At 44.1% G+C, this 142,969-nt stretch overlaps 3 protein-coding genes across 11 annotated transcripts; 2 read left to right on the forward strand and 1 right to left on the reverse strand.

The window, feature by feature from the left end:
• Positions 1-2,782: 2,782 nt before the first annotated feature.
• Positions 2,783-40,727, forward strand: Znf143 (zinc finger protein 143). Of its 7 annotated transcripts, none has more exons than XM_076563456.1 (16): positions 2,783-2,928; positions 9,283-9,401; positions 9,721-9,813; positions 10,618-10,701; positions 11,526-11,606; positions 15,873-16,069; positions 18,107-18,181; positions 19,785-19,904; positions 24,107-24,182; positions 25,618-25,743; positions 27,330-27,509; positions 31,075-31,302; positions 33,065-33,213; positions 36,486-36,647; positions 38,831-38,977; positions 40,197-40,727. In XM_076563456.1, the coding sequence occupies exons 2-16, from the start codon at positions 9,290-9,292 to the stop codon at positions 40,278-40,280; spliced, it is 1,914 nt and encodes a 637-aa protein (XP_076419571.1). In that variant the 5' UTR covers positions 2,783-2,928; positions 9,283-9,289; the 3' UTR covers positions 40,281-40,727. The 7 variants fall into 7 exon arrangements, with proteins under 7 accessions (XP_076419571.1, XP_076419569.1, XP_076419565.1 ...); XM_076563454.1 differs by having other exon boundaries at positions 2,785-2,928; positions 11,523-11,606; XM_076563450.1 differs by having other exon boundaries at positions 2,791-2,928; positions 9,287-9,401.
• Positions 40,728-66,390: 25,663 nt separating this feature from the next.
• Wee1 (WEE1 G2 checkpoint kinase) lies at positions 66,391-91,884 on the forward strand. 3 transcript variants are annotated; one of them, XM_042281854.2, is made up of 12 exons: positions 66,391-67,145; positions 68,446-68,651; positions 70,190-70,250; positions 70,377-70,549; positions 70,911-71,032; positions 74,043-74,189; positions 78,207-78,302; positions 79,176-79,261; positions 79,960-80,130; positions 80,386-80,531; positions 84,220-84,311; positions 91,661-91,884. In XM_042281854.2, the coding sequence occupies exons 1-12, from the start codon at positions 66,567-66,569 to the stop codon at positions 91,777-91,779; spliced, it is 1,998 nt and encodes a 665-aa protein (XP_042137788.1). In that variant the 5' UTR covers positions 66,391-66,566; the 3' UTR covers positions 91,780-91,884. The 3 variants fall into 3 exon arrangements, with proteins under 3 accessions (XP_042137788.1, XP_006978645.1, XP_076406178.1); XM_006978583.4 differs by lacking the exon at positions 91,661-91,884 and having other exon boundaries at positions 66,435-67,145; positions 84,220-85,494; XM_076550063.1 differs by lacking the exons at positions 66,391-67,145; positions 91,661-91,884 and adding an exon at positions 67,275-67,682 and having other exon boundaries at positions 84,220-85,494.
• A 13,747-nt stretch (positions 91,885-105,631) lies between these two features.
• Positions 105,632-106,195, reverse strand: LOC143272348 (ATP synthase F(0) complex subunit f, mitochondrial-like). The gene is made up of 2 exons (XM_076566809.1): positions 105,990-106,195; positions 105,632-105,689 (listed from the first exon to the last, which is right to left on the reverse strand). The coding sequence occupies exons 1-2, from the start codon at positions 106,193-106,195 to the stop codon at positions 105,632-105,634; spliced, it is 264 nt and encodes an 87-aa protein (XP_076422924.1).
• Between the last annotated feature and the right edge of the window lie 36,774 nt (positions 106,196-142,969).

Raw genomic sequence — 142,969 nt, forward strand, 5'->3', positions numbered from 1 at the left:
CCAAAGAATAAAGAGCTGAGGAAGAAACCTTATGTGATCAATTAATAGGGTGGGAATTAATAATCTTGATGCAAGTACCTACATGCAAGGGCATAACATGGGTCTCTCAGCTCATATCATATCCCTAAATTACTTAAATGGATTGAAGGTCATAATTTTAGATTAGACAAAGCCAGAACACAAAAAGTAGACTACTAAAAATTTATGGATTTGCCAGACATGTTTTATATGCACAGGATATAAGTCTGGTACAACCTCAGGAGCTTAGCAAAATGTCTTTTTTTTTTTTTTTTTTTTTAATTCCTCAGAGAATAAGTCTTTAAGATTATACCTTCAGTGGCAACAATGCTTGCCTAGCATGCATAAGGCTGAGTCCCAACATTAGCCTGAAAAGTGAACCAAGAATATACTGGTACATCATAAATCTGATTGGTTGGTATCCAGACACAGGAGAAACTAATGGAAGGCTCTAAATTTAATCTAGCAGCACCCAGACTTTACCAATACAAGACAACTTACAAACCTGGCAAGGAGACACAGCTCAATAGCAGGGCATTTGCCTAGCATATCTGAGTACCCAGGATTGATCTCTAGCAATACACACACACACATACTGATGCACAAAGAATCAGTAAACGTTCCTGTTGATATTAAAATGGCCACTATAGAATCACCATACCTAGCAATTTCTTTAGTGAGTAGCCTGAGGTATGGAATTTACTGAACTTAATGGGATCAAAAGTCCTCATCTAGCCTCCTGTACCCATACTACACAGATATACATGCAGACAAAGCACTTTTATACATAAAATCATACCATCTATGGGTACAGACAGTATATTTTTATTTTCAGTCCTGTATTGCAAATCTCATAGATTTAAATAAGCAAAGCCAACCAGTGGCAAGTAACCTAATCCAATGTCATCCCATTTTTCCCAAGGGCTAAAGAGCAATCACAGCTTCATTTTGCATTCCTGGGAATTAAACCAAGGTATTTCCAACACTCAAGTACTTCTAAAGCAATTCTCAACCTGTAGACCTATACTCCTCAGGAGGGTCAGACACCCTTTCACAGGGGTCTTGTATCAGATATCCACATTACAATTCATAACTAGAATTACAGTTATAAAGTATAGCAACGAAATGATTTTATGACTGGAAGTCACCACAACATGAGAAACTATTAAAGGGTTGCAGCGTTACTAAGGTTGAGAACCACTATTCTAAAGACATGCCTATAATCCCATTATTGGCCGGGTGGAGGTAGAAAGACCCCGTCTCTAAGAGGATAAGAAAAGGTGACATACACCTGTCATGTTAGGGTTTGGGAGTTGGCGCCTGGTGGATCATTCATTCGTTCAAGATCATGTTATCGCCCTCTACATAGCAAGTGTGAGGCCAGATGAGCCACAGAAGACCTCTCAAGTCAAAAATGAATATTATGTTTAAACGTTTCAAGTCCTGTTCCCTATTAAATGAATAGGTATACCAATTACATAATTATGCCTTGGTTAGAATAAACATAACTAAAAACCTGGAATGATGTTGGATCTGGTGGCATAGACTTGTACTCCTAGCACTCCGGAGGCTGAAGCAAGATGATTCCCTACCAAGTTCATAGCCTCCTGGACTACACTGCAAAGCTCAGTCTCAAAATAAACGGGGTGAGGGTGAAAGTATATAAAACTTTGAAGTTCTGACTATATTCAGTTACAAATTCAAATATTTTCTACTTGTTATCTTTAACATTCTTACTTTATCATCTATTCCATCATTACCTGAAATGCAACAAACTGAATAAAACTGCTGCTTGTTAGTCTCCCTATTCTATTGAAATATAAACCTGGCAACTAACTATTTACGCACACTGCAGCTCATCTCATCTTTACCGAGTACCACCTGAAATGCCTCATATTTGAAATGGTTTACAAAAGGGTTGGGCCGAGGGCACCAATAAATATCATACCACACACGCCACAACTAATGTCTCAATAGGTTTAAACAACACGACAGATGCTTTCTCCATCCTTCATTTCGGACAAAACACGGAAAGCACATACAGAGGAACGCAGCAACGCCAAATAGGTCGACTACTAACTTCAGAGCCACAAGTTCACGGTCACACAAGACCATTTGCACTGTGTCCCAGCAGAAGCTGGGATCCGCCGGAACTGCAAAAGGTAGCAGAAAGCTTAACTTTCCACCGCACAGCGGTGCCCGGAGACCGGGAAAGGGCAGGCAGTTTCGGAACACGGTCCCGGCCATCAGGGACAGAGACAAAGAGCCCCCGAGTGAAGGCCTCGGCCGGCTCAGAGAGCCCCAAGGGAGCGCGTGGACCCCCCCGTGCTGCCCCAGCACCCCCTGAATCCTCCCTCCTAATGGAATAACATTCGTCAATAGCAAGGCCAGGCCCATTCGGCCTCCGGCAAGCCCACCGGGAGCTCCAAAGCCTCCAGCTCGGTCCTGTAGGGAAAATGGCGCCCATCACCCCATTTCCCTCCCGGGCAATCAAAAGGACCAACCTCCCTCCCTCGCTACAAAATGGCGCCTCCCGCTGGCGCCCCAGAATCGGCATAATTCCCTGGTCGGTAGGGTGGAGTGGTCCGGGATGAGCGGTTCTTCCAACCAGTCAGACACAGCAGCTTTCATTCTGACCTTGGCGCTAACCACTCAGGCGCGGGCAGGAAGGCCAAGCTACGATGACGCACCCAAAGTGGGTGTGGACACTGACGTTTTCCTGCCCGTCACTCAATTTGGACCAATAGAGAACACGAGTCTTCCGGTGAGTGACGTAATGACATCCCAATGGAGGCTAGGGGCGGGCTTCAGAATTGCTATGCGGGTTACGGGGCCTGGGGGCCGGGCGGCTGTTTCCTGTCCTGGTGCATGGTGGTCGGACGAAGGAATTGTTGGAAAATTTTCTCGGAGGTTCGTATATAAATGTGTTTTTACCCAGTGTGCATTATTCTCCGCCCGGCCGCCGCCCTCAGCGCGACGGCGCGGGCCCACTCGGGTCCCGGCTCTACCTCCGGCTCTGCCTCATGCCGGGCCTTAGGCCTGGCCGATCCCACGGCCGCCTTCGTAGCGGAGCCCGGGCAAAAGCGGAGTTTATTAATAACCCAAGGCCGCCACTCCGGGGCGGCTGAGCTTTTCCTGCTGAGGACGCCACCCTCCCCCCATCACGCCGCGCCCCGCCTGTTCCCCTTAGGGGCCCACTGAGGGGAGGGAGAGCAAGAGGGGAGGGTGGAGCTCTCGGGAGCCGGGCGGCTTGCTTCGGCTTGACCTTCCGCGCGGAGTCCCCAGGCGCTCCGTGGCGAAGCTCGTCGGGCTGGGCCTCCGGGCCTCAGCTCGCCGCAAGCCCCGGCAGGGACGCGGGCCCTGCGGCTGGGGACACCGCCTGCGCATCGTATCCGGGTTTCTTTTCTGTTCTGATCGTGGGCATATGTGTTCTTTTTCACAATTTTTCTTTAAAGGCCTCTGAGCCCTTAACATCGAATATTCAAAAGTAGCCATTTGTCATTTCCCTGTTTGCTTTCCTTTTGGCCAAAGAACAAATGTTTCATAGTGGGACTTTTGTTCACTCTTTTAACTTTTCCCCTTCCATTACATCTAATAAGTAGAGAAGAATATCACTGCCCATCTATTATTTTAGAATCAAGCTTTGCCTTCACTTTAGACATATCCAAACTGGCATAGTCTGTTGAAAATATTAGAAATTGCAAGTTTCAGATTGTGTTCAGTTTGGTCCTTAATTTTTCCAGGAATGACGAGTTCTGCTGTAGTTGGCAAAAACCTGTATAAGGACACTCTTCATTCTAAGTCTATGTTAAATTCATTGTGAAGTGTTGGGATTACAAAACAAGCATAAATTTAATCCTGACATTTTGACTATTTGGAGATTTAATCAGTTCTACAAATTTTCTCTTCCCTTTTATTTTGAATAGTTTTATCTCGGCTTGGTGGCTCTGTCTATAATCCCAACATTCAAAAAGCCTGAGATTGGAGGAGTACCTCATCAAGTTCAAGGCTACCCTTTATTGCATAGTTACAGCTAGGTACACAATGTAAGGTACTATCTCAGAATAAGTAAATAACAAAGTTTTGACAGAATTCACAAACCTTCACATCACCTTCTAAAACTATCAAAACTGGGCCTAGTAGTTAAACTTTGTAATCTTCGCTCCCAAGGCTGAGATAGGAGAAATTACAAATTCAAAGCCTGCCTTGATTATAGGTTGGGTTTAAGGCCAACCTGAGCAACTTAGTAGTGAGGCCCTATCTCAAAAAAGTGAGAATCAGGTTGGGGATGTAGTGCAGTGGTAGAGTGCATGCCCTTGCCAGAGACAAGACCTTCAGTTCACCCTGTAAGACTGCAAATGAACTCACCATGCTCATGCATACCTGTAATCCTAATAGTTTCGAGTAGAGACAGGCGGGTCAGGAGTTGAGTTCATTCTTGGCTACATATTGTTTTCAAGTCCAGCCAGTCATGGCTATACAAGAGCTTGTACCAGGAAAGAAAAGGAAAAAAAAAAAAAATAGCCTGGGAGGGTGGTTCTTGCCTTTAATCCCAGCAAGACTCAGAAAGAAGATGGATCTCTGAGTTCAAAGTCAGGGCTACTCAGAGAAACACTGTCTCAAAAAGAAAAAAAAAAAAAAACTATAAATATTTGGCTGGCCTTGTGTCCAAGGAGGCCAGAATAAGCTGTCAGGTCCCCTGGAACTGGAGTTATAGTGATTGTGAGCCTTCATGTGGGTGCTGGGAACCAAACCTAGGTCCTCTGGAATAACAGCCAGTGATCTTAACCACAGCGCCATCTCTACAGCTCACTTTTCTTTCTTTTTTTCTCCCCCCCCCCCCAGACAGGGTTTCTCTGGGTAGCTTTGCACCTTTCCTGGATCTCGCTCTGTAGACCAGGCTAGCCTCGAACTCACAAAGATCCACCTGCCTCTGCCTCCCAAGTGCTGGGATTAAAGGCGTGCGCCACCACCGCCCGGCTCTTTGCCAATTCTTATTACTACCAGTCTTTTGTTTTGTTCTGTTTGAGACAGGTCATGCTATGGAGTATAGACTGCACATAAACTTAGCATCATGCCTGACCGTCTGTGTGCCACCACACACAGTGACATTCTATTACAGCCATCCTATGGAGCATGAAGTCATGGCATCTCTTGTCGGTTTGGTTTGCATTTGTGTGATTTCTAGTGAAGTTGAACACTTGTTATTCGTTTGTTTCTTGACCAATTATCTTTGGAGAAATGTCTTTTTGTATCCTTTCCCTATTTAAAAGTTGGATTAAGACCGGAGAGAGGGCTCAGCAGTTAAAGGCTAAGGCTCACAACCAAAAAGTTAGATTATATGGGAAGTTATAAAGCTTGATTATGTACTCTTTTTTTTTAAGTTTATTATACTTATCTCTGTGTGTGTGTAAGTGTGTAAGAGGGAGAGGGAGAGATAGAGAGTGTATATATGAGTTTGGGTGCTCGTATATGTCAAAGGACAAGTTGTGAAAGTCAGTTTTCTCCTTCCTCCATGTGAGACCCAGGAAATGAACTCAAGTTATTAGATTTGGCTGTATAGGAGAGCACTTATCCTGGATTGGATCCTCTGCAGTGGGGTAGGGGGTAGGGTGATGGGATGGAATATTGGAAGTCTCTTATCTCTACATTTAATTCCTGGGAGTAAATCATTTGAATTTGTCCAGCGGTGGTGGCGCACGCCTTTAATCCCAGCACTCAGGAGGGAGAGGCAGGCGGATCTTTGTGAGTTCGAGGCCAGCCTGGTCTACAGAGAGAGATCCAGGAAAGGTGCAAAGCTACACAGAGAAACCCTGTCTCGAAAAACCAAACAAACAAAAAAATCATTTGAATTTATATACATGCTTGCTTGCTTTGTTATTATATATACAGTGTTTAAAAACGGAGTGTAATCATACCAGGCATACTCTTCGGCCACTTGTTTTTTCTTCACTATGTATCTTGGACACATTTTTCACCGTTTCCTGTAGATCTCTCTTTTTACTGCTGGCTAGAGATCAAACCCACAGTCTTGCAGATGGCAGCCAGGAGCTCTAGAGCAGAGCTGTGTCTTGAGAGGTGCTTTTTTTTTTCTGTCTCCCACTTCATTTAATGGTAGCATATTTAAATACATCTTTTTGGTGAACTTCTAGATTGTTGATGGCTTTTTGCTGTTGCAAATAACGTTCCAGTGAACTGTGCACACTTATACAAGTGTTTTTAAATTTTTCATGATAATTTATTTATTTGAGGGAGGGCATACACTTGCTGCAGTGCTTGTGTGGAGGTCAGAGGACAACTTGAAGGAGTCTGACTCCTTCCCCTCTGTGTGTCCCAGGGATCAGATTCAGGTCATCAGTGGCATCTGCTGAGCCACCTCACAGACACTCAGGAGTGTTTAATAAATACTGAGAATCATATGTTTGGACATCTTTGTGTTTGTTTATTTTATGGATGGACATGATAGCGCATGCCTTTAATTCCAGCACTTGAGAGACAGAGGGAGGCAGATGTCTGAGTTCAGGCCAGCCAGGATTGCATAGTGAGACTATCTCAAAAAACCAACCAAACAAAAAGATTAATGACTGAGCTTCTTTTAAAATTGGTACCAAGTTGTCCAATTATAGTGTAAATTTTGTTTAACCTCTACACAGTACTTTAATGTCCAGTTTTTGTCCTGTGTAGCCCTCCAATGAGGTTTTTGGTTGTTTTGTTTTGTTTTTGAGGCAGAGTATCCTGGTGTAGCCTTGGCTGTCCTGGAACTAGCTCTGTAGAATAGGCTGACTCACAGGGATCCTCCTGCCTCTGCCTCCCTCTCGAGTACTGGGATTAAAGGCATATGCTACCACACCCGGCTCTGGAATGAGTTTCTTAAAGATGAAGGTTGCTGGGCATGCTGGTGTTAAAGCGCTCAGGTAGCATGTATGAGGCCTTGAGTTCTGTTGCACCTCCAAAAGGGGGGCAAAATAATAATAGCAACATATACAACAAGGAAGACTTTTTGCTTTTGTTTTTTGAGACAGGGTTTCTCTGTGTAGCTCTGGCTGTCCTGGAACTCACTCTGTAGACCAGGCTGGCCCCGAACTCAAGGAGATCTGCCTGCCTCTGCCTACCAAGCTTTGCAGATACTACCAGGCAAGAAGACTTCTTTCTTATTTCTCTATATCTCTTATAGCATACACTAGGTAGTGAAGTGTGTATTCACATATGTCAACATTGTATACACACACTTTTGAGGAGCTTGCTGATGGTAAGGATGGTAGGGATGTTTTTGTTTTTGTTTTTTTGAGACAGGGTTTCTCTGTGTAGCTTTGCGCCTTTCCTGGAACTCACTCTGTAGCCCAGGCTGGATTCAAACTCACAGAGATCTTCCTGGCTCTGCCTTCCAAGTGCTGGGATTAAAGGTGTGGCCACCACCACCCGGCTGATGGTAAGGATCTTAAGGAGAATGTAAGGATGGAATTACAAAGGTAGGTGGGAAACTGAGCTTCTGCTCAATTGGGGTTAATTCTGCAAACAATGTGATGGGGGGGGGGGTGTTCAATTCTGAAAGGGTTCTATCCTAAGATTTCTTTGCAAGGGTCCGAAGTTCTTGCTCTTCTTTAGAGGAACCTAAGCTAAAATGTTTTTGGTTGTTGTTTTGTTTTGTTTTTCAGAGCTGAGGACCAGGGCCTTGACTTTGCTAGGCAAGCATTTTACCACTGAGCTAAATCCCCAAACTCTAGAATATTTCTATTTTAGAGATTTATTTTTATGTGTGTTGGTATTTTACCTGCATGTATATGACTGTGTAAGTGTGCCAGGTCCCCTTGAACTGGAGTTACAGACAGTTGTAAGCTGCCATGTGGGTGCTGGGAATTGAACCTGGGTCCTTTGGAAGAACAGCCAGGGTTCTTAAACCACTGAGCTGTCTCTCCAGCCCTGTCCATAAATAAGTAAATAAGATGAAGGCTGGAACGATGGCTCAGCAGTTAAGAGCCCTGGCTGTTCTTCCAGAGGACCCAGGTTCAATTCCCAGCAACCACATGACAGCTCACAACTGTCTGCAACTCCAATTCCAGGGGATCCAACACCCTCACATTGACATACATGCAGACAAAACACATTAAATTTTTTAAGTCTTTTGGTAGATAGTTTTTTATTTCTTTTGGGTAGATTCTAGGAATAACTGGAGTTTCAGTGTATCTACAGAGGATTTACAAAAAAATTAAAGGACACACTAACAGATAGTGAGAAATCATTAAGTGTCTGTGTATGTCTTGAACAGTGAATCACACCCTCAATCCTCGGGAAGTATTATTAGCAACAGCTTGAAAATTGAGTTGTGACAGGAGAGAGTAATAGCTGGGATAGATGTGCTATTTTGCTTGCTTTATTTATACTTTTTCATGGATAGATGCTGATGCTAAGAAACTGGGGTAATTGAGTCATTCATATGAGGCCCCAGAGCTACCTAAGGAGAAGAGACTGATAAATGTAGAGAACGGGAGGGATGAAGTGCAATCTGATACTATAATTTTGAGGTGGTGTGGTTTATATTATTGTTTTGAGATAGGGTTTCACTGTGTAGCCCTGGGTGGCCTAGAACTATATAGATCAGACTAGCCTCAGATTCACAAAGATTCTGCCTCTGGAGTGCTGGGATTAAAAGCGTGCAGCTAGACACCCTACCAGTAAGTTTCTCAGTATTACAGAAAGCAGACCTGGGCCTATTTGCCAAACTGCTATGTGTAGATGTGTCCTTCAGCTGTGTCATTAGTGTGTCTGTCTTGCTGGAGTTTGAAGAGATGTTTGTTAGTTTTAATAACCCTACCCTACATATTAAGTGAAATTTCATCTTCCATTAAGCACCATTCACATCTTTAACACATTTTTTTTTTTGTGATTCACAAATGTTATTTGCAGCTTTTTTAAAAATAAAATGATTTTTTGCTTGTTTTGTTTTTTTGAGATAGGGTTTGGCTGTGTAGCTCTGACTGTTCTAGAATTCATTATGTAGACCAGGATGCCTCTGTCTCCTGAGTGCTGGGATTAAAGATATGTGTCACCATGCCCAACCAAGATTTTACATTTGTGTATTTAGTGTGCTCACTGGTGTGCATGTGTGGATGACTTGTAGAAGCTGGTTCTTTCTTTCCTCTTACGGGATTCTGGGGATGAAACTCACGTTACCAAACTTGAAAGTAAGTGCTTTCCCTGAAAGCTGTCTCAGCTTCTATTTCATGTGCGTCTCCTTGTTCTCAAGTGCTCATGGTTTTCTTCAAGGTAGAAAATGCTGTTGGCCCAAATAAATCGGGATTCTCAGGGAATGACAGAGTTTCCTGGAGGAGGCATGGAGGCTCAGCACGTCACCCTGTGCCTGACAGAGGCAGTGACCGTGGCAGGTAAGCGATCGCGCTGGAAAGATCATGGGAGCATTGAAACTGCAATTAAAGAACTTTTTTTTTTAACTTTTTAAAAGAATGCCATACATGTATCCAGTGTATCTTGATGATCCAGACCCCCTCTCACTCTCTGACATTTTCAATTTGGCTACGTAATTTCGTAAATTAAAAAAAAAAAAAAAAAAAAAAGATTCTATTTGAGTCTCCTTAAGAGTTAAACAACTTGTTTTATGCCTAGTTTTCATTTTATAGAAAAGAATTTAATATCATTAGCATGCAAATATGTAGCTATCTGAAAAATAATTTTGTTTTATCATAGATGGTGACAATTTAGAAAATATGGAAGGTGTAAGTTTACAAGCTGTAACACTTGCAGATGGCTCCACTGCTTACATACAGCATAATTCTAAAGGTATGTGCATCACATGTGGCCAGTTGGTTAGCATCAATGACTCAGAACCCTGACCAACTAGACCTCCATTCTAATCTCCTAAAGGTGCTGTGTGGCATACGATACTTAAAGTGGTTGCAATTTAACTTAAGTTTTGCTTTCATAATTTTGGGCTACTCTGAGATAGCTGAAAGATATTCTGGGGTACTAAAAGGGAAGGAGAAGAGAAGTAAGACATTTGTTACTTTTTTATTCTAGGTTGTGAGTCATTGTGTTTAGAAAACATGTACAGAATATATTTGGTTTTCTTAAAATGACATTGTCTAAAAAAAAAAAATGACATTATCTCTGAATTGAGGTTTAGTTTGCTTCAGGAAATAGCCCAGTTTTAAAAACTCCTTTTTTGTATGGAAAACTGTCATGTGTATGTGGACAAAGGTATACACAGCTCCCAGGGATGAGAATGTCAACTGAATTCACAAACACTGACATGTCTGTTCAGCTTCCCCGTGCTCAGGGCCATTGGTACCAAGTGGTTCTGAGAGATACAGAGGTTCAATGCATGCAGCTTACTGTGACAAGCCACTCTTCCTCTTGAATTTGTCTGATTGGAAATTGGAGGGAGGAAGGATGGCTGAGGGAGGATTTTCTGCTTTCTGTAGGGTCACTGGATGTGATATTGAATTGCCTCAGAACATTGAGGGAAGAACCAAGATGAACATGAGCTTACGTAGTGTATGTTTTTATAGTTGATATCATTTTGAAATTGTATAAAGTTTTAGATTTTTTTGCTGCTAATTTATTGGCTTGAATATTTTGTTCCAGATGGGAGACTCATTGATGGCCAGGTCATTCAATTGGAAGATGGTTCTGCTGCCTATGTTCAACATGTCCCCATACCTAAAAGTAGTAAGTATTTAAGACACAACAGCCAGGCATGGTAGCTCATGCTTTTAATCCCAGCACTCAGAGCAGGAATGTCTCTGAATTGGAGGCCATCTTGGTCTATATAGTACAGGGTAGCCAGGGTTGTACAATGAGATCATTTCTTTTAAAAAAAAACAGAACAGTACACAAGAAGCTCCTCTGATTCTCAGACCTCGTAATTTGCTGCCTCCAGCTTGTTCTTACTACCTAAATTTGGTCTGATTTCTAGTCTTTCTCTGAAGATGGGTCAGTAGATACCAGGCAGAGGATCAAACTTAACCAAGACTCCTTGGAAAAGACATTGCTGGCCTGAGCGCAGAGATGAGTAGACAGAAATCCTAAGGAAATGTGGCTATGTTGGAGCTCATTTTCTTCTTTTCTCCTTTCAGTTCTCCTCATCCCTGGAATATATTCTTAAAACAAGTCTCGAAATTCCCTTTTCTTTGTAATAGTTTCTCAGAGCAACTTCACTGAGATGATTTAAATGTCCAGTGACGGGGCTGGAGAGATGGCTCAGCAGTTAAGAGCACTGACTGCTCTTCCAGAGGCCCTGGTTCAGTTCCCAGCACCCACATGGCAGCTCACAACTGTCTGTAACTCCAGTGCCAGGGGATCTGACATCTTCACACCAATGTACATAAACTAAATTTAAATAAGTTATTTTTTAAAATAATGTCCAGTCCAGTGTCCTGTCCAGTGACTCCTGAAGCAGGTATATGTGTTAATCTGACTCTGTTGCTGCTGCGTGAGTTAGCTGGAACATGCTGAAAGTGGGGGATCTAAATGTAAGCATTGCTCTTGAGCAGGGGACAGTTTGCGGCTGGAGGATGGGCAAGCGGTGCAGCTAGAAGATGGAACCACTGCATTTATTCACCATACTTCAAAAGGTACAATAGTTCTGTGACTATGAATAATATAGGGAGAAGTGGGAGCATGAGGAAAAGAAGTGCCTTTGGCTGTTGGAGTGCTGTTGGGGAAACAGCTGTTGAGTCCTTGAAGCACACAGCAGCAGGTTGGGACGCTATTTAAGGAAAAACTTAGTGCAGTTCAGGGTCAGTTTATCACAATAAACAGCACAGACACGGAGCCAGGTGTTTGAATACCAAGAGCTGACATATGTCCAAATTATGGTTTCTCCATTTGTACTCAAAATGAATGTGTTATTCTTTTAGGTTAAATGTTACATTAAGTATTGAGGATCTGTTTGCTTATTTGTTTGTTTATTTGTTTTTGTTTTTTCAAGACAGGGTTTCTCTGTGTAGTTTTGGTGCCTGTCCAGGATCTCACTTTGGTTTTTTTGTTTGTTTGTTTGTTTGTTTGTTTGTTTGTTTGTTTTTTTCAAGACAGGGTTTCTCTGTGTAGCTTTGCGCCTTTCCTGGATCTCATTTTATAGACCAGGCTGGCCTTGAACTCACAGAGATCCGCCTGGCTCTGGATTAAAGGCGTGCACCATCACCGCCCAGCTGTTTGTTTGTTTTTTAATGTTCCTAAGGCAAGTAACTTTAATGTCCTAGACCTCAGGTTCCTATCTATACAGTAGAGGTGGTAAATTCTGCATCACAGTATTTGTGTACAGTTTAAATATAAGACATGTAGGCAATACTAGATATGGGGGCCTATGTCTGTAATCCTAGCATTTGGAAAGCAGCAACAGGAAGATCACTGCAACTTTAAAGATAGCCTTTCTACCATAGTGGGTACCAGGACAGTCTAGGCTACAGGCAAAACAAAAAGTAAATAAATTGTGTAGTACAATGCTCATAGTAACTACTCAAAACACACACACACACACACACACACACAAATATCCATTTCTCTTTTCCTTTTTTTGAGTCTGCTGGACCTGGTGAATGATTCTGAAGTGGGGAGTGTGGAATTGGGAGATGATAGCTATGAAATATAGACGTAGATGAAGAAAAAGAGACACAGGATAGCTTTGGGAGGGTTCTGGGTCAATACCACAGACACTGAGTTCATTACTTACAGCCTTTATATACCCAAAGCACGAGGGGCAGAAAGACCTTCCCCTTTCAAGGACATCACGGTTCAAGGAACAAAGTATAATCAAGTGTAAACACCTCCTTAGTATGAAGATATCTGGTGCCCAGCCTTATGGCAAATCATCCTGTAATTAGGCCAAAACATACTACTATGCAGCTTTTTTTGGGGGCGGGCATGGACAGACGGATGGACAAGCTCAGACTCTCTGACCTTGAGTCAAGAGGAAAAGAAGCCAGGAGCTGGGATCTGTGTGGGTTCCCACACCTTTAAATATAAAAGAATGATTTTGTGTCTGTGTGTGTCACAAACTAGTCCCTTGATTTTAAGAATCTTTCACTTCAGCTTTGCTCCATTGACCCTTTGTAAACCATATTTCTTTCTGATGGAGAAAAATATGAGAGCAGTCGAGTTTTTTTATGTAGGCACTTAGTGCTGTGAACTTGCTTCTTAGACCCACCTTCATTGTGTCCCATAAGTTTGGATATGTTAGATTTTCTCATTTAATTCTAAAAAGTTTTCATTTTCTTCTTGATTTGACCCATTTTTCATTCAATAGTGAGTTGTTCAGCTTCCGTGAATCTGTATACTTTCTCCTGTTTCTGTCGTTGATACTCAGCTTTAATCATGATTGTCAGATAGGATGCAGGATGTTGTTGCAATTTTCTTATGTTTTCTGTCCAAGTATGTGGTCAGTTTTGGAGAAAGTTCCATGCCTGCTGAGAAGAAAGTATACTCTTAAGTGATCTGTTAGGTCCATTTGACTTAGGACATTGACACCAGCATTTCCCTGTGTGAGGGTTAATGTGGCTTTAGCTGTAGTAGTGTTTCTTTTATGAACTTGGGTACCTTTGTGTTTGGTGTATAAATGTTTAGAACTGCAATATCCTCTTCTTGATTTTTCCTTTAATGAGTATGTATTATCCTCACCTATCTTTCCTGGTTAGTTTTTGTTTGGAGTCTATTTTGTTATTATAATGGTGGCTATGCCTGCTTACTTCTTGGTCTATTTGCTTGCAATGTCCATCCTTTGACCCTGAGGCAATGTCTCTCTTTGGTGAAGTGCATTTCCTGGATGTAGCAGAAAGACAGATCCTGGTTTGTTTGTTTGTTTGTTTGTTTTGGTTTTTTGACCTGGTGTTTCTCTGTGTAGCTCTGGATGTCCAGGAAAACTTGCTCTATTGACCAACCAGGCTGGCCTCAATACAGATCTGCCTGCTTCTGCCTTCTATGCCACTAAGCCCAGCTTGTTTTGTTTTGTTTTCCCCTTCTTCTTGATCTTTTTTTTTTTTTTGGTTTCTCAAGACAGGGTTTCTCTGTGTAGTTTTGGTGCCTGTCCTGGATCTTGCTCTGTAGACCAGGCTGGCCTCCAACTCACAGAGATCCGCCTGGCTCTGCCTCTTTTTTAGTGCTGGGATTAAAGGTGTGCTGCACCACCACCACCACCACCCGGCTTGATCCTGTTTTCTAATTTAGTCTGTTAATTGTGCCTTTTTATTGAGGAACTTAAGAGACTATAAATACTAAAAATGAGCAATGGGCAGTGTTTATTGATTCCTGTTGTTTTGTTATGGTGTGGGCTTCCCTCACCCTTTCTTTTCATTTGCTGGTGTGGGGTTATTTATTCCTGTGGTTTCTTTGGTGTGGTTAACTTTTTCAAGCTGACCTTTCTAGTGCCTTCTGTAAAGCTGGGTTGGTAGATGGATATTGCTTAGTTTTGATTTTATTGTAGGTTTTTTTCCCCCAATTGTGATTAATAGTGTTGCTGGGTATAGTAGTCTGGGTACCTGTGGTTTCACAGAGTTTATAGAACATCTGCCCAGGCCCTTTGACTTCCAGAGTCTCCATAAAGTGTTATTCTAATGGGCCTGCCTTTATATTTGACTTGGTCTGCTTCCCCTTGCAGCTTTTAATATCCTTTCTTCTGTATGTTTAGTGTTTTATTATGTGTCATAGGGAATCTTTTTCCTAGTCTTATTTGGTGTTCAGTATGCTTCTTATACCTTTATAGGTGCCTCCTTCTTTAGATTGGGGAAATTTTTTCTATGATTTTTTTTTCCTCTTGAGACAGGGTTTCTCTGTGTATCCCTGGCTGTCCTAGAACTCACTCTGTAGATCAGGCTGGCCTCTAACTCAGAGATCCACCTGCCTCTGCCTCCCAAGTGCTGGGATTAAAGGCTTGTGCCATCACTGACCAGCACTATGATTTTATTAAAAATAAATTCTTTTTGGCTGGGTGGTGGTGGCACATGCCTTTAATCCCAGCACTCGGGGAGGCAAAGGCAGGTGGATCTCCATGAGTTCAAGGCAACCTGGGCTACAGAGTGAGTTCCAGGACAGGCACCAAAACTACACAGAGAAACCCTCTCTTGAAAAAACAACAACAACAAAAATACAATCCCCTGTGTCCATTGCTCTTTTCTGTGCTGTGAAAAAAAAATTCTGTTTGTATTTTCAGGTCTTGAACTAATTTTCATTATTTCAATCAACTGTGTTTTCACAGTCTCCATTAAGGCATTTATTCATATCCTCTTTAAGGTCCTTGAACATATACATAATTGTTATCTTAAAGTCTTTGTTTTGTGCTTCAGCTAAATTGCATTTCTCAGGGTCTGTTGCCACAGGTATTGGTGGCTTCTGGAGGAGGTATATTGTCTTGGCTGTTCATGTTTGTATTTTTGTGCTGGATCTAGGCATCCAGAGTTACGATATTTGAGGTGTTTTTGGTGTAGATATGTGGTCTTGTCTTTGTTGGGTGGGTGTTCTGTTCTTTGGTAGCTATTGCCCTCTCTGGGTCCTAGGCCACTGTGGTAGCTATGGGGTCCCTGGTAGAGAGTGCTTTCTGAGGGTGGACCAGTGCCACAAAGGAATGAAACAGGCTGGGGGAAAGGCTGATGTAGGCCATGGGAAAGAGCGAGGGGGACTAGGGCCTGCACCAAGAGGTGGAGTCGGAGTCCCTGGGGAGTAAAGTAGGTACAGTAAAGTCACCTGCCCGAATCTCAGCCCAGTGTTGGCCACTGGGGGTCCCTGGTAGAAAGCATCTCTGTGGATTAGTGACCGACACAGGAGTGGAGATGAGCCGTAAGGGAAAGCTGAGGAGCTTGGTGGCCTAGTGTTGGCCTTCAGTGTAATGCCTTTCGTTTCCATTTTCCCAGATAGTTATGACCAGAGCTCACTTCAGGCAGTTCAGTTGGAAGATGGCACAACAGCGTACATCCACCATGCAGTGCAAGTCCCACAGTCTGACACCATCTTGGCAATTCAGGCTGATGGGACAGTGGCAGGGCTGCACACTGGGGATGCTACAATTGATCCAGATACCATTAGTGCGTTGGAGCAGTATGCGGCAAAGGTATGGTACTTTGCAACTTCAATACCATCTCTGGACCAGGGGTGTAGTTGAGTCGTTACGGTGTTTGTGACATGACGAAACCCTAGAGTCAGCACTAGCACTGATAAACCAAATGTGGTGGCACACACCCGCAGTTCAGGAGTTCATTGTCATCCTTAACTACCTAAAAGTTGAAGACCAGCCTGGGATACATGAGACTCTGTCTCAAAGACAAAGCAAACAAAAAAACACCACCAAAAAGAAGCAGGGCTAGGGAGAAGGCTCAGCGGTTAAGGGCCCTAACGGCTCTTCCAGAGGACCTGGGTTCAATTCCCAGCACCCACATGGCAGTTCACAACTGTCTGTAATTCCCAAGATCTGACACCCTCACACAGACATAACAGTAGGCAAGACACCAATGCACATAAAATAAAAATAAATAAATTATAAAAGAAAGATGAAGTAAAAGTAGCAGCTAGCAATTTAAAATAAAAAATATGAGTCGGTACTAAAGAATTCAGCATTTCTTTTCAAATACGTGAATGCCAGGAGTGTAGTGCATGCTTATAGATGATCACAGGTTTAAAGACACACTTGGGCTGCATAATAAGATCTTGTCTCAACAACAATTAAAGAAATGCATAAAGAGGGCCAGAGATAGAGAGATGGCTCAGTTAAGAACATTTGTGCTGGGTGATGGTTGTGCACAGCTTTAATCCCAGCATTTGGGAGGTAGAGACAGGTGAGTTCGAGGCCAGCCTGGTCTACAGAGTGGGTTCCAGGACAGCTAGGGCTACACAGAGAAACTTTTGTCTCAAAAACCAACAACAACAAAACAAAAAAAAGAAAGAACACTTGTTGTTCTTGCATGGGACTCACATTTGACTCCTAGAACCCAATCCAAAACTCCAGTTCCAGGGGATACAAAACTTCTCTTCTGACCTCCACAGGCACCAGGCACTGCAGTTGGGTTGGTATACTGACATACATGAAGGCAATTTATACCCATAAAATAAAATTTAAAACTTAAAAAAAGAAATAATTGGGAAAGAATAACTGATTGGAGTAAACTTTAAAAAAATAAATAAATAGTCGATAATTTACAGTAGGAAGTCAAGGATGAGTTCCATAAAGGATATAATAGAGTAGAAATCAGAAGTAAAATTAGAGATTAGGGCTGCAGAGATGGCTCAGTGGTTAAGAGTACTGGCTGCTCTTCCAAAGGTCCTGAGTTCAATTCCCAGCAACCACATGGTGGTTAACAACCATCTACAATGAGATCTGATGCCCTCTTCTGGCGTACGGGCAGACATGCAAACAGGACACTGTATACATAATAAATAAATCTTCAGAAAAAATAAAATAAATTAAAAAAAAAAGAAATTAGAGAGAGAGAGAAGTGGGGAGGATTCTTGAAGTTTTTGCCTGTACTAAAAGTGTATATTTCATGTAATTTAAAAGTTTGGGCGTAGGGAGAGAGGGTATGGAGATATGGCTATAATCCCAGCATCAGGGATGTAGAGGCAGAAAGATCAGGAATTCAGGTTCATCCTTAACTATATAATGAGTTCAAGATCAGACTGGACCACATGAGGCTCTGTCTCACCTCCATACCCCAGTAGCTTAGGGGCACTAATGGTATGGTTCAGTGGTAGAGTGCAAGGTACATGGAGCCTTGGGTTCAGTCCCTAGCACCATGATAACAGGTAAAAAATAGTTGGTTACTTTTTAATTTGGGAGGAGTTTTTTGTTGTTTGTTTTTTGGTTTTTTGAGACAGGGTTTCTCTGTGGTCCTGATTTTCCTAGAACTCTCTCTTTAGAGCAGGCTGGCCTCGAACTCAGAGATTCACCTACTTCTGCCTCCTGAGTGATGGAATTAAAGATGTGTGCCACCACTGCCTGGCTGGGAGACTTTTAAGAATGTACAATGATAGCTGATAATAAATCTGCATGTTACCCAGCCTAAACCATTATCAAAATATAAAACCTGGGGCTAGAGCTCCTTTGTACAATACTTTTCTAAATGAAACCTTTTAAAGCTTTCTTTTATTCTTTGAGGTTTCCATTGATGGGAGTGAAAGCGTAACAAGTACAGGATTGATTGGAGAGAATGACCAAGAGAAAAAAATGCAGGTATGTAAAGCTGAGTCGTGTTAGTTGAAAAAAAAATTTATTATTATTTTAAATTGTGTGTGTGTGCACTCACACACCAGGATGTCTGTATGTGCAGGTACCTATGAATACTGGTGCCCCTATAGGTCAAAGGCATGTGATTTCCTTGAAGTTGGAGTTAAGGTGATTATGAATTGCCTGATGTGTTAGGAACTTGGGTCCTTTGGTAGCCATTTGCAATTTTTATGGTTTTAGACTTTTGGGGGTTTGTTTTGCTTTGTTAGCAATACTAGGGAAAAAATGACCCGCTACTGAATCTAAGTGTAGACTAGGATCCCATGGATTTTATCTCTTATGGGAGATTGAAGTGACCTGACAGCCTCTTTATCACTGCTTTTGAATTCGAAAGAAATACATTTGACATTGCCTTGAGGTTCCATTTCCTTTAGACAAAAGGAAAAGTGTAGCTGCTGAGATGGATTCCTTGAGTATGTCAGGAAATAACTAGGTGCAATGGGAATTTTGTTTACTTTGGATATTTTTAGGTAGATTCTCACTATAGCTAAGCCTTAATCTCATGATCCTCCACCCTCAGTGTCCCTAACCCTGGGATTTCAGGCATGTGCCACAACACTGACATGCATCCTGGTTTTCTAGGTGGAGATGGATCTGTGAGCTCAAAATGTGCACTCTTTTAGTGTCCCTTTTGACTATTCCAGAGCACTGACTTCATTCAGCCTTAGAACAGAAAGAACCTTCATAATTTGAAGTGCTGGACTCTTAGCAAAATGATGTTCTGAGTTGTAGCTCCATAATATAGTTTCATCTTTTTGTAGTTAGATTTTTCTTTGGGCTGCCATCTCACAAATAATGACATGGAGACTTACTATTAATTATGAAAGCTTGTCCTTAGCTTAGGCTTATTCTCAACTAGCTCTTGTAACTTAAATGAACCTATTTTTATTTATTTAATTTATTTTATTTATTATGTATACAGTGTTGTGTCTCCATGTTTGCCTGCAGGCCAGAAGAGGGCACCAGATCTCATTATAGAAGGTTGTGAGCCAGGCGGTGGTGACGCACGCCTTTAATCCCAGCACTCGGGAGGCAGAGGCAGGCGGATGTCTGTGAGTTCGAGGCCAGCCTGGGCTACCAAGTGAGTCCCAGGAAAGGCTCAAAGCTACACAGAGAAACCCTGTCTCGAAAAATTAAAAAAAAAAGAAGGTTGTGAGCCACCACATAGTTGCTGGGAATTGAACTCAGGACCTCTGGAAGAGCAGCCATTGCTCTTAACCTCTGATCCATCTCTCCAGCCCATGAACCCATTTATATTCATCTACATTCTTCCACGTGGCGTTACCTCTTTTCCATCTCACACCTCCTATTTCCTTGTCTCGCTGGTGAATTTCATCTCTTGTATCCCTCCCCCCTCCCCCCAGACACGGTTTCTCTGTGTAGCTTTGCGCCTTTCTTAGATCTCGCTCTGTAGACCAGGCTGACCTCGAACTCAAAGAGATCCACCTGCCTCTGCCCCCCGAGCACTGGGATTAAAGGCGTGTGCCACCACCGCTGGGCTTGTATTTCTCTATAAGCACCTTAAGTCATATTTTTTTTTTTTTTATAGATTGTCTTACAAGGACATGCTACAAGAGTAACTCCTAAATCTCAGCAGAGTGGAGAGAAGGCATTTCGGTGTAAATACGATGGATGTGGCAAACTCTATACAACAGCTCATCATCTTAAGGTATGTCTGTAAGAGAGAAGTAGCCAGTCACAAACATACTACGGCAGGCACTGACTGCCAGCATGGTCAGACTCAGACATTCCTGTTCACTCCCATTCAGAAGATACTGACACACACTCACACGCAGAAACACAGGAGTCCGGACAGGCTCAGTAACTATCTGTTCTCTAAGAGCTTGGATGATTTATCTCTGTATCCCTAATTCCAGCATATTCACTGGCAGATATCTATATTAAATTCAATACAATTAGTACATTTCAGTTATGGAACTTGCGTAGTTTTCTTTCTTTCTTTTTCCTTTTTCTTTTTTGAGATAGGGTTTTCTCTGTGTAGCCCTGGCTATCCTGGAACTCACTCTGTAGATCAGGCTAGCTTGAAACTCACAGAGATCCACCTGCCTCTGCCTCCAGAGTCCTGGAATTAAAGCAAACTTACATAATTTTATGAGAGTTGTGTTTCATCACTAGAGTAGAAGTGAGTCACTACAATCTAGCAGAAGTTCGTGTTTAACCTGTGATTAGTGACGTGGCTCAGTGATAGAGCAGTTGTCTGTTACGTACAGGCCATGGGTTCAATCCTCAGCATTGTAGAAGGAAAAGACTATCTTGTTTTTTCAAATATTTGAGCCAAGCATTCTCTTACAGATGCAGGGTCTTAGCTAGGTCATGGGGGCACACACTTTTAATCCTAGCACTCAAGAAGCAGAGTTGGACGGATCTCTGTGAGTTCAAGGCCAGCCAGGTGTACAAAGTGAGTTCCAGGACAGCTAGGGCTGTTACACAGAGAAACCTTGCCTCCAAAACAAAACAAAAAAGTATCAATCAAGGGTCTTAAATTTGCTGGGCCAGTGTTCTACCATTGTCCTATGTCTCCAGCCCTTGGTTTTTTTGAGACAGCATCTCACTGTGTAGCTTAAGTTGACTTCTAATTTCTATCCTTCCTTCTCTACCCTCTAATTTCTGGGGTTGTAGGAATATGCCACCACACCCAGCAATATTAATTTGGTGGAGGGCTATTTTTAAGGTGTATACTACTATACCTAGCCTCAACATTTTTATTTTAATTACAACAAAACACAATAGAATATGCCATGACTTTTAACAAATAGCTCAGATTTAATGAGTAATTTACCTTCTGTAAGGAAATATATTTGGGACAGTGGTTTTAGAGCATATCTCTCATACTTATCAATGTATGACTTTGGCATGTTAGGTGACCTCTTGGTACCTCATTTTCCCTTATCTATAAAACTGTTTGCCAGGCAGTGGTAACACACACCTTTAATCCCAGCACTCAGATTTTAATTCCAGGCAGATTTCTCTGAATTCAAGGCCAGCCTGGTCTACAAATTGAGTTTGAGAACAGCCAAAACCCTGTCTGGAAAAAAAAAAAAAAACTGGTTATCTCGGGCTGGGAATGTCACTCACTCAGTAGAGTACTTGCCCCGTCCTGGATTCATTCTCCAGCCCCACATAAACTGGTCATGGTGACACATTCCCTTAATCAATGCTCAAGGGGTAAAGGCAGAAGCCTCAGAAGATTAAAGTCACCCTTACTGCAAAGCCAGGCTGGGATAGATGAGACTGTTTATAACATAACACTTTCTTACAGAGAGGTTGTGAAAATTAGTTAATATTGTCCATATAAATTACTAAAAAGAATGAACCCATTAAAGGTTCAGTGAATGTTGGGCATTGGCATAAGTACTCATACCTCGTAGCAGCCTTCAACAGTGGCTGCTATTTTACCTCACTTTACAGAGAGGGCATTGAGGCTTAGAAAGGCAGGTGCAGAGTTGGAGATGTAGCTCAGTTAGTAGAGTGTAGCTGGAATTTTCTTTGGGCCTCCAACCAGATCCCAAATTAAGACACAGAGACTCATTAATTATGAATGCTTGACCTTAGCTTAGGCTTGTCCCACTAGCTCTTTTAGCTTAATTTAGCCTGCATCTATTCATCTATGTTTTGCCTTGGGACTGTTTACCTTTCTTTTACTCTATATGTCCTACTTTCCTGCTTCCTCTGTATCTGGCTGGATGGCACCTGGCATCCCCCTGTGGTCCCCTTTTCTTTCTTCCTCGAGCCTCAATTCCTCCTCCTATTCTCTCCCTATCTGGAAGTTCCACCTACACCTCTTCCCTCGCTATTGGTCATTTAGCTTTTAATTAGACCAATCAGATGCCTTAGGCAGACAAGGTAAAATAGCAATACATCTTTACATAATTAAACAGTTCCACCTATACCACCTCCCTCACTATTGGCCATTTAACTTTTTATTAGACCAATCAGATGCCTTAGGCAGGGAAGGTAATACAGCAACACATCTTTACATAATTAAACAAATGTAACACAACTTTACATAGTTAAACAAATATTCTGCAACATAACTTTACATAGTTAAACAAATACTCTGAAACATAAACAAATGCAGTGCTCTTTGCATAGTTAAACAAATATTCCAAAACAGAACAGTGCTTGACTAACATGAATAAGATCTATCTCTAGCACCCCATAATCTGGGTGTGGTGGTACATACCTGTCCCAGTACTCAGGAGGATCAAGAGCACAAGGTCATCCTTGCCTACAGAGAGAGTTTGAGGCCATCGTGGAATACATGAGACTGCAGCTCAGATAGATAGGTAAGTAGGTAGGGAGAGAGACAGAGAGAAAAACAGGTACCCAAGGCCATTCCTCTAGTAGTGTAGCCTTGCTTCAGATTTGAGATACATGGCTTTCTAGCACAGGTTGCATGCCACAGTCCACTTTGAGAAACCTGTTGCTCTCTTCCTCATTCTCATCATGCACATGTGTCATAGTAGTTCCTGTGACAACTCTAAAAGCACTCAAATGATCCTGTTTTTTAGTTTAAATGAGTCCTTGTTGCTATGTAACATTTGGGTCTACATTGAGAATTACTGGGCTATAGTTTTTGTGGAAAAGCTTTTTTTTTTTTTAAAGTATACAATAGTATTGTTGTTTGTTTTTGCTCTTTTAGGGGGCCCACCACCCACCTCCCAGATAAATCACACACAGAGACTTATTCTTAATTATAAATGCTCGGTCTTAGCTTGGCTTGTTTCTAGCCAGCTTTTCTTAACTTTAAATTAACCTGACTGTCTTTTGCCTCTGGTCTTTTACCTTTCTCAGTTTCTTTCTTTCTTTCTTTCTTTTTTTTTTTAAATAATTTATTTAATTTTATTTTATAAATAAATAAAATAAATTGGTGTGTGGGTATCAGATCTCCTGGAACTGGAGTCACAGACAGTTGTGAGCTGCCATGGGGGCACTGGGAATTGAACCTTGGTCCTCTGGAATAGCAACCAGTGCTCTTAACCACTGAGCCATCTCTCCAGCCCCTCTATTTCTTGTTTTGTTGGTTTTTCGAGACAGAGTTTCTCTGTGTAACAGTCCTGGATGTCGTGGAACTCAATATGTAGACCAGGCAGGCCTCAAATTGATGCCCCTCCCTCTGCCTCCCAAGTACTGGGATTAAAGGAGTGCACCACCACTGCCTGGCTCTTTTCTCTATTTCTTTTGTTTTTGTTTTTCAAGACAGGGTTTCTCTGTGTAGTTTTGGTGTCTGTCTTGGATCTCGCTCTGTAGACTAGGCTGGCCTCGAACTCACAGAGATCCACCTGGCTCTGCCTCCCGAGTGCTGGGATCAAAGGCATGTGCCAACACCGCCCAGCTCCTTTCTCTATTTCTTATACCTTCCTTTCTTACTCCGTTGCTGGTTATATAACTGGGTGGCTGGCCCCCTTGCATCTTCCTCTCCTCTCTTGCTCCTTCTCTGGCTACTTCCTCTTTCCTCTCAGATTTCTCCTATATATTCTCTATGCCCCGCCTATTCTTTCTCTTGCCTTACTATTGGCCATTCAGTTCTTTATTAAACCATCAGGTGTTTTAGACAGGCACAGTAACACAGCTTCACAGAGTTAAACAAATATAATATAAACATAAGTAACACATCTTAAAATAATATTCTACAACACAATAGGACTAGTGATATAGCTCAGTAATAGCTATGGCATCTCATATCTGAGGCCCTGGGTTCAATCCCTAGTACTGTAAAAAGAAAAAGAAGGCGGGGGAAGCATAAAACAAAGTCATTTACTAGTAGAGGAAAAAATAGATTTAACTTGAAAATATCTTTGTCACAGAACATGGAAAGGAAACATAATCATGCTTGTGTTTTAATAACAGGTCCATGAACGTTCACACACAGGAGACCGGCCTTATCAGTGTGAGCATTCAGGCTGTGGGAAAGCATTTGCGACAGGTAAAAACATAAATTTTCTTTGCTTCTTAGTTCAGTAGGGGATTGCCCAGGGCAAACCAGAGGCAGGACCCCTTTCTGTTTTCTGAGACCACAGTAGCACATGATCAACTTTTTAGTCGTACTATTTTTATATTTGTATATACATGTGCCTGCAAGAATTTATGTGCACCATGTATGTACAGGTTCCCCTATAAGCCAAAAGAGGTGATTGGATCCCCTGGAATTGTAGTTGTGAGCCACGTGATGTGGGTGCTGGGAACCCAAACCTATGTCCTCTGCTATAGCAGTATGCACTTTGAACTGCTAAGCCATCTATCAGTCCTTTCAGTCTTTTTCCTAATTGCCTCTTGTCCCGCTTGCTCTGGACCTCCCTCTGTGTTATCATTTTTCTCAAAGATCTAGCTCTGCCTACATATTTGCTGCTCCTCATTCCATCCTCTGCTTTCTTCTACCAAGAAAAATAAAAGCTGTGCTTTAAAAGCCAGGTATGGCAGTGCACAATTTTAATCCCAGCACTGGGGAGGCAGAGGCAGACAGTTTTCTATTAGTTTGAAGCCAGACTGATGTGTGCAATGTGTCCCAGGCCAGCCAAGGTTACAAGCCAAGGCTGCCCCCAACCCCAAATGCTGACTTAAAATATAACTAATACAGCCCTAGAGAGCCATAGAGAATTGAGCCATGTGTCATGGGGGTGCTGGGAATCCAACCCAGATCCTCATTACATGAGTAACAAGTGCCCTGAATCACTGAGCCAGCTCTCAAGCCCCACCTTTTTTTTTTTTTTTTTAAAGATTTATTTATTTATTATGTATACAACATATGACTGCAGGCCAGAAGAGGGCACCAGATCTCATTACAGATGGCTGTGAGCCACCATGTGGTTGCTGGGAATTGAACTCAGGACCTCTGGAAGAGCAGTCAGTGCTCTTAACCTCTGAGCCATCTCTCTAGCCCCTAGCCCCACCCTTTTTAACATTTGGTTTTTCTGTTTAGTTGGTTTGTTTTTGAGGCATTGTCTCACACTGTTTCCCAGGCTGCCCTCAAATTGATGACGGTCCTCCTATTTCAGCTTCCCATGTATTGGACAGGCATGAGCCACCATACCTAACTTGCCTCATATATTTTTAATAATCATGCTATTAAAATTTTTATTTTTATTTTATTTTATCCTGGTTATTTGCTGTATATTTCCATAAGTTACTTTCCAAATACTTGTTTAGAGGTGTACTGTGTTGCTAAATTTTTCTTTTCTTTTCTTTTTTGTTTTTCAAGACAGGGTCTCTTTGTGTAACCCTGGCTGTTCTGGAACTCAATCTGTAGACCAGCCTGGCCTCAAACTCACAAAGATCTGCCTGCCTTTCCCTTTCGAGTGCTGGAATTAAGGGTGTGTGCCACCACCACCTGGCACTAAATTTCTTTAAAATATTTCTTAAAGGTTATGGATTAAAAAGTCATTTCAGAACTCATACTGGAGAAAAGCCATATCGATGTTCAGAAGATAATTGTACAAAATCTTTCAAAACTTCAGGAGATCTACAAAAGCACATCAGAACCCATACAGGTACCAATACAATCAATTTCAAATCTAGGCCAGGAATTATGTTTTTGGTGGTAGCACAGGCTTGTGTTGGAGTTGATGCCTCGAATCAGCTTCTCCGGTTCTGGAGTTACAAACTGGTACTATCAGGCTAAACCAGAAATTCTTAATCTGCGGGGTGGGGATGGAGTCTCTGAAAAAAAAAGTAAAGAATCATTGTCAGGCCTTATCTTAAACCCCTAAAATTAGTCAGTTTGCTGTTTGTGCCTGCGTACTGCTTTCCGAGGTGAAACCCCAGCAATACAACAGTAGCCCTCGATCACTAACCCTCTGGCTTTGCAGAAACTGCCTGAGCAACAGTGTATTTTCCTAGGATTACTCATTTGATAGATAGCCAAATGGAGAACAGACCCTAAGGTACAGGATTCCTCTCTTGCTGCTAAAGGAAATACATAGTAGTCTCAGCACTTGGAGGCAGAGGCAGGCACATCTTGTGAGTTCCGGAGCAGTCTGGTCTACAGAGCTAGTTCCAGGACAGCCAGGGCTACACAGAGAAACCTTATCTAGAAAAACCAAAAAAGAAAAAAAAAATGTCTCCAATAAATGATATACGTACACATATAGGTACATATATGTGTATGTTCAGCAGATATTTTTATGTGTTCTATGGGTGGTACTAGATTAAAGAAATAGTAGATTGTTTTCTTTTTATTGCATTTATTAATTATCATGGGTGCATACACTACGCTGTGTGCATGGAGGTTAGAAGACAGCTTGCAGAAGTTGGTTCTCACCTTCTATCATGTAGTTCCCAGGGACAGAAGCACTCAAGCTGTTAGTAGAGTTGGTGACAAGTGCTTTTTGTCTTTTCTTTTCGTTTTTTTCAGAGCTGAGGACAGAACCCAGGGCCTTGCACTTGCTAGGCAAACGCTCTACCACTGAGCTAAATCCTTAATCCTGGGTGACAAGTGCTTTAACCTCCCACCTACTGAGCCATCTCACTGACCCCAGAAATTATTTTTCTTTGTGGTATTATAGAATAAATAAAATAAGAAATAAGCCTTAGGGAATCCTATAGTTCAAACTTAATCCTTTTTATAAAATAAAATTATATTACACTTACTTTGTATGTTTATGCACATGTGTGCACCATGGCCCACGATGGCGGCTGAGAACAGTTTTCAGGAGTTGATTTTTCCTCTATCCTTTAGGTTCCAGGGATGCAACTCAGGCAGTTTGTTTCGGCAGCAGGCATTTATACCCATGGAGCCATCTTGCTAAACCTTAATTCTTATTCCTGAGCCTATTTTTCTTTTATCTTTTCTCTGACGTTTTAGTCTATGCTTTTCTCAGCTCAGTTTTTAGTAGGATTCTATCTTGGAAAGTCACAGTCATTGATGAGTGTTGAATGCCATTCAGTTTTCTTATGTCAACCCAAGTTTGGAGTGGAAGATGCCTTCTCTAGAACACCAGTGCTTAGAAGGGAAGTTCAGGGCAAGCAGGCTGCAGACTGGGGTGAGACCCTAGACGGAGCCAAGTGATGAGACATTTCCATTCTCTGTGTATTTTATGTTTTGCGCCGTTTAACTTACTCCCTTTTGTATCTTCAGGAGAAAGGCCCTTTAAGTGTCCTATTGAAGGCTGTGGTCGGTCCTTTACAACATCAAATATCAGAAAAGTGCACATTAGAACACACACAGGAGAAAGACCTTACTACTGCACAGAACCAGGATGTGGGAGGGCATTTGCCAGCGCAACCAATTATAAAAACCATGTGAGGATACACACAGGTAATGATTGCTGATGTCTTGGCCCTGCCTTTCAAGGTTTCCAACTAGTCTCTTCCTCCCAGTTCACATGACGAGAAGAGGTTAAGCAGCTTCAAGATTTCTTTAAAGAAACAACACATGTGGGGTGCACACCTTTTATCCCAGCACTGGGCAGGCAGAGCCAGAGGCAGGCGTGGTTTTGATCTGGCACTCCACAAAAAAAGGAAGAAAGCAGCAGACAGGGAGGGAAAGATTCAGAATGTAAACGGCAGTGCGTTTATGTACGACTGACTGATCAGGTGAATCAGTGCAGCCAACAGTAGGAGCTCCAAAGCTGTGAAGGCGGATGCTGGTGCACACCTGTAATCCCAGCCCTTGACACATGGAGAGAGCAGGATCAGAAGTTCAATGTCATCTTCCGGCTATATAGTAAGTGTAAGGCCAGCCTAAGTACATGGACACTTAAAAACAAAGACACAGGCTGGGCACGCCTTTAATCTCAGCACTCTGGAGGCAAAGCCAGGTGAATCTCTGTGAGTTCAAGGCCCGCCTGGTCTACAGAGCGAGATCCAGGACAGGCACCAAAACTACATAGAGAAAAACCCTGTCTCAAAAAACAAACAAACAACAACAAAGATACCCCTATCTCCCCACCTCCAAAAAGCTTACAGTCAAGTCTGTTCCCTTTTTGACCGTTTGGTGCCACCTAGTGTTGGTTTCTGCTTCAGCCTAGGCAGCTACACTGCTGTTCCAAGTGGTAATGGGCAGCCATTTTCCTGTTTAGGAATCATCTGCCAAATCTTTCCCTTCACCGAGTCTGAGACTCTTCATTGAAATAAGAGCATTTATTTACTTACTTACTTATTGGCAAGATCTCTCTTCATAGCCCTGGCTGTCCTGGAACTCACTCTGTAGACCAGGCTGGCCTGGAACTCGTAGAGATCCACCTGCCTCTGCCTCCTGAGTACTGAGACTAAAAGCATGAGCCACCATGACCAGCCAAAATAAGAACTTTAAAAAAAAAAAAACAAAAGAACTTTTTCTTGCCTACTTTGAGAATAGCATCTAGAGAGTAAACAAGAATCCATTTTCAATTACTGTATGTCTGATGATATGTAATGTTATAATTTGTGAATCTTTTTACTGTATAGAACTGTAAGAAAAGGTAGTTACACAAGAAAATGGAAATAAAAATGACTCAGGACATGAATGAGTATACAAGTATACATGCTTTATCATCCAGACTGACCCCAACACTGAACTGGGGTTCTAATTCCAGGTCTTCCACAGGGCTCTTTGTATTCTCCCTCCATTCTGTATGTATTCTCTCCTTCCACAGGGGAGACTTGGCTTCTGACATCCAAACATTTACATAGTCACTCAGTCTTGTCTCTCATCCTACTCCACCCTCTCCACACACCTCTCCCCACACCCCCCTTTCTCTCTTGTTCTAGTCTTGCTGTATAGCCCAGGCAAACCTCAAAGTTTCTGTACATCTCACTACCCTGGAACCATTGTTCCTTTTTCCTTAGCCTCCATAGTGCTAGAATTACAGCCTATGGCAAGACACCTAGCTCACGTGTTCAGTCTTTAATTACATCTAAAATAGTCTCAGAATTGCTTCACCCATACTACTACAGTGAACAAACCTACAAAGGCTGGGGAGATGGCACTGTGGATAAGGTCGCTTGCTGCCAACCCTGCCAACCTGAGTTCAGTTCCCAGGACCCACAAGATAGAAGAGAACAGACTCCTACAGTTTGTCTTTAAACCTCCACATGCTCTACACACATGCATTGCCCACACACACACACATACACACACACACACACACACAGACACACACACACACTCTAAATGAATGTAATTTTTAAAAGCTTACAAAAACAGGCTGGAGAGATAGATGACTTAGTGGTTAAAAGCACTGCTGCTCTTTCAGAGGACCCAGACTTGGTTCACTTTCAGAGAAAATTATGCCCTTTTGTCTCCTTGGGCACTGTACATAGTTGGTGCACAGAAATAAATATATATCACGATATATATAAAATATATATCAAAAACACATAAAATTACATAAACATAAAATTAAATAAATACACATAAAATTAAATAAATAGCTGGGCATGGTGATACATGCCTTTACTAGCACTCAGGAGGCAGAGGCAGGTGACTCTCTGAACTAGAGGCCAGCCTGGTGTATATACTGAGTTCTCGGACAGCCAAGGAAGAACCCTGCTTACACAAACAAACAAAGCCTTTGTTTTTGTTTGTTTTTAATTTATAAAGGGCTGAAGAGATGGCTCAGCAGTTAAGAACAAGTACTGTTCCTGCAGAGGAGCTGAGTTTGGTTCCCAACACACATCATGTCAGGTGCCTTACAACTGCCTGTAACTCTTATGTTTTTGGTTGAGCCATCTCTCCAGCTAGACAGCTAGACAGCCTGTAACTCTAGCACCAGGGGATCTGATGCCTCTTTTGACACACACACAGAGACACACAGGTACACAAAATGTTTTCTTTCTTTTTAAAGATTTATTTATTTATTTACTATGTATACAGTGTTCTACTTGCATGTATGCCTACCCGCCAGAAGAGGGCATCAGATCTTGTTACAGGTGGTTGCTGAGAATTGAACTCAGAACCTCTGGAAGAGCAGCCAGTGCTCTTAACCTTTGAGCCATCTCTCCAGCCCATGTTTTTCTTAATGTATAAGAAGAGTTAAGGATTAATTTGTAATCCTTCCTGACAGCCCAAAACTGAAAGCATCAGTCAAATACTACAGAGGCAGATACTGTAACAGGCTGCAGAAATGCCTCACTTTTAAACACTTGCAATACAAGCATGAGGATCTGAGTTCAAATCTCCTGCATTCACAGAAAATTTTGCTGAGTATGGCAAAATGCCCCTGTTATTTTATCTCTGGGAAGGTCAGGAGGTCAGCCAATCTTGTCAAATCAGTGAGTTCCAGGTTCAATAAGAGATGGAGTCGGGCCTGGTGTACATGTATTTAATCACACTGTAACCCACACTGGCTTGGAACTTGTAGACCAGGCTGGCCTTGAACTCACAGAAATCCACCTGCCTCTGCCTCAACAGGGATTATGATTATGTGCCACATACCCCACAAAGATTTTATGTTTTAATTATGTGTATGGGAGAGGGGGTATGCATAGGAATACAGTGCCCATGTAGACCAGAAGGTGGTATTGGGTGCCCTGGAGGTGGAATTATGTTGGTTATAAGCCACCTGATGTGGGTGCTGAGAACTGAACTCTGGTCCTCTGCAAGAGAAGCAAGCACTCTTAACCACTGAACCATCTCTCCAGCCACTCAGGCTCTTTTTGAGCCAAGTCAGAACCATAGCAAATTTTCTCTTGTGTGCTGTTTCATTTCAAGATGAAAAGGGACACCCACACACACACACACCTCCCGATGTGAGGAATTGAACTCTGCATCGTGCATGCTAAACAAGCATTATAGTGATGGATGCTTTGGCTGTTTATTTTTAGAAGTCCCACTCTCCACTTGTGGAGTAATGACTTGTACCTATGTAAAAATGACCTCTGTGTGTGTGTTCTTTACTTAGGAGAAAAGCCATATGTCTGTACGGTTCCTGGTTGTGACAAAAGGTTTACAGAATATTCCAGTTTGTATAAACACCATGTCGTTCATACTCACTCTAAACCATACAACTGTAACCACTGTGGGAAGACATACAAACAGATCTCCACACTAGCCATGCACAAACGGACAGCTCACAATGACACAGAGCCCATTGAGGAGGAGCAGGAAGCCTTCTTCGAGCCTCCCCCAGGTGAGAGCTTTGACAGTTACGTCTGTTTTGAGTTTGAGAATCAGCTACGAGCATATGGCCCATGCCATTTTCTCAGATCCTTTTGTTTCATTTGTGGAATCACACATACGTGATTTACAACTGTGGTAAGTGTTGCAGAAGGACACAGATGCCCCCAGTTGTGGAAGAGGAAGAACTTAGTACCTTCTGTGAGAGCAGAGGAAGCTTCCTGAAGACATGTTCTTGGAAAGATTAAGGAGGCAAAGAAGCAAGGCCTGGGGGAAGGGAAGGGAACAGATCTAAGGCAAGGGGACTTGCAGATGGGTGGAGGGTTTGGCAAGTGAGAAAGACAAAGTGCTTGGTGAGAAGAGGGCAAGGTGGAGACTTTGGAGGAAGCCTCCATGGCAGTTCTGCCTGGGAAGAGCAAAGACTTCTTTTCTCATTTTCAACACCTGAGTGAAATGTTCAGACACATTTAAGTTAAAAAAGTTGTTGATGGGGTCGGGCAGTGGTGGTGTATACCTTCAATCCCAGCACTCGGGAGACAGAGGCAGACAGATCTCTGAGTTGAAGGCCAGCCTGTTCTACAGAGTGAGTTCCAGGGCAGTCAGGGTGACACAGAGAAACCCTGTCTCAAAACAAACAAAAAAAACCCAACTATGATTGCTTTTCTAAAATACAGATTTGTGTTCCTTTTTCTCACATGATCCCCTGGGTTTGTAAAACTGGAATAATGGTATATAAACAACTGAAAAGAAAAGGCGCAAAGTGATATATGTAAGAACATTACATACACTTCAGTGACTGTCACCATCTGAACACACACTAGGTAAATTTGCACACTAAAATCCTTCATATACCAGTATTTTTAAGATTAGTACTTAGAGTATTAAGTTTCTCTTTGAAGAGGGACTTTCTTGCTTGTTCCATGGGAGCTGGCAAGTTTTGAGAGAAGAGAGAGGTCGGTAATCTTCCTGGTTGCCCAGTCTAGCAGTTTTAGATGTTGAAATTGTCATTCACTTTCTAATCCCTTTTTTTTTTGGGGGGGGGTTGTTGACACAGGGTTTCTGCCTGGCTCCCTTGCTAATTCTTTGTGAAAAAAGAACTGGACTGGAGTTCCTGTTCTGTTACTTATTAAATGATTAACCTCAGCTCAGATAACACGCACAGTGATGTCATTGTGTACCAATAGCTTGCTGTCAATCACGTGTGTAAAAGACGAGTAGATTGTGTGTACAAGCCATTCTGGTTTTGTGGTTAATGTTTATAGAGACTCTTTTATTACCTTCATGAATCTTAAGTGACTTAAGGAACTTGGTATAGACTTACTCTCTTGGAGGGGCAAGTCTGTCTTTGTGTGTAATTCCTCCCTTCGTGTCCCCAGGATGGATGTGCACAGTGGCACAAATCACTCCATCTAAGTGTAAAGGCGAGACCTTCCCAAATCAGAACACTTAAAGTTGATGGATAGGGTTTGATTTAGCTTGGCTTGGCAGAAGTGAAGATAGAAGAATTAAGGCGAGGTCCTGAAAACTGTTTTCATGGTTTAGAATATAAAAATCCTTTTGTTTGTTTTTTGAGACAAAGGTTTGTACAACCCAGATTGGCCTTGAACTCCCTGCATAGCCATGGCTGCCCAACCACCTTCTGAGTGCTAGAGTGACAGGCATGCATGACCGTACCCGGCTCTCAATTCAATTTTCTGTTTCATATTTAAAATCTCGAATGTTGTCTAAATAGATTGGTTAGTTGGTCAAATAAATTATTCATTTATTTTAAACAGGTCAAGGTGATGATGTTCTTAAAGGGTCCCAGATCACATATGTTACAGGTGTAGAAGGAGAGGACATTGTATCTACACAGGTAGCCACAGTAACCCAGTCTGGGTTGAGTCAACAAGTTACACTTATATCCCAGGATGGCACTCAACATGTAAGTATCTACTAAAAGTCAAGAAAGTTAAATATTTCTCTGCACCTTGGATTGAAAGACAGGCTGAGTCCCCATGGAGGAAACCCTTGAGTAGCAAAGCATGAAGTTTGGACTTCGGCCAGTAGGCCAGTGGTTCTCAAACTTCTTAATGCTGCGTGCGACCCTTTAATACAGCTCCTCAGTTGTGGTGACCCCCAACCACAACAGCTGTTTTCATTGCTACTTCATAGCTGTAATTTTGCTACTGTTTGGGATCATAATGTAAATACCTGTGTTTTCTGGTGGTCTTAGGCGACCCCTGTGAAAGGGTTATTTGACTGCCCCAGGAGTCACTACCCACAGGTTGAGAACCACTGCTCTAGGCAGTGGTCGATCACCCAAAGGTTTTCCATAGTCTGCTGAAAAAGATAGTATGAAGTAGTAATAGTAGAGGGTGTTTATGTCTGTAGAAAACAAATGGTATTGACTGGTGTGACTCAAAGGTGAAATGACAGAGGTCAGAACCACAAGGAGATTGGGACCTTCAAACGTACCGGGTCTGATCTGGAGAATGGCTCAGCATTTAAGAGCACTGGCTTCTCTTCCAGGGGTCCTAAATTCAGTTCCCAGAACTCACATGGTGGCTCATAACTGCCTGTAATGGAATCTGATGCCATCTCCTGGTGTGCAGACATATATGTAGACAGAATACTCAAATATATAAAATACATAAATAAGTCTTTTTTAAAAAAAGAAAAAAGTTCTGGGTGGTTGTGGTGCTCGCCTTTAATCCCAGCACCCAGGAGGCAGAGGCAGGTGGATCTCTGTGAGTTTGAGGCCAGCCTGGTGTACAAAACTAGTTCCAAGACAGCCAAGGCTACACAGAGAAACCCTGCCTAGGGAAAAAAAAAGAGAGTAGTGTAATGGGTTGTTGTAGTTTTGGTAAAACAAAACAAAACACAAGCACATGGACTATCAGGATGTTCTGTCTTCCATGGAGAGCTCTCTTCCTGCCCATCTGTATTAGAACTTGCCTCCTGCAGTCAGGATGCCCTTTGTTTTTTGTTTTATTTGGCTTGTTTGGTTGGTTTGGTTTGGTGGCTTTTGACACAGGGTTTCACTATGCAGCCCTGAATGGCTTAGAACTCTATGTAGACCAGGACTTGAATTTACAGAAATCCTCCTGCCTCACCCACCAAGGTCTGAGGTTACAGCTGTGTGTCACCATACCCCACCTTTCTTTGTTTTGATAACTTTTTTGGTTTTTCAAGACAGGGTTTCTCTGTGTCGCTTTGTGCCTTTCCTGGAACTCTGTAGCCTAGGCTGGCCTCGAACTCACAGAGATCCACCAGTCTCTGCCTCCCGAGTGCTTTCATCTTCCAAGTGCTGAGATTATAGTTGTGCCACCACTCCTGTCCTGGTTTTGTAACTTGTTGTTGTTGTTGTTGTTCGTTTATTTGTTTGTTTGTTTGTTTTTGGAGCTGAGGACCAAACCCAGGGCCTTGTGCTTGCTAGGCAAGCGCTCCACCACTGAGCTAAATCCCAAACCCCGGTTTTGTAGCTGTTAACATGCTGATATTAGCTAGGAGGCAGACTATTCAGGATTGAGAAATACCAGTGCATTCATACCGTCACATGCACCCATATCCCTACCTTTGTCTTGTGCGTCCACACAGTGCTTTGTGTCCACTGATTGACAAGCAAGATAAACGCATTTGCCTAACCCCTAACAGATGTTTGTTCACCATCTGTCCTGACACTTTCTAAATCAGATAATTGATTACATACAGAATCTGTATGATGTTGTCTGACCTAGTTTTCCTCCCTGCAATTTCTTCTGTAGCAACTCCAAACAGCCTCTAATGAGATGTGATGATCTGACAGTTTCTCTTCTGTGCAGCCAGTAGCAGTGTTGAGTAGCTCTGGTGTTTATAGGGAACCCATCTCTGTACCATTCATCCATGGCTCTCTCAAACGCTGCAGAGTGAGGCTAAATCTATCCCAAAACTGTCTTTTCAATGTTGTGTTCTTTCTAAACTTACTCCTCCATTTCTTTCAGGAATTTTATTTCATTCTCTGAGTCATTCAGATATTTTTGGCCTTCTATTCTATGAAGACTTTTTGTTTGTTTATTTGTTTGTTTGAGATAGAATTTCTTCTGTGTGTAGCCCTGGCTGTCCTAGAACTCACTTTGTAGAGCAGGCTGGCCTCCAAACCACTGAGATCCACCTGCCTCTGCCTCCCAAGTGCTGGGACTATAGGCGTGCACCACCACCACCCAGCCCATGAAGACATTTTTTTAGATAGTTTGACTTCTACAAAAGAGTGATGTTAAAGTCTAGAAAGAGACACTTCTAACATAATCAAGTGATAATTTCTCATGATCAGGGGTAAATATTTGAAAGGTATATAAACTACTCTGGCAGCCTGAGAGAGAAAATAAATAACCCGTCCTCAAGAAATCTTAGAATGATCTTCTCATCGAAGGTACTTCAGTGGGCACTGAAGGATCTTCATGAGCTTGCCAGACAAAGCCATGACAATGTGACAGAATGTGATCCCTCCTGGGGGCTGCAGGTGGTTAGTAGTGGCTGGGACATCAGATGCAGATTTGAGGCGATAGAAAATGGGGTTAAGAACGTTTGTAAAGAAGTTGAGAGCTGGGGCTGGAGAGATGGCTCAGTGGTTGAGAGCAGTGACTGCTCTTCCAAAGAACCCAGGCCCAGTTCCCAGCACCCACATGGCAGCTCACACCTGTCTGTAATTCCAGTTCCAGGGGATCCGACACCCTTATACAGACATACATGCAGGCAGAACACTAATGCAAATGAAATAATAATAAGAAGAAGCTGACAGGTGAAAAGCACACACAGGATGGCTAGACCATAGGGAACAGAGGTTTGTGCTGGATGCAAGGTGTCAAGGTAGAGATGGTTAGAGTGGGAAGAGTTAGGCCCAGTACCTGTAAAGATATTAGATTATGGCAGAAGTAAGGGTCTAAGCTGGGCATAGTGGCTCACAACTGTAACCTCAGTAAGCAGAAAGCTGAGGCAGGAGGATTACTGCAGTGTTCCAGGCCATTGTGGGAACAAGACCCTGTCTAAAAAAACAAAAAACAAAAACAAACTAACAAAACAGACATTGACTTGTCTGATGAGTTAAAGAGTTTATTCCACTGTAAAATGTTTATTTGCTCTCACACAGTAAACTTATACGAGGATTATGATCTTAGTTAAGATTGCCAAATGTAACAAGAAACATTATCTGATTTGTAAAATGCACTGTGTTTGCAGGTCAACATATCTCAAGCTGACATGCAGGCCATTGGCAACACCATCACCATGGTAACGCAGGACGGCACACCTATCACGGTTCCCACTCACGATGCAGTCATCTCCTCAGCAGGAACACATTCTGTGGCTATGGTCACCGCCGAGGGCACAGAAGGACAGCAGGTAACTACTCTTGTTCACTGTTAGTACATACATCACTGTCAAAACTTGCGCAGAAGCTGTGCTCTACATTCCTATTTAGGCGTCTAAACTTCAGGCCGCCGACTATAACTTCTTTAGCCAATTAGTCCTCGAAGTTATTTTTTTCTCTACCTGTAAAATAGGAATGATAGTTACATCAGCACCATAAAGTTCACAGCAGGATGGAAGCAATGAGGGACTGGAGAGACAGCTCAGTGGTTACAAGAGTGCTTGCTGCTCTTCAGAGGACCCAAATTCAGTTCCCAGCACCCACATTAGGCTGTTTTTTGTTTTGTAATTTTTTTTTAAGGTTTTTCAAGACAGGGTTTCTCTGTGTAGCCCTGGCTGTCCTGGAACTAGTTCTGTAAACCAGGTTGGCCTTGAATTCATAGAGATCTGCCTGCCTCTGCCACCCCAGTACTAGTATTAAAGGAATGTGCCACCATGCCCGGCCACATTAAGTATCTTACAACTGCCTATAACTCCAGCTGGCCTCCAAGGGTACCCACACACACACAGCATATACTTCCATAGATATAAACACATTAAAATTAAATTTTATCTAAAAACACATATACAGTGCCGGGCAGTGGTGGTGCATGTCTTTAATCCCAGCACTTAGGAGGCAGAAGTAGGCAGATCTCTGTGAGTTTGAGGCCAGCCTGGTCTACAGAGCAAGTTCTAGGACAGGCTCTATCTAAAGCTACACAGAGAAATTGTATCTCAAAAAACCAACAAACAATCAAAAAACAACAAAAAACACCTACAGCTAGTCGTACAGGTGCAAGCCTTTAGTCCAAGCACTTGGAAGGAAGAAGCAAGCAGATCTTTGAGTCTAGCCTGGTGTACAGAGCAATTTCCAAGGGCTACATAGTGAGGCCTTTGTCTCAAAAACACCACCAGAACAAAGCTAGAGAGATGACTCAGTGGTTAAGAACGCTGGCTATTCTTCCAGAGGACCTGGTTCAAGTCCCACCACACACATGGCAGCTAATAAGCATTTGTAACCCCAGTCCCAAGGGATCTGATGCCCTCTTGTGGCCACCTCTGGCACCTGGCACACATACATGGCAGACATACATGCAGGCAAAACAGCCATATACATAAAATAAAAATAAATAACTTAAGCTGTCATTGTGGCAAGAGGCTTCAGGAGACACTGCAAAAGATCCATGAGTCTAGGTGGGGAGTGTCTCTAGGAGATGTTGCTGTTGGTCAGTCATATCACCAGTCCTTCCAGGTTCACCAGTTAAATGGAAAGCTAATTGTAAATACAAAAGGATAAAATAGTCCTGTCCACACTCGGGAATAAATAGGCATCTGTGGTATGTGTTAGTTGACTTTTATAATGTCCTCAGCATCCACTTAGGATAGCAGAACCTGGGAACAGCCTCATCTTCCTAACCAGTGAAGTTAGGCATGGCAGATCCATTTCTGTAGTACTCTGTGAGAGGCCAGCTCCCACTTTTACCCAGAGTACTCTTGAGGAGAGAGGGATGAGAAACTTGTAGATAGAGTGATAGGCCTAGCCAACGAAAGGAAAGACAGAAACACAGGAGAGTTTCGGGAGGACTTGGGTCAATACCCAACGGCCCAGAGCTTTTTGTTTGTTTGTTTTTGTTTCATTTTGTTTTTCGAGACAGGGTTTCTCTGTGTAGCTTTGCGCCTTTCCTGGAACTCACTCTGTAGCCCAGGCTGGCCTCGAACTCATAGAGATTCTCCTACCTCTGTCTCCCAAGTGCTGGGATTAAAGGTGTGCGCCACCATCGCATGGCCCCAGAACTTTATTCAAAAGGGCTTTTTATAACAATGCCATAGGGTGAGGAAAAAGACCTCCCCCTTGCTAGATATAGCCAAGTGTAGACCCTTCCAAATACCAGGTACCCAGGTCCATGATCCAATCATCCTCCTATGCAGTCCTGATGGTAAAGCAAGCTCAGATCTCACTAGGACAGCTCTGTGGGCTCCCACAGTACTCTCTACCTGTTTTGCCATCGACTTACTTCATGATTGTAGGTAAATCCTTTCTGAGGGAGCCTTAACTTCCTCAAATGAAAGGAAGTGCCTATGCATCTCTGGCCCCTCACAAAAAAAAATAGACTTCAATCTGTTTGAGTCATAGGTAATTTTTTCATGTGTGTTTTGTTCATTTTGCTTCACTTAAGGTTGCAATTGTGGCTCAAGACCTGGCAGCATTCCATACAGCCTCTTCAGAAATGGGACACCAACAACATAGCCATCATTTAGTAACTACAGAAACCAGACCTCTGACCTTAGTGGCAACGTCCAATGGCACTCAGATTGCAGTTCAGGTGAGTACAGGTTAGGTGGACAGCAGCAGCAGTACAGAGTTCTCACCCTGGCACTCTGGGTCTTAAGTGTGACTTTTCAGTGTTTACGCCATGCACAAAATCATCTGGGTGCCTGCCTTGTTTTAAGACAATTGCTATAATGGATGTGATCTCAAAATGACCAGAAACCAGGCAATAGAGGCATATGCCTTTAATCCCAGGAGGCAGAGGCAAGGTGAGCTGTCTGAGTTCAAGGCCAGCCTGCTTTACATTGTGGTGGTATTGTGTTCCCCAAAATATTGTGCACCCTAAAAAACTTATCTGGGGTCAGATAGTTCCACGACAGCCAGGGCTATGTAGAGAGACCCTTTCTCAGAACACCTTCCCCCACCCTACCCCCCAGAAAAAAAAAAGACCCAACCTGGGCTGGAAGTATGCAGTTGGAGTGCTTGTTTGGAATGCATGGAACCCTGTACCACAAACCAGGCCTGGTAGCTCAGTCCTATAATCTGAACACGCAAGTGGAAGCAGAAAGATCAAAAGTTGAATGAAGGTCATTGGCCTAAGCTATATGAAGCCTTAATCAACACAAACTAACAGTGTTCTTTACGACTTTGCTTTGCATATTCTTGGGGAATTAATAGCAAGAGAAAATTGTCAGGCATGTGTCCTTGTGTGTACTCAGACAGCCATCTTCACAGTCAAGATGGAGTCTAACGAGGCAGGGTTTTTATGAGGCACATGAGAGCTACTCCTTGGAAGTGAACCTGCTGTGAACAGACCCTCAGTGATTCCCCCAAGAGTGCCCACACAGCCCCAAAGTGAGGTGTGTCAGAAGACATGGAGCATTCTCTGGGGAAGAGTCCCTGTTCCCAGCAGAAAAAATTAAACCCTGCACGCCAGGTGCACAGACCTTCTGTATAAGGAGTGGTTTCTCCTTATGTTTACTTGACAAACAGGGAAATGCCAGCCATTAGTTTTCTTTAGTGCATGGATGCAGAAGCAGGCTGCTGAGCAAGTGCTCCATTGGCTGTGCTGACGTGGCATTTGAAGAACGTAAAGTAAGTAAGTAATTAGAAGTTTTGATTTTATCTATTAGTAATCAAGTTAGCTAATATTTTAGCATTCCCAAGCATCAGAATTACAGAGAGAAATGACACTTCTACCATTAACAATTCTCTGGATTCATCACCTAGACCAGGACTCTGGATTATTGATGTTCTGTGTGATCTGCTTTCAGCTTGGAGAACAGCCATCTCTGGAAGAAGCCATCAGGATAGCATCTAGGATCCAACAAGGAGAAACGCCAGGGTTGGATGATTAATACTCAACCACAGAGCAATAAAGTAGGAGGAAGGAGCCTCCCATCTTCTGGCTGCAGAGATCCCTGAGGCCCGGCCCAGCAGAGCAGAAGATCCATTCCTGAAGCACTGTACACGTTTTTTATGCAAGAGTGGAGAACATTTTCTTCTTGACACTTTTGTGTACATAGCCCCTGGAATAAATTCCCAAAGTGATTCATTGTGTACAAGGAAGTATGAAATTAGGGCACTACAGCAATCCTTCATGTTACTCTTTATCACACAGCAGACTTCTGGAATCCACCCACAAGACCGTCCAGGTCTATACAGAGTCAAGATGAGATTTTAACTTACTGTGAAAAAAAAAAAAAAGGCTATATCTAATGTGCCGAAGGCTCTACATGTCAAACAATCATAACTTCAAAGCCATCACAGAAAATAAAGGATGCAAGCCTTCAGATGTCCCTCCAGTTAGTGTCTGGATTTTTTTCCCACCATACACCCCTTTTTATTTGTATTTCAAGAATTGAAGACCTCATTTATAGTGTCCCATCCCTGTTTATATAATGCTTCTTCAAACTAAAATGCTAATTATTTTAGCATTACATTGGATTGTGTACAAAATGTAAAAGTTTGGTTATTTTAAAGTAAACATTAAATCCTGTGTTGGAAGGCAGGCACGGTGGCTTGTGCCTGGAATCCCAGTATTGAGGAAGCTGAGGCAGGAGGAGTGCCATGAGTTTGAGACTGGCCCGGGCTAGGTAGTGAATTCCAGGCCAGTCTAGACTACAGAGTAAATACTTCCTCAAAAGACAAAGAAGGAATATCCAGTGTTTGGGTTGTTAAAGAGTCTACTACTCAGCCTTCTGATTTTTTGCTACTGTTTTTTATGATAATCAACTATGAGGGTTTCCCATGGGTCCAGCCCAGGCTTATAGTCCTATGGCTGGAAACTGATTTACTGAAAAAACTGGGTTAGTGAGTTATGTAAACTATTTATTTTTGTTCTTAAGCTTTTGTTTTAAAGCTTATTTACCCTAAAGTTTATTATTGATTTTGAATACAGCAGTTTTTAAAACAATACTTTCTGTTTGTTTCATTAAATTGATCTGGTGTTGGAGAAGTTGTACAAGGACCTACAATATAACAGTGTAATCCTATATACAAAGGCCAAGAGTATATCCTGGATAGGCAAAGAACGAATGCTTCTCTGTATAGTACTGTGTACTCAACAGACTTGGGAAAATTTAAGATTTATTGTCTCCAACTTAGCCAGGCCTGGAAGTTCTAAAAGCCAGAACAGGCCAAGGCCGGACAGCCCTGGCTTCCTGCCTCCATGTCCAGTATGGGTTTTCTACTATACCTCAGGAGCCTGGAATGTAAGGTGCTGTAATGGGGGGTATCAAGATGACTTTTGTTTGATAGCTTCTGCTTGCTTAATAACAAGAGATGAAAGCCTTTTTTAAAAAGGTTTATTTTGGGCCGGGCGGTGGTGGCACACACCTTTAATCCCAGCAATCGGGAGGCAGAGCCAGGCGGATCTCTGTGAGTTCGAGGCCAGCCTGGGCTACAGAGTTAGTTCCAGGAAAGGCATAAAACTACACAGAGAAACCCTGTCTTGAAAAACCAAAAAAAAAGAAAGAAAGGTTTATTTTGAGGGGCTGGAGAGATGGCTCAGCGGTTAAGAGCACTGGCTGCTCTTCCAGAGGACCCAGGTTCAATTCCCAGCACCCACATGGCAGCTCACAGCTATCTGTAAAGTTCCAGGACTTCTAACACCCTCACACAGACATACATGCAGGCAAAACACCGATGAACAAAAAAGAAAAATAAATTTTAAAAAGTGTTTATTTTATGTGTATGGGTATTTTGTTTACATGTGTATCTGTGTACTATATTTGTGCGGAACCCATGAAGATCTGAAGAGAGCATCAGGTCCCTTGGAATTGGAATTGCAGACAGTTGTGAACTAACATGTGGGTGTTGGTAGCTGAGCCCAGATCCTCTGCAAGAGTAGCTAGTGCTCTTAAAGCAAAGCCATTTCTTCAGCCCCTTGGTTTTTGTTCTGTTCTGTTCTGTTTTGTTTTGTTTTTGAGACAAGGTCTCACTGTATAGCTCTACTTGACCTGGAGTTTGAAGCCATCTTCCATCTGTGCTGGGATTGCGGGCAAAATTCCCCATACCATTGACTAACGTCGAGAGTTCAGCAAGGGACCCTTCAGGGCTTTCAAAAGGGAAGGCCAAAGGTGTCGCAGCCACCACTCCTTCCTTCACCCAGCTTGGGGTGTCAGAGCCTAACACGGCCGCTTTTCATGTCAAGCTGGATGATACAAAGGCGAAAATGTGCTGTTTCGTTTAATGTGAGTGTTTCCTTTGATGAGTTCTCTGATCTCCTGAAGCCAGGGTCATGACTAGTCATTTAGAGAAGCCCTTCAGGGCTGATTACGTTTCACGCAAGGCCCTTCGTAGGTACATGCCAGTGTGCTAGTCATCTCTAGGTCCAGCCTTCATTCGTGATGGTGGTGTGTACACATCCATAGAGTACCCGTCTGAGGTATGGTGGGCAGACTGGAGAATATGTGAGGTCTCAGGGTGGCCTAGATGGGCTTACTCTTTTCAACATGAAAACCTAAACTGTGGGCCTCTCTGAGCCTTTGTCCACCTATACTCAGACTCTAGCGAGCTTCACTCCATCCTAGGCCCCATGCCAGCCAGATTGAGCAGCACTTAGCTGGACAGTTCTGATAAGCCCTATTATTCAGAGCTAAAAGAAGAAGAAGGGAAAAAAAGCCTTCCTACTGGCATCCAGAGAAAACGGGACATAGGGTGCTCTTCGTCCCCAACCCATCTAGTGTCTAGCAAGGTAGCATGCTCCCTCAAAGTATACAACTGCTGTGGGTCTCAACAGAAGCACTGGAAAGTTCTCCCGAAAATAAACCCTCCAAAGGCACTTAAAACAAGTCCACGTCAGCAAACAGCATGTTGAGTATCGGCCTGTGTGATAAGATCCAGGAGGAACTGAGCAAAATACTTCGTTCCAGGAAAAACAGCCAGCTCTACCTTAAAGTGGCTTGAGGCCCCAGCAAAACCTGTTGCAAGCCCAGGAAGACAGCAGCCCAGAGGGCGAAATTGCTTACTGTGAACCCTGTCCTCAATCGCCAAACCCTGGAAGCTGGGAGGAGAGAACTGACTGCAAAGTTGTACACGTACACACACACACACACACACACACACACACACACACACACACACACACTTGTGATTCTTTGTTTTGTTGTGCATGGGTGTTTTCCCTGCAGGTATGTCTGTACTGCATGTGTGCCAGAAGAGGGCATTAAATCCCCTGTAACTGGAGTTACAAACAGACCATTGTGAGCTGCCATGTGAGTGCTGGGAACTGAACCCAAGTTCTCTCAAAGAGCAGGCAGTGCTGTTAATTACTAAGCCATCCCTCTAGCCCTTAATTAGTTAATTTTTAAAAAGAGAGAGAGACAAAACACATTGCCTACAGTGTGCACTCCAGATGACTTCCACTGGCCTCCACAAGCCACAAGGCTCAGAGGGCCAGGTCTTTTTCTTCCATGTCTTTCAACCCTTGGGACCAAACTAATGGAGCTCATAAGCAACTTGGAAAACTGTACTTGGTGCTTAAATTGGATTGCATTTTTTCAACCTGAGGAACTTGCCATCCAGTATTTCCTGGCTTCAGTTAAGACTGCAGGCCAGAGGCTGAATAGATGGTTCAGTGGTTAAGGGCACTTGCTGCTCTTGCAGAGTACCCAAGTTCAGTTCCCAGTACCAATGTCAGGTGACCCACAATGGCCTGTAACTCCAGCTTCAGGGTATCTTGTGCCACTTCTGTACTTCAAGGGCACTGCATGCATGTGGTGCACAGACATACAGTCAGGAACACACATACACACACATATCAAATAATAAATATTTTTAGGAAGATTGCAGGCCAGTTGCCTGTCAGCAACAGAAGTGGGCACAGTGGAAAGCTGTTGCCAAGGACAGAAACCTACACTTAGGGGAGGTGGCGCACACCTTTAATCCTAGCACTTGGGAGGCAAAGGCAGGCGGGTCTCTGAGGCCAGCCTGGTCTACAGAGTGAGTTTCAGGTCAGCCAGGGACACACAGAGAAATGCTGCCTCAAAAGCAAAGAACAAAAACCAAAGACCATAAATAAATAAATAATAAAAATAAACCTACATTTCTGTTTTTAGGCACTGTGGCTACTTGCCCACTTACAGTGTTTTTTTGTTTTTTGTTTTTAATTTTATGTACATTGGTGTTTTGTCAGAATGTACATCTGTGTGAAGGTGTTAGATCCGCTAGAACTAAAGTTACAGACAGTTGTAAGCTGTCATGTGGGTGCTGGGAATTGAACCCAGGTCCTCTGGAAGATCAGCCACTGTTCTTAACCACTGAGCCATCTCTCCAGCCCCTGTAGTGTTTTTGTTTGTTTTGTTTGTTTGTTTGTTTGTTTGTTTTTGTTTTCCAAGACAGGGTTTCTCTGTGTAACCCTGACTGTCCTAGAACTCGCTCTGTAGACCAGGCTGGCCTCCAACTCAGAGATCCACTTGCCCCTTCCTCCCGAGTGCTAGGATTAAAGGCATGTGCCACTACTGCCTGGCAAACTCTGTATTGTTTTAAATTATGTGTATGTGTGAGTTTGTGCACATGAGTGTAGCACTTGCCCTAGGAGAGAAGAAGACATTGGATCCCCTGGAGCTGGAATTACAGGCTTTTGTGAGTCACCTGGTATGGGTGTTGGGAACTGAACTTGGGGCCCCTAGAACATACTCTTAATCATTGAGCTATCTCTCCAGCCCACCTTAGAAGTTCTTACAAACTTACTATGAAGTTCCATGCGACATACACTTGGTACCATGCCAGGGAACACAGTGACAGGCTGGTGAAGTGTAGGCAGGGAAAGAATTCAGCAAGACGAGAACACACAGTACTGAGTTTATTAGATGGGCTGCACCACAGCCCCAGCAGTCAAGAGAAATTGCACAAAAGTATTCTTTTTTTTTTTGGCTGGGAGCGGGTGGTATCTGTGTGGCCAGTCAGGCATGTGTCCATGTCTTTGAGGCCATGTGTCCATGTCTTTGAGGCGCCTGTGTAGTGCTCCTATCTGGATGACTAGGCAGTGTCTCATTATTTTGCTGCTGAATGGGTTTTACAATATGAATTGTTTCTCTTTGGGATGGGTTTATTGCGCATAGCAGTAAAGGTCATGAGGGGTCAAACTCCTGATGGTCTGAGTCTGCTCATTAAAGACTAGCATCTTCTACAGTAGTGTCAGGGTGCCCTATGACAGACTGCAGCCAGGCCTTGTTAAAGAGTAACTCCTTTAATCCTTCTTGGAGGCAGCAGGGGCCGTATTCTTGAGCCCAGCCCGATCTGAGACCAAAGCAGTTGTAATGATATATTGAGTACCCTAATAAAATTTGCCTGAAGATCAGAGAACAGAACAAGCCACTAGATTAAACTTAGATGCCAGGCAGTGGTGACACACACCTTTAATCCTAGCCCTCGGGAGGCAGAGATCCATTTGGATCTCTGAGTTCAAAGCCACCCTGGACTACATGAGATTGATTCAGTCTAGGAGAGAAACAGAGCCAGGCAGTGGTGGCACACACCTTTAATCCCAGTACTTGGGAATCACATGCCTTTAATCCCAGCACTAGGAAGGAAGCAATATGGCTGGGTGGAGAAAGGTGTATAAGGTATGAGAAGACAGGAACTAAAAGCTTTTCAGCTGAAGCCTTTTCAGCAGAAGCCCTTTTTTGGCTGAAGCTATTCGGCTGGAGAGCGTTTGGCTGAGCACTCCGAGACATTCAGAGGATTTGTGGAGTTGGTGAGGTGAGATGTGGCAGTGGCTTGTTCCTTTGTCTCTGATCTTTCAACATTTACCCCGATATCTGGCTCCGGGTTTTTTATTATAAGACCACTTAAAAATTGTGCAACAAGCAGTCTTATCCAAATTAGTTTAGCGCTTAGATTAGTTGCATCACCACAGAGTGGCATCCACACTCCCCACACAGATTAGCAGGGTCAGATCACTCCAGAGGGCAAAGCTTATTTTCTAGAGCTATTTCGGACCTGAGTAAGAATACTGGAGGAAAAGGAGTCTAGCTTGGTGGTGGTGTTCTGTCATGTGATAGAGCATAGTGCTGGAGCGGCACGTGGGAGAAGAGGGGGAGTGTCACTTGTAGAGGTCATTAGAAGGCCCTCAGTGGTGGGAGGCAGGCTAAGATGCCAATGGTAATGTAGATAAACTGAGACAATACCATCTGGAGTTTGAGAGCCTCCAGTCCTGAGGACCAGGTTCAATTCGCAGCACCACATGGCAACTCACAATCGTCTACAACAGCTCCACAGTATCAGACACCCTGAATACAGACAGAACACCAGTGCACATAAAACAAATAATAAATAAATAAATAAATAAATAAATAAATAATAAATAAATAAATAAATAAAATATAATAAATCAGCCTCTCTGGAGGGTCAGGTGTAGAATAAATATCTCAAAATGGATTGGGTCCTTTTCAGCCAGAAGAGCGCTCTCTTAATTAATGAGCCATCCAGCCCCACCCTGGCTGTCCTGGAACTCAATCTGTAGCCCAGGCTGGCCTCAAACTCAGAGATCCATGAGTGCTGTCTCTGCCTCCCGAGTGCTGGGATTAAAAGCGTGCCACCACCGCCCAGCTCTTTCTCTTCTTTGTCTTTTTTTCTTTCTCTCTCTTCTTTTTTTTTTTTTTTTTAAGATGATTCTCATTACTGGCTGGCTTGCAAGCTGGCCTCAGACTCAGGGACATCTGTCTACCTCTGTCTCCTTAAGTCCTAACATAGAGCAACATAACAAATAAATCTACCAATTTCCTAAAAGAGAGGTAAATCTAAATTACAATCACGCCAGAATGTAACAAACTCAAACTGCCTGTTAACATTAGTAAGCTATGAAGTGCGGTCTGTGATAGGTCCCAGGCATACTTGACTGTGCTTGGGTCAGTTCAAGGGCTCTTTTAGACATCTTGTTAGTCTCCTAAGAGTCTAAGAGTTACATAGTGTTACAGTCCTACCAGGTCTGGGGAAGATACCAAATGACCCTGGATAATGAGTTGTGTATTCTGAACAAAGGCAGAGGAAACAGTCAAGAGTCTTTCTATATTAACCTTGTCATTTCAGTTTGGGATACAAAAAGCATGTGTTTTCCTGAAGAACTAGGAGAGATATTAAAAGGCTGTTTTTTTCTGGAGGACCAAGGGGAATAGAATTTGATGTGTTCAGTGGCTTAGGCTGGACAAGAGACCTGTTGTAGGGTCCAGAAAAGGCACACTTTTGTATTTGGGACAGGTTAGACAGGGGGAAGGAGACATGTACCTGGATGGTGCCCAAGTCCCCATTAGTCACCTTAAGAAGATGAAGGACATCCTCTGAGGGAGAGAGAAGCCACTTTCAGTTGTTCCCTGAGTGCCAGATATGAAGTTCCTAAGCAAATGTATGAGAGGGTGTGTATCTGGGTTTAGAGGGGAAAAGCCCCATAGGCAGAAAGGAAGGAGAGGAAGAAGAGGGAGTAGGAACGGGAGGTAGCAGCAGAGGGGTGGCTAGTAACAGAAAAGCCAGAGATTGAACAGGGCCTTGAGTGTGACAGGGGAAGGGTCATCAAGGATGCTCTCCAGGGCTGAGTTTAAGGAAGACTAGTGTTAGAGGGTCTAGTAAGAAAGACGTAGATGATGCCGGGCAGCGGTGGTGCACACCTTTAATCCCAGCACTCGGGAGGCAGAGGCAGGTGGATCTCTGTGAGTTCGAGGCCAGCCTGGACTACAGAGTGAGTTCCAGGAAAGGCGCAAAGCTACACAGAGAAACCCTCTCTCAAAAAACAAAAAAAAAACAAAAAACAACAACAAAAAAAAAAAAGAAAGAAAGAAAGATGTAGATGGCATCCTGCTCACAGTTGAAGTCCTTATGATAAGGCTATGGAAAACTAGCTATAAGGAATTTTGGGTGCTGGAGTGGTTAAGAGCACTGACTGTTCTTTCAGAGGACCTAGGTTCAATTCCCAGCACCCACATGGTGGCTCCTAACCATCTGTAATTCCTGTTCCACTGGATCTGATGCCCTCTTCTGGGCTCCTCTGGTACTAGAGACACATAAGGTACACATGGAAATGCATACACATAAAAATTTTAAAAAAATTTTTAGCTTTTATTTTGAGACAGGGTTTCTGCTGTGAAATATTCCTTTACACTGTGTGAATATATGTCATTGTAATTGGTTTAATAAAGAAGCTGACTGGCCAACAGCTGAACATAAGGTTAGGCAGCAGAGCCAGACTAGGAGAATGCTGGGATGAAGAAGAGAGGAGTCAGAGGAGTCGGCAGCAGACACAAGGAGAATCGAGATAAGCATGCCATACTGAGAAAAGATACCAAGACACGTGGCAGAGCATAGATAAGAAATATGGGTTAATGTAAATGTAAGAGCTAGTAATAAGCCTGAGCTGTTGGCCAAGCATTTATAATTAATAATAATACTTTCTTGTGGCTATTTGGGAAGCAGCTGCCAGGATAGAAACTTCTGCCTACAAATTTAAAACCTCCTTTTTTAATTAGACAAAAAGGGGGAAATGCTGTGGAATAATCCTTTTATACACTATAACCATTTGTCACTCAAATTGGTTTAATAAAAAGATGACTGGCTAGTAGTCAGGCAGGAATTATAAGTGGGACAACCAAACTAAGGATGCTGGGATGAAGAAGAAGGGAGTCGTCTGAGGACACAGAGGGAACAAAACATGCTGGATGGAGGACAGTAAAGCCATGAGCCATGTGGAAATACATAGATTAATAGAAATGTGTTCATTTCAGTTGTAAGAGCTAGTTAGTAATAACCCTGAGCCATTGGCCGAGCATTTGTAATTAATATAAGCCTCTGTGTAGTTACTTGGTATTGGTGGCTGGGAAAGAAGACTCCACCTACAGGTTTCTTTGTGTAGAGTTGGCTGTCCTGGAACTATGTCCATAGACCAGGCTGGCCTCAAACTCCCAGAGATCTGCCTGCCTCTGCCTCCCAAGTGCTGGGATTAAAGGCGTGCGCCACCTCCAGCAATATTTTTTTTTTTAAAGAAAGAACTCTTGGCACTCCTCCCTGGATTACAAGAACAGAAATCTGTGTTGTGGGATAATCTTTTATTTTTTTTGTACACTGTGATGATGTGTCACTCTGATTGGTTTAATAAAAAGCTGAACAGCCTGAGCCAGACGGTGGTTGTGCACGCCTTTTAATCCTAGCACTCGGGAGGCAGAGGCAGGTGGATCTCTGTGAGTTTAAGGCCAGCCTGGTCTACAAAGCGAGTTCCAGGAAAGGTGCAAAGCTACACAGAGAAACTCTGTCTTGGGGGGAAAAAAAAGCTGAACAGCCAATAGCTAGGCAGGATTTTTGGCAGAGAGGATGCTGGGAAGAAGAACCTTCCTACAAACCTATTCTCAACCTACAAACCTACATTCAAGAACAATTTCTTAATAGAACTGTACAAAACATAACAATAATTCACTCAAGTAACATGAAAATATTTTTTAAATTAAATATACTGAAGAATATTAACTCTCCCTTTTCTTTTTTTTTCCCTTTTTTTTTTTTTTTTTTTGTTGTTGTTGTTGTTTTTTGTTTTTTCGAGACAGGGTTTCTCTGTGTAGCTTTGCACCTTTCCTGGAACTCATTATGTAGCCCAGGCTGGCCTGAAACTCACAGAGATCCACCTGTCTCTGCCTCCCAAGTGCTGGGATTAAAGGCATGCGCCAATCACCACCCGGCAACTCTCCCTTTTCTTTATATTTTAAATTAAATCTCAAGCCCAGTTAGAAAACCTGAATTTCTCTATAAGCAGTTCCATTTTTACATAAACAGTTCCATCATCACCGTTGATAGAGTCTATATGCATAAGTAAATTCAAACTGTCCCATTGTAATGAAATCATTACTGTCCATTTCATTTCTTAACTCCGAAAGTTCAAAAAGAGTTCTGGTACCATTCCTAAAAGTTCCTCTGAGCGTTCGTCGTCAGGGCCTGGCTTGTCAGCTGCCCTTAAGTCTGTGTGTAGCTGTCAGAATCGTAATGACTCTGAAGCAAACAGTTCCAAACAGAGAAGTCCCACAACCACAACTTTTCAGTTCAGGCAAGTCTCCCTGAAACTTTCGCTTTCAGCCAGCGCTGTGCTTTGCAGTCTGCAGCCTTCCGTACCCCGGTAGCTGCGGGACTAGGCTAGAGAGCTTCCCCTCTCACCTCTCTGGGAAAGAAGACTCCACCTACAGGTTTCTCTGTGTAGAGTTGGCTGTCCTGGAACTATGTCCATAGACCAAGCTGGCCTCAAACTCCCAGAGATCTGCCTGCCATGCAGGCTCAAGGCTCCTTCAGCTGCCATGAGCTGAAACTGTGGCCTTTCCATAGCAACCCCGGCTTTGGGAGGAAAACCCAATTACCTGCATCACTGACAGTCCAAGTGCTTAGCAAACCAGGTCCCGGAATCCTCGTATCCACGAATGTAGCCGCAGGGCAATTCCATGATTTCAGTCACATCCTGCTGCTGGGAGCTTGGGTTGCAGTCAGTCTCAGAAGATCCCTTAGAGCCTCAAGCTGGCTGTTCAGCCCGGAGTACAGTTCTCACCTCCACAGCTTCCTGCTTTCCAGCGTCTCAGCTGCTTGCCGGGCACTGACACCATTCTGCTCTCGGCCTCCAGAAGCAGGCTGAGCTTTTTAGTTTGAAAGAGAAAGATTAAATTTTTCCTATAACTTCTGTTCTCTACACTCTTCTGGCTTCATGGCCCAGAGGGAACTAATTCTGAGGGTACGATGTTGCACTGCCGACGAGCAGAGGATTTTTGTTTCCCTTCACACCCGCTACAGGAAAAATCTCTTTCTTCTGCTGCTTTTTTAGCATTTTAACTGTCCCCAGGCCAAATGCTTCCATAGGAATCTTCTTTTTAACCCAAAGGCTCAAAGAAGATAGATTTTTCCCCCTGCCCTTTAAGTTCAAAGAAGATAGATTTTCCCCCCAGTTTGTGTTCATAACCCCATAGTTAGGTTTATCTTAATCCTATTTTACCCTAAGCTTTTTCTTTCTATATTCCTAACCCAATATTTCTATTTTCTATCTCCCTTAATTTTTATAGATGAGAGAGAGAGAGAGAGAAAGAGAGAGAGAGAGAGAGATATTATATTATAGAGAAATCTAATACTGCAGCCCCCACCATTATTTACCCCAAGGACTCTTGAGGAATGAGGGATAAGAGACTTAGAAATAGAGGGGAGACCTGGGCAGTGGTGGCATACACCTTTAATCCCAGCACTCAGGAGGCAAAGGCAGGCGGATCTCTGTGAGTTCGAGACCAACCTGGTCTACAGAGCAAGATCCAGGACAGGCACCAAAACTACACAGAGAAATCCTGTCTCAAAAAAAAAAAAAAAAGAGTGGAAAGAAAACACAGGATAGGCTCAGGTGGGCCTGGATCCTTATCCAAACAGACCTAGAACTTCATTCCAAAGGTCTGTTTATAACAATGCCAAGAGGTGGAGCAAAAGACCTCCCCCTTGCTAGTTACAGTCAAGTGTAGACCCTTACAAACACCTGGTACTCAGGCCTGTCGTCCAATCAACCTCTTATGCAGTCCAGTCACTAGAAAGCCTAGTGGCTATAACAGTTTGCCTGCACCTTTTCCTGCTTTTTGACAAAGAGGACTCATATTTCATCCTGCCTTTCTAGCACTCTTGTCTCAGCCCTTCTCTTCCTGCTGTAGATGTGAAACGTGTTTTGGAAATATGTGTTCCTTGTGTCTTATTTCATTTGATATATCTATTTATCTTTGTGGAGTTTACATTTTTTGTCATCATATTCAGTGTGTGTGTGTGTGTGTGTGTGTGTGTGTGTGTGTGTGTGTGCCCTGTGCCCCTGGGTATTTATGTGAAGCTGGTTCTCTTTTACCATTTGAGTCTCCAGGATGGAACTCAGATCACCGTGTTTGGCGGCAGACTCCTTTAGGCCCTGAGCCATCTCAATGGACTTCCTTAGAGAAGATGTGCAGTTGGTCTCTAGTTGGTCCCCTCTACTCTTAACCTCACCTTTTCTTTCTTTTCGTTTTTTCGAGACAGGGTTTCTCTGTGTAGCTTTGCGCCTTTCCTGGGACTCACTTGGTAGCCCAGGCTGGCCTCAAACTCACAGAGATCCACCTGGTTCTGCCTCCCGAGTGATGGGAATAAAGGCGTGCGCCACCACTGCCTGGCTTAACCTCACTTCTAATGAAAACTAACAAAAGCTTTTTGTTTCTGTTTTTCTTTTTTTAAAGATTTACTTATTTACTCATTTTCTATATATACAGTGTTCTGCCTGCATATATGCCTGCACACCAGAAGAGGGCTCCAGATCTCATTACAGATGGTTGTGAGCACCATGTGGGTGCTTGGAATTGAACTCAGGGCCTCTGGAAGAGCAGCCAGTGCCCTTAACCTCTTAAGCCACCTCTCCAGCCCCTGTTTTTGTTTTTCAAGACAGGGTTTCTCTGTGCAGTCCTGCCTTTCCTGGAACTCACTTTGTAGACCAGGCTGGCCTGGAACTCACAGAGATCCACCTGCCTCTGCCTCTTAAGAACTGAGATTAAAGGCATGTGCCGCCACCGCTGCCGCCGCCGCTGCCGCCACCGCCACCTGGCTAACAAAAGCATTTTTTAATTCTTTTCTGCATTCAAGTGAAGAAAACAAAAAACAACATAAGATCTGTCTTGAAAGTTATCTCAGAGCTAGAGGTGTTGCCCCCAGCAATTGCCTATCACCCACAAGGCCCTAAATCAGTGGTTCTCAACCTGTGGGTAGAGACCCCATTGTCAAACTTTTCTCTCCAAACATATTTACATCATGATTCATAACAGTGGCAAATCTACGGTTATGGGGTAGCAACGAAAATAATGTTATGGTTTGGGGTCCCCACAACATGAGGAGCTGTATTGAAGGGTCGCAGCATTAGGAAGGTTGAGAACCACTGCACTAGTTTCAATACCCACATCTGTCCTTGCATGGTCTCACCTCCTGTAGGGTTCCCTGAGAATCCCAGAACTCTGCCCCAAATCCCCAAGGCGCTATAGAACGCTGGAAACAGCTCGACGCTGAGTTGCAGACTCAGTCTCTGGATCTGGCACAGAAACCCTGCAGTTTCTAAGGAAAAGGGAACGAGTTAAAATGTCCTGGTGTCTGTGTGTGCTTATCTTTTAAAACAGGAAACTTTTGTTCCACACCAGTAATCTTTGTGTCCAGGACCCTGGGAGGGCAGAGGTAACAGCTCACCCGGTAAAACTGCTCAGACAGGTTTCCCTCTTCCTCGAGGCTTTTCTAACACCCTGAAGCTGCTTCTGTGTTGTTGTTTTTAACCAGAAAGCAGCTGCAACAAAAAAAAAAGAGAGAGAGAGAGAGAAAAAAAAAAAGACTTTTATCTCTATATTAATGGGCTTTGTGCTGTGATGCCAGCAGAATCCAGCATGTTCTTCATAGGTAGGTGTTGCCACAGGCCATCAGCAGGGGGCTCTGTGAGGGGCAGGGGGGTCTCTGGACAGTCGTCGTCGTGTGTCGTCCTGTGTCGTTCCCCCCGCCCCCTCGCGCTTTGCCCTGATGGGGTAGAGTCTATCTACCGTTTGTAAGAGCCCGAGACTTTCCTTCTGCACTCTGAAGGTTCAGACACCGAGTCTGGAGACTGGACATACTGAGCAGCAGTTCAGAGCACCGGCTGCTTTTCGAGAGGCTCTGAGCTCGGTTCCCAGCACTGATGTCAGGTGACTCCCGGTTGCCTGCAACTCCACCCCCGGGATCTGAGGCCTCTGGTTACCAAAGCCTCCTGCACTTTAGTGAGATGCAGACACAGACATGCATGCACAATTAAAAAAATAAAAATAGATCTTTTTTGGAAAAAACTTAGTCTGATGAAATAACGGGATAAATGGGCATGACGGCTCATTTCTGTAATCCCAGCACTTAGGCAACTGAGGCAGGAAATTGGCCATGAGTTTGAGACCAGCCTGGGCTACAGAGTAAAAAAGCCATTTTTGTTTGTTTGTTTGTTTGTTTGTTTGTTGTTTTTAAAAAGAGGTAAGATCTTTAGCATATAATTGGACATCCCAGTCTCTACAACTATGAGATTAAAAAACAAAAACAAAAACAAAACAAAACAGTGTCTCACTGTATAGTCCTGGCTGACCTGGGACTAATTATGTAAACTAGGCTGTGCTCAATTTTTTTTCTCTTTCTTTTTTTTGGGGGCATGGGTGGCTTTCAAGAAAGGGTTTCTCTGTGTAGCCCTGGCTGTCCTGGAACTCGCTCTGTAGACCAGGTCAGCCTCAAAATCAGAGATCTGCCTGCCTTTGCTGCCTTAAGAGGCAAGGCAGGCAGATTTCTGTGAGTTCAAGGTTAGCCTGATCTACATAGCCAGCTCCAGGACTATGAACAAGATCCTGACTTGTTCAATTTCTTTTCTGCCTCTGCAAGGGAATAATACAGATTGGCCATTTATAGGGTCAGACGTTGTAACTCATGCCTGTAATCTCAGCACTTGGAGGCAAGGCAGGAGGATCAAGGCCAGCCTTAGCTACATTAGGCTATTAAAAAATATATATATCATTGGGCGGTAGTGGCACATGCCTTTAATCCCAGCACTTAGGAGGCAGAGGCAGGTGGATCTCAGTGAGTTCGAGGCCAGCCTGGTCTACAGAGAAAGTTCCATGACAGCCAGGACTACAAAGAGAAAAACCCTATCTCGACCATCCCCTAAAAAGTACTTTTTAATATTTTTTGTGGGGGAGGGCATGTATGCCACAGCACACATGAGGAGGTCAGGACAACCCTCGGAGTCTGTTCTTCCACTCCATCTTTCCAGGGCTTCCTGGGGATAAAGTCCCAGGGAGCCTCCTGCCTCTTCATCCACTCTCTACACACTCAGGCAGTGCTGGGATTGCAGTTACGCCCACCCAGCTGTCTTTTCCTTGTATATGATAGGATCTGAACTCAGGTCTTCATGCTGTGTATAGCAAGCACCCCCACCAGCCAATTCCCACAGCCCTGGTTTTCTGGTTTTTGTAAATTGTAGTACGTTTCCATTTTCATTTGTATCAAACTCTTTTCAGATTTATTTTATTTTTATGTGTATGAATGTTTTGCCTACATGTATGTCTGTGCGCCTCTTTTGGGCCTGGTGCCTGTGGGAGCCAGAAGAGAGCATCAGATTGCCGGAACTGGAGTTGTGGATGGTTGTGAGCCACCCCATGGATGCTGGGAGTCTAACCTGGATTTGATCCTCTGCAAGGGCAGCCAGTGCTCTTGACTGCTGAGTCACCTCTCCAGTCCCATTTTAATTTTTGCGGGGGAGAATTTTCGAGATTGGCTTTCACTGTGTAGCCCTGGCTGTCCTGGAACTCACTCTGAAGACTAGGCTGGCTTCAAACTTACAGAGATCTGCGTGCCTTTGCCTCCTGAGTGCTGGGATTAAAAGCTTGCATCACCATTGCCTGGCTACTGCCTTTTTTTTTTTTATTGTTCTCTTTAAAGCTTTATTTTTACCATAGTGTATGTGTTTTTCTGGATGAGTGAATGTCCTGAGTGTACTAGTGCCCGTGGAGGCCAGAAGAGGGTGTTAGATGCCTGAGAGCTGGAATTGCGGGTTCTTGTTGATCTAGGAGCTGAAGTCAGGTCCTCTGCAAGAGCAGTATGCACCCTAACCATTGAGCCTTCTCTCCAGCCCCACATATTGCCTCTGTTGACTATATCATCAAATGAGAGTCTTTTGCATGAGAGGTCAATAAATCATAGAAAATAAATTAAATGGTGTGGTTTTTTTTTGTGTTTTGTTTTGGGATTTATCATTGTTTTACATGTATGAGTGTTTTTGCCTCATGTATCTCTGTGTACCATGTATGTGTTTTGTGCCTACAGCAGCCAGAAGAGGTTGTCAGATCCCTAGTTACAGATGGTTGTCAGCTGCCTTGTGCTAGAAACCAAACAAGGGCCGTATGGAAGAACAGCCATCATTCCCAGAATAATACAATCAGATCATAATTCCCAGAAGCTCTTATTCTTCTTTTATATGGCAAAGGAGACTTTGAAGATGCAATTAGGAGACCGAGAGGCAATGCTGGACTACCCAAATGAGTGCATGTCATCTAACACAGTCCTTACAAAGAGAGCAGCTGGAGATGTGGAAACAGAAGCAGAAGCTGGAGTCATATGCCTTGAGCTACACACCTGTAGTCCCAGTATTCAGAAGGCTGGGGCAGGAGGATCACAAGTTCAAGACCAGCCTAGGCTACATAGCAAGACCCTGTCATAAAGTCTCAAAAAAATGTCATGAAAGGACTTTGTAGTGTGTCACTTCTGTGTTCCCAATACCCAAAAGGTGTCTGGTCTGTAGACGACTCTTATTATGGATTTACTAAGAGAATTGTGAGTTCGAGGCCAGCCTGGTCTACAGAGCAAAATCTAGGCACCAAAACTACACAGGGAAATCCTGTCTTGAAATACAAAAAACAAAAAGAACTAATAATGCAATAGACACTCTTTTTTATGTATGTACTGTTTGTGTTTTGCAAATCTGCAGAAATGTTTCAATAAGTCTTCTGGGTCAAATAATATGAATGTTTACATTATTTCAGAAATTACTAAAACAGTCTTAAAAAACATTTTAACAAATTATATTGTATGAAAATATTGTTTCAATAAAAGCATTTTCACTACTAAATTTATTTATTTTTTGTATGGGTGGGGGCTTCACGCCACAGCACACATATGGAAGTCAGAGGACAGCTTTTCCTGTAGCTGCCCCTAGAATGCCCTCGCAGCTCCTCCAAAGCACCACTTCCGGCAGCATGTGGGCTGTACCTCCGTTCTGGCCTGTATTAGGGCAGCATGTAGTTGGTAGGCTAAGGATGGTGTTTACACAAGACAGACAGTCAGAAGGGGACTTGCTTGCTGACTTGGAAAGTGACATTTTCCCTCTGTGTATGCATCTAGGCTTCCACTTGACTGATCATGTCACACAGCTGGGTGCTCTTTAGCTAGCGGCTTGGTGAGTCGATTTTGATCCCATCTGAGGTGAAGCAAGGCCCTTTACAGAACTTTAAAACTGACTCACCAATGAGTCATCAAGACCCAATAGCAATACCCAAACACTGTTCAGTTGCTAACTAAAAGCCAGCAGGGGAGGCCGGGAGGCTGCCTTCTCTCCCCTCCCCCTCCAGGACAAGGTCTCTGACTCACTGAAGAAGTCACCACATCTTATGTACTGCTCCAACTCCAACAAAGCCTGCTTAACTCATTACAGTGTGGCCAGTCAACAAGGGGTTGTCCTTGTTTAACCTGGAGGTCCCCCAGGTCATTTCTTGTATGTGTCAAAACCCCAGAGACAGGCAAGTACTCCATTACCTGCTTTCCCAGTGGTTAACCCCTGAGTTCAGGACTCAGGATTCTTTGTTTAAGAAGTGAAGTGACTTTTTACTTAAAAATAAAAAAGCAGGGCTGGAGAGATGGCTTAGCGGCTAAGAGTACTGACTGCTCTTCCAGGGGACCCGGGTTCAATTCCCAGCACCCACATGGCAGCTCAAAACTGTCTGTAACTCGTTTCAGGGGACCCTGACACCCATGGCAAAACACCAATGCACATTAAATAGAGATAAATAAAATTAAAAATTTTTTAAAATAAAAAAATAAAAAGCAGCTTTTTACCCCTCTTTAAAGAGTGGGGTACTGAGGATTGAACCCTGAGCTTTGCACATGTCAGCCACACTCTCTCCTGCACTATATCCCCAGCCCTAGAAGGGGGTTACAAAATTGTAACTATGAGGCTAGAAGTGTAGAGACAGAGCACTTGCCTAGCAGGACTCTCAGTCTCATACCTGTATTGCAATAATAAATGAAAATGAAGTCAGGTGGTGGTGGCGGCGGCAGCAGCGCACGCCTTAATCCCAGCACTCAGAAGGCAGAGGCAGGCGGATCTCTGCGAGTTCAAGGCCAGCCTGGTCTACAGAGCGAGTTCCAGAGCAGTCATGAATACACAGAGGAACACTGTCTTGAAATCCAACCCTCCCCCGCCCCAATAAAAGAGAAAAATTAAAAACAGAAAGCAAATAGGAAGCACTACGTGTTGCTTTCGTTTGATGCTTCCTAGAGTTGCAAGTCTGAAATACGATACTTGAGAACTCTTATGTTGCAATGATGTGACTCCGTGACTCCGGGGGTGGGGGGCATCTGCATTTTCTCTTAAGCAAGGACTTCCTGACTGATGGCAGGAGATTTGGATCCAGTCTTCCTAGACTGGGGCCTGTGTGCGGCTGAGAGCTGCAGGGCTAACAGAGAATAGATTGGAGGATTCCCTCCACCAACAAGCCAGGTCACTTACTGTCAAGGTCCACGTTGTGTAGAGTCACATCCCCCTCCCACCCACCCACCACCCTCCTCCCACTGCCACACCCTGATTTTGGCTTCTTTTTAATTTGATGAGTGTTTTGCCTGCATGGATGTCTATGCACCATGTATGTCTTGTGCTAATGAAAGCCAGAAGAGGGTATCAGATCCTCGGAGTTACAGACAGTTGTGAGTCACCATATAGGTGCTAGGAACTGAACCCAAGTCGTCTGGAAGAGCAGCCAGTGCTCTTAATTGCAGAGCACAGTCCCATGCTTTTTATAATTTTTCCAAGATCCTACAATGTTTCATTATTTGTTGGAGATCATTCTGATATTTTGTTTTTAATTTATTATTACTGTGTGTATGCATGATATTCTGGTGAGAGAGATAAGAGCCTCACCGTGATAATTTCAAAAAGTATCAAAAGTAAAGCAGCTTAGAGGTTGGACATGCCATGGTGTGAGTGTGAAGGGCAAACAACTGTGTAGAGTCAGCTCTCTCTCTCTCCACCGTTTAGCTGGGTTCCTGGGCTCAGGCCACCAGGGTTGGGGGACAAATTTCTCTATCTTTTGGGCCATCCCACTGGCCCCTCCTGTGAAAGTTTTGTGTGTGCACAGATACCATCTGTAAATACCCTCATGTGGTCTCTCTCCTACCTTCAGACCCGAAACAAATATGAAGAATACTAGATCTTCAAAGTTCTTGTGTAGAATCCATAAAAGTGATATGTTCATATCGAATGGATATACCAACATCTGCCTTTGACCTATCTTATTCAAACATTAAGAAGATAAGTAGACATCAATGTGTTAATAGTCCCTAGAGACTAACTAGACATGACAAGAAATACTAATGTGTGGTAAACTCCAAGCTCTCCCCTTGCTCATTAGACTCTTCCTGTTTATATTATATGCATACTATTTCTGTTCTCATGATCTCAGCTGGTTGTGCACAACTCATCCGCCCGTAGTATTAAATATCTCTTGGTGGGGAGGGGGGGGCATCATGAGTCACATGTTGTATTTAAGTGACTTTAAGTCATTGTTCTCAAACAGCTTTGCTATAGTCAAAGCATACATAGCATCGATGGAATTTTCCTTGCGGAGGATAATTGCTAGTGTCACATTTAACACGTTGAGTAACTTCAGACAAATTGAGTTGATCACACTGTGAGCTGCTAACCACTCAGTAGAGAATTGAGGGAGTGGCGAGTGAAGAAATCTCCTGTTACCTGAGGAGTCGACCAGGAGCAGGCTCCAGGCTTGGCCTCATTCTAGCCTGAGATCTGGACTCCTGGGGCTGAGCGGCAGTTGGTAGCAGTTAGAGCTGGGGTGATGTTAAGTTTGGTTAAGGGATGGTGGGATGGCAGAAGACAAAAGGGACAGATGATAAGGAGGAGAAAAATGAGAGTTGAACTATTTAACACATTTTAAAACTATTTTACTTTATGTGGATGGGTGTTTTGCTGCATGTGTGTCTGTGAACCACATGCGTGCCTGGTGCCCATGGAGGCCAGGAACTGGAGTTAGGGATGGTTGTGAGCTGCCATGAGGGTGCTAGGAAACGAACCCAGGTCCTTTGGAAGAGCAGCCAGTGCTTTGAACTTCTGAGCCATCTCTCCAGTTCCAGCACATTTGTTTGTGGCAATCTGAGTTTTGACTAATAAATCTTTTAAAAAAACTCACATTCATTTAAAGATTGTTATCATTTACTTGTACATGTGTGTGGCACAAGCCATGGTCCATATGTGGAAATCAGAGAACAACCTGTGGGAGTTAGTTCTCTCCTTCCATCAAGTAGGTAGTAGGGACTGAACTTGGGTCGTCAGGTTTGGAAGTAAGCACCTTTACCAGCCGAGCTATCTCGCTGGCCCTACGCTGATGTATTTTTCAAGTGTGTATGTGGCCGGGTACACACAGCTGTGCAAGAGGACAGCTTTTGTGAGTTGGCTCTTTCCTTTCACTCTGAGTTCTGGGGATTGAACTCAGGTCATCAGGCCTGACTGAGAGCGCGGTAATCTGCTGAGCCATCTCCCCAGCCCCTAAGGACAGCTTCAAAAAACCCAAACAAAGCAAAAAGCCCAGAAATCTACCAGAGGTAAACCATTTCTCCAGGGTTCAAAACACAAACTAGAAAAGGCCGTGGTTTGGGAAGCCCCGCTAGTCGCATGAAACATTCCTCTGCTTATGTCACTGAGAAAAAATAGTTCTTAGTTCTGAGGAACTTTGTCTAGCGTGAAGAGCTTATGTTAATGAGAACACTCGCAGGATCAAGTGCTGCTGTGTATTTAAGGCACACTCAAGTGCTGCTGTGTATTTAAAGCACCGGAGAGGGTGTCTTAGGAGTCTAAAATCCTGTTTTGCTGGCAAGGAAGGTGAATGATCCAGTAGCAGGCATTCAAGGCTTTCATTTGTCAAATCACTGGACTAAGGAGGATAAACAGATTGTTCCCCCTACTGCTAGAGACAAGATTTTTTTTTTTCCCTCAGCTAACAATACCTCGGAGTGTGATTCTGCAGAAGTTGCCAAGCAACATTACAGTTAGGAACAACACTGGGTAGAGAAAGTACTAGAAATTTGACTTCTCTAGCCCGGGGCAAGTGGGTGGAACCCTTCTGTCTAGTACATCATGTACTGTACTTAGAGGAGCATGACACTAAAAATATCAGAATAGTCACCAAAAATTTCAGTTAGGACGTTGCAGTAATTAAACCATAACATCGTGCTTTGTGCTTTGTGCTTAGCTGGAGGGGGTGGGGCCTGGATATCTTAGTCATTTGGGGAAGATCACTACCAGTTTGCTTTCACTAACCTCCAAGGACTAGAGATTAGAGGCAGGGTGGTGGTCAATGGAGCTGTAGAAACAAAACCTGGTTCAGCCCCGGGTGGGAGAGAAGACAGACAAGTGAACAAATAAACGTTTGGATGTGTATGTAGACACACGGGAAAGAGCAACGCAGGCTCTAACACAGACGTGTGTGTGTGTGTGTGTGTGTGTGTGTGTGTGTGTGTGTGTGTGTGTGTATGTGTGTGTGTGTGGTGTTGGAGGTTACCCAGGGCCTCCCAAATGCTAGGTAAGTGCTCTACCATGAGCAGTATCCCAGCCCCTGCCAATAAGAACATTTCATAATCTATACAAGAACACATTGTACTTCATAACATTACACTGTTACTGAGCTTTGTTTTGGCATTTATTATTTTTTTTTTAAAGATAGACCCTCATGTAACCCAAGCTGGCCTCATATTCTTTTTTTTTAATTAATTACTTTTTTTTTTTTGTCTCTCTTTTTTTTTTTTTCTCCAGAGCTGAGGACTGAACCCAGGGCCTTGCGCTTGTTAGGCAAACACTCTACCACTGAGCTAAATCCCCAACCCCTTCGTCTCATATTTTTTATGTATCCTCTTGAACTTCTCTGATTTTCCTGCCTTCACCCCCAGGTGCTGGGAATACAGGTATATGCCACCACATTCAGTTTATGGGGTACCAGGGATTGAACCCAAAGCTTCATACATGCTAAGCAAGCGCTCTACCAACTGAGCTACATCGCCAGCTATTGTTTTGGCTTTTTTGGACAGGTCTCAATCTTGGGATGGCCTTGCACTTACAACGATCCTCTCCTCCCGTTTCAGTCTCCATAGTGCTAGGATTATAGGATAGAACTCAAATTGTTAGGCTTGCTTGCAGGCACCATAACCGCTGAACCATCTCACTGCCAGACTGGCAGTTATTTTTACCTTGCATACTATCTATCATACCATACAATGTTTGGGAACTTACTTCTTCTATTCTTCCTGAGGACCCTGGAATCCAAAGGGTCTATGGACCAAGAGTTCTTTCCATCTGGAATCAATGTCCTTTGGGCCGGCCACCCAGCCTTATTTTGAGTGTCTCCCAGTCTAGGGAGGTAGGCAGGTAGCAAAGTATGAGATAAAATCAAAACAAACATTATTAATGGTGTTTAGCTCCAGGAAGGGAAGTTGGGCTGGGAATGAAAGGGAGACCTGGGAGACTTCTGAACCATTTAAAATTCTATCATTTGAAAGAAGGGGTGGGGGTGGGGGCATGCAGGGGAAAAAAAAGTATAATGTCCGTTTTAGTAACCTTCTGTTCAAAATCCTAAATAGGCAAGCTTACTTGGAACAAGAAACAAACCATCAGACATTTTAATTAAGGACTCTGTTATCAGTTAAAAGATAGTGGGCACCAAAGCCACAAGAGAACACTGCAATAAACTAGATAGAGCCCATTTAGTCCCTGGGGTAAGGGAGTAACAACCGTCTGCTTGGAGGTGGTGGAAGCCAAAGAAGGCCATAAAGCGGACTGTTGTAAAGGGGAAGGTAGGGTGGGTAGGAGTTCGCACAGCCAGCAGAAGTCTTCTTTTTTTCTTTTTTGTTATTTTGTGCCTGCCTTCCCCCACCCCGCCCCTCCTCCAATGAGGACCGAACCCAGGGCCTTGAGCTTGCTAGGCAAGTACTCTACCATCACTGAGTTAAATCCCCAACCCCTATGTTTTTTTTTGTTTTTGTTTTTTTCCAAGACAGGGTTTCCAGAAGCTTTATTATTCATATATTTAAAATTTGTTGGTGTGTGTGTGTGTGTGTGTGTGTGTGTGTGTGTACCAGAGTGTACATGTGGAAGTCAAAAGACAACTTGTGGGAGTTGGTCCTCTCCTTCCAGCACACGGGTCCTGGGGATCAAACTCAGGTCGTCAGGTTGGTGGCAGGTGCCCTTGTTTACCAACTGAGCCATCTTGCTGCCTGTACACAGAATTCTTACACAGAAGGGGCTCGGGAGCTCCTGCTTAGTTGGGGACCTTTCAGTGTCCCCCTTTACCTAAAAAGCACTATTTAAGATATGGCTCATGTTATAGATCAATCAAAAGCAGTTTTCTAAGGTCACTTTTACTTATATGTCACACAAAATTGAGAAAATGTCAACTGTCGCTAACAAAGACTAGAGGAAAGGAGGTGTGAAAAGGAGGGCACAGAGATCACCTCCAGGGCTCTGGCCATGTGAGATCAGATCAGATCATGCCTCTAGGTGACGTAGACAAGCGTGAAGTTCTTATCCTATGCAGAATTAAAGGCAAGTGTGTGATCCAGGTGTGGGGCAGCCCATAATCCCCAAACTCCACAGGCAGAGGCAGAAGGACGGAGCCCACCCTCCACTATCGTACAGAGAACCAGCTCAGCATAAACAGTTGGGGCTAGCATGTGGAAAGACACATTTAGACTTCCCAGCATCAGCTGGGACCTCAGGACATCTTCCCTGCCATGTATTACTAAAATGGGCTTTTATTAAACATTCCTCTTGGCAGGGCTGAGAGATGGCTCATCCTTGCAGAGGATGCCTGACGAAGCTCAATCTGATCACTGGAATCATGCAAAGGCTGCTGAGCCCCATGTACACACTACAGCACACTCCCATGGCAGCATGTGTACATATATACACTGATAATAATAATAATAATCTGTTTTTGAGATGGGGTCTTACTGTGTAGCTCCAGCCGGATTGGAACTCACAGAGATCTGCCTGCCTCTACCTCCCAAGTGCTGGGATTAAAGGTGTGTGCCACCCAACCTGCCAATAATAATAATTTTAAAATTTAGTTTGGAACCTGGACCTGGTGCCTCATACACGTAGTTGACGGATTAATGACCCAAAGCCTCAGGTGAGCTGAGAAACTCCAGCAGAGGAGTTGACAGGATGATAAAATTTGCCCACAAGAAGGTGAACATACCAACTTCCTTCGGTATTTACAACTTTGAGACAATTTAAGTGGAACAGATCTGCAGATGGAAACTTCCACCCAGAAGTTCCCTTTTCTGTCTATGAAACCCCCTGCACCACCACCACCGTGAGTCTCCACTCCTGAGGAGAGACTGCTGGCCTTCACTGTTCTAAGAAAAAGACAATCTGTTTCTTCCTTTCTCTCTCTCTCTCTCTCTCTCTCTCTCTCTCTCTCTCTCTTTCTTTCTTTTTTTTGGAGCTGAGGATCGAATCTAGGGCCTTGCGCTAAGCGTTCTACCACTGAGCTAAATCACCAACCTGACAATCTGTTTCTATTGAGGTCGGCCTTTCTTATTTTCAGGTCACCTTGACCAATCCCAATCTAACAGTAAAGCCAGCACTCGGGGGAGTCAGATGGATCCCTGTGAGTTAGAGGTCAGCCAGGGCTACACAGTGAAACTCTTATCTTGAAAAAAATGGTCAGCCAGCCGGCCAACCAACCAACCAACCACTCACCCTGGCCTGGCAGGGTGCATAGGTCTATAATCCAGCACTCTGGAGGTGGAGCTAGGGAGGATTGCCAGGAGTTCAATTAATCTGGGATACATGGCAAAGTCCGGCCTCAAAAAAAAAAAAAAATTCAGTTTGACTTTTCAGCCTTTGAAGTGTTAAAACAGCACACCTAATATTACAATAAAAGACAACAGAAATAAGTATGAATAGCTATGATCCAGATAATGTGAATCGACAACAGGAAACATTAAATTTTCTACTGATAGCCTTAATTCCCCCAAAGTGGGCTCTATCCCACTAGTAAAATCCGCTAGTAAAAAAAAAAAAAAAACTTTTCTGTAGCACAGTCTGGTCTCAACAATTCCCACTCCAGCAATTAATGCTAAAACAACAAAAGCCCTAAAATAACATGGAGAAAGAAGTCATGGTAGTGTCCAAAATAGGAACACACGTGTACATATGCTAAGAGACAGATTAAATTACGGTTTGACAAGGTAGTGGGGAAATTTTATTTTTCCTGAAATTTTTTGAGACAGTACCAGTTCACAGCACAGGGGCTTTGAACTCTGATCCTCCTGCCTCAGGTTCCAGACTGTTGGAATTACAGGTGTGTGCGCGCGCGAGCGAGCACTCACCTCTATTACACTTAAGGTTTTGTTTGTTTTTCTTCCCCCGGGGCCAATCAGTTTGGCCGGCACATTCTCACGTGCTAGCGAACAAATACAAACACTGCGGGTGCACGGTGGGCATTCGCTTTTGTGGTAGGGCCAGATTTCACCGACAAGTCCGGCTTCGCGGGACACAGGGCTGGAGAGACCACCTTAGAGGACGTCCAGAGCACGGTCACCGTTTCCGGCTCAGACCGCGACTCCAGAACGTGACCGTACCCAGCCACGCCCAGAACGCCCCAGGGGTCGGGCCTCGGAACCCAGGGTTGGGCCAGGCTTCCGGGCGTCCCTAAGGGCTGCACGGTGCCCGGGTGCTTCCGAACCCGGGGACACAGAAGCTGATCACGCCCAGCGCGGGGCAGGAGACACGCTCCCACGCCCCTCCTCGCGGGGCGGCTCCCGGCAGGCTCCGGTTCTCTCGGCATAGAATCTAGGCGGGGTTCTGCGCAGTCCAGGCCCGCTGATTGGCCCGCGACGCCACGACCCGCCCAGGACTGGCGGCGCGCCCAGGCGGTGGGGCGTGGCCAGCGAGTTCGCGCCAAAATCGCGTAGCTGGTTCCTCCCCCGCGGGCTACGTCGCGCCCTCCCTGTTTTTTCAAACCCGGGGCTGGGCGGGGATTGGTGGGCTGGGCCCTCACGTGGTTAACGGTCGCGGGAAGCCGCGGAACGCGAACTTGCGGCCGAACTTGCGGAGACCTTCGCCTCGTCCCGGGACTGGCCAGTGTCCACTGGACTGACCGCGCCGCGGCCGTCGCCGTCGCCGCGTCGGGAGCTTGGAGCGCCTCGGAGCGGTGCCGCCGCCGGCGCCGGAGCGCAGGCCTGCTGCAGCCTCAGCCCCGGCGCGCCGGATCGCACGTGGCGGACCCGCCCCCTGGGCCGGCCACGACCTGGACGCCGCCGGCCTGTGCTCGCCGGTCCTCCGCTCTCCCGTGCTCCGCCGTGACTGCAGCCGGGAAATGAGCTTCCTGAGCCGACAGCAGCCGCCGCCCACCCGCCGCGCCGCGGCCGCCTGCAGCTTGCGGCAGAAGCTCATCTTCGCCCCGGGCAGCGATTGTGAGGAGGAGGAGGAGGAAGAGGAGGAGGAGGAAGGCAGCGGCCACAGCACCGGGGAGGACTCGGCCTTCCAGGAACCCGATTCGCCGCTGCCGTCCGCCCGCAGCCCCGCCGAGGCCGAAGCCGAGCGCCGCCGCTCGCCCGGCGCGGAGCCCAGCAGCCCCGGAGAGCTGGAGGACGACCTGCTGCTGCGGGGTGGCGGCGGGGGCGCGGAGGCGGCGGGCGGCGGCGGCGAGGGCGACTCTTGGGAGGAGGAGGGTTTCGGCTCGTCGTCGCCCGTCAAGTCACCGGCGACCGCCTACTTTCTGGGCCCCTCGTTCTCGCCGGTGCACTGCGGCGGCCCGGGGGATGCGTCCCCGCCGGGTTGCGGGGCGCCGCGGCCCATGGAGGGCCCTGGCTCGCCGCCGCCCGACTATCCAAGCACCCCGCCGCACAAGACTTTCCGCAAGCTGCGACTGTTTGACACGCCACACACGCCCAAGGTAAGCGGGGGACCTTGGGCGTGTTCCAGGGCCTTTAAAAAAAAAAAAGGCCGCGGCGCTGCAGCCGAGCGCGCCGCTGTTGGGGTTCGGTTACATAACCGCCCCGCCGCACCCCGCTCGCTGTCCTGCGCCGCCACCAAAAAAAAAAAAAAAAAAAAGTTGGCAGCCCCTCTTTTTGGCTCTGCCCAGAAGTTGTCGGTTAAGATTATGTAACTGAACAATGGGCCTGGTCTATAACTTCTTCATCTTACAAAGGGGCTGGTCCCCGCTGTCCAGGTGGCTGAGGATTTGGCCCCGGTGGCGCGGTGTGCCGGGATGCCGGCTTGGTGCGGGCCACCTGACACTCCCAGCCATATGCTGCCTTTTAAACGCGGTGATCGGGCCTGTAATTTGGGGAGCACGGGTAGAAGGAGTTAGGTTTTTTTTTGTTTTTCCACCTGTACTTGTGGTTTCTTATTTATTATATGGCGTTAGAGAGGCTGCGTTTCCCTTTGGGAATTCTCTGCGTTTACAGTCATGAAGTCATGATTACAACAGGTAGTTTTGGACTTGTCTTTCGGGACTTAGTATTAGGGAAGCTTTGTGTTTACCCTGGGGTTTTCTCTGAGGCTTTGTTGGCCTGTGTGTCAAAATTGGTGTGTCTTAAGGAGGTGTGTGTTCAGCACCCGTCCGGAATAACCCGTGAACATGTGCACTATCACTGGTGAAATACTTTGGAAGTTACACACACATAAAAAATCAAGATCACATACTTCCCCAAATTAAGACAGACATGGCACCTGTAAGTTTAACACGGAAAGAAGCCTTTAAAGGGAGTCTGTATTTATTGATTTCCATGCACCCTCGAGAATTTGAGCGTTGCTATTTTATTAGCCGACTTGCCCAAGGCAGGTTCCCTCTAGTAGTGAGGGGAGGAGTCCAGTGAGGTAGCCTTCAAAAGCCTTCTTGAGGTGGATGTGGGGACTTTCTGACACTGACTGCTTTTATTTTTAGCATGTTGAAAGAACTTGTTAATTTTTAGTCACTATAAGCGTTCCTTTTAAGGACTAAGAACCGGTTTTTACTTTGCTATCTTTTTCAGATAAGTAGTTAGTGTTCAACCTGACCCCTAAGTCAGCCACTGTTTATTTTACTTGAAATAGAAGAAAGGCTTGTGTGTTCCCACCCCCTGTTCGTTCTTTCTTTTCCCCAGGTGGGGGAGTGGGACCTCGCCCTGCATGGGTTCTTCGTTCACTGTGTGATGCCACTTAGAAAGGCCAGTGGAAGGCTGTATCCTGAAGATTGTCTTTTCCTTTCCCAGAGTTTGCTTTCCAAAGCTCGAGTAATTGATTCCAGCTCTGTTAAACTCCGGGGTGGTTCTCTATTCATGGACACAGAAAAATCAGGAAAAAGAGAATTCGACACACGGCAAACTCCTCATGTGAATATTAATCCCTTTACTCCGGATCCTGTATTGCTTCACTCCTCAGGACGGTGTCGTGGGAGGAAAAGAGCGTATTTTAATGAGTAAGCCTCTCGAGTTTGGTTCCTCTATACACCTAAGATAGGTTCCAAGTACTACCAAAATTCAGTTTCTACGTTCATGAATGAATGTCTGTGCTCTGAAACTTCACTTCATTAGCCCTCAGCTTGCAGGAGATAGATCATCTGTAGAAAAGAAGTGGTGTGGCCTCTGTGAGTCCAAAGTCAGCCTGGTCTACAGAGCGAGTTCCAGGACAGCCAGAGCTGTTACACAGAGAAGCTCTGTCTTGAAAAACAAAACAAAACAAAAAGTGGTCTAAGAAAGGAAAGGAATAAGAACGGTGATTCCTGGAGAGATGCCTGAGGTGTTTGAGAGCTCTAGCTGTCCTGGGTTCAGTTCTTAGCACCCTGGGGTGCCTTACAACTGACGGAGACTGTTTCCAGGGCACCCATTGCCCCTTCTGACCTCTTCAGGTCCTAGGCATGCATGTGATATTCATACATGCCAAAAACCTTTTCTTTTTACTTAAAAAAACAAAAACAAAACAAAAAAACCTAGACCAGGCAGTGGTGGTGCACACCTTTAGTCCAACCACTCTGGGCTGAGGCAAGTGGACCTCTGAGTTTGAGGCCAGCCTGGTTTACAAAGCAAGTTCCAAGAAAACCAGGACTTAAACAGAGAAACCCTGTCTTGGAAAAAACAAACAAACAAACAAACAAGGCCTAGATTTCTATCAATTATTTATTTATTTATTTATTTTGATGTGCATTGGTATTTTGCCTACATGTATGTGTGAGGATGCTGGATCCCCGGGAACTGGAGTTAGAGACAGTTGTTAGCTGCCGTGTGGGTACTGGGAATTGAACCAGGGTCCTTTGGAAGAGCAGCCAGTGCTCTTAACCTGTGGGTCATCTCTTCAGCCCCAAACCTAGATTTCTTGTCAGACATCTAGTGTCAACTAACCTGAGAGTTGTTATTACATGTATTTATTTTGTGTGTGTGCAGGTCACACACGTGGAGGTTGACTTTAGGGACTTGGTTCTTCCACTGTGTGGGTCCCTCAGATGTCAAGAGGTGGCTGGAACCCTTAACCCTCTAGAACCCTTGCCCTCTTGAGCCAGCGGTTCTCAACCTTCCTAATGCTGTAACCTTTTAATTCAGTTCCTCATATTGCTATGATCCCAACCGTAAAATTATTTTTGTTGCTACTTCATAACTGTAGTTTTGCTGTTATGAATTGTAATGTAAATGTCTGATACGTATTTTACATTACCCCAAAGGGATCTGGACCCACAGGTTGAGAAGTGCTGCTTTGAGCTATCTTGATGGCCAGAGATTTGATTTATAAAAGCTTCAATTTTGGTCTGTGTAGCAGTAGTCTAGTCAGTGAGCATGTCTCAGTAGGGATTTTTTTTTCATCAGTTTAGTCAAATTTTAGGGTTACAAAATGAACTATATGCTTTCTTTTTTATTTCTACCCATTAAAAATCCATTTCACTCTATGGTTAGTAGGTAAAATTCTTAACGTTAAGTTGATGTGTGTTCTGATATATTGGTAAAAACACATGTATTCTTCTTTCAGTTCCTCTGAAGACATGGAAGCCAGTGATTATGAGTTTGAAGATGAAACAAGACCTGCTAAAGTAAATAGCTTTTTACATTTTAGTTAGTTAATATATGTCTGCATGTTACATAAGCAACAGAACCTAGGCAGAATAATTTTTAAATTTAATCTTTGTATTATACCTGGATACTCTCCTTTATTACAGAGAATTACAATTACTGAAAGCAATATGAAGTCACGGTATGAAACTGAATTTCATGAGCTGGAGAAAATTGGTTCTGGAGAATTTGGTTCTGTGTTTAAGTGTGTGAAGAGGCTAGATGGATGCATTTATGCCATTAAGCGATCAAAAAAGCCATTGGCTGGCTCTGTTGATGAGTATGTATTAAATATTTTTGTCTTTTGTATTTTGTCTCCTTCGTTATTGATAAACATTAAAGTTTTAGGTAACCAAACACCTAATGCTTTTATTAAGACTGGGTCTCATGTAGCTCAAGCTAGCCTTGGTGAACTCACTATATACTGATGATTTTGAACCCCCATTCTCCTGCCTCAGTTTCCCTGATGGTAGGGTTACAGTGTGTGTACTATGCCAGTTTGCATAATTCTTAGTTCTCTTACATCACTTTTTAGCATACCATTAGTTTGAAAAGGTCGTATTTACTTTATGGTGCTTCAGATGATTTGATTTAGTCCTGAGTAGAAATGATTTAACATCCAGTTAATATTTTTCTTCTAGGCAGAATGCTTTGAGAGAAGTATATGCTCATGCTGTGCTTGGACAGCATTCCCACGTGGTTCGCTATTTCTCTGCATGGGCAGAAGATGACCATATGCTTATACAGAATGAATATTGTAATGGTAAGTGATGTTATGTTCATTCATAAACTTCTAAGTTTAAAAATACACACCATAAGAATATTCATGATGATCTTCCCCAGCTCTCTTTCTCGTGTGTGTGTGTGTGTGTGTGTGTGTGTGTGTGTGTGTGTGTGTGTGTGAGAGAGAGAGAGAGAGAGAGAGAGAGAGAGAGAGAGAGAGAGATTTTTAAGATAGGGTCTTACTGTGTAACCCTAGTTGGCCTGAAAGGCTTTGTAAACCAGGTTGGCCTTAGACTCACAGAGATCCACATGCTTCTGCCTACCCAATGTGGGGATTAAAGACATGTGCTACCCCACCTGGCTCCCTTTCTCATCTTTTATCCAGAAGAGTAATGTGAGTTTCAAGTTGGAAGCCTTATCAGTTCTGTGGCATCTACATACCTCAGTAGTAGAACTTGTTCTATTTATATGCCTGTCACTCAGTGCTGAGCTTCCTGAGAAGACAGCATACTGGTAGCCTGGCCGTGTCTATTTTGTTATTTCCTAGCACACAGCATAGTTTGTGGGCATACAGGAAAGATTATCTTAGTATGTTACAGTCTGTGGTTGTACAAGAATGTATGATGAGATGAGGCAGTTACAATAAATTCATTGGGTTCTCTGTTTTGGAGGCTAGGAAGTCTAAGAACATGCCATAGCATCTGAGGTGGTCATTCAGGCTGTATCTTTCCATGTGGAACGTAGGGTTTTCACTGTATATTCCTGGATGGAGCTCTATATATACAGACTAAACTGTCCTCCAATTCACAGAAATCTTCTGGCCTTCCTGAGTGCTGGGATTAAATGCATGTGCCACCACTCCTGGCCCCTTTTATTTCCTTTTCAGTGGCAAATTTCATGATGACAGTCCTTTCCTTTGCTGCACTAGGGTTGAACTGAGAGTCTCTAGAATGCTCTCAAGTGCCCTACCTCTGAGCTATATCCTCAGTTCTTTTTATATTTTGTTTTGTGACTTGTTTTGCTAAGCAGTTTGTCAGAACTGGCCTTGAGCTCATACTCTAGCTAAAGCAGACCTTGATCTTATGATATTCCAGCAGGTTTGTACCACAAGGCCAGACTTAATTTAACATCAATCCCTTCTTGAAGGTACAGCCTTCTGACCTATTTACCTTTACTAAGACCCAGCTTCCAACACTTGAACTTTGGGATACACATTCAAATCATAAAGGAGTTTTCAATGAATTTTCACTGCATTTAGCTTCCACATTTTGTGTGCTTCTAACATAGATGTCAGTTTCTCATAAAAGGACAATGACTCCATTCATCTAAATTTAGCCATTTCTTGAAATTATTCTGAAATCCTTCTTTATTCCCACCATCTGTCCAGTCTAGTTTACTGCTAGAATTCATTAATACATCTGTATTAAGTAAGGTTTTAGGTTTTTCAATACAGGGTTTATCTGTGTATCCCTGGCTATCCTGAAACTCACTATGTAGACTGAGCTGGCCTCGAACTTACAGAGATCCTCCTGCCTCTGACTTGTGAGTGCTGGGATTAAAGGCATGCACCACCACCACCACCACCACCACCACCACCACCACCACCACCACCACCACCCTCCTGCTAAGCCTACCGAGTGGGTTGTTTCTATTTTTAAATTGTTTCCATAAAGATTAGAGAAGTGTATGGTTTAGGGGGCCACAGAGATGGCTCAGTGCTTACTGTGCAATAACAAGCACTAGAGTACAAATTACAGCATTTATGCAGCAAGTTAGGCTTCCTGAATATGCCTCAGACCCCTCCTCAGCTCCCAGGGAAGCAGAGACAGGAGAATCACTGGGGCTTGCTGGTTGGTAGTATAGCTGAGTGAATGAGCCCTGCGTTCAGGGAGAGACGCTGCCTCAAAGAATCCTTTTATACTTTCCAGATGGACACACATAAGAACATTCACTTACACATACACATATATAAATCTTTGTTAAAAGAAAGAATACAGCTGTATGTGGTGGCGCACGCCTTTAATTCTAGCACTGAGGAGGCAGAGGCAGCAGGATCTTTGAGTTCAGGGCCAGCCTGGTCTAATTGAGTTCCAGGACAGCTAGGGCTATTACACGAAGAAATCCTGTCTCAAAAAACAAAACAAAAAAACCAACAAAAAAGGAAAAAAGAAAGATAGTTGGGTGTGGTGCTGTACTCTTTAATTCCAGTACTTGGGAGTCAGAGGCAGATGGATCTTAGAGTTTGTGGCCAATCAGCAGGGCTATATAGAGACCCTGACTCCAAAAAAAAAAAAAAAAAGAAAAAGAAAAAAGAAATAAAGGTTTAGAAACATTTGATGGTAAGGTTTATTCTTGTTCATTTTCATAATAGCTAGTAGTCTAATAGTTTGTGAATCAATAATGATGTAGGTAGTAAAGACCTCTTCCTTTCCCTGCTGTAAGTCAGTTTCTTGGTTTATTTAGAGACATGGTCTCATTACGTAGCTCTGGCTGGCCCCAAACTCACAGGTGCTTGCCTGTCTCTACTTCCAGAGTGCTGAAGTTAAAGGTGTGTGTGTCACCATGCCTTGCTCTTGTTCTACTCTCTGGAGGTCCCCCTTAGAAAAAGAGAAAGAAACTGATGTTTTACTCTGAGAAAGTGAACTGAGTTGGTTGCTGAGGTTAACAAGTTTAAAGAAAATTTAAATCATGTTTTCCCCTCAGCGCTGAGAATCTAACCTAGGGCCTATATATACATGTTCACTAGGCATTGAATCCTGCTATTTTTAGATTTTGAGACTAAGTTGACCAGACTAGCTTTAAACTCATTTTGTAACCTAAGCTGGCCTCAAACTTTTGGTCTTTCTGCCTTAGACTCCCAAATAGCTGGTATTATGTGCCTAAATCACCAGGCCTGGTGTTTAAATTGTGTTTTCTATATTTCTTAGTATATTTTATACTAAATAATAAATAAAAGTTGTTCAATGTAAAGAGAAGGGAAAATAATACATTTTTATAAATTTTAAGAAGGAGAAATTAACAAAAATGTTAATTTTTGCTGTCTTTGTTAGGTGGGAGTTTAGCTGATGCTATAAATGAGAACTACAGAATCATGAGCTACTTTACTGAAGGAGAGCTGAAGGATCTGCTTTTGCAAGTTGGCCGGGGCTTGAGATATATACACTCAATGTCTTTGGTTCATATGGATATAAAACCTAGTAAGTATTCCAGATATCTGACTGTGGAACCTGAATATTGGGAATAAATTACTTCATTGTAGCAATATGCAAACATCTTCCTATTTTTCATTGATTATTTACTAGTATTGTTTTATAATGGGAGGAGTAGGCGCGCGCGCACGCGCGTGCACACACACACACACACACACACACAGGCCCAAGTATTTCATAGTTGAATCATTTAAACTGGTATCTGTTTGAGGATCATACTGTGTGTCTGGTTATATCATTTTCTTTTTTCAGGTTTCACTCTTCTTTTTTTTAAAATATATAATTTATTTTTATTTTCTATTCATTGGCATTTTGCCTGCATGTATGTCTGTGAGGGTATCAGAAGCCCTGGAACTGGATTTATAGACAGATGTGAGCTGCCATGTGGGTGCTGGGGATTGAACCTGATCCTCTGGAAGAGCAGCCAGTGCTCTTAACCACTGAGCCATCTCTCTAGCCCTTCTACTTTTTTTTTTTTTAATTTATTTATTATGTATATAGCATGTATGACTGCAGGCCAGAAGAGGGCACCAGATCTCATTATAGATGGTTGTGAGCCACCATGTGGTTGCTGGGAATTGAACTCAGGACCTCTGGAAGAGTAGTCAGTGCTCTTAACCTCTGAGTCATCTGTCCAGCCCGCCCTTCTACTTCTTAAAAATGATAAACTTAATCCTACAGATGCACTTCTCTGTTTTTTGTTTGTTTGTTTGTTTGTTTTGGTTTTTCGAGACAGGGTTTCTCTATGTAGTTTTGGCGCCTGTTCTGGATCTCTGTCTATAGACCAGGCTGGCCTCAAACTCACAGAGATCCACCTGCCTCGGCCTCACGAGTGCTGGGATTAAAGGCGTGTACCACCATGGCCCGGCTCACTTCTATGTTTAACTGGTTGCTTTCTTGTATTTTTAGCTTCTGTCTTTCTTATATTTCCTATAAATTGGAAGTTAGAAGGGTCGATGGATTCAAATTAATCATTACAGGCAAGGTGCTTTTCTTAAAAACCAGCAACAACAAAAACCAATTAGCTGGCAGTGGTGGTGGCACACCTTTAATCCCAGCACTCAAGGCAGAGGCAGGTGCATCTCTGGGTTTGAAGCCAGCCTGGTCTACAGTGCGAGTTGAAGGACAGCCAGGGCTGTTAAACAAACCCTGTGTGTGTGGAGCAATTAATTTTTAATTTATATGTATGTATGCATTTGAGTGAATTTATGTGTACCATGTGCAAGCAGGAGCCTTTGGAGGCTAGACAAGCATGTTGGATACCTTGGAAGTGAAGTTAGAGGCTTTTGTGAGCCACCACGTAGGTGCTAGCACCCCAACCCCAGTCCTCTGCAACAGCAGTAAGGACTCTTGACCGTTGAGCTATCTCCACATTCCTGGCAATGTTCCTTTAAATTGAATTTTACAGATTAAAAAAAATGTTTTATTCTAAGAGAGCATGTTGATTTGATAAATTTTAATTTTAAGTAGTTTTATACAACTTGTGAATTGCAGTTAAAATTCTTTCAACTGAGTAAAGTTTTTTAAAAGGAAGAAAAAAACAAATGTAGTGGCATACACCTTTAATACTAGCACTTGAGAGGCAGAGGCAGGAGGATCTCTGGGATTTGGAAGCCAGGCTTGGTTTATATAGTTAGTTCCAGGCTAGCCAGGACTGCATAAGTAAACCCCTGTCTCCAAAAAAAAAAAAGGAAGGAAAGAATGTTTGGACATAGGTATGAGATTAGCATCTGTAAAGTTAGGCAATACTGCTTTATCTTATATTAAGCAACAAATACAGTGAATCTTTGTACAACAAGATTCAAAGGCTAGAAATACTAAGGGACATAAAGTTAATTTTTTTGTGTATGGTACTGGGGTTGAAAAAAATCCAAATTTACAAATATCACCATAAACACATTTTCCTATAAAGTGAAACTGCAGAGATGAGTAATAATTATGGTGTACTAAAATCAATATTACATTGATAAATCTATTAAAATGAAATATGCAGGTCTGAAGAAATGGGTCAGTGGGTAAGAAGTGCTTGCTGTGCAGGCATGAGGACCAAAGTTCAGATCTTTGACTTGTGTGTAAAAGCTGAGTGCACAAGTGTGCATCTGTTGCCCCAGCATAGGAGTGAGATGAGGACAGACACTGACGGGTCCTGGGAACTCGAGGGCTAGCCAGTAGAGCCAAGACTAAAAGTTCTCGGGGCAGTGAGAGACCTTCTGTCATAGAGTAAGATAGTGCGGATGAAGGGAGACAGTGACAGCAGTGTCTGGCCCCCACACCGTATGTCATACACCTATATACCAGAAAACAAATCTGCCACTCCAGCTTATGTCAGTTATGAGGTAACTTTTAAGAAAAACAAGTATTGGCCAGGCAGTGGTGGCGCATGCCTTTAATCCCAGCACTTGGGAAGCAGAGGCAGGTGGATCTTTGTGAGTTCGAGGCCAGCCTGGTCTACAGAGGACAGGCTCCAAAGCTACACAGAGGAACCCTGTCTCAAAAAAAAAAAAAAAAAAAAAAAAAGACAAGAAAAAGAAGTATTGTTTGCAGTAGGAAGAAAGCCATAGACAGTGTTGGATGTAGGTGCTGCATGGTAGCTAAATGACCCATTCTTCCATTCCAGCCTGATAGCATTAGTTTAAAATTAAGTTGTTGGAACTGGAGAGAGATTGATTGGCAGTTTAAGAGTTCTTACTATTGCAAAGAACCCAGCACCCACATGGTGGTTCACAACCATCCATAACTCCATTTGCAGAGGAGCCAGTGCCTTGTTCTGACCTCTGTGGGCAATGAGTATATACATGGTGCACATACATACATACATGCAGGCAAAAATATTCATAAGATAAAATTAATAAATCTAAAATAAGATTAGTGGGTCCTTTTTTTGTAGCATTAGATTACTGTTAGCTTTTGTATTTTCTTTTTTTTTAAGATTTATTTATTTATTATGTATACAGCATGTATGATTGCAGGCCAGAAGAGGGCACCAGATCCCATTACTGATGGTTGTGAGCTACCATATGGTTGCTGGGAATTGAACTCAGGACCTCTGGAAGAGCAGTCAGTGCTCTTAACCTCTGAACCATCTCTCCAGCCCTTTTGTATTATTTTCTAAGTTAATAGAATACTGAAGATTAATATATGGGCAAAAGGTCTTATGCAATGACTCCCAAATATTTAGAGGTCATTGCTAAATTAAAATATATTCCCTAGGGCGGTGGTGACACACACTTTAATCCCAGCACTCCTGAGGCATGGGCAGGTGGATCTCGGAGAGTTCGAGGCCAGCCTGATCTACAGAGTGAGTTCCAGGACAGGCTCCTAAGCTGCACAAGAAACCCTGTCTCAAAATACCAAAACCTGAGGCAGGAGAGGTGGCTCAGAGGTTAGGAGCACTGGCTGTTCTTACAGAGGTCCTGAATTCAATTCCCAGAAACTACATGGTGGCTCACAGCCATCTGTATGAGATCTGATGTTCTCTTCTGCCATAAATGTATGCATGCTGATAGAGCACCGGTATATATAAAAAAAAAATCTTTAAAAAACAAAAAACAACTAAATCTATATGTATTCCCCAGGCATACAGCCTCATCTTTATCCCTTGAGGTTGTTATTCTCACTAAGATTGGGGTAGAATGTAATAATCTGCATTTTTAAGGCTTTTCTGGATGATTTTTTCCTGTGGTGGTTTAGTTTTCTCCTTGTACCATATAGTTTCTGAGGACTGAACTCAGGTTGTCAGTTGGTAAAAAGTGGCTTTACCCACTGAGCCATCTCACTAGCTTTATGGATTTTGTTTTGTTTTGTTTTTTACAGTAGGATTTCTCTGTGTAACAGCCCTGGCTGTTCTGGAGCTTGATTTGTAGACCAGGCTAGCCTTGAACTCACTGAAATCTGTCTGCCTCTGCCTGAGAGCTGGGATTAAAGGCATGCACCACCACGCCTGGCTCTCTTGGTAATTTTTATATTTGGCCTTGTTTGTTAAATATGGTTATTATTACTAAACAGGTAATATTTTCATATCTCGAACCTCGATCCCGAATGCTGTCTCTGAGGAAGGAGATGAAGATGACTGGATATCCAACAAAGTTATGTTTAAAATAGGTAAAACTATCTTGTTAACTGTTATAATAACTCAGGTTAAAATTAAGAGAGGGGTTGGTGTGTGTGTGTAGGTGTAGGATGGGCATGGCTGGCATGCATGTGCAACAGAGCATGTGTGGATGTTAGAGGACAGGCTTAGGTGGTAGTCCTCATGTTCTATCTTGTTTCAAGTTGGGTCTTTTGTTTGTTGTGCACTGCTTTGCCTAGCTGGCCTGTGAGCTCCTGGGATTTTCCTGTCTCTCCCTCCCATTTTGAGGTAGTTCTGGGTTTGCAGACATGTGCTCCTGTGTTGACTTTTAGATGGGTTCTGGGGATTTGGGTAGTTCTGGGTTTGCAGACATGTGCTCCTGTGTTGACTTTTAGATGGGTTCTGGGGATTTGAACTCTGATAAAATTTACTTACTCTAGATAAAATCAAGTATTTTATTCACTGAGCCATCTCTGTAACCCTCTTTTTGAGTGTTTGCCTTAATGTAAATGCACCATGTATATATGCTTGGTGCCCGAAGAGGCCAGAAGAAGTATCCTCAGGGACTCAAGTAACAAGTAGTTGTGAACTACTATGTGCATGCTGGGAACTGAACTTTGGTCCTTGGAAGAGCAGCAAGTGCTCTTACCTGCTGAGCCATCATCTCTCCAGCCCATATACTATACTATACTTTGAGACAAGATTTCATGTATTCCCAGGTAGGCTTCCTTGAACTTGCTGTATAGCCCAGATAGCTCAGGATCCTCCTGCCTCTACCCTGAGTCCTAGGATTACAGGCATGTGTTGTCATAGCTGGTTTATATGGTTATAAATACCAAGCTTTGTACATGCTGGGTAAATACTCTGCTAACTGAGCTACTGTGCTTTTCTAATGAATTTTCTAGGTGATCTTGGGCATGTGACAAGAATCTCTAGTCCACAAGTTGAAGAAGGTGATAGTCGTTTCCTAGCAAATGAAGTTTTACAAGAGGTAATTTATTTTTCCTTGGTTTATAGTATTTGCTTTGTTGACAGAAGACTGATTTCAAATATGTTGAAAATTAAGCAACTAGTAGACTAAAAGTAGAAAGTCTAAACCATCACTGAGGGATATTTAATCTGGCAAGGATTCTGATGGCATTAAAAGTTGTTCCATACACTACGAGTGGAGCTTCAAAGTTGCATAAGCCTTTCTAGAGACCAAACTGTCCACTATATTGCATTTAAAAGTCACAATTCCACTGACCCAGAATTTTCAGCCCCAGAAGTTTTTCTTATACTAATGATCATGTATACATAGAGAACAATGTGAAAATGTTGTATTTACTAAGGAAGTGAAAGGTAAATTATGACATAGTGTGATATATAAAGTCTAATTAGTCTCCTTGCTCTTCTCTCCATGCGCAATGTCTACATATTCATCCCCAAAGGCATGATACTTGCTTATGAGCATGTCATTGGGCAACTGATAAGTAGCATCTATTTTTAGATATGTATTTAACCCCTCCCCCAGTTTATTATTTGTAATTAAAAAAAAAATCTTCCTAAATTTAGCAGCTTATTTTCTGAATAGATGCTTAAATGTGGCATTGAAAAAGTTTCTAATGTGATTTTACATAAGCTATCATGGTGTGCAATATTTTATTTTGACTACTATCTTAATTTTTTTTTCTCTTTTAAATTGTACAGAACTATAGTCATCTACCGAAAGCAGATATTTTTGCCCTTGCTCTCACAGTCGTGTGTGCTGCTGGTGCTGAACCCCTCCCCAGAAATGGAGACCAGTGGCATGAAATCAGGCAGGGTCGATTACCTCGGATTCCACAAGTGCTTTCCCAGGAGTTGACAGAGTTGCTAAAAGTGAGTGGTGTTTTGTATGTGAAGTCCTCTAGTAACGCCTCAACATTTCACTAAGTAGTCGTCTTTCTTTTGTTTGGGTTTTTTAGAGGTAGGGTTCCTGTAGCTCTGACTGTCCTGGGAACTATGTAGACCAGACTGGCCTTGAACTCGAGATCTGACTGCCTCTGCTTTCCGAGTGCTGAGATTAAAGGCGTGTGCCTCCATGCCCAGCCATAAGTAGTAGTTGTTAATCCCAATTTTGCTTCTATTTCTCAGGTTATGATCCATCCTGATCCAGAAAGAAGGCCTTCGTCAATGGAGCTGGTGAAGCATTCAGTGTTGCTGTCTGCATCTAGAAAGAGCGCAGAGCAGTTACGGATCGAACTGAATGCTGAAAAATTCAAAAATTCTCTTTTGCAGAAGTAAGGAGGGGTTTTTTGTTTTGTTTTGACTCTGTCATTCTCATTGGTGCTCAAATTTTGAGAGATCATTTAGGGTTTTGTCAAACTTTGTAATTATGTGCTTTAGGAATATTAAGTGGGATTGGGGCAGTGGCTCAGGTTGGTAAGATTTTTCCCACATAAACACCAGGATCTGAGATTTTAAAAGGTTTGTTACCATCCCACTTGTAAGAAGCTGGGCACAGAGTCTTGTGTCTGTAATCTCAGTGCTGGAGAGGCAGAAACAGGTGGGGTCCCTACCTGAATTCAGTCTCCAGCTGAATCATTGAGCTCTAGATTCAGTGAAAGAGGGCTGGAGAGATGACTTACCAATTAAGAGTACTGGCTGCTCTTCCAGAGGACTGAGGTTCAATTCCCAGCGCCACATTGGAGGCTCACAACTGTTTGTGACTTCAGTCCTGGGGGACCCATTGCCCTCTTCTGGCTTTCTTGGTGCACACATAAAGCACAGACATACATGCATATAAAACAGTCACCCATACACATAAGTCATTTTAAAAAAAAAAAAAAGCTTTATGTTGCAAACATTAAAGATTTTGAGTATTAAAGAAAGAATAAAGTAGATGTCAATTGAGCAAGACATCTAATGTTGACCTCTGGCATCCACATGCACTCGTACAAGTGTGTACCTGCACAACTAGACACACAGACAAATATTAAGGCTGAGTCGAGTGTAGGGACATAGACATATGATCCCAGCTGCTGGGGAGACAGGCAGCAGGATCACAAGTTCAAATTTTTCAACAGTGTTGAAGCTCAGCCTGGGCAACTTGGTAAGACCCACCCTGTCTCAGAAAGTCAAGGGTCAGCGAGTGGTGGTGCACACTTCTAATCCTAGCACTCAAGAGGCAGAAGCAGGAAGAGCTCTGTGAATTAGAGGCCAGCCTGGTCTACAGAGTTAAGTTCCCAGTCAGCCAGGATTGCATAATGAACCCTGTCTGGAAAAAAAGGATGGGGTTGGGTTAGTGTTGAGTGCTAAGCCCACCATGCACAAGGTCCTGGATTCATCCTCAGCACAGAGGCCTGAGGGGAAAAATGAGATGGGATATAAAGAAAGGGTAAAGAGAAGGCTCAGTGGTAGAGCTTTTTGTCTAGGATGTGTGATGTTCTATATTCAAAAACAAAATGAAAAATATTTAACAGTGTGGCTGTTGTTTAGAGCATTGTCTCCAAGCTCTAAATCATGGTAGAAGCTAAATCAACCTTAGCATATTTCCGCTAGACTCTCACCAAAATTAATGTTTCCCTCTAGCATTTTCTTCAGCCTGTTTTATGAAATGATGAAATTAATGTCAATTATGTTGCTACATAGTTGGTTTTTTTTTTTTTTTTTTTTTGGTTTTTCAAGACAGGGTTTCTCTGTGTATCTTTTCGCCTTCCCTGGATCTCACTCTGTAGCCCAGGCTGGCCTCAAACTTACAGAGATCCACCTGGCTCTGCCTCCCGAGTGCTGGGATTAAAGTCGTGTGCCGCCAAAACTGCCCTTTTTTTTAAATTTTTATTGACATGTATAATTGTGGGAGAGAGAATATAACACTGTGCATACATGGAGGTCAGAAGACAACTTTTAGAAGTCTGTTTTCTCTTTCCACTTTTATCTGGGCTCCAGGGATTGGACTTAGTTCGGTAATTTGTGTGACAAGTGCCTTGCTTGCTAAACATCTCACCTGCTTGGTAAAACGGTTCTTATATTTGACCTGAGGGACTTGGCAGTTTCAGAAAGCTGGTTGCAAATATAAAGTTGATTTAACAAAAAAAAAAAAAGTTGTATGTGTTGTATGCATACGTGTACCCATTTGTACAGAAACTGAAGGTGAATGTCAGTTGTCTACCTCTCTCCTCCGTAATGTTCCCCTTTGATTTTTTTTCCCTGTGTAGACCAGGCTGGCCTCAACTCAGAGATCCACCTGCTTCTGCCCCTTTCTGCCTCTGCAATTAAATTTATGTACCACCATAACAGGCCTAATTTTTGAAATTAGGATCTCATTGAACCTGGAGCTTGCCAGCTCAGCTAGACTGGCTGTCTGGCAAGACCCCAGGATTCTTCTGTCTGCCTCCCAGCTGAGATTACAGGCTTGTGCTAATCACACCTATACTGCTTCTCACCCTCATAGGTGAGAACCATATCTGTGGCTCTACCGTTGAGCTAAATCTTCAAACCCCCACCCTGCTTTCTGTGGGTGCTGGGAGTCCTCGTGCTTATTTTTTTTAATTACATTTCATTTATTTTGTGTGTGCGCATGCACATGCCATGCTTTGATCTTTCTACCATGTGGATTCTGGTGATCAAACCTCAGGTTATCAGACTTCTTGGCAGGTATCCTCATCAGTGAGCCTTGTCACCAGCCCCAGGTGTGGCATACCCATATAATAGCATCCCCTGCACCTCAGTGCTAGGGATTGAACACAAGGCCTTTCCCTATGCTAGGCAAGTTCTGTAGCAATGAGCTATGCCCCTCAACCTTTTTACTTTTTGAAGTAGTATTTCATCATGTAGTCTAGGCTGGCCTCAAACTCAGTATGTAGCCAAGGCTAGCCTTGAACTCTTCCCTCTATTTCTCTAACCTCACCCCTTTGTGCTGGGATTATAGGCATGTGCCACTATGCTCAGCCTGCTTCTTTTTTTGAAATGGAGCTCATCTAGCCCTTGAATTACCTTGAAGTTACTATATGGAAGAGGCTGATGTTGAACACCTTGTAATACAGTTTGCTATCATTTTTACTCTAACTTAAAGAGGTTTTATGTTAAATATAAAATTTTTATACTTAAATTCTAAAAATTACACTTTTTGTCTTTGATATACATTGAAGTGTAATTTGGAATTATTTAAGACCCAAAGTCCTTAATAACATCTTTATTGTTTAATTCTAAAAGCACAAGTCATAAATTTGAGTATATAAGCTAAAACTCTATTTTTTAGTTTCTCAATTGCATCTCAGATAATTGATAGTATGTGAATATTTAATGACAATTCTCCTAGTTTGGGTTACTATTACTATGATGAAACGCCATGACCAAAACAACTTGGGGAGCAAAAGGGTTTATTTGACTTACATATCCCAGTCCATTGAGGGAAGCCAGGCAGGATCTCAGAACAGGGCAGGCACCTGGGAGTGGGAACTGATGCAGAGGCCATGGAGGAGTGCTGCTTTCTGGTTTGCTCCTCATGGCTTGCTCAGTCTGCTTTTTTGTTTGTGTGTTGGTTTGTTTTGTTTTTGTTTTTCAAGATAAGGTTTTTCTGTGTAACAATCCTGGCTGTCCTGGAAATCACTTTGTAGAACTCACACATAGATATACACCTGCCTCTGCCTCCCAACCCAAGTGCTGGGATTAAAGGTGTGCACCACTGGCTCAGCCTGCTTTTTTATAGAACCCAGGACCACCAGCCCAGGGAGGCACCACCCCCCACAACAGGCGGGACCCTCCCACACCAGTCATTAATTAAGAAACAGGCTTGCCCACAGCCTGATCTTGTAGAGGTATTTTCTCAGTTGAGGCTCCCTCCTGTCTGGTGACCCTAGCTTATGTCAAGTTGGCATAAAACTAGCCAGCACAGCAATTCTGTTTGTCTTTGGCCTCTTAGACTTTTTCCATAGGATTAATACAGTAGGTAAATTAAATGTCTTGTTTCCTTTTTTATTTTTGTAGAGAACTCAAGAAAGCCCAAATGGCAGCCAAAGTTGCAGCTGAGGAACGGGCACTCTTCACGGATCGGATGGCCACTAGGTCCACCACCCAGAGTAATAGAACTTCTCGACTTATTGGAAAGAAAATGAACCGCTCTGTCAGCCTAACTATATACTGAACTGCTCACATCCCCACTGCCCCCACAAAAAAAAAACTGTGACAAGAGGAAGCTAGGTTGAAATCACTGCTAGAATCCACTTTGCATTTACTTTGTCCATTGGGATCAGTAGTTTTCCTGAAATGCCTTGTAGGACTTAAGTGAATTACAGTTGAGAGCTATATTCTGACTTGGCTATGTCAGGCTTTTGTCTCATCTTCCCGTCTGTTTCATGTAGGATGTCAGTCACTGTTGGATGTTCCACCAGCCTTTGCAGGGTTAACCACTGTGGTGGTGTGCTGCTTATCATTCACTATTGCAGTGTAATGAAAGGTATCTTTCCTTGTTACGACCCTTAGAAAGGACTCAAGGGCTTTACTAGGAACATCCTCTCCCTTCAGAAAGGGAGACACTCAGAGACTAGTACTACTCAGCCTCCGATGTACCTGTGTCAGTCCATGTCTCTTTTTTCTATTGTGAATTATACTTGTATATCCAACTGGGAGCACTTTAGGCATCGTGTGCACCATGGAATGGTCGTTCTGTGGGCCTTGCCTTGTGAATTTGCTGCTATTTTAGTTTCCTCTTGCTGTAAAACTAGCATTAAACAATCATTGTTGTTAATAGGCTTTCTTTCAAAACAATTATGTGAACTGTGTAGCTGCTCTTCATGAAAAGCAGCTTTACCTTTTTTCCTTTGGACTTTGAAGCTAGTGCATTGAAAAAATGCACCTATCCCCTCCTTGTTTGAACGCTGTATTAATGTAGTATAATTATTACTGGTTTTGTAATTTTTTCTTATAATGTCTTTCTCTGACTTTAAAACGTTTCCTTTCTCCTGTCAAGTCTTGTACTTGGTTGTAAGGTTAGCCTATTTTTAAATGTTTCTCCCGGTTTCTCTTCAATATTTGTGTATATAAACCGATCTTGGTAATACTGTACATAGCTGTTTGAAATGCCAGAATGACTTCTGACTATTCCAAGTTTTACACAAAATACATTTTACCTGTGATTAGCCATTTGACTAACAAGGTTTGGCTAATAGATGTTGCCCTCCAAAAGGAAAAAAAAAATGTCTCATTTGTTTTCCTATTAACTCATTGACTGGTGTATTAAAAGTCGCTCTGTGCTTACCTTAATTGTCTAAATCTTCATGGTGCTTGATTTCTATTTTATATCCCCTCACTGCTACATTACAAAATATAAGACATGCCGTATAAAGTGATAAGAACAGAGTGTGCTTTCCTCTTTGTTGCTGGCTCTTTGAAATATGTTCTCACCTTATAACCCAGGGAGGCCAGAAACTTAGCTCTCTCTCCTCAATCCCAGTGCTGGACTTAAAACCTCTACTGCCTATTTTGATGAGATGTGGAGCTTACTGGCTCTTTAATGATGTGCTTTAGTCCATGTTAGTTATATCTTGAGCTTCCATGAGTTTTGAATGCTTTTATCAGTATAAATGATATATTTAAGCATATTGCATGTTCTTGCATGTGACACTAGAAATGCGGTATAATTTAGAAAAGTTCAGGTACAGTGGATAAAATATGTGTAATTCATAGCTTTCTAACTAGATGAGTCACAGAAAAACTTCAGAGTTTTAAGAGGCTGGCTTGTGTGTGTGTTTGCATGCAATGAAGACAACCTAGGGCCTTGCCCTTGCTAAATGCCCCTTCTAAACACTCAACCCAGTTTATTTATTTTTTTATTATCTTTTATTTAAAGATTTCATTTGTGTTTATGTTTTGTCGGCATGTGTGTATGTAACCCATGTCTGTGCCTGGTGCCTGTGGAGAGATCAGAAGAGGGCATCAGCTCCAACCGGTGATCGTGAGGTGATCGTGAGCTGTGGTGTTGGTGCTGGGAATGGAAATGGTCCCTGCAAGTGCTGCAAATGCTCCTAACTGCTGAGCAATCTCTCCAGCGGTTTTTGATATTTAAAATACTTGTTTTGGCCGGGCAGTGGTGGAACACGCCTTTAATCTCAGCACTTGGGAGGCAGAGGCAGGTGGATCTCTGAGCTCAAGGCCAGCCTGGTTCTCTGAGTTCCAAGACTGGGCTACACAGAGAAACCTGCCTGGAAAAAAAAACAAAACAAAAACCCAAACCGTACTTTGTGTGGGCATGTTGAGAGGTGAATGCATGCTATGGCAGTGTGGGTCACAGAGGACAGCTTGTGCAGGTCTTCCACTGTGGGGTTGACCTCAGATTATCATGTTCAGCAGCAAGTGCCTTTACCACTGAGCCATCTCCATAGCCCTAATGGCATGTTTTGTTTGCTTTTTGTTTTGTTTTGTTTTGTTTTGTTTTTTGACAGGGCTTTGCTTTGTCATTCAGACAAATTTCAAGACCCTTTTCTTAGCCTCAGTGCTGAATTAGTATTTGTCACTATGCCTAGCCCTATGGCATCTTAAGCTAAATTTAGAGCTTAGGCCTGAGTTCCTCTAAGGAGGGTAAGGAAGGAAAGTTGCCTTCAGTTCAAGGCCTGCTTGGGTTCCACAGTGATCTCTAGGCTAATCTGGGCCAAGTGTAAGAATGTAAAAACAAAACAGGGAGCTGTGAGAGGTAGATGGATACATTAAATAAGAGCTGGTTGGTATATGAAAGACTGAAGAAGCAGAAGAGATGCCCCACCCCTGTGATAGCAACACTTGGGAAGGCTGGATGAAGCAAGAGGATGGGTACAGGTTGGAAGCCAGATTGGCTATTTAGCAAGACTTTGTCTCAACAGAAGAAAGGTGTACAAAGTGGATAGGCCAGGAATAGTGTCTCAACTCCTTTAAACCCATCACTTGGCAGAGGCAGATGGATCTTTTTGAGTTTGACACCATCCTGATCTATATAGTGAGTCCCAGGCCTGCCAGGACTACACAGACACTTGTCTCAGAAGCAAGAAAAAGTGGATATTTGGTGTCTGTTTTGATCATTTTCAAGTTTCCAAAGTACATTTTTCTAGTACACTAGCTTCAAAGAAACATCCAAGTTTTTTTTTTTTTTTCCAGAGCTGAGGACCGAACCCAGGGCCTGTCTGTGCTTGCCTATAGGCAAGTGCTCTACCACTGAGCTAAATCCCCCAACCCCACATTTAAGTGTTTTTCATTAAGATTTGTGGTAACATTTCACACTTTTTTTTTTTTTTTTTTGTTGTTGTTAGTTTGGGGATTTTTTTTTTTTTATTATTTTATTTTTCCATCACAGGCAATTTATTTTGTTCTATTCATTCATAGTTAATACAGAAAATACTTGGAAACATTTCCATATAGTGTTTGACACAGAAATCATCAAATAGAAATATACAATGTTGACAGGAGGCAGTACATTTATAATTTATAACCCCAAATGTATTTATAAATTAGAAATGGAAAGATCTACAAATGAAATTATGAAGGTTCACCAAAGTCATTTAATCTGTCAGTTTCTCATTCATTTTTATGTCTTAATAATATTCTATTGTATGAATAAGCCACATTTTATTTCTCTCCAGTATTTGATAGCTATTTGAGTTGTTTTAACTTTTTTACTATTAGCAACACACTGCTGTAAACATTCATGTACATGTTTCATAGGTGCACATTTCAGTAGTTTGAGGGTATATTCCTAAGGGTAGAATTGTTGAGTAACAGAGTAACAATGTTTTGCATTTTGACCAACCACCAAACTGTTTTGCCAAAGTGGCACACCATTTTACAATCTCACCAAATCCTTGTTTTTAAGGCTCTGATTTTTGTACAAAAGCCTTCAATCATTCTGTCAGACCAAACCAGGAAAAGTAAGCTATAGTTCAGAGCTGTTCTATTCCATTTACTATGCAAAGCCATTCTTGGCGTTTGCAACTCTCAGCCCTTTTGAGTATTCTTGCAGTGTTCACCTTTTCCTCAACCACTTTTTTTTTCTTCTTTTTTTCTGGTTTATTTCTATCTATTACAAATGTATAAAAAATCCTCCATCAACGCTGCTGATAGCAGCAGAACCTTGAGAAATATACCTTTGGTTTGCCTCAGAAAAGGAACACATATTGCACTGTAAAGTTTATAAAATTGGCGCAAAACATTGTGATAATGTTACAATACCAGTTTTAAGAGTTCAGTGACTAATGGGGAGCCGATGGGATACATGCAGAACTGTGAAAGCGATCTCACTTAGCCAGCTGTACACGTAGACTGTAAATCTACATTCAGATCATTTCTGAACTAAGACTATCATCTCAGTTTATCTGTTGAGGTTTATCTGTTAAGGTTTATTTATTATGTATACAGCATGTATGAGTGCAGGCCAGATGAGGGCATCAGATCTCATTACAAATGGTTGTGAGCCACCATGTGGCTGCCGGGAATTGAACTCAGGACCTCTGGAAAAGCAGTCTGTGCTCTTAACCTCTAAGCCATCTCTCCAGCCCCCAACATTTCACACTTTTAACAGTGTTAGCTTAAGTATTAAAAAATCTGATATTTGATGTACAAAGGGAAATCATTTTGTTTTGTTTTTCGGAACAGGTTTCTCTGTAGCTCTGGAGCCTGTCCTGGAACTCACTCTGTAGACCAGGGTGGCCTCAAACTCACAGATATCCACCTGCCTATGTCTCCTGAATGCTGGGATTAAAGGCGTGCACCACTACTGCCCTACTCAGAAAATATTAAACCATCTGAAAGTTGCTAAGAGTTGTGCTTAGATCCAATATAAGATACTTTGAATAATTTTTGTCTCTAAGAGGTAGAATAAGACCAGTAGAAATTAGTTTTGGGGCCTGGCAGGATGGTTTACCACCAAGCATGGTGACCTTAGTTCCATCCCTCACATCCACATGGTAGAGAACCCACTTGTCCTGTGACCTTCACCTGCATGGCCTGTCACATGTATGGGCACACATACATAAATAGAAGAGTGTAATTTTTTTAATTTAAATATATGGTTGGAGAGATGGCTCAACAGTTTAGAGCACTTATTGCTCTTGCAGAGGACCAGAGTTCATTTCTAAGCACTCACATGGCAGCTCACAGCTAATCTATAACTCCAGATCCAGGGCATCCAATGCCCTCTTTGGACCTCTGGCTACCAGGTACACACACATGGTGCAAATACATGTGTGTAGGCGAAATACTCATTAATACATTTGTTTTATGTGATTATTTTCCTGCATGCATGTATGTACACCACATGTGTGCTTGATGCCTGTGGAAATCAAAAGGGTGTCAGATCCCCTGGAATTTGAGTTACAGATGGTTGTGAACTACTGTGTGGGTTCTGGGAATCAAACCTGGTCCTCTGCAAGAGCAACAAATGCTCTTAACCACTGAAGCAATGTCTGCAACCCCTAAGAAAATGTTTTGTTTTTAAATAGTATTTGCTTACTAGGGACTCGGGATAAGTTACAGGAGATTCATGGGTATACATAATAACAAAATGTGTTGTCCATGTTAATGGGGTTGGGTAAGGTATCTTGAGTAATGATTAAAAAAAAATGTGAGATTATCAAAAAAATATTAAGATGCAAAGTGCTATTGCTGTTTGAGGCAGATAATTACCATTGATAAACTTTTGAAGGCTGACTTTAATAAAAACCAAAAGTGGTTGGGAGGAGGATTCAATATAATTCACTGCAATATTAAAACTGTTGCTTTATTATGCCAGAAAAAAAATTTATGCTAAGATATGAGCAATACCCCTTTAATCAATGAGCTAATTCTACATTTTTTGAAATTACATTTGTTTTGTGGGCTGGGTAGTGCTCATGTACCTTGATGTGCCTGTGGAGGTCAGAGGACATCCTTCAGGAATCAGCACGTTTTCTCTATCATATTGGTCCTGGAGATTGCTCTCAGGTCTCCAGGCATGGCAGTGAGCACCTTTACTCCAGGAAGGACAATTTTCAAGCTTTGTTTTTTGTTTTTTCCTAACTATACTTTGTTCCAGAGGTCAAGAAATTATGGAATTAACAAAGTTCCCAGGCTGTATAGAGAACCTGAATTCAATCCCAGAACTCATATAAAAAAGCCAAGCATGGTGGTATGTGCTTGGGGCTTGCTGGCCAGCTAGCCTAGGCTACTTGGAAAGGTCCAGGCCAGTGAAAAACTCCAACCTCAAAATCATGGTGAATGTTAGCCGGGCGGTGGTGGCGCACGCCTTTGATCCCAGCACTTGGGAGGCAGAGGCAGGCGGATCTCTGAGTTCGAGGCCAGCCTGGTCTACCAAGTGAGTTCCAGGAAAGGCGCAAAACTACACAGAGAAACCCTGTCTCGAAAAAAAAAAAAAAAAAAAAAAAAAAAAAAAAAAAAAAAACCATGGTGAATGTTACCAAAGAAATGACAGCTCAAGTTGTGCCTCAACGTGCACATGAGTGTGCATGCGCACACACACACACACACACACACACTAAACTAAGGGGCTCAAGAGAGTCCCAGTGGTTAAGATTACATGCTGCACTTGCAGAGGACCTGGATTCAATTCCAGCACCCATATCAGGTGGTTCTCTACTGCCTGTAACTCCAGTGCCCAGGGATCTGACCCTCTCTTCTGGCCTCTGGGCAACAGGAATGCATGTAGTACATATATAAACATACAGGCAAAACATATAAAAATATTTAAAACAACAAATTGCACTCTAAACTAAAACTAAGTTCCTAACAGTCTTAAGTGCTTGTGTCTGCATGAATATGTGAGGGATCTGAGGTGGGAGAAGAGGGTGTCAGATACCTGTGCCGCTGGAGTTGTAAGCAGTGTGAGCCACCTGATGTGGGTGTAGTGTTGGGAATTGAACTTGAGTCCTGTACAAGAACAAGTGTTGTTTTGAGATTTTATTTTTTTCTGTACATTGGGGTTTTGCCTTGCATGTACGCCTGTGTGAGGATTTCAGATTGCCTGGAACTGGAGTAATGGACAGTTGTTAGCTGTGCTGGGAATTGAACCCAGGTCCTTTGGAAGAACAGTCAGTGCTTTTAACCCCTGAGCCATCTCTTCAGCCCCGAGGATGTGTTCTTAACCTCTGAGGCATCTCTCTGGTCCATTTGTGGACTTCTAAAGCAATTTGTGGACTAGTTAAAGCAATTGATGAAGAGGATGCATGAAAGGTTTTGGAAGTGTTTTGGATATTGTGGAAATCTTAAGCGATGCATCACTGAACTGGTTTACAGAGTGCGTGGGTCTTTCCCCTCAAACCCGGTTGCATTGTCAGAAGTTTCTTTAAAACAGTCAATTTTTATAAAAATGGAAAAATAAGACATTGAAACTGTCCCTCTCCCAACATTTAGCATTCAAAAACTTGAGAAGCACTCATCTGAACATCTTTGAACTTCTTTTTCTTTGTGGCAGATGTCCCTAATTTTCAATGCAGTTCAAAGGTCTGTGGAGTAAGGAGAAATATCTGTGTATGCTCTAGGAAGATTTACCAGGAAAAGATGACATGTTCTGTCAAAACTTCATTAAGCTAAGAGTCTGGGAAACCTCAGCCATTCCAGCCTTTGAAGAAAAATACCTTGAAGAAACAGAACTCGTATTGTTTAGTTTTGTAGAGCTAATAAATATTTTGAAGAGTATATGTTTTGAGTGCTGACATCCTTATGGCATGAAATGGGTTCAAGGTACAATAAATTTGGATAATTTCCAGGAGGGGGTCACCTTTGTGAAGGCTTAGGCTGGAGAGATGGCTTATTGGTTAAGAGGACTCAGCATTGGGCAGCTGATGACCTCCTGTTAACTAGCTCCAGGGGATCTGATGCCCCCTATTGGCCTCTTCTGGAACTTGCTCACACATGGTGCACATACAGACAAGCAGAAAAACACATACATAAATAAAAAAAATTAAGTATATGGAGATACGTTGTGGAATATTAGTTTAAGATGTGTTACATTTGTTTATACTGTAGAATATTTGTTTAGTGATGCAAAGATGTGTTGCATTTGTTTAACTCTGTAAAGCTGTGTTACTTTGCTTGCCTAAAACATTTGATTAGTCTAATAAAGAGCTGAAATGGCCAATAACTAGGCAGGAGAGAGGGATAGGTAGGGCTGCCAGGCAGGAAGAATAAATAGGAGGAGAAGTCTAGGCTTGAGAAGAGAGGAAGGAGTAAGAAAAGGAGGAGAAGAGGATACCAGGGGCTAGCCACCCAGCCGCACAAACAGCCATGGAGTAAGAAGGGAAGAAAAGTATATAGAATAGAGGAAGGTAGAAGCCCAGAGGCAAAAGGTAGATGGGATAATTTAAGAAAAGCTGGCTAAGGCTGAGTGGTGATGGTGCGCACCTTTAATCCCAGCACTTGGGCAGCAGAGGCAGGCGGATCTCTGAGTTCCAGGACAGCCTGAGCTACAGAGTGAGTTCCAGGACAGCATCAGGGATACACAAAGAAACCTTGTCTCAAAAACAAAAAACAAACAAACAAATGAAACAACTCTGCACAGTTCCACTGCCACCTTCCCCTCTCAACAAGGTAGCTGAAATTTTTTCTGGGTACACTACATAATCTCTTTAAAGGAGTTTATCTTTCTAATTTTTAAATTAACCCCATGAGACTTAACACACAATATTTAACTCCTATTATTCCCCCACTCCTAAATCCATTCCTATCTCCCCACCCTACAACTTCATGCCCTACCCTTTTTTAAGATTTATTCATGTATATGAGTGTTCTGTCTTCATGCACACCAGAAGAGGGCATCAGATCCCAATACAGATGGCCGTGAGACACCATGTGGCTGCTGGGAATTGAACTCAGGACCTGTAGAAGAGCACTTGTACGTTTAACTGCTGAGCCATCTCTCCAGCCTCCCCCATCCTTATTTTCGAGATAGTCTCTCTGTGAATCCCTGGCTAACGAAGACTGTTGGGGTCCAGCCCCGCAATAGCCTTCTCCCAGGGTCCATGGAAGAATCTACAACCAATTCTTCTGAGTCCTCTCTACACAGCGTCTATTCTGCTCTCTTATTTAGCTCCTTCCTTGCCTAATTTCTCTACATTTTTCTGCTGTTCTAAGTGCTATCTTAATTTCTTCATCTCGTTCTGCCCCATTGAGGTTCTCATCCATCTAGTTCTTTTCCATCTTAGTTCCTCTCTCATCTTCTTCTTTCTCATCTTGTTCTTCCCCACCTGGCCCTTCCTCATCTTCCATCCTGTTCTTCTAGTTCTTTCTCATTTAGTCCTCCAATCTAGTTCTCTCAAGTCTCTGAGGTGTACAGTTATATACCCATGCAATAGCAATGCTCTGGCTAAGGCAAGGTCACCAAACTTGAATTCCCTCAAGGTCAAAGGAGGGACAATAAGATCCACATGGAAGAGCAGTAATTGCTAGCCATCATCTGCAACCCAAAAGGGAAGTGGCTAATGGGAATGACTCAACTGAAGGCTAAATTCGGTTAATAGATCTGAGAAAGGGAATGTATGTGCTCAAACTATATTCTTAGAAGTGGTTAGGTCAAGTGTTAGGAGTCTATCAGTGATGAGTGAATATAAAACTGCCTTATTTTCCTTTGGCCCCTTATCTGCCCAAGCTATCTCAGCTGCCACCATTTTCTGGCAGGGCTGGGGAGTGCACTCAGCTGGGCAACCTGAGTCACAGCTTGATGTACCTGTAAGTAGGAAACCTTTAGTTCTGAATTAATTGTTAAAGGTAGATCTAAAACCAGATATAAGACTTTGGAAAGGGGAAGGTTAAGCTTAATTAGCACATCTGCCAGGCCTTCTCAAACAGATAGTCTGGATGCTTAAGTCTGTTCTTAGAAAGTCTGGGGAGTATCTCAGAAAAGATACTTTTGTCCAGAGAAGGTCCTGGCCAGATGTTGCTAATGATGATAATTACCGAAAGACCCGAAATTAGGGATCTTGACTTGTCTGTTGTTAGCACAGTTGGAGAAAGTTATACAAATACTTTAATTGTATAGGGGAAATTGTGCCCAATGAATTATGGAAAAGCTACAATAGCACATGAGAAATTCATAGCAGGAAACGACTAATATTCAAAAGCCAATATCACCAAGACTCCTTAAGCCTTGGCTTTATCCTCTGGAAAGGCTCTTGGCTTCTTCCAGGAATAACTTTGTCATAGCCAGCCGAATTCCTACTTCATATTTCTGCAGCCCACAGTATCTGGCTGTCCTGGAACTCAGAGATTTGCCTGCCTCTGGCAGTGCTAGGCTTAAAGGCATAAGCCACCACCTCCTGGCTTTTTTGGTTTGTTTGTTTGTTTGTTTGTTTGTTTGTTTTAAACAACCCTTCATGACCAATTTTTGCTCCTGGGTGTGGAGCCATTCACTGGGGTATGGTCAACATTCCAGGGGCCACACTTTTAAAGAAAACTGACTGACTTGAGGCTGGAAAGATGGCTCAGTGGTTAAGACCACTTAATGATCTTCTAGAGGACCGAAGTTCATTTCCCAGCACTATGTTTGGTGACTCACAAACTGCCCAGCTCTAAGAGGATCCTATGCCTCTGGCATCCATGGGCATCTGAATTCATGTTCACATGCTCACATATAGACATACATAAGGAAAGTTTTAATTTTAAAAAGGAAGAGAAAACCAACTCTCTCCCAATAGCTATCAACAGTTCGTCAGCTAGGGGTGACCTTCTACATCCTCCATGCTGGGGTTTTGTCTGTCTGGAGTTTGCACAGGGCTTGTGCATGTTCTCACAACCATTGAGTTCCTATGTGCAGCTGCTCTGTTGTGTTTGGAAAACATTATTTCGTTATAGTCATCTACTGCCTCTAACGCTTACAACCTCCTCCCCCATTTTTTCTCTAGATGATCCCTGAGCCTTGGGAGGAAGAGATGAGACATAGATGTGCCCCATTTAGTGATGAGCACTCTGCAGTCTCTGTTCCTGTTCACACTGATCAATTGTGGGTCTCTGTGATAATTACCATCTACTACAAAAACAAGCTTCTCTGATGAGGGTTGAGAGATGCTCTAATCTATGGGTGTAATGATAAGTCTTTAGGAGTTGGTTTAATATTACATACATTCAGCAGAATAATAGTTGTTTTCCCCTAGACTCTATGATTTATTTAGTTAGTCATAGGTTCTTGACCCTGAAAATGGTGCCAGGAATGGATTCTGTCTTGTAATGTGGGCCTTAAATCCAAATAGAAAGTGGTTGGTTAGTCCCTTAACATTTGTACCACTATTGCACAGTATTTTTAAAATACAATTTATTTTTTATTTTATGTGCATTGTTATTTTGCCTATATGTATGTCTGTGTGAGGGTGTCAGATCTTGGAGTTACAGACAGTTGTGAACTGCCATGTGGGTGGTGGGAATTGAACTGGGGTCTTGTGGAAGAGCAGTCAATGCTGAAAGGTGCTAGGCATGCTACTGGAGGAGAAAAGTAAGCACCAGTCTTATCCAGCTATGAACATTGTGAGTTTCAATAATACTGTCCTGGGGCTGGAGAGATGGCTCAGTGGTTAAGCTTCAAGACAATCATGGTGGCACATGTCTTGAGTCCCAGCACTTGGGAAACAAAGGCAGGGGGATCTCTGAGCAAGTTCCAGGACAGCCAGGGCTGCACAGAGAAACCCTGTCTTGAAAAGCAAAACCAAAGATCTTCAGCTAGAAGTGGGGCCTCAGGTACCACTCTCCCATCCACGCTGGAATGTTGGTGGCTTGATCTTGTGAAGGCAACTGAAGCTGCCAAGAATTCATTAATCCCAGTGGCCCTGTCACCGTAAAGACAGTTTTGTCCCAGTCCTCCTTGACCTCTAACTCTTCAAATCTTTCTGCCTCCACTTCCTGACACTCCCAGGGCTTGCAGAGAGAATGTGTGACATGGATGTCTTATCTTCGTCTGAGCACTGCTACAGACCAACTGTACTTTGATCAGTTTTAAGTCTGTGTGTGTGTGTGTGTGTGTGTGTGTGTGTGTGTGTGTGTGTGTGCTGTCCACTGCACAATGTTGCTTCTTTGATGAGGACTGAGAGCTGCACTAGTCTGAGGTTTCAGAGATAGGTATCTGAAAGGCAGTTTGGTAATACAACCATTTAGAAATAGTGGTAGGTTCTCCCCCAAAGCCTAGGGGGGATCTTCCTGGAGCTAGATTTACAAGTGGCTGTGAACTGCCTGCTATGGATGCTGGGAATGGAACTCAGTTCCTCTGTAAGAATAATTAATGCTCTATAATCACTGCACCATCTCTCAGCATCTGTCTGTCTGTCTGTCTGTCTGCCTCTGCCTCCCAAGTACCACCATTGCCTGGCCTATTTATTTTTGAGACAGGGTCTCCCTATGTAACCCTGTCTGGCTAGGAGCTCCTCGTGTAGACCAGACTGGCCTTGAACTCACAGAGATCTACTACTGCCCCGGAGTGCTGGAATTAGAGATGTGTGGTACCATGCCCAGCAAGGTTTGTTTGTTTGTTTTTGAGATAGGGTTTCTCTGTGTAGCCCTAGCTGTCCTGAAATTCCCTCTGTAGACTAGGCTGGCTTCAAACTCAGAGATCCTCCTGAGTGCTGGGTTTAAAGACATGTACCACTGCCACCTAGCAAAATTATTATTATTACTATTATTATGTATTTATTTTATTTGTTTGTTGTTTGTTTACTTTCAAGACAAGGTTTCTCTGTGTAGACCAAGCTGGTCTCAAACTCAGAGATCCATCTGCCTCTATCTCCCAAGTGCTTGGGATTAAAGACATCACACTCAGCTCTATATTATTATTTTTAAGTGTGTGTGTGTGTGTGTGTGTGTGTGTGTGTGTGTGTGTACATGTGGGTATCTGCACTTGAGTATGTGAAATGCCCTCCATGGGGCCTGGGGAATGAACTCAAGCTCTCTGCAAGATCAATATGTGTTCTAACTGCTGAGCCATCTCTCCAGCCCCACTTTTAGAAGAGTTTTTATGACTTAGGAAAAAGCATACTGTGGTGAGGTATTCATCAGAGAAGAACTGCTCAGACATGGGTTTAAGCCAATAGAAAGTCTTTATTAGTTGGCCATAGGAATACACTGAGTGTTCAGGATCCCAGTGTAGCCGTGAGCCTTTCTCAGGGTGAGGATTTTTTTGTTTTTTGTTTTTGTTTTTTTTTGAAGATTTATTTATTATATATATATATATATATATATATATATATATATATATATATATATATATATATATATATATATATAGTGTTCTGCCTGCATGTATGTCTGCACACCAGAAGAGGGCACAGATCTCATTACAGATGGTTGTGAGCCACCATGTGGTTGCTGGGAATTGAACTCGGGACCTTTGGAAGAGCAAGCAGTGCTCTTAACCTCTGAGCCATCTCTCCAGCCCCTTAGGGTGAGCTTTTAAGCACAAACATACCTCAGTTAACAAGAACAGTTAGCCAGAAGCAGAACTACAGAAGCCAAAAAGCAAAGTTGTACATTTAGAGACTTTGCCAGAACTCTGGGCTTTGATGGATTAGGTTTTGTTTTAGTTTTGACAGGTGGTGCTGTCTACATTCTGAGTTTTACAGCCTGAGTGGTACCTCCATTATGGAATCAGTGGTGCTAAGGTCTCAGGGCCTACTAAGGGGTGGGGTCCTGTTACACATTATATAATCAAGTGAAAAAATCAGCAAGCAAAAGTACATATGTTGTTGAGCACCTAGTCCCAGTTATGGAGATGGGCAGGAGAATGGAGTGAAGGCCAGCCTAGGATACCTGAAGCCCTGTCTCAAAAATACTCCAAGATAAAAATAATACAAACAAGATAATCCCTCTTTTTCCCTTTGTACACAGCAATACCAGGCTTTTTCTTTTGGGCCACCAACCAACTCCTAAATCATGACATAGAGACTCCTTACTAGTTATGAATGCTCAGGCATAGCTTAGGCTCGTTTCTGACTAGCTTTTTTAACTTAACCTGATTCTCTTCATTGCCTTGGGCTTTTTACCTCTCTTTCCTTCTGTGTATCTATCTTATCTGCACTGCTTCTGTCTGGCAGCTGCCTGGCTTCTGGCCCCAGGCATGTTCCTCCCTTTGGCCCTCCTTCTCACCTCCTCCGTCTCCTCTTGAGCCTAGATTCCTTCTCCTACCTATTCTCTCTGCCCACCAGCCCCACCTATCCCTCTCCTGCCTAGCTATTGGCCATGCAGCTTTTTATTAGACCAATCAGGTGCCTTGGGCAGGCAAGGTGAAACAGCAACACATCTTTTCATAATCAAACAAATACAGCAGAAACAAATATAACACACCTTCACACAGTTAAAGTAATATTCCTCAGCATAAATGAATGTAGCACATCTTTGCCCAGTTAAATTAATATTCCACAACACAATAGAGTACACACATGGGTTAGTCCCTATTGATAATGACAGGATTAAGAGAAGTAACTGAATGATGCTTAATTAATGCACAGGCCACAGAGGTGAATGTGGCTGACATTTCCTCTCAGTCTTGAAGGATGAGGAAGGGCCTCGCCAGGTGGGTGGGCTTTCTAGGTAGGAGTGCCAGGGTGAACAAGAGACGCAGAGAGCCGGTTGGGACGTTAGGGGTGGGAGTTGGGCATGTGTGGGGGACAGGCGGGCAGACCAGCTGGCTTGGCACAACGTCATCATTATTACTAAAGGCAGTTTCACTTGCCAGGCTCATGCTTTCTAGTTCTGGGTTTCAATTCTGCAATAAACAAACTACTGAAAAGTAGAGAGTTCTTATTTTTCTTGAGGCAAGAGTGGGAAATAGTAACAGGTGAGCAAACGAAAGGAGGGTATGTAGGAAGCCCCAGGCCTCGGCAGTCAAAGGTCACAGGGGCTTGGTGCGATGGTGCATACCTTTTGTTTGTTGATTTTCTTTTTCAGACAGGGTTTCTCTGTGGAGCCCTGGTTGTCCTGGAACTCACTCTGTAGACCAGGCCGGCCTCAAACTCCCAGAGGGTTGCCTGTCTGTGCCTCTTGAGTGCTGAGATTAAAGGCATGAGCTGTCTAGCTAATGGTACATACCTTTAATCCTAGCACTCTGGCAGTCAGGTGGATCTCTGGGAGTTTGAGGCCAGCCTGGTCAACTTGGTGAGTTTGAGGACAGCCAGAGATATCTCGTAGAAAGATCTTGTTTCTTAAAAAAAAAAGGCACGGGGGCGGGGGGGGGGGGGGGGGGGGGGAAGGCAGGGGGCGGGGGCGGGGTCTAGTTTAGTCTTTAGTTTTGGCCTCTCTGATCCCGGTTCTGGAAAGGCCCTGGGGTGGTTGCTCTTGCTCCATCACTGGCCCTGCTGTCTTCCTCCTTAGCAAGCCAGTTTAGGGCACTGTCACATCCTCCTCCTTCAGCGTCCTTGGTGCCATCTCCTGTGTGCCCAGGTCTCTCTGTGCTTGAGACACAGGCATTGCCATCCCCGTACCACCCATCCCCTGTCTCTGAATCCCTGAATGCTGCGTGGCCCAGCAGACAGGCCCAGGGAGCTGGTGATGGAGGGCAGGGCTGTATTAGGAGCTGAGCCTCTCTTCCTCCTTGATAAGGCGGGCTTTCCTCCCTCCCTTCTTGCTCCTTGGTACCAAGAGGTGACTAGGCAGAGCGTAGCTCCCTCCCTCCTCCCTGAAGAAGCACATCCTTCTGCTTGTGTACCTCCACAGCAGTGCTGGTGAGAACCTGGCTGGAGGGCCCCAGGGCAGGTGGGGGTTGGGGTTTAGTGAAAGCTGAAACTAGAAGAGATCCGACCTCAAGTGGTCAGAGGGGGCATAAGGGCCGAAAGGAAGCAATAGTCAGTGCAGAAAGTTCCAGCCCAGCAGAGGTGGAAGGCTTGGATCCTGGCTGGCACCCGAGGGAGTCTGGGTTGGGACAGGGGCCAGCGGCCCCCAGCTGCCTCAGTGTTTGTGCAGTTGCTGTGTCATCCTGGCACACCCAAGAGCTTACACATACTTTGGCTCACATTCTCCCACAGAGAGGCCCGTGCAACGCGTCAGCAGCACACGTGTTCTGACCTTTCACCTTTTCCTCTGCACCAGGTGTGCATGCAATCCTTCCTCAAGCCTAGACATGTGCACATTCACACCTGCCTAAATTTCCCTTTGCCTGAAGACCTTGAGGCTCTCCCCCAGGTATAGTTAAAAAAAAAAATAGAGCAGCTGGTCTCATGAGAGGAGGAAGGGAACGCGGAGGGTGAGATGGAGCAGATAGCAGGTAGTGTGGGCAAATGGGGGAGGCTGAGGTCCCAGAAGTCAGCAGAAGGGCCAGGCATAGTGGTTCAGCCTGCGGTCCCAGCACTTGGGGAGTTGAGGCAGGAGGATTGCTGCAAGTTCAAGGCCAGTCTGGGCTCCAGAGTAAGGGCATGATGAGAACTTGTTTAAAGGAAAAAGCCAGGTGTGATAACACACACTTGTAAAGCCAGCAGCACTTGAGAGGTGGAGGCAGGAGGACCAGAAGTTCAAGGTCACCCTCAATTATCCAGTGAGTCAGAGGCCAGCCTGGCCTCTTATGCATGAGACCCTAACTCAAAAAAAAAAGCGGGTGGGGGAGGGGCGGGAGAAAGGCGGGGGATAAAGACAGAAGGACAACAGGAGAGAGACTTGAGAAGAAAGAGGAAGAACTTAGGGGTGTCCCACGTGCTTTCGCACACGAACTTGGCATGGGTGACAGGCTGAGTCTATTAAAAAGAATTAAATATAACCTTTACAAAGCCTTTGACGAAGTGTCCACACATTGCTAGTGCAGGTGAGAAGTCAATCCCTCCTCTTCCCTGGGGACCCAGACGCGTCTCTAACTAGCACCAGACTTCCGCACAGCCCCACAGCGCCTCCTTCGCCGACTGTTAGGAAGAGAGGCAAGTGACTTGTTTTTCAGACCTTCTGTTGCCCTTGGCATTTTTTTGGCTCATTGGCCTCCACTCAGACCCTCTTGCAAGCACAAAAGCAATGGAATTTGGAGTGGAAAACAAAGGCAGACAAGAAGTCAATCGTCAATCTCACATTCATCTCCAAGGAGCTCAGAACACTGCAGCTAATTCAGCACACACCAGCCTCGGGCCAAAGATTTGCTTAAGACAAGCTCCCGTGAAGTCCTCAGAGCTCCATAGAGAAGCTCGTGCTTCCAATCAACACTGAGCTTCCAAATCAACACTGAGTTTTTTCAGTTTTTATTTTTTCTTTTCTGTGTGTGTGTGTGTACCTGTGTGCATGTGTGCATTTACATACCCATGTGCATGCAGGGTCTCTCTATGTAGCCCTGACTGTTCTGGAGCTCCCTATATAGACCAGGCTGGATTAGAACTCACAGAGATCCTCCTACCTCTGCCTCCTGAATGCTGGGACTAAAGTTGTGTGCCACCATACCCAGTCACTTTATTTTTTAGATTGTCATTTCGTATGAAGTCCCACACCTATAATCCCAGCACTTGGGAAGAGATAGGAAGATGGGGCACTCATAGTCATCCTAGACCAGCCTGTGCTACATGAGACCTTGTCTCAAAAAAAAAAAAATGCATTGTATATATTCACTGTACATGGCACTATACTATATAAGGACAGAGTCATATAAGCATGTATTTTGAACACTGAGTACATGCCCTCATAGTCCCTTCCCCACCTCACACCCCTCCCCCAACAGTCCCCTTTCTTTCCCTAGGCAACTTTAATTCTTTCCTATCGTAGGTACATACAAGATTTTATACGTCTAAAGAAAATCTAGAAACTGCACAAGAGAAACATACATTGTTAATTTACTTCATATTGCTTGTTGCATTCATTTTCCCCTGAAATGACATAACGTCTTTTTTCCTGCAGTATAGCTGAAAAAATTCCTTTGTGTATGTGTACCCCATTTTCTTCATCCGTTCCTGTTTGGCTGGGCACCCAGGCTAGTCCACGACTTAGCTGTTATGAACAGTGCTGCAGCACACACACACACACACACACACACACACACACACACACACACACACACACGCACGCGCGCAGGCGAGCATCTGTGCTAGGCTGACATAGAGTTCGCCAGCTGCGGTATAGCAGGCCACAGGGGGGATCTGTTTTTACTCGTTTCTTTACTTGAGGGGTAGTGGTGGTGGTGGTGGTGGTGGCTGCAGCCGAGGAAGCGCACCCCTTTAATCCCAGAACTAAAGAGGCAGAGCCAGGCGAATCTGTGAGTTCGAGGCCAGCCTGGTCTACAGAATGATCCAGGACAGCCAGGGCTACACAGAGAAACCCTGTCTCTTAAAAAAAAAAAAAAAAAAAAAAGATTTGCTTATTTTATTTCACGTGTGTTTGTCTACTTGTCTATGCACGCAAGTGCATGCAGTGCTCTTGGAGGCCAGAAGTGGGCGTCAGATCTCCTGGAACTGACTGCTGTGAGCCACCGTGTAGGTGCTGGGAGTCAGACCCCGGTCCTCTGCAAGAGCAACAGGTGCTCCTAATCACTGAACCACCTCTCTAGTCCTGTCATCTTTTTTGTTTGTTTATTTGTTTGTTTTTCGAGACAGGGTTTCCCTGTGTAGTTTTGGTGCCTGTCCTGGAACACGCTCTGTAGACCAGGCTGGCTTTGAACTCACAGAGATCTGCCTGGCTCTGCCTCCCGAGTGCTGGGATTAAAACCGTGTGCTACCACCACCCAACTGAAAAAAACTTTTTTTTTTTTTTTTTTTTTTCAAGACAGGGTTTCTCTGTGTAGCTTTGCGCCTTTCCTGGAACTCACTCGGTAGTCCAGGCTGGCCTCGAACTCACAATGATCCACCTGGCTCTGCCTCCCGAGTGCTGGGATTAAAGGTGTGCGCCACCACCGCCCGGTGAAAAAAACTTTTTACATTCTGTTTTAGTTAGGGTTTCTACTGCTGTGAAGAGACACCATGACCACAGCAACTCTTACAAGGAAAACATTTAGTTGAGGTGGCTCACTTACAGTTTCAGAGGTTCAGTCTGTTATCATCATGGTAGGGAGCATGGCGGCATGCAGACAGACAGGTAATAAGAAGTCGAATAAGACACTGGGCTGTATCCTGAGCACAGGAAACCTCAATGCCCTCCCCCCCAGTGACACACTTCCTCCAAGGCCACACCTACTCCAACAAAGCCACGCCTCCTAGTAGTGCCACTCCCTCTGAGACTATGGGGGCCACTTACATTCAAACTACCACACATTTTATTTATTTATTTATTTATTTATTGTGTGTGTATATATGTCCAAGCACATGTCACAGTACACATGTGGGGGTCAGAGGTCAACTTGCAGAAGTTGGTTTTCCCAATTAATGGATTTATAGGTGTTTAAAACCACCCTCCAGGCCAGGCCGTGGTGGGGCACGCCTTTAATCCCAGCACTTGGGAGGCAGAGGCAGGTGGATCTCTGTGAATCTGAGGACAGCCTGGTCTACAGAGTGAGATCTAGGACAGGCACCAAAACTACAAAGAGAAACCCTGTCTCAACCCCCCCTCCCCCAAAATAAAACCATCCTCCATTTCTGTAGTAGTCAGGATTGAACACAGGGCTTCATGTATGCTAGGCAATCACTCTACCAACTGAGTTATAAACCCAGACCTTAAATTAAGACAGCTTTAAAGTACATTAGCGGAGGGGCTGGAGAGGTTCCTTGGCAGTTAAGAACGCTGGTTGATCCTCCAGAGGACCCAGGTTAGAGTCCCTGCACCCACATGGCAGCTCACAATCCTGTGTAACTCTAGTCTCAGGGGATCTGACGTCCTCTTCTGTCCTCCACAGATGTACATGCAGATAAAATACCTATAAACATAAAAAAAAATCCAGTGATGGAAACTTGATGGTTTCAAGTTTGGTTCAAAACCAGGATGGTGCTTGAGTTACAGTTACAGCAAAGTGGAGAAATTTCTGTCACAGGCCTCACATGCTGTCTGGTGACATTCTTAGTCTTTAGATGGGGGAAGCCAGTGGTTTGCTGAGAATACGTTTTTAAGGTTTGACTAGTCACAAGCTTAGGTCAGACGTAGGGGTAGACAGTGAATGGCGTTCAAAGGGACTAAAAATAGACCAAGATAATTTGGCTCTCTGCAACATTTTAACTCTCCGTAACCAGGAAGTTTAGTCATTCGGCCTTGTATTAATAGTCTCCCTCTCTCTCCCTCTCCCTCTGTCTGTCTCCTCCTCTACTGTCTCTCCCTCCCTTCCTCCTTCCCTCCCTCCCTCCCTGTCTCTGTCTGTCTTTCTCTCTCTTGGGAACTTCAGTACAGTAACATTACTATGCGACCATGTCCCCATAGCATAGCTGACTGGTCCAGATCCAGTAGAAGGCACTTGAACCAAGAGGGTTCCTCAGATCTCATGACGGGTAGCATGAAATCTCTGCCCTGGAGGCAGACCAGGCCAGAGCAGATCCCTTTTGGCAAATAAAGGTGGCGTTCAGGAGGGCCGGCAGCTGCTGGCTCTTGGCAACACTGAGGGTACCGGCTGCAGCCTGAGAGAGAAGCAGAGACTGCACCCTGGATCTGTCCACAGCCCCCACTCAGGGGTTCCCTCTCATTCCTTTAGTACAAATGATAAACCCAGCGGTTTCTGTTACGGTTCCCAAAACTTCAATCATGTCAAGACCCAGATTGCTCAGTATCCCTCCATGTCAACAGGACCCATGAAGAGCTTGGCATTGGGAACTATTGTCCCAATATTCAGCTTTGAAATTCCTCTTGTCAGAACCAGCACCTTCCTTCACAGGACACTCCATAAGAACTAGTGTCTGCCTGAGACAGCCCACAGCAGGAAAGAACCCCAGGCATTCTCCTGGAGTGTTTTCAGAGGACAGGCATCTGTCTTGAACTCCACAAGTGACTCAGATCCATCTGAACAGCAAGGCTAGCAGTGCATCAAAGCAATACCCATTTCTAAACATACACCTGACTCTGCTGACCTCAGTGACTCCTGCCAGCCCCAGGCGGGCAGCGGGAGGAGGTTCAACATCCTGCTGAAGTCATCTGGAGTTCGGCACTGCATTAATCCACAGCTGAGCAACTCGGGACTTTAAAGGGAAAACAGGATAAGTATTCTTCCACTCAGCAGCTTACTGTCTAAACCAACATTCAGGACGGCTCACCACACCTTCAACTGGTCATAATGAATGCTGTTCACGTTTCCTCTTCTATCCAGGAGAGGAAACATCTGTTGGTCTTAATTATACCCTGCTATGTGACAAGGGACAACATGTCTGAGTGAAGACAGAGGAGAATTTAGGTTAGAGAACACAAAGTTCAGTTTTACTGGTCTCTCTCTTTCTCTTCTTTTTTTTCTTTCTTTTTTTCTTCTTTTTTCTTTTTTGCATGTGCCTGTCGTCACCTTTTATTGGACACTAGTTTTTAAGACATGAAGACTCAGCCACAGTTGAATTCATGGATGGGAGCAGGGCAGGTGGTTATGCTCAGGTGTGCAGTGCCCTCCAGTGACCCTTCTTCAGTGGCACTTGCGTCGACGCTCATGTTTGAATTCCTTGTAAGAAATGCAGTAGCTGGCCAGGCGGTGGTGGCGCACGCCTTGAATCCCAGCACTCAAGAGGCAGAGGCAGGTGGATCTCTGTGAGTTCGAGGCCAGCCTGGGCTACAGAGTGAGTTCCAGGGAAGGTGCAAAGATAAACAGAGAAACCCTGTCTCAAAAAACCAAAAAAAAAAAAAAAAAAAAGAAAGAAAGAAAAGAAAAGAAAGAAAGAAAAAGAAAAAGAAAAGAAAAAAGAAAGAAAGAAAGAAAGAAAGAAAGAAAGAAAGAAAGAAAGAAAGAAAGAAAAAAGAAAGAAAGAAAAGAAATATAGTAGCTGAAAACCATGTAGGCTGCCAGCATCATGTTAATCCCCGAGATGCTGCCTTTCTGCACATTGATGTACTTGTGATACCGGTCAGAACCTCTCTGAAAGGCTCCCACTATGCCACTGGAGGTGAAATTCCACATCAATATCCAGCTTGGCAGCTCTCCAAGTTTAACCTCCATGAGCTTTTCATCCTCCAGTGGCATGAGGGACGCCATCTTGCAGTCTTGGTGTGTGCCTCTCTCTCTTTCTTATATGTTTGGTTGTGAGCCTAGCCTTTAGTGGCTGAGCCATCTCTCTAGCCCATGTCTCTCTCTTTCTGGAGACAAGGTCTCATATAGCTAAGGCTCAGTTTGTACTTGGTATGCAGCCAAGGGTGACCTTGAACTTCATTTACGTCTATGTGCATCTGTCTCTCTCTGTGTGGGCACCACATGCATGCACGTGTCTCCAGAGGCCAGAAGAGGGATCAGATCTCCTTGAGCTGGAGATACAGGCAGTGTGAGTCACTGGACATGGGTGCTGGGAACCACCTCCAGTCCTCTGGAAGAGCAAGAAGTACCCCCTAACCATTGAGCCATCCCTGCAGCCCTTACCTTGAACTTAAGAACCTTCCACATTCACCTCTTAAGTCGCCACTTCCCACTCCAGACATGTGCCATCACTTCCATTTATACAGTGCCGGGATCAAAGCCAGGACTCTGCACATACCAGGGTGGCACTCCACCTACGGAACCAACACAGCCCAAGGCCTCAGTGCTACAGATCAAATTCATGGCTTTGGGTATTCTCAAATACCCACAAGTGGCAAGCTCTCTGTCACTGAGCTGCACCCCCCTCAGAAAATTCAGTTCTGACCCTGGCAAGTTTAAGTCCACTAGGAATTTTGAGAAATCAACTATATAAAGCCCGGGGCTCAATTTTATATGTATCACTGGCATGTGGGGAATTGGTGAGTGTGAGGTAGTCTGAGAAGGATTTGTAACAAGACAAATATATCCAGGACAGAGCCCTAAGAAAGCATTGTTTAGACCATTGATGGGGGAAAGGAAATGGGTAGTGGTGGTGGACAGAGAGCATCCAAGGAGCTGGAAGGACATCCGACCTGAAAAACCAAACCCTCTTCTGCCCCAGGAGGTAACACAGCCCGCAGTAGTGTTCCTCTGAGAAACAGAACATAGAGCAGACACACAGTTTGTCTAAATCTCTCTCTCTCCCCCCCCCCCCCCCCGTGTGTGTGTGTGTGTGTGTGTGTGTGTGTGTGTGTGTGTGTGTGTGTTTACATGCGTGTGAGTGCTCCTGCCATGGTGGCTGTTGTGGAGGTCAGAGGACAATTACAGGGTTCAGTTGTAGTTGTCTCCTGCCACCATGTGGAACACAGGATGACAAGCTGGTGGCCTGGAGTTGGGCTCGTGCCTGATCTGCTTGAGAAACGCTAAGGAGGCCTAGAGGGATGTTAAAGGGGAGGGTAGGAGGTCCGAGAGATGAGGGGGCAGGTGACCTGGGGCCGTTAGGGCCAAGGAACACGACAGCTTTTAGATCTGATAGATGGGGAAGCCACAAGGTTTACAGGACAGGACTTCCAAGAACTGACTTCCTAGTTTATCTATTTACTGTTTTGTTTTTGTTTTTGTTTTCCTTTGGGGGTGAGAGTTAATAAGACAGACTCTTCTGTTGCCCAAGCTAGACTTGAACTTGTTATGTAGCTGGTAATGACCTGGAATTCTGGATCTTCCTGCCTCCACCTGAAATTGCAGGCATATGCCACCATGTCTGGTTTTCCTTATTGGTTTTTATTTCTTTGTTTTTTGAGACAAGGTTTCTCTGTGCGACCTTGGCTGTCCTGGAACTTGCTCTGTAGACCAGGCTGGCCTTGAACTCACAAGGATCCACCTGCCTCTGCCTCCCACGTGCTGGGGTTAAAGGCATGCGCCACCACACCTAGCTCAAATTATCTTTTATGTGTATGTGTGGGGGGCACTCTACTCTTGCCAAGGAGCGGGTGGCAGGTGTCGAGGTCAGAGGATGACTTTCCAGAGGGGCCTTTCTTTTTCTATAATGTGGGTCCTGAGTTAAATTCAGGTTGTCTGGCTTGTCAGCAAGCACCATGACCCACTGAGCCATCTTGTCAGCCCCCTTTAGTGTGTGTGCGTGTGCGTATGCATGTGTGTGTTTTGAGACAGAGTCTTATGTAGCTCAGGCTGTTCTTAAACTTGTTATATAGCCAAAGCTGGTCTTGAACTCCAAATCCTCTGCCTCCACCTCACTGGTCTCCCTAGTGCTTTGGTTACAGGTGGGTTTTGCTTTTGTTGTCCTTTTTAAAAGAGAAGAGTTAAGATAACCTGAGCAAATGATTGATTTGCTATTAACCATTAGAAGCCCCACCCCCACTTGCATTCATGTTACCTGGACGGCGGTGGCGGTGGCGGTGGCCCACACCTTCAATCCCAGCATCGGGAGGCAAAGGCAGGCAGATCTCTGTGAATTTGAGGGCAGCCTGGTCTACAGTGAGTTCCATGACAACCAAAGGTACACAGAGAAACCCTGTCTTGAAAAACCAAAATAATTAAATAGCACCCCCCACCAGTGTGTGTGTGTGTGTGTGTGTGTGTGTGTGTGTGTGTGTGTGTGTGTTTTAGAAGAGCAAATGGAGAACAGTGGTCAATTAATTTGAGACATTCAAATGTTTAAAATTCTTTCCATTTATTTATTTATTATTTATTTATTTATTTTGTGGGGGAGTGGAGTGAGGGGTGTATGTGTCCTGTGGCATGTGTATGGAGGTCAGAGGACCACTTGCTGGAGTCCGTTTTCTCCTTTGACCATGTGGGTCCTCGGGATTGAACTTAGGCTGTTGGACTTAGCAGCAGACCCCTTTATCTGAGCCGTCGCACTGGCCCTTAGACTTTCAAATTTAAGGTGGCTGTTAGACGTCTATGTAGAAGTCATGTATACAGATGAATCTGAGTGTGGAGTTCAGAACAGAGGTTGGATTAAGGATTTTATTTGAAGATTGGTAGAGTATCCATGACATTTAAATCCACAAAACCAGAGACTGGAGAGACAGATGATCTGGCAGTTTGGAGCATGTACTGCTCTTGCAGAAGACCAGAGTTTGGTTCCTAGCACTTATGTTGGGCAGCTCAGAACTGCTTGTAACTCCAGCTCCAGGATATATGACGCCCTCTTCTGGCCTCTTTGGACATTTCCCTCACATGCACATACACAAACACATATACAAATAATTAAACTCATTCAAGACTTTTTTCTTTTGCTTTAATGACCCTTTCCTTCCCTGAACTGTGACAATATTTCCATTCACATCTAGAAAAGGATTGAGCATATTAAAGATGAAGTTAACACTTTGTGTCTGGATGACTACCTTTTGGAAGAGGATTGGGTGAAGTGATTTTTTTTTGCCATGTCACCTCCCTCTGAGGTTGTTTATAGTAGATCAATTAAGATAAAAGGTATTTGACTATATCACTTCAGCCTAATGAATTTATCACTGTTTTTTTTTGAAGTATTGTACACAGTCCAGACAGAATCAGTGGGTACTCATTTCTCGGGGATATTGTTACACTTTCTGTCCCCTCTGCCTGGAGCACTCTTTCGTCAGGTTGAAGTAGACCTCTCTGCTCATTTCCTCCACCTTTTAGCTCAGATCTCATCTTATCTGAATTAACCCTCTCCCCTGACTAACCAGACTCTAGCAGCATGTTTCATCTTTCACTGTTCTGAATTTCCTCTTAACCCTCCAATACAGACAGCGGATCTCTAGGAGTTCTAGGTCTGGTCTATATAGTGAGTTCTAGGCTAAGACAGGGCTACGTAGTGAAACCCTGTTTCCTCTTCCCAGTGACTCTAGTCAGCACAAACTGTATGGTAGCAGCTTTTTTGTTTGTTTTTGTTTTCCACTTTTTGTTTTGTTTGTTTGCTGTGCTGAAGACCAACATCAGACTCTCAAGCATTATACCCTCCCCTCCCCTCAACTCAGGATGGCTGGCTGGGAAATCACTATGTAGCTGAGCCTGATCTTAAACCCCTGATTTGCCTGCCTCCACCTTCCAATTAAGCTAAGTGGTTAAAAGCACGGGCTGCTGTTCCAGAGGACCTGGATTCAATTCCCAGCATCCAGATAGTAGTTCACAGCTGTTTGTAACTCTAGTTTCATGGAATCCAGTGCCCTATTCCTCCCTGTGTACCAGGCACTGCTCAGACATACATGCAGGCAAAACACTCATACAAAGAAAATATTTTTTTTTTTTTTTTTGGTTTTTCAAGACAGGGTTTCTCTGTGTAGCTTTGCGCCTTTCCTGGGACTCACTTGGTAGTCCAGGCTGGCCTCGAACTCACAGAGATCCGCCTGCCTCTGCCTCCCGAGTGCTGGGATTAAAGGCGTGCGCCACCACCGCCCGACCAAAGAAAATATTTTAAAAAGCACACTTTTGCAAGAGCTAGAGGGGCATCTCAGTGATAGCTTGCTTGTCTAGCTTGCATAAGGCCCTGGGTTTGATTTTTAGCAACACACACACACACACACACACTTTTTTTTTTTTTTTTGCTGCTGTGGAGGATATAAAGTACTATGACAGGATTGCTTTGAGTTGAAAATTTCTAATTGTCAATGACAACAAACATTTTTCTATCTACATAGCCTTCCATGTTTAGCAATTGGTTATATATATGGATTTGCTGTTGTTTGAGATGGTCTCACTCAATAGCTCTTGTTAGCCTGGTACTCACTATTTAGCCTGCCCTGGCTTGAACTCTGGGCTAATCTCAACCGCACACAGGGATTCTCAGTGTGTGCTGCCCACCCATCTTATTGGATTTTTGTTAGTGTTTTTGAGACAGGGTCTTCTGTGTAGCTCAGGCCTGCCTCAACCTCCTCAGTGCTGAGATCACAGGCATCAGCCAGCACATTCTGTATTTCTGTCTGTTGTTTTACTAGTGAAAGTACAGATTCATTACATGTCAGAGTAAAAAGCATAGAGCACATTCCACAGAATGGGAGTGCATTTCAGCAAATGTAGCTCAAGAGTCTATTTAAAAAACTATCAAATTATCATTAGGGGCTGGAGAGCTAGTTCAGTGGTTGAGAGCACTGGCTGCTCTTCCCTGGGACCCTGGTTCAATTCCCAGCACTCATTTGGTAGCTCACAACCATCTGTAACTCCTGTCTCAGGGGACTCTAACACCCTCTTTTGCCCACTGTGGGCATTGCATGCATATGGTGCACACACAGGCAGACTAAATACCAATACACATAAAATAAAAACGAAGGTGGGGGGATAGTTTTGAACTCCTGATCCTCCTGTTCCTACCCCTCTGGTGCTGGGATTATCAGTGTGTGCTGCCCACCCATCTTACTGGATTTTTGTTAGTGTTTTTGAGACAGGGTCTTCTGGGTAGCTCAGGCTGGCCCCAAACTCAAACTCTGTCTCTAGATTACAGCCTTCCACCTCGATCTCTGGTGTTTTTATGTATAAAGCTTTACTCATTTGAGGTATTCTTTGCTTGAATTTTGGTGGAGACATTTCTCTCAAGCAATTACGACTGTCTTTTAAAAGCCCTGTTCATTGTTTATAGTTTTGAATTCCTTTGTAATTTTTTGTTATATTGAGAATTCCAATATTTATCCACAAATGTAACTTTTACTCTTTTTGATATTGGGTGCCTATGTCTTTAAAATATTTATCATTTTAATCCCTAGGGGTTCATTTGATGTGTGATATGGAACTCAGCATTTTTTCCCTCGAAGCCTTATTCATTTCCTAGAGCATTCCTGCGGGAGCTAACCCTCCTTACAGCCATATTTGGAAATATTACTTCACACTGGCCTGATCAAGTTTGTGTACATTTGCTCAGTCTCGTTCCTTTCTGTTGATCTCAGCTTCTATTTTTGGCTAGAGTCTTAGATCCTGCTGAGCAAGGTCAAACGGCTCGTCTCGCCCCCTGCTGGCGCCCGTGGTCCTGGGAAGACGGGACAAAAGCCACCACGTGGTTCACATCCTGGTCTAGGTGCTCCTCGCAACCTCAGGCTTGCTGGGCAAAGGTCCCACCCCTGATCATCCCTTTCATAGGCTTCCTTCTGCTCAGGTCTAGAGCTTCCCTGGTGCCAAATCTCCAGCACCAGGTAAAACTGGTTTGGCTTTGCTGTAGGGTGGTGGGCTGTCCCTGCTAGATCGAGGGTACCCGGCCCTGGACGCTGCATAGTCGCTGTGCGCTGTGCGGGGCTAAGCTCAGAGCGCTGTCCCTCTTCCCACTTCCCAGGCCCCTATTTTATCTTTGCACGGACTTGACTGCTTCCTTTCTTGCCGAGGATTATAATTGAAACACTCGGCTCAAAGGTGAGAAACACTGTCTGACATATATTCAACGTCTGTTGATTGTCGCATAAGGAGCTAGCCTTGGGAACCTAGAGTAAGGTTTGGTGGCCAAAGTCATCTCACAGTGAGATGCAGAGGGTCTCAGGGGATGAAGGGAAGGCACGATGGACACAATTGGGAAGCATGATCTGCAGAAGCCGAGGCTGGGTTATACACCACTTCCCCTAGCCCGGCTGCCCAGGATGCATATGCGCAGCCGCAGTCCGTAGCGGGACCGAGCGTTCCCAGCAGAGGGCACTCTAGGGCAGGACATCTCACAGGCTCACCCCGGATGACCCAGGGACTGCACCTGTGGCCTGGGTTTTGCTAGCTACTGTTTAATCATGCCTTGACAACCCATGTCTGGAAAACCAAGTCATAATCTATCCAAGAATACAGCTTAGAGACAGGTAAACTATCCAGTGGCTGTAACATTCAGTGAAAATAAACAAGTGGGGACGGCCAGGCTCTGCTACACAGTGAATTTGAGGCCACCCTGCGCTACAGAGGACACTCTCAGAACAAACCCTCCAGTGTCATTGTCTCTCTGACCCTGAAGCACTAGAGCCCTAGGCCCTAAGATCATGCTTGTTGGGCTACAGGACTCACTAATTGCCTTTCATAGCCCTGCCCTCCGTGGTGTGAACATACATAACTAGTCTTTGAAGGCAGTATTTCTTTCTTTTCTTTTTAATGATAATTTATTTATTTTATGTGCATTGGTGTCTTCCTGCATGTATGTCTGGGTGAGGGTGTCAGATCCCCTGGAACAGGAGTTACAGACAGTTGTGAGCTGCCATGTGGGTGTTCGGAGTTGAACCATGGGCCTCTGGAAGAGCAGCCAGTGCTGTTTACCACTGAGCCATCTTGCCAACCCTGAATGCAGTATTTCTTTTTAATGAATTCCCATTTATTTGTTATGTCCTGTAAACAGACTTGGAAAGTACCGTTCATTGTAAGATTTATTTATTTAAGCTCACCAGGGCTCCTTCACCTGGGGCCTGACTCAAGTAGAATGATCAGGATCCAGGGTGGCTCGTGAAATACTGGGAGCTGTTCCAACTTTTTAGGCAGATAAGCAATATTTTTGGAAAGCAGTCCAGTAGTTTTTCTGATTACTGAAGAGTTCATAGGTTTGGTTTGCAGGTCTGAGGGCTGGGAACAAATGGCTCAGTGGTTAAGAGCACTTACTGCTCTTCCAGAGGACCCACCTCAGGAAGCTCAACCCTGTCTGTAATCTAACTCCATGGAATTCAAGGCTCTGTTTTGGCCTCAGTGTAGACATACATGAGTTAAAAATGAAAATAAATCTTAAGAGAAAGAAATGCAGGCTGGATATAGCTGTGCCTTTAACCCCACCACTATGGGAACTCTGTGAGTTCCAGGCCCACCAGAGCTACATAGTAAGACTCTGAAAAAAAAAAATGCAGGTCTCAAGTCAGTGCTGGGCTAGGAATGTATGACCATAACACCTAGCCCAGATGTGGTGGTACATGTCTATCGTGGAGAGATGGAATATATGGGCTGATCCAAAATTCAAGGTTTTCTTTGGTTACACAGCCACTTTGAGAACTTGCTTCTAAATAAATACATTGCAAATGAAAGGAAATAAAAATTAATGTTATAAATTCAAAACTCCTCAGAAAAGGACCAGACCTGGAATGGGACCTGACCACTCCAGGTAGAGTTACTCGAAGTTGCTAGAGCCTGGGCTCCACCCCTTTCCTTACAGATGTCCTCATCTCCACCCAGGAAAACTCCGAGGCACGGTTTTTTTCCTTTTAAAGCCATGTTAGGCTCAAGTAAATGTACTTCTGCATTTTCGGTATTTAAATAGAAATCCCTCTCTGGTGGGTTTTCCCCCGAGTTAGTCATGCGAATGCTCCATGCCTCACTTACCACTAAGTTTCGGGTGCCCGGGCAGTTCTTTTGCACAGGTCCTGCTCACAACCCTCCCCACCTCCTCGCATTGGAGTCCCGAGGGAAACGTGAGTGCTGACTCCAATGGGCTGGGATTTCCCTCAGAGTGCCTGGGGGATTAAAACGTGTAATTTTTACGGTACAGAAAAAGAGAAAACACAGGTTGTTCTAACTGTGAAGAAAAAGGCACTGAATCTCTTTTATAGGTTTAGCACAATAACTTTGTTTCCTTTTTTTAAGATTTATTTATTTTATTTTATGTGTATGGAAGTACACCCTGTGTGTGTATGGTGCCTGTGGAGGTAAGAAGAAAGTGTTGGAGCCTCTGGAACTGGAGAGAGATGATTGTGAGCAGCCACGTGGCTGCTGGGAATAGAACCTGGGTCCTTTGCAAGATCAGCAAATGCTCTTAATCGCTGACCCGTATCTCCAGCCCCAACGGCATTGTTTCTAACATAGGTTTTCCTATGAATGCATGCTTTGCCTTGCTAAAATCATATTGGAACGTAACTCTATGTTAGAAACAGATCTATCTTACAGTCTCTACCTTATGTTGCAAGCATTTGTGTGTGTGTATGTATGTGTGTGTTTGTGTATATGCATGTATATATATTCACGTTCATGTATGGGATTGTAAGAGCCTAAGGTTAAAGTTCCTCTCCACTTTAAATAAATAACTGGATAAAAAAATAAATAAAGACAAAGTCTCTTACTGAATCTGGAGCTTGCAGTTTTGACTAGACTTGGCTGGCCGGGAGCCCCCAGGACCTACCCTTCTCTGCCCTCCCCAGCCCTGGGATTATAAACCTGTGCTGCCACACCCAGCTTTTTAAGGGTCCCCGGGGATCTGAACTCAGATTCTCAAGTTTGCATAGCAAGCACCTTACTTACCGAGCCATCATATCAGTCCCCACAAGCAGCTTTCCGAGATCCACCTGCCTCTGCCTCCCCAGCGCTGGGACTGAGGGCATGTGCCACCATGCCTGGCTGCTTATTTATTTTAAGACTGGGTCTCATCCCCAGATGGTCTCAAACCCCCTATATAGACAAATGACCTTGAATTTCTTTGGTTCCTTCTGCCTCCACTCCCTCAGTGCTGGGATGCAGGTGTGTACCATTACACTCAGTTTAGGTGGTGCTGGCAGGAACCTAGACCTTCAGCTCCACCCCCAGCCTCATAATTAGTGTGTTAAATAATAGCGGCATACTTTTCCACCATACAGCACACTTCATCATTTCCCTTTGTTGCACATTTTTGCCTGGGTTTCGTGTGTGTGTGTGTGTGTGTGTGTGTGTGTGTGTGTGTGTTGTCATGAATATTATGTCCAGAGAATTTACACTGAGATTTCTCCTTGTCCTAGGCCATGTTCCATATTCCGATGACATAATGGATTCTCTTCAGAGGCCACATTTGTTGCGTTCATCCATTTAACAGCTGTTTGGTGAATATCAACTACTTGCCCATGACTGCTTCAAGGATACAGGAATGGATAAGAGAGTCTATCACTGTGGGGCTCGCAAGTCAATGGAGAGTGAATGGATTTGTGTGTGAAGTAGTTGAGAAGGCCATTTTGATAAAGTAACATTGGACCAGGGACATGAAGTGTAGGGATAACCTTTTCTTTTCTATTTTCTTTCTTTCTTTTTTTTTTTCCCCCAGAGCTGGGGACCAAACCCAGGGCTTTGCGCTTGCTAGGCAAGCACTCTACCATTGAGCTAAATCCTCAGCCCCCGGATAACCCTTTTCAAATCCAGGAAAGTGCCTTCTAGACAAGGAGAAACACCTGCAAAGGTCCTGCGGTAGGAATGTGCTTGAGGTGATGGAGGCAGTCAGTGTGATAGGAGTTGAGCGTGCCAGGACAAGTGAAAAACCTGGGATATGACTAGGGAGAGTTTATCTGGGATGGAGCCACATCCCATGGGGCCTTTAGCAGGCTTTTACTCTGAGATGAAGGATCCAGGAAAGGATTTGCAGCTGGGGGTGGTGTGGGGTACATGCCTATAATCTCAGCACTTGGGAGGTGGAGGCAAGAGGATCAGAAGTTCAAGGCTAGCCTCTGCTATGTAGCAATTTTGTCCCTAGCCTGGGCTACATGAGACTCTGTTTCAGAAACAAAACAAAACTGGTAAAAGCTAAAAATAACAATGACAACCAACAACAGAAGGTTTTGATTGGGGATAATATGTTTTCATTTTACTCTTAAGAGTCAGTCTAGGTGTAGGGGGACAGCTGGAGAGAGGGCTCAGGAGTTAAGAGCACATAATGTTCTTTCTGAGGACCCAAGTTTGGTTTCTAGCAACCATGTTGTGTGGTTTAAACCTACCTGTGACTACAGCTCCAGGGACCTAATGCTCTCTTCTGGCCTCCATAGGCTGTTGCTAGAGTTTTCCGCCTTGCCCACAGTCAGGACAAATCTTTGTCACCCGCCAGTCCCACAGCCGCTCAGACCCAACCAAGTAAAAACAGAGACTTATATTGCTTACAAACTGTATGGCCGTGTCAGGCTTCTTGCTAACTGTGCTTATAGCTTAAATTAATCCATTTCCATAAATCTATACCTTGCCACGTGGCTGGTGGCCCACCGGCATCTTCACATGCTGCTGGTCATGGCGGCATCTGGCAGTCAGTCCTTCTGCCTTCCTGTCCTTTTATTTCTCCTCTCTGTTAGTCCCGCCTATCCTTCCTGCCTAGCCACAGCCGATCAGGTTTTATTATTGATCAATCAGAACAACTTGACATACAGACCATCCCCCAGCACAGCCAAGTGCAGACCATCTCAGACACCTGCACTCAGGCCCATGGTCCTAATCATCCTCTATGCGGACCTGCTGGGTAACGCCACAAAGAACCCAAGAAGGGCTCCCACAGGACATACAGAACATCCCACAGCAATAGGCATATGCACTCATGTACACACTCATGTACACATACTCACACACAAACACAGACGAACAGTCAGGCACACACACACACACACACACACACACACACACACACACACACACAAACAATTAAAAATATGTGCAGTGTGTCTGCCAACCCCAGCTCGCCGCGGCCATGCCAGTCAGCTGTCATGAGTTCATTCTTGCTGGACCACAACGGTGGCTTCCTCACACTTCCCTTTCCTCCTGCCCGTTCCTGTTCTTAGCACACTAGCCAGGAGTACTTCTTAAAATGTGTCAGATCCAGCCTCTCCTCCCGGCAAATCCTCTAACCTCCACCATACGGACCAGAGCCCGTGCCCCGGCCTATCTCCTGTCTTCTTTCCATGGTTCTCTTGGTTCCAGCAACCTGGGTTGTCTTGTCTAACGCATGCCAGACACATTTCTGTTTCTTCACCATCCTCAGACTGTGCATATGACTTTCTTTTGGTGTGTGTGTGTTATGTTTGTGTACATGTTCATATATGTGTGTGTACACACACGTGTGAATACATATGTGTGGAAGCCCGAGTTCAACACTGTCTTCCATCTTCCCCAGTCATTCTCCAGGTTATTTTCTGAGACAAGGTTTCTCACTGACCCTGGGGCTTGTTGATTGACTAGACAAGCTGGCCAGCAAGCTCTGGGGAATCCTCCTGTCTCCACTTCTCCAGTGCTGAGATTACAGCTTTGTGCCTGCACACCTGACTTTTCTTTTCTTTTTTTTTTTTTTTTTGAGACAAGGTTTCTCTGTATAGCCTTGACTGTCCTGGAATTCACTTTGTAGACCAGGTTGGCCTTGAACTCACAGAGATCCACCTGCCTCTGCCTCCCAAATGCCAAATGCTTGGATTAAAGGCGTGCGCCGCCGCCGCCGCCGCCGCCGCCGCCGCCGCCGCCGCCGCCGCCGCCGCCGCCACCACCACCACCACCACCACTTCCTGGCTGCACACCTGGCTTTTTGTAGAGACCTGGGGATCAGAATTCTGGTCTCGGCTTGCATGGTGAGAACTCGCTAACTGAGCTGTCCACCAGCCAGCCCTCATCTGACTTTTTTGGTGAGACTGCCTCTGCCTTTATTTAATACGATGGTTTTAACCCCTGCTCTTGCTTTCTTAGATTGAGCTTGTCTTTGTTACGTACATTTCCACTTAATAACACATATATGATGTATGTATCCAAATATGAGTTCAGCAGCAGCCGCTTGCTGGCCAAATCTTGGTTTGTCTTTTTCGTTTGCTTACATCCCCTGACTGCCTGGAACAGTGCCTGAAAGGTGGTAGATAGTAGATTAATGTGGAATGATTGGATGTTGGGCATAATGCAGTGAGTCTGATGGCCTCTGAGGCAGACTGATGGTTCATTCATTCATTTACTCACTCAGGGAGTTTTCTGCGTCTACTGTGTAAAAGATCCTGGTACACCAATGCTCTGTCCAGACAGGGCCCTCCTGTGTTAAGGAGTGAAGTGGAGGCAAGAGGTGGTACCAGTGTGTTTTGGGAGCAGCCTGGTGTTTCAGGGGTTGCCAAAGGAAATTGGTTTAAAGCAGAGATCTTTCCTCTGCTGCCTCAGAGCTCTAGACCTGTCCCCAGGTCATAGAGTACCATCCTAGGGCCAGGGCTCCAGTGCCAGCCCAGACCTACATGGGTTAGCCTTCCCTTCCCTTTTCCATCCTTTGTCAACTGTCTGGGGCCAGCCAAGTTCTAGAGCAGGTCATGTTGGCCACTGGAAGGGGGACTGAGAAGACCTGGCCATTAGGTAGATGAGAGATCTAGAGATGTATCTGGTTAACTCGTGTCTTTCTGTTCGTTTATTTATCCAGAGGTCAGAGGACACGTTCAGGAGTCAGTTCTTGCCTTCCATGTTACTGAGGCAAGATGTTTCTTGTTTCTACAGCCTTGCTGCTTATTCTAGGCTGACAGGCCTGCAGGCTTCTGGGTAATTCTTCTGTCTCCACCTCCCCTCTTGCTATAGGCATGCTGGGATTACAGATGTGAGCCACTGCACCCAGATGTTAATTTTTTTTTAACAATGATTTATTTGATTATTTTTGTGTGTTGTGGGTACACATGTACCCACAACACACATGGAGATGAGAGGACAACTCATGTGAGGGACCTGGCGTTCTCCTTCCACCATATGGCTTCTGGACATTGAACTTGGGTCATCAGCTTGGTGGCGAGGGCCTTTCCCCACTGATCTATCTCCCTCCCTGCTGTCCTCCTAGGTTCTGGGAATCAAATTTGAATTGCCAGGCTGTGTGGCTAGCACTGAGCCACCCAGGTTTTGCTCCTCCTCTGTGTAAGGATTCTGTCCTTAATTACGTCATCAGCCTGCGACGGCGTCCCAGCCTAAAAAGCGGGTGGGCCCTCTGTGCGTCTCTCTCTTTCCTTCCATCTCTCTCTCTCTCTCTCTCTCTCTCTCTCTCTCTCTCTCTCTCTCTCTCTCTCTCTCTCTCTCTCTCTCTCTCCCAATAAAGCTCTAAAAAGGTAACTATGGCCTGTGACTCTTCTGATCAGCACTCTCCTCCACCGGCTTGGCCACCGCAGGTGGAGGCCAGCCACCAGCAGCGCGCTGTTGAACCAACACTCTGTCTCTGTTTCTCTCTGGTATTGGGCATTGAACACTGAACTCAGACATACCAGGCAGGTGCTCTCCCACGAAACTGCATCTCCAGTCAATCAGTGGGCTTTTCAACACGAAAGCTTCAGAAGGACTGACATGCGTGATACTATGGTTTGAGTCTATTGCCCAGAAATGTACATGTTGGGCTAGATGGGTGGTGCACGCCTGTAATTCCAGTACTCATGATCTACACGTGGAGTTCCAGGAGAGTCAGGGCTACATAGTAAAGAAAAAAAAAGGTATATGTGTTGGAAACAGAGTCCCTCAGTTGATGTGATAGTGGTATTTGGAGCGGGGCCTTGGAGAGGTAATTAGAATTAGACCCTGTGATGGCGTCCGTGGACTTTTAAGTGAAAGAGAGACTGAGCTAGGATGTTTGCTCTTTCTCAGTCTGTCACCTGACACCTTCCACTGTGTTGCTTCAGCAAGAAGGCCCTCACCAGATGCCACGCAGATGTTGGCCCCATGCTCAGGGACTTCCCAACCTTTAAAACTGTGAGGCAAAGAATTCTCTCATTTTCTACAAATTACTACAAATGAACTAAGACAGCAAATAAACTAAGGCAAGAGACCCAGGAGGAGAATTTGCTTGCCCCTCCTACACAGGGAATTCACTGGCCCTCAGGCCTTAGAGGGTACTGGAATCTCTAGGGTGGGGCTGTCTGAGCACGGGTGGAACCCCTCACATTGCTTAGGCTTCTGGTTGGGTCTAGACAGAGGTCAGTGTATCCTATGACTTTGGGCCCCGCCTCTCACTCCCACACTCCGGCTACTTCAGACTGTTTTTGGAGACAGAGTATTAATAAATTTTACAGGCCTCAAATAAATAAATAAATAAATAAATAAATAAATAAATAAATAAATAAATAAATAGGGGCTGGAGAGATGGCTCAGAGGTTAAGAGCACCGACTGCTCTTCCAGAGGTCCTGAGTTCAATTCCCAGCACCCACATGGTGGCTCACAACCATCTGTAATGAGATCTGTCGCCCTCTTCTGTGTACATAATAAATAAATAAATCTTTAAAAATAAATAAATAAATGGCTAGGGAACATTATAAAAGCCTCTATCAATCAAATAAATAAATGACTAGGGAAAAATAAATAAATAAATTTTATACACCAGACATGAACTTACTGTGTAGCTCAGGCCAGCATGACACTCCTCATTTTGCTGCCTCAGCCTCCTGAGTGATGGGATTACAGGTGTGTGCTGACTGAGGCTTTCTGTGGAGCCCAAGCTGGCTTCACATTTGATATGTAGCTCAGGCTGGCCCTGAGTCTGTGATCTTTCTCTCGGTCAAGTGCTAGGGTAATAAGCACATGCCACACTGTACCTGGTCACGGCCTTGGGTTTGGTTCCCAGTACTGTAAAACAAACCAGCAATATCAACAAAGCACTGTATATTTTTTATTTATTAATTTATTTTAATAATTTATCAGCTTGCTGTGTGTGGTGATGCAGGCCTTTGATCTCAGCACTCGAGAGGAAGAGGCAGACAGATCTCTGTGAGTTTGAGGCCAGCCTGGTCTACAGAGCAAGTTCCAGGCCAGTCAACAAACACTCCCTAGTGAGATCCTGTCTCAACACAAACAAGGGTATCAGGTGACAATTCAATTTTGAGTTTTTGGGAAAACACAATTAGTTTTTACTTACTAAGGTTCCTTCATTTGTCTACCACCAAAGCGGGCTTGCCAAGACTAATTTACAGATAGATCATTTTCTCCAGTTGAGAAGAATTGGGGACATAAAAGTATTACTGTTTCTTAAGACAGAGTTTCACTATGTAGCCCTGGCTGACCTGAAACTCACTATGTAGACTCACAAAGATCCATATTGATTTGTCTCCTGAGTACTGGAATTAAGACATGCGTCATCATGTCCAGCTCCATTTTATATCTCAAGGCAGGGTCTCGTACTGAATGCAGAGCGTGCAGATCTGGCTAGTCTGGCCAGCTTGCTCCAGAGCGATGAGAATGCAGGTGGCCAGCCACACCAGCGTGACTTAATATGAGGGCTGGTCGGGGATCTGAACTCTGGTCCTCATATTTTACTGCAAATATGCTTTCCCCACTGAGCCATATCTTCAGCTTCCTCCAGTGTAAATTTTTCAAAATAAAATACCAAGCTGGATATAATGGTACAGGTCTGTAATCTCAGGATATGGGATTATGAGTTCAAGGTCAGCCTTCTCAAAGAAAGAAAGAAAGAAAGAAAGAAAGAGAGAGAGAGAGAGAGAGAGAGAGAGAGAAAGAAAGAAAGAAAGAAAGAAAGAAAGAAAGAAAGAAAGAAAGAAAGAAAAAAAAAGAAAGAGAGAAGAGTTTAAATCACTTTGATCCCCAAGCACCTTCAACCATGGCTATGGGGTACTACTCAAGGAAAAATTCCAACTCAGCAATGTCTTTCATTTACATGCTTCTTCTTCTTCCTTTTTTTTTTTTTTTTTTTTTTTTTTTTTAAAAATAACCCCTAAGGGAAAGGAAGGGGCCTGGAATCCACCTATCAGTTCTGGGCATATTTAACCTTATTTTATGTGCATTGGTGTGAAGGTGTCAGATAACCTGAAACTGGAGTTACAGTCTTGAGCTGCCATGTGGGAGCTGGGAATTGAACCTGGGTCCTCTGGAAGAGCAATGGATGCTCTTAACCGCTGAGCCATCTCTTCAGCTCCTCATTTATGTTCTTCAACCCAGGGGAGGCTCAGGGACTGCCTGGGGAGCCTTTCTCATTTTCCCAGTGAGGTCCTATCTGTCCCCTTCTCAGGTCATCCAGTCCTAGCCACACAGAGTCTGAGCAGACAACCTCACCTCCCACATTTCCGTGGGGACCCAGGAAGCTAGAACCCCCTCTTTACCCTGCTGCTAGCTGCTCTTCCCTCCAACAGAGGAATGACAGATCTCTCCTCATGGGCTCCACATCCCACTGTTCTCACCTCTCAAGGACTCTGCCTCTTTGATCCGTTCCCAGGCCCCGGGCTGTCCAGTTACGTGTCAATCTGGGTCATTCTCTGGGTCCTGACCTTCGGCGTCCTCTTGACCCTGCACCGCACCCTCTCCACCCACCATTCCTTCTCTCTGCTCCCAGGCACAGCACGGTTTCCATGCTGTTTCTCTCTCTTTATTTCTCTTCTCAGTAATGTGTGGAGCAGGGCTTGGGGGCCTCCCTCACTCCTGTAATCCTAGCATTTGGGAGGCTGAGGCTGGAGAATCACTGAGTTTCAGGCCAGCCTGGGCAAACTAAGACACCGTGTCAAAAACAAAGGTGTGTACCTGGGAGGCTGAGGCCGGAGGATCTGAAGCTCAAGGCTAGCCTGGGCTGCAGGGTGAGTTCCAGGCCAGCCTGGCCTACAAAACAAGATGCTAGGGAATGGTGGTACATGCCCATACCATCAGTATTGAGGAGGCAGAGGCAGGAGGAGCTCCAGCTTGAGGATTCCTGCTGTCTGTTGAATAATCTTCTGTGGTATCTCTTTAAATCAAGTTTGTAGAGAAAAATCTCTCTTTTTTTTTTTTAAGATTTGTTTTTCTTTTTTTTTTTTTTTTTTTTTTTTTTTTTTAAAGATTTATTTATTTATTATGTATACGGAGGAGGGTGCCAGATCTCATTACAGATGGTTGTCAGCCACCATGTGGGTGCTGGGAATTGAACTCAGGACCCCTAGAAGAGCAGCCGGTGCTCTTAACCTCTGAGCCATCTCTCCAGCCCTTAAGATTTGTTTTTAATTTCATGTATATCTGCACACAGGAATGTGTCAGATCCCCTGGAGCTGGAGTTCCAGGCACTTGTGAGTCAGCTGATGTGTGTGTGTGTGCTAGGAACTGAATTCAGGTCCTCTGGGAGAACAGTAAGAGCTCTCTGGGGCTAAGCCATCTCCTCACCCCCGATATCTCTTTCTCTCTTCTTTATGCATGTGAGTGTTTTGCTTGCATGTATTAAGTGTGCCACAAGCAGTGCCTGGGGAGGGCAGAAGAGGGCAGAGGGCATCAGGTCCCCTGGAACTGGAGTTAGAGACAGTTGTGAGCCATTGTGTGGGTGCAGGGAACTGAACCCCAGTTCTCTGCAAGAGCAGCCAGTGCTCTTAACTGTTGAGCCATCTCTCTAGCCTCTGTTTGTTTTATTTTATTTTATTTTTCGAGACAAGGTTTCTCTGTGTAGCCTTGGCAGTCCTGGAACTCACTCTGTAGACCAGGCTGGCCTCGAACTCACAGAGATCCACCTCCCTCTGCCTCCCAAGTGCTGGGATTAAAGAGATGCACCACCACAGCCTGGATTATTATTATTATTATTATTATTATTATTATTATTATTATTATTTAAATGGGGTTTCATATATCCAGGTCTAGCCTTGAGCTCTCTATGCCTCTACCTCCTAAGTACTGGGACTACAAGGTACCCACACCACTATGCCCCCTTCCCCCCAAAAAACCCTCTTAAATATAACAAGAACAGCTAGTGACAAGTGGAAATATATATCCAACACCCACAATGTACTGGGAACAGTTTGGACTTTGGGGGACATTGGAGTCAGGTGTGGTGACTCAGGGATAGCATCAGGAGGATCAGGACTTCAAGGCCCGCCTTGGCTACCTGAGACTTTAGTCCAAGAGTAAACAGACTATCCCCCAATAATAAAACATCTGACAGACCTGTGGGATGGAGATTCATGTTGCAAAGCAGAGCAGAGAGCTGGGGAGTGTGGTGAGGTCTGGGTGTGGACTGAGCAGATGCCCCTGAGTGGAGAAGAGAGGGAGAAGATGGCCCTGTGGAGGCCCCGGGGAAGAACATTCCAGACAAACACTTGAGGAGTGAAGCAAGCCTGGCTGGTTTTCTTTCTTTATTTTTATTTTTTAAATTACACTCATGATATTCATTAATTACACTCATGATATTAATCACATTTGTGGTATTCATAGATTACATTCGCATTCGAAGTATGTATATACGTAATATATATATATATATATATATATATATATATATATATATATATATATTAAATTTTAAATGCCAAATGTCATTTATTGAAGGAGGGAGGAGGTCTTAAATACAGGCTTACAGCACAATGGGAGAACCCTGGAGGGCAGAAGTTTGCTACTGATGTTTTACAATCTTGTTGTTTTGTTTTTTGTTTTTTTGATTTTTCTAGACAGGGTTTCTCTGTGTAGCTGTGCGCCTTTCCTGGGACTCACTTGGTAGCCCAGGCTGGCCTCGAACTCACAGAGATCCACCTGCCTCTGCCTCCCGAGTGCTGGGATTAAAGGCGTGCGCCACCACCACCCGGCACAATCTTGTGTCTAAGCTGTTAACGCCCATTATTCAGGATACACAGACAAGGAACTTCCCTTTAGCATTCAGGAGGGTGGAACCTGGCAGGGAATTAGCATAGGGAGGATATCAAGGTCAAGGTCAGCAAGCAAGGCAACAGTTACCCAAAACAGGGGCTAGGGACCTACAGGTCCCTCTTTTATTAAAAAATGAATTTCTGACTTGGGTTGCATGGGACGTCAGCAGGTCACCTTACCCGTCATGGAGACGCCTGCCCAGGCCACACAGGTGCTCTGTCTTAGGTTGGTGAGTGCCCCCAGGCATTACCCGTCTCTGAATACTCATTATCATACAGGCTCAATTGTGTGTGAGCTGCAGAGTTAACTGCTGCCAAAGATCTCAAAGTGGCACTGGGCTTACAATCTGTGTGTTCAACACAGAAAAGATCCACAGAGGTCCTATCTCACCCATAGCCAGTAGGCTAAAGGCAACCGAACCATTCCCTTCCTTAACGAGCCATACTGTACATTAGAGTCCTTGTAAGATGGTATCCCAGAAGCAACTGGAGCTTGAGTTTATAAATTTATAATTTTCAAAGCCAATCGAGATGTATATAACTACTGAATTAAATTTATCATGCCCAATAGAATGGAAGGTTAACTAACTGTGGTAGCTACTTTTGTTGCCAGGGTCTCCACTTGCTAGCTGTAGTAAGCAATTATGAAATGGTAATCCCAGAAACAGTAGCAGTGGTGGTCACCATTGCTATAATAGCAACAGTGGCAGCAGCAATGTCAAATTCTCTTCTCGAGTGTGTGGACATCCACTGGCATGGATACAACTCCAGTAACACGAACTGCCAAGGCCCATTTTTCTTGATCCCAGCACGACTTTAGCTGGCAGCTCTTCTGGGGAATCCAATCTCATGGCTACAGTTTCTAGGCTTACATTAATGCTTGCCAAAGCTGGCGATATTGGGCTCTCAATCTCCATTGGCATCAGAAGGGTAAATTTTTTCTTGAAGACCCATTAGGTCTCTGTCATGTTGGGCTTCAGCAGCAGCCACAAGGCACGTTCAGTGCTCAGGAATCCAAAGAGGAACCTCATTGTCCAGAGGAAAGACGTAAATAGAACCCCGGGGCTACACTAACACTAGATCGGGTCTCCTCCACGTGCTAGTAGAAAGATCTCTCCATCGCTCCAGAGGGTGATTTGCATCAGGGGCCCTCCAGTGCTTATCTGTATCGGATACTCCAGCAGAATCCACCAATAAAAAATTTAAAATATATAATACAAGGGCAAGAATAGAATGTGGAGAGGAATGATGAGTCCCTAGTTCTCCCTTTTTTTACTTTAGTAAAATGTTTGTTTGTTTAATATTTCAAATTTTTCTTTTCTTTTTATTTTTTATTGTTTAAAATTAATTAATTAATTTTTCTATTATCAGCTTGATACAGTATGTATTCTTATCTAATAGTGAGATGTTTCCTTGAGGCTTGCTCAGGAATTGAGTAAAACCGAAATTTATTATTATTTTTATTTATTTATTTATTTATTTATTTTTTTGGTTTTTCGAGACAGGGTTTCTCTGTGTAGCTTTGCGCCTTTCCTGGAGCTCACTTGGTAGCCCAGGCTGGCCTCGAACTCACAGAGATCCGCCTGCCTCTGCCTCCCGAGTGCTGGGATTAAAGGCGTGCGCCACCAACGCCCGGCTTTTTTTTTTTTGGTTTTTTTTTTTGGTTTTTTTTTTTTTTTTTTTTTTTTTTTGGTTTTTCGAGACAGGGTTTCTCTGTGTAGCTTTGCGCCTTTCCTGGGACTCACTTGCTAGCCCAGGCTGGCCTCGAACTCACAGAGATCCGCCTGCCTCTGCCTCCCGAGTGCTGGGATTAAAGGCGTGCGCCACCACCGCCCGAAAACCGAAATTTATTATAAGCCACAGTCGTCCTAGGGACCTCCATGATATATATATAGCTTCCATGGTTCTGTGGGTTGTAGTCTGATTGTTCTTTATTTTATATCTAGAATCCACTTATGAGTGAGTACATACCACGTCTGTCTTTCTGGGTTTGGGTTACCTCCGGATGATTTTTTTTCTAGTTCCATCCATTTGCCTGCAAATTTCATGCTTTCATTGTTTTTCTCTGCTGAGTAGTACTCCATTGTGTATATGTACCACATTTTCTTCATCCATTCTTCAGTTGACAGGCATCTAGGCTGTTTCCAGGTTCTGACTATTACAAATAGTGATGCTATGAACATAGGTGAGCATGTATCTTTATGGTATGAATCAGCATTCCTTGGGTATATGCCCAAGAGTGGTATGGCTGGGTCTTGAGGTAGTTCGATTCCTAATTTTCTGAGAAACCGCCACACTGATTTCCACAGTGGTTGTACAAGCTTGCATTCCCACCAACAGTGGAGGACTGGCTGGTTTTCATACCCAGAGATCTGGGGAAGGAGTACAGTGAGGGCATCGGCCTGGAGCTAGGGGAGCAGAGGAAAGGGCAAGGCAGCTGAGCCCAGGACCGAGAGCGACCGCTCTGGCTTCAGTCTGGGCGGAGAACTGGAAGATTCTGAGCAGAGGTTTTTTGTTTGTTTGTTTTTGAGAGGGTTTCTGTAGCCCAGGCTGGCCTAGAACTCTATGTAGCCAAGGCTGACATTGACTTTCTTATCTTTCTGTCTCCACCCCCAAGTGCTATGATAGGCATGTGCCTGTTATGTTTATGACCCTAAAATAGCCGGAGTTCTTTGAGCGCTGCAGAGCATCTAGGAATCCCACTAGCCTGGGGGTAGAAGGTCCTTTATCTATGGTCCTTTGAGGCTAGGAGGAAAATAATTGTTTTTTTGTTTATTTGTTTGTTCTTATACTGCTCTTTTCACCATTTCTTCTCAACAACCCCCCCCCAATTCCTATTATTTTGTGAATATCTGGATCTTTACAGTGGTTCTGTATACTTTTCCTGACTGTACTCTGAATTTGTTCCACCATTCTGTCTTTTCCCTCTCTCACTTACCCTGTCCCCAGTTACCTCAGTCTCTGTCCTTTGGTGATCTTTCCAGGGCAAACAAACGCACCCATTGTGAGGCGATGGATGTCTACGGCTCACCTCAGGTGCTGGCGCTGCGGTGGGCCTGTTCCTTCCTCTTTGCTGGAATTGGGAGCCATACTTTTTCATTTGCTGGTTTTTGTGGTGCTGGGCATCACCTTGAAAAGCTGAGTAAGGGCTGTGCCACTAATTCTCAGCCCAGAATTAACCAGGTTAAATTGGGACCAGAGAGACGGCTCAGTGGTTAAGAGTACATTTTGCTCTTGTAGAGGACCCAGGTTCTATTCCCAGCACCGACATGGTAACTCTCAACCATTTGTGACTCCAGTCACGATGCTCCCTTCCTGCTGCTGCAGTCACCAGGCACACACTGTACATATACATCCATGCAGGCAGAACACTCACACACAGGCAGAATTAAATAAATAAATCCTAAAAAGTGAAAATGGTGTTGGGGGGTGGTGGTGAACACCTTTAATTCCAGTACTTGGGAGGCAGAGGCAGGTGGATCTCTGTTCCAGACCAACCTAAGTCTGCAAGTGAGTTCGGGTATCAAGGGTTGCACAGTGAGACCCTATCTTAAAAAAAGTAGCATTTTCTATAATTTAATACATACATAAAATGTATTTAGATCATATTCAGTCCCCCACTGCTGTTCCAACTCTTCCCAGACACAACTTTCCATTCCACCCAAATTAAAACTTTTTTGTTTTGATACTTGGTGTGTGTGGTATTTGTGTGTGTACATGTTCATATGTACATGTGTGCTTGTGTGTGGAAGCCAGGGGTCAATGTCAGATGTCTTCCTCTATGGCTATCCACTTGAAAATATTTTTTACATCAATTAATTATTAATTAATTTGCATGTGTGCCATGGCACAAATATGGATGCCAGGGGACAACCTGTAAGAGCCATTTTCTCTTTCTGTTTTGTGGGTCCTGAGGATAGAACTCTAGTGATCAGGCTTGGAAGCAAGCTCCGTGATCTGCTGGGCCGCCTCACCTGCCCACCAACTTCATTTTTTTTAAGCCTGTCAGTGGTGGCACAAGCCATTGATCCCAGCACTCGGGAGGCAGAGGCAGAGGCAGGCAGATCTATGAATTTGAGGCCAGCCTGGTCTACAGGGTGAGTTCCAATATAGCCAGGGCTACACAGAAAAACTAATGTTTTGAGTAGTGCTCAGTGGACAACTTTTGGGAGTGGTTCTCATCCTCCACCATGTTGAAGCATGGTCTTTTATTTTTATTTGTTTTAAGGCAGGGTTTCTCTGTGTAGCCCTGGATGTCTTGGAACTCACTGTGTAGACCAGGCTGGCCCTGAACTCACAGAGATCCACCTGCCTCTGCCTCTTGAGTGCTGGATTACAGGTGTGTGTCACGACTGCTGGGCTTGCAGGGTCTCCCTTACTGTTTCTGCTTCCCTGCTCACTCCAGGCGAGGTGGTCCACAGCTTCTGCTTGATTCTCCTGTCTGTGCCTCCCCTCTCACTCTGGGATCACAGATACATGCCCCCACACCCATTCTTTTACATGTGGGCTTTAACTCAGCTTGTCAGGCTTTTTTGGTAAGTACTCTTTTTTTTGCCTGCTGGGCCATCTCCCCAGCCCTCCACCTTGTTTTTTGAGAGAGGGTTTCTTATCACCCTCTTTAGCAAGACTGGCAGGCCACCCAGCCCTAGGATCCTCTTTTTTTTGATGCTCATGTCTCAATCTAACACTGGGTTTATAAACAAGAGTTTGGCCCAGCTTTTTATGTTTTTGTTTTTGTATTTTTGAGACAGGGTTTCTCTGTGTAACAGCCTTGGCTGTCCTGGAACTCACTCTGTAGACCAGGCTGGCTTTGAACTCACATGGATTCACCTGCCTCTGCCTTCTGCTGGGATTAAAGACAGGCACCACCATCGCCTGGCATGTCCAGCTTTTTACATGGGTGCTGGGGATCCAAACACAGGCATTCATGCTTGTATGGCAAGCCCTCTCCCCACGGGGCTGGCTCTCTTTTGGTTGTTAGAATCCAGCCCCAGTGGTTTCCACTGGAGAACCTTATTTACTGTGTTCAATCTAGAGCGTGTCCGAGTATGGCCTTGTGAGTTTCAGCTAGGCTAGTTTTCTACGTCAAGGATTTCTAATTGGTTCTTCCTCATCTTGTTTCATTTCTGCCTATTTTTGCTTAATAATTTCACTTCGAAATGGAAAGTATGCATTCATGTCTGATTATTTGCAATACTACTAGTTTTCAAGTTTGTCATACTTTTTACAAACTTCCCAAGGAAATTTGAGAAAATTTCTGATCTGAGGTGAAGGTCAAAGGTTATCTTTCTCACTGGTAAAGAACCTTCTTTGTGTTGTCAGATTTTGGTTCAAAGCTCTTCATTGTTCTGTCTTATTTTCCTTGTGATGTTTTCAGGATTTCATGAAGCCCAGGCTCGTTTCAAACAAGCTGTGTAGCAGAGAGTGACCTTGAACTCCTGATCCTCCTGCCTTTACCTCCCAAGGGCTAGGATAACGGGTGTGAGTTACCCTGCCGGCTCAAGGCTCTATTTGTGTGAGGAGGTATTTACCTACGGCCTCTCTTCTCACTTGCCCTCATTTCTTCCCAAGGTGCTTCTCTGGGTGGGTGGGTGGGGCCTGGGCCTCCACCTGGAGCCAGGGCTCCACATCAGGGGTGTGTAGGATGGTGTGTGGGAGCAGGAGAGAGCTCAACTATGCTGGCTTCATCTCACCTCCTTAGTGCAGAGAGAGCCATAGTCTCCAGCCTGACAGCCACTTACTCCCCACTTAAAAATATTTATTTTGACCAGTCGTGGTGCACATTTCTAATCCCAACACTCAGGAGGCAGAGGCAGGTGGATCTCTGTATGTTCCAGGCCAGCCTGGTCTACAGATCAAGTTCCAGGACAGCGAGAACTACACAGAGAAACCCTGTCTCAAAAAGTCATTCTGTATCTCTATCTATCTATAATTTTTTGTTTATTTAATGATTTTGTACTCGTTTTTTAAGTATATGTGTGGGTGTGTGTACATGTGAGTGTAGGTGTCTGTTAAGTCTAGAAAAGGACATTGGATTCCTGAAGCTGGAGTTACAGGCAAATAGCTGTGAGGCGGCTGACATGGGTACTGGGATTGGTTCCTCTGAAAGAGCTATACACACTCTTCACCACTGAGCCATCTTTCCAGCCCCCCTCTCCTCTCCAATCACTCCCCAGTCCCCCACAAGTTTCCTCTGTATAACCCTGGCTGGCCTGGAACTCAGAGATCTGCCTGCCTCTGCCTCCAGAGAGCTGGGTGGGATTCAAGGTGTGCACTATCACCAACCAGCCCCCCCTTTTTTATTCATGAGTATGTTTGTGGGTGTGGGTACATGAGGATACCAGAAGAGGGTGCTGGATCCCCTGGAGCTGGAGTTACAGGCAGTTGTGAACACCCGCGTGAGTGCTAGGGTCTGGGTCTTCCTCTGGAGGAGCAGAAAAGCACTGTTATATCAACTATCTCATCTCACCAGCCAGCCTGTCTGTCTGTCCATCTCTGCCTGCCGTCCTGCCTTCTTTCATTCTTCCTTTCTCAAGATGGTTTCTTGTAGCATAGGCTGGCCTCAAACTTACTATGTAGTCAGGGATGACCTTGAACTCCTGATCCTCCTGTCTCCACCTCCCCAGTATTCTCATCCACCAACTAGTGTCCACGTTCTACCCTGAGAGACCCTCAAGTTTGAGACTTCAGTTCTATCATCCCCCTAGGCTTCTATCTACTTCTGGTTCCTGGGGTTTTGTCAGAATCTGTTACATCCTTTTTTTTTTTTTTTTTAAAGATTTATTTATTTATTATGTATACAGAAGAGGTGCCAGATCTCATTACAGACGGCTGTGAGCCACCATGTGGGTGCTGGGAATTGAACTCAGGACCTCTGGAAGAGCAGTCAGTGCTCTTAACCTCTGAGCCATCTCTCCAGCCCCTGTTACGTCTTTTTAAAAGTCCTAGGTTTCTATCTACTTCTGGTTCCTGGGGATTTGTCAGAATCTGTTACGTCTTTTTAAAAGTCACCTTTATATTTTAAATGTCATGGCTAGGTGTACAAGCAAGGGGTTTTTGAAGGCCTAAGCTCACATCCTTGTACTGAGTTCAACCCCCTCACACCTGGTCTCATTTTCCACCCACTGTTGAAACCACCAAAGGCAAGGTCGTTGAGGGACGCTTCTCTGTCCCAGTCTTACTTGACTCTTCCTTGGTGTTTGATGTACTTGACCTCCCTGCTATTATTTTTCAATTTCCTAAATTTATTAATCTTTTGCTTTTTTGAATAGAGGCTCATGTAGCCTAGGCTAGCCTTGACCTCCCTTGACTTTCAACTTCTAATACTATCACCTTTGTTTCTCAAATTCCAGGATTATAAGTGTATCTAGTTATTTATTTCAATTTTTTTTTCCCCCAAGACAGGGTTTCTCTGTGTAGCTTTGTTCCTTTCCTGGAACTCACTTGGTAGCCCAGGCTGGCCTGGAACTCACAGAGATCTGCCTGGCTCTGCCTCCCGAGTGCTGGGATTAAAGGCGTACGCCACCACTGCCCAGCTGTTATTTCAAATTTTATGTGTGTGTGTGTGTGTGTGTGTGTGTGTGTGTGTGTGTGTGTATGCAAGAGCTCTACCACTGAGCTACAGCCCATCCCCCACTCTTTTTCTGAAACATCAGTCTACTTTGTCACTTAGCAAAGTGAATCTCATCCCCTTATCCTGCAGAAGCCCCAGCATGCAGCTGGGAGTTAGGGAGGAGCTGGACTCAGGGGCTCGCTCATCAGTGTTCTCGGTCCCCTGGCCATGCCCTTGTCAAAAGAGGAAACCACACGTCTGGACCGTATGTTCCTTTCTCTACACCCTCACTTACAGATGCTCTCAGTCTTGGGGAGTTTTGTGTTGTTGTTAATGTTTGTTTATTTTGCTTTGTTTTCTTCTTTTTTGAGACAGTCTCACTATGTAGCCCTGGCTGGTCTGGAATTCACTAAGTAGACCAAACTGGCCTTGAACTCACAGAGATCCACCTGCCTCTGCCTCCTGAGTGCTGATTACCAGTGGCTATAATACCACTGATGATGTCTTTCTATCCCCCAGCATAAATGCTTATTTTTTATTTACTTTTTAAAAATTTATTTTAAATTTATTTACTTATCCATCTATTTATTTATTACACTTCTGCCATGTGTCTCATCAGGCTTGGCAGCAGATACCTTCATCTGCTAAGCCATCTTTACTTCTTTTTTCTTTTCTTTTTTTCTTTCTTTCTTTTTTTTTTTTTAAATTTTTTTTTTTTTTTTTTTTTTTTTGAGACAGGGTTTCTCTGTGTAGCCTTGGCTTCCCTGGAACTCACTCTGTAGCCCAGGTTGGTCTCTGCCTCAAGTCCTTGGATGGTGGACAGGCCTTTAATCTCAGCACTTGGGAGGCAGAGAGGCAGGCTAATCCTAGCCTGGTCTAACGAGCAAGTTCCAGAATAGCTAGGGATACACAGATATTTCCCTGTCTCAGGAAAAAAAAGAGGGGGGGGTTCTATATGTTTTTTTCTAGATCCTTTTTTTTTGGCTGTTCATTTATGAATGAAGTGTGTGTGTGTGTGTGTGTGTGTGTGTGTGTGTGTGTGTGTGCACCCGCCCATGGCCATGGATAGAGTGCAGAGGTCACAGGACAACTTGTGGAGTCAGTTATTTCCTCCCACCTTCACAGGGTTCCAGGCACTGACCTCAGGCCATCAGGTGGGAGGCAGCACTTATCAGCTGAGCTATCTGGCTGGCCCCGTTTATCTGAGACAGGGCTTCATGTGCCCTCGGCTGCGGCTGCTTGAAGGCCTTAAAGATGCCTTGCAGCTGAGGCTGGCCTCACAGGTGTGCCCCACCACACCTGGCCGCGCTCTTCGTTTTATTTCTCTGTTTATTACTGCATCCACATTCCATGTTCTAACACGTGTAGACTCTGTTTACTGTTCAGTGGGCATGTTTCTCATCTCTGTCTTTTTAAATGTAAACTTTAGAATCAGCTTATCTGTGTCAAAAAAATTATTAGTGTTTTTATTAAGATAATGTTTAGGGCTGGAGGGGAGCACTTGCCTGACATGACCCTGGGTTCAGTCCCCAGTAGACCAGGCTGGCCTCGAACTCACAGAGATCTCCCTGCCTCTTCCTCTTCCATTCTGGGTTTAAAGACATGTGCTACTGAGCCTGGCTCAATATAACAATTCCCGCCCCCCCCCCCCCCCAACACACAGGGTTTCTCTGTGTAGCTTTCGCCTTTCCTGGATCTCGCTCTGTAGACTAGCCTGGGCTCGATCTCACAAAGATTTGCCTGCCTCTGCCTCCCCAGTGCTGGGATTAAAGGCGTGCGCCACCACCGCTCAGCAATATAACAATTTTTTTTTTTTTTTTTTTTTTTGGTTTTTCGAGACAGGGTTTCTCTGCATAGCTTTGCGCCTTTCCTGGAGCTCACTTGGTAGCCCAGTCTGGCCTCGGACTCACAGAGATCCGCCTGGCTCTGCCTCCCGAGTGCTGGGATTAAAGGCGTGCGCCACCACCGCCCGGCAACAATTTTTAAATAAAGAATTTAAGGTGTAGATTTTAAGCACAAGAGAAAGAGGTACTCAGGAAAGATGAAAACACCCAGGTGTGGGGCTGGGCTTCTTAAAGCTACAGACGTCTTCACAGTGGCTGCATGTGTGACCCCGTGGCTTTCCAGGCTACAGCATTCAGATAGTATAACTTACAACATGGTTTAAAGATTAAGCATTACTTTTTGTAAACAAAGTAGTAAGGTGGGTGCTGTTTAAAATTTAGGACTGAGAGACAAACGATAAAAACAAACTCAGTTTCTAGATCATTTTGGATAGTGAGCACAGCTTATCCAGTCTCTTTGACCTCTCTATGAGGTGTCTCTAGGAAAACACACATGGTCTTTGTAGACCTTCGGCAGTGATGTCGCAGTTTCCGGACTGCCAGAAGTGTTGGAATTCCTGGTCACTCCCCTAGCCACATGACTGCATATGCAAAGTTCAATAGCAAAGTAAGGGGTCTTACGTCCTATGTAATTCGTGAGCTGCGTGATCGCGTAATTTGTGCACAGTGTGATCACGCAATCTATGTGCATGCGTGGCGTAGCTCCTTAAGCCCGTATGCGCATGTGCAGGGGAATCCATAAGAAGCACGACAGACTCCTCTCTCTTCTCCTCCTCCCCGCCTTCTCTCTCTGCACATGTCTTCCACAGGCCTGGTCACACTCTCCTCTGTCCCTCTCTTCTCCTAATAAAACTCTGATAGTGGGTTTTGTCGTGCTTCCTGGCCTTTCTCACATGGTAACAGGGCCGCTTAATGAATAACATAGCGCCGCCTCCGCATTAAAACCAACAAGAAGGAAAGGCAAACCGGATCCCTAGATGAGGGCTTCCTTGCTCATGGACTTTTCTTCATTTTCTTTCTAGCCTGCCTCAGGTGGAGTTTCTTCAGTGACAGTTGAAATAAATGAAAGAATCTTGAAAGAATCAGCAGACAAGCTGGGTGGTGGTGGCGGCGGCGTGCGTCTTTAATCCCAGCACTTGGGAGGCAGAGCAGATGGATCTCTGTGGGTCCAAAGCTAGCCTGGTCTACAAATCGAGTACCTGGACAGCCAGGGCTACAAGAGAAACTCTATCTCAAAAAACAAACAAACAGGCACACAATAACAAAAATTAAAAATTAAAAAAAAAAAGAAGAAAAGGGACAGAAAGACAAAAAGTAAAAGCTATGTTGTTTTAGGAAGTGTAACTGCAGGTCTGTAAGCTACTGTGCTAAGAAGGGATTCTGGGAAAGAAAAGTAAGGAAAGAGTGGGGATTCTGGGAAAGAAAAGGATATTATCTCCTTAGAGGACTAATTATTCCTCCCATCTCCTTAGCATGGCTTAAGACCAGCCTGCCTTCTTGAGGGCTGGTTCTTTGGCCAGGTGATTGATCTACCCAACTGGATTACAGTTCGGGCTTGTCTCCCCCCAGAGGTAGATACCATTCTCTTGGTTAGGAAGCAATAGCTTTTCCGAAATGGACCTTCGATGCTGCTGTAACAACTCCTGCCCCAGCTTATGTAGAAACATGTTCATGTGGCTTGTGTCCCTACATCACCTCAAGCAGCTAGAGAGCAGGCTCTCCACCAAGTCAGCTTTGGGATGTTCCACCACTTCTAATTTAGCCCCAAGAAAAATAGAAGGTGCTTAATAAATGATTAAATAACTCAGCCAGGCAGTGGTGGTGCATGCATTTAATTCTAGCATTCGGGAGGCAGAGGCAGACAGATTTCTGTGAAATCGAGGCCAGCCTAGTCTACACAGAGAAACCCTGTCTCAAAAAAATCAAAAAAAGAAAAAAAATAATAAAGTAATAACTCAATGAATCTAAAACTCAAAGCATTTCCCCAGAGTTCTGTTAATCCTGAGACCAAAGTCTCAGAAGGCTTGGTTGAACTTTAATCTTTCCTGGGAGTCCTAGATAAACGCCAGCTCTATTCCCTCCCACCCCCCATGGGTGGAGTGAGCTAACAATTTCAGGATGATGTATGCTTGAATTGATTTCTACTGGAGTAGGCATTGGCCATTTACAGACTGAAAAGACCTTCTGTGTTTGTTTATTTGCTCTTTGGTTTATTTTGCTCTTCCTGCCCACTTTAAGCACAGTCTGAATGACCTAATTTCCCTTGGTCACTCACACACAGCCTGTGGCTTCCCTCTTCTTAGAGGTCACCTTTCCAGAAAGTTTAGAGCTTAATTAAGGCAACCAGATCTGTCTTAATGAAACTCTTCAAGACTAGCCTCATGTGTCTGTTGTTTTGTTTTTAAAGAAAGGATCTTGTCCTGTAGCTCAGGTTGGTCTCAAACTTAGATTCATCCTGCCTCAGCCTCCCCAGTGCTGGGGATAATAGGTGTGTGTCACCATGCCTGGCTCCAGCCTCAGGTTCCTGTTGGCCCTCATCTCTAACTGAACATGGAGTAACTGGAGTTTAGGAATTAGGTTTTCTGAGGGGAATGAAAGGATTCTGTTTTTGAAATAGTCCTCCTGTATCCCCTATGCCAAAGTGGACCTTTGGCTGATTTTGCTACAAGGAAGCGTTATCTTCTTAGTCACAGGTGTTAAGTAGAAAGGCCTTGGGCTGGGGTGTGGCTGTGTGGTAGTACTTTTGCCTAGCAAGTGTGATGACCTGGGATGTCAGGCGTGAAAAAAATAGAGAGGGGTGCAGGGAGGAAGGGAGTGAGAGAGGAGGAGAGAAGAGGGGGAGGGAGAGGGAAGGAGGGAGGCAGATCATGTGATTTGATTTATTATATACTAACCCACTAGTTTTCAACTCACCCTTTCTTTTGTGTGTGGAAGCCAGAGGGCTATTTGGGTCTTTCTCAATGCTCTCTGACTTGTGTGTGTGTGTGTGTGTGTGTGTGTGTGTGTGTGTGTGCTGTGGGATCGTCTGTATGTCAAAATGCTCTGATTGGTCATTAAATAAAACACTGATTGGCCAGTGGCCAGGCAGGAAGTAGGTGGGACAAGGAGAGAGGAGAATTCTGGGAAGCGGAAGGCTGAGGCAGAGAGACACTGCCAGCTGCCGCCATGACCAGCAGCATGCGAAGACGCTGGTAAGCCACCAGCCACGTGGAAAGGTATAGATTTATGGAAATGGATTAATTTAAGCTATAAGAACAGTTAGCAAGAAGCCTGCCACGGCCATACAGTTTGTGTGCAATATAAGTCTCTGTGTTTACTTGGTTGGGTCTGAGCGGCTGTGGGACTGGCGGGTGACAAAGATTTGTCCTGACTGTGGGCAAGGCAGGAAAACTCTAGCAACAAATGGCGCCCAACGTGTTGGCAAGAGTTTCCACCTAAAACCTGAGAAAAGATTCTAAAACGGAACTAAAAACAGCTTTCTAATTGTCTCTCTCAAATGAGCAGCAGCTGCAGGTTTGAGTTCCTGGTGGGTTCCTGGCGTGTGCGCTTGACCTGCAGTATGGCGGGAATGAGGCCTCTGCAAGTGGCACATTAAGCTGCGTGGCGGATTTAACCTTTGCTAGTACAAAACAAAAAGAGGTTTCTGGGCTACACACTGCTTTGATAAGAAGCATAGACCCACTATTTCTGAGAATTGATGGCTCCCAGAGCTGGCAGAAAACGTACCACCTCCATGTTGGGAAGCTGAAGTGGGCGGAGTCAGCAGGCTTAAAAGGCTGCAGTTTAAAGCAATAGGCTCAAGGTAATATAAAACATAAGCCACATACAGATGGCTACCACACAGAGAATCTGGATTATGTTCTCTTTGATATTCGTAACTGAAGAAAAACATTTGATTGCAAAAGCTGTTGAGTTATGCCAAAATGTATATTTTAAAGGTACCTTGACTTCAAAATTTGGATGTAAGGATATGTTGCTTTGGAAAGGAGGCTCTGCTTTTGTCTCCACAGAAAGCCAGAGGCTATGGATTTGTTCCAGATTAAGATACATCAGGTTTGACCAGCCAAGACCCCCTGAAAGGTCTCTGATGACACCATGGCCCAGATGATCCAACATCCAGAATCATTTCAAGGCAACTGGCTCAGACGATACAGCCTCACGGACTATTCCATGATCCTAAAATTTTCTTTGTGTCCCCATAAGATACAGCGCCCCCCTCCAGCAGGAAGTAGTAAGAGAAACTACGCCCAAATTCCCAAATATACCAAGCTGACTTTGGAGATGTGTAAAAGTTAAAACCTTCCTTTTTTAAAAAAAAAGAAAAGGGGAAGTGCTGTGGGATCGTCTGTATGTCAAAATGCTCTGATTGGTCATTAAATAAAACACTGATTGGCCAGTGGCCAGGCAGGAAGTAGGTGGGACAAGGAGAGAGGAGAATTCTGGGAAGCGGAAGGCTGAGGCAGAGAGACACTGCCAGCTGCCGCCATGACCAGCAGCATGCGAAGACGCTGGTAAGCCACCAGCCACGTGGAAAGGTATAGATTTATGGAAATGGATTAATTTAAGCTATAAGAACAGTTAGCAAGAAGCCTGCCACGGCCATACAGTTTGTATGCAATATAAGTCTCTGTGTTTACTTGGTTGGGTCTGAGCAGCTGTGGGACTGGCGGGTGACAAAGATTTGTCCTGACTGTGGGCAAGGCAGGAAAACTCTAGCTACATGTGTGTGTGTGTGTGTTGGCCTGAGTGTGGCAATCAGAGGACAGTCTCTAGTGTTGGTTCTGTCTTGTTGAGACAGTGTTTCTTCTTCCTTTTTGCATCCACCAAGCCCGCCGGTCCACCAGCTCTTTGTGACTGTCTCCACCACCCGTCTTCTGGCAGGGCGTGCTGGCTTGTGCTACTGCTTTAGCTTTATTTTTAAGAGATTAATTGTATTTATTTATTGTTGTTTTTGTTTTGTTTTGTTTTTGAGACAGGGTTTCTCTGTGTAGCCCTGGCTGTCCTGGAACTCACTCTGTAGAGCAGGCTGGTCTCATTTTGTTTGTTTTTCTTGAGACAGCGTCTTGCTATATAGCTCTTGCTGGCCTGAAACTCACTATGTAGACCAGGCTAGACTTGAACTAAGAGAGATTTGCATGCCTCTCAGATTTGGAGTGCTGAGAATAAAGTCATGGGCCACCATGTCTGGTTTCATTTTATTTTGAAATTGAAATATAATTACATTGCTTCTCTCTTTCTTTTCCTCTGCCAACCTCTTTCATCTCCTCCATCCCCCCTTCTCAAATTCATGCCTCTTTTTCTTTCGTTATTATCATTACACATGTATGCATAATATATAAATATAATCTGCTGAGTCTGTATAATTTGCTTATATATAGAGAGCTTTTTCAAAAGCATTTTTGTTGTGTTTGGGGACAGAATCTCACCATGTAGCTCCTGCTGGCTCGGAATTCGCTATGTAGATCAGTATAGCCTTGAATTCAGAGACCCAGCTGACTCTGCTGCCTGAGTCCTGGGATTAAAGTGGGTGCCACCATGATTGGTTTTAAATAATACTTTAAAAAATTACACCTATCATCTTTCTATCTTATTTACTTCTTGTGTATGTGGGCATGGCAATGCCATAGTGGACGTATGGCAGTCAGAGGACAATTTGTGGGGAGTCGGTTTTCTCTGCCATGTGGGACCCAGGAACTGAAGTCAGGGTATCAGGTTGGTGCTTTTTCTGCTGAGCCCTCTTCCTTGCCCCATTTTTTTCCTTTCTTTTTATTTTTTTTTTAGATTTTTTTTAAATTTATTTTTATTTTATTTGCATTGGTGTTTTGCTGCATGTATAACTGTGTGAGGGTGTCAGATCTTGAGTTACAGACAGTTGTGAGCTGCCACGTGGTTGCTGGGACTTGAACTCAGGTCCTCTGGAAGAGCAGTCAGTGCTCTTAACCACTGAGCCATCTCTCCAGCCCCCTCCTTTCTTTAAGTAGAGGAAAGTTTCATGATTCTTGGTGTCCCAAGGAAGGACATAAGCATCTAAACTGCAGAGTGTTGTGGAGTATTACTTTAACTATGCAAAGATGTGTTGTATTTGTTTATGTTGCATTTATTTAACTATGTAAAGATGTGTTTCTTTTGTTTATGTTGCATTTGTTTAAATATATAAAGATGTGTTGCTGTTTTACCTTACCTGCCTAAGACACCTGATTGGTCTTATAAAAAGCTGAACAGCCAATAGCCAGGCAGGAGAGGGATAGGCAGGGCTGGGGGCAGAGAGAGTAAGTAGGAGGAGGACTCTAGGCTCAGGAGAGGAGAGAATGAGGAAGAAAGAAAGGGAGATTCCTGGGGCCAGCCAGGCAGCTGCCAGCCAGCCAGACAGAGTTGGACACACAAAATGAACAAAAGGTAAAAAGCCCCGAGGCAAAACATAGATGAAGAGAAGCAGGTTAAATTAAATGATAAGAGCTAGTGTGTGTGTGTGTGTGGGGGGGACTGGACTAGGCAGAGAGTTGTGTAGCTGGGTCTGTTTGAGGGGCCCTGGCAGTGGGGTCAAGATCTATCCCTGGTGCGTGAGCTGGCTTTCTGGAGCCCGTTACCTATGGTTGGACGCTTTGCTTAGCCTTGATGCAGGGGAGAGGGGCTTTGTCCTGCCTCAACTGCACGGACCAGGCTGTGCTGACTCCCCAGGAGGGGATGTGGGGTGGGAGGCTGGGGAGGAGTGGCAGGAGGGATGAGAGGGGGACCTGTGGTTGGTATGTAAAAGGAATAAAGAAAAATTTTAATAAAAAAAGAAATAAAAAAAGAGCTAGTGAGACAAGTATTAGATAAGGCCAAGCATTCATAACTAATAAGAAGTCTCCATGTCATGATTTGGGGGCTGGCGGTCTGAGAAAGCCTGTTACAGCAGAGTATGTTGGGAACAATGCTTCATCTCCTGTACAACAAAGACGGTTGGAGGGTGGGGGAGGGAATGGGAGAGTCCAAGGCATTGTGAGTGGACCTCAGGCCACCAGAGGAAAATCTGAGCTGGGCAGTGACGCGGCCCAGGTCTGACTCTTGGCAGGCTCGAGTCTTGCTTTAAAGGTACTTCCTGTTCCCACCCTCTCAGCCTGGACAGGGAAAATCATTCCAGACTCATTTCTGGAGGGTTCTGCCCAGCTTGCCTTTCCCCAGGGGGCATTTCATCCCTTTACAGGTTTCTCAGAGCTGTTGCAATAGGCCTCACAAACTCTCAGAGTCCTGCTTCTCAGGCCTCCAGAGGCCCTTGGGTCTCTGCCTATAGGTAGGCACAGGTGCTCTGCCCTGAAACCTTCTCATGAGCCCAGGCCTGTGGAGGGATTAGACATGGGTTCTGATCCATAGCTCTTCTGTCAACAAAGTGTACTCCAAGCTGAACTTGAATTGAGTGGAATTTAATCCCAACACTGGGAGGCAGAGACAGGCAGATCTCAGTGAGTTGGAGGCCAGCTTGGTCTACAAAGCAAGTTCCAGGACAGCCAGAGCTGTTACACATAGAAACCCTATTTGGAAAAACAAAACAAAAAACAAACAAACAAAAAACCAAACCAAACCAAAATCCCTTGCAAAGGCAAGGGATTTGATCTTAAAATGTAAATATTTGTTTTTGTCTTTGTTTTGAGACAGGGTTTCACTATGTAGCTCTGGCACTGGAACTCACCATATAAACCAGGTTGATCTTGAACTCACAGAGATCCTCTTGCTTTTGTCTCCTGAGCTCTGGGATTAAAGGTGTGCCACCACTGTGTCTTGAATGTAGAGGTTTGGTCATTTGGGGTTTCAATAGTTCGAATGATGGTTTATAAGTGCTATAATGTGAGGGGCTGAAGATGGGGAGCAGGTTGGCCATTTGTAAATGGAGGTGATGGACAGACTGGAGCAGACACCTCACATGTGTGCCCCCTTCCTGCCTCACAGTGATAACATCTGACCAACACGTCAGACACTTACCCTCATGCCAGAAGTCCTCCGTGAATGTGGCCTCCACTTCCTCATCTGTAACCTGCTCTAGAGTTTCACAATCAGCAAGGTGAGGAAAGACTTCTGAATGTCTGGTAGAAGTTCTTCCTGCTACCATGTCACCCAGCACATTTATTTTTAACGTGACACTTAGACCTATGAAAATGAGCCAAGTTTTCTATGAGTCACAGGCATTCACTGGCCTTGGGTTTGCTCTTGTCTTCAAGAAACCAGTGAATACGCTAGGTGACCATTGCAGGCCAGCACTGTGCTGGGCTAGGCTGGGAGGCTGAGGAGAGCTGTGACAAGACCCCCCCCCCCCACTTCCCTTGAAACTCATGGTCACTTGGGACCAGTCTTCTTGGTTCTCACTCTGCTCTCTCCTTTTTCAGCTGCAAGTGAATGAATTTGCCAACTTATTATTAATTTTATTTTATTTTTTTCCGAGAC

This window comes from Peromyscus maniculatus, chromosome 1, assembly GCF_049852395.1.
Source record: "Peromyscus maniculatus bairdii isolate BWxNUB_F1_BW_parent chromosome 1, HU_Pman_BW_mat_3.1, whole genome shotgun sequence".
Lineage (NCBI taxonomy): Eukaryota > Metazoa > Chordata > Mammalia > Rodentia > Cricetidae > Peromyscus > Peromyscus maniculatus.

What these genes read in the sequence shown, in the direction of transcription:
- LOC143272348 (XM_076566809.1), bottom strand. Translation starts at nt 106,195, where the DNA reads ATGGCGTCCCTCATGCCACTGGAGGATGAAAAGCTCATGGAGGTTAAA. An exon ending in CTGGCAGCCTACATGGTTTT is followed by an intron (nt 105,690 to 105,989) that starts CAGCTACTATAT and finishes CCACCGCCTGGC; the next exon opens with CAGCTACTGCATTTCTTACA.
- Znf143 (XM_076563449.1), top strand. Translation starts at nt 2,806, where the DNA reads ATGGAGGCTAGGGGCGGGCTTCAGAATTGCTATGCGGGTTACGGGGCC. An exon ending in GTTGGAAAATTTTCTCGGAG is followed by an intron (nt 2,929 to 9,286) that starts GTTCGTATATAA and finishes TCTTCAAGGTAG; the next exon opens with AAAATGCTGTTGGCCCAAAT. An exon ending in GCACATCAGAACCCATACAG is followed by an intron (nt 25,744 to 27,329) that starts GTACCAATACAA and finishes TTGTATCTTCAG; the next exon opens with GAGAAAGGCCCTTTAAGTGT.
- Wee1 (XM_042281854.2), top strand. Translation starts at nt 66,567, where the DNA reads ATGAGCTTCCTGAGCCGACAGCAGCCGCCGCCCACCCGCCGCGCCGCG. An exon ending in AAAAGAGCGTATTTTAATGA is followed by an intron (nt 68,652 to 70,189) that starts GTAAGCCTCTCG and finishes TTCTTCTTTCAG; the next exon opens with TTCCTCTGAAGACATGGAAG. An exon ending in CAAAGTTATGTTTAAAATAG is followed by an intron (nt 78,303 to 79,175) that starts GTAAAACTATCT and finishes TGAATTTTCTAG; the next exon opens with GTGATCTTGGGCATGTGACA.